General features: G+C 52.4%; 8 protein-coding genes and 1 long non-coding RNA gene across 20 annotated transcripts in view; 5 read left to right on the forward strand and 4 right to left on the reverse strand.

Annotated features, from left to right (window-relative positions):
* Positions 1-28,217: 28,217 nt before the first annotated feature.
* On the reverse strand, positions 28,218-31,198 carry FGF21 (fibroblast growth factor 21). Its single transcript, XM_007997465.3, has 4 exons — positions 30,869-31,198; positions 30,368-30,772; positions 29,469-29,572; positions 28,218-28,621 (listed from the first exon to the last, which is right to left on the reverse strand). The coding sequence occupies exons 2-4, from the start codon at positions 30,600-30,602 to the stop codon at positions 28,331-28,333; spliced, it is 630 nt and encodes a 209-aa protein (XP_007995656.1). The 5' UTR covers positions 30,603-30,772; positions 30,869-31,198; the 3' UTR covers positions 28,218-28,330.
* A 137-nt stretch (positions 31,199-31,335) lies between these two features.
* On the forward strand, positions 31,336-39,748 carry FUT1 (fucosyltransferase 1 (H blood group)). 2 transcript variants are annotated; one of them, XM_007997463.3, is made up of 5 exons: positions 31,336-31,555; positions 33,897-34,130; positions 34,333-34,563; positions 34,730-34,965; positions 36,179-39,748. In XM_007997463.3, exon 5 carries the CDS (start codon positions 36,181-36,183, stop codon positions 37,279-37,281), a length of 1,101 nt encoding a protein of 366 aa, XP_007995654.1. In that variant the 5' UTR covers positions 31,336-31,555; positions 33,897-34,130; positions 34,333-34,563; positions 34,730-34,965; positions 36,179-36,180; the 3' UTR covers positions 37,282-39,748. The 2 variants fall into 2 exon arrangements, with proteins under 2 accessions (XP_007995654.1, XP_007995655.1); XM_007997464.3 differs by lacking the exon at positions 34,730-34,965.
* A 1,030-nt stretch (positions 39,749-40,778) lies between these two features.
* On the forward strand, positions 40,779-46,862 carry IZUMO1 (izumo sperm-oocyte fusion 1). Its single transcript, XM_007997455.3, has 9 exons — positions 40,779-42,101; positions 42,442-42,516; positions 43,201-43,287; positions 43,541-43,561; positions 44,217-44,297; positions 45,452-45,552; positions 45,819-45,972; positions 46,283-46,460; positions 46,725-46,862. Exons 1-9 carry the CDS (start codon positions 41,768-41,770, stop codon positions 46,843-46,845), a joined length of 1,152 nt encoding a protein of 383 aa, XP_007995646.1. The 5' UTR covers positions 40,779-41,767; the 3' UTR covers positions 46,846-46,862.
* Positions 46,863-46,867: 5 nt separating this feature from the next.
* RASIP1 (Ras interacting protein 1) lies at positions 46,868-67,287 on the forward strand. Of its 2 annotated transcripts, XM_007997452.3 has the most exons (12): positions 46,871-47,232; positions 47,466-47,606; positions 48,146-48,831; positions 51,924-52,279; positions 58,013-58,666; positions 60,143-60,180; positions 60,418-60,569; positions 60,688-60,791; positions 62,590-62,833; positions 63,041-63,213; positions 65,874-66,021; positions 66,875-67,287. In XM_007997452.3, the coding sequence occupies exons 1-12, from the start codon at positions 46,934-46,936 to the stop codon at positions 67,072-67,074; spliced, it is 3,195 nt and encodes a 1,064-aa protein (XP_007995643.2). In that variant the 5' UTR covers positions 46,871-46,933; the 3' UTR covers positions 67,075-67,287. The 2 variants fall into 2 exon arrangements, with proteins under 2 accessions (XP_007995645.2, XP_007995643.2); XM_007997454.3 differs by lacking the exons at positions 60,143-60,180; positions 60,418-60,569; positions 60,688-60,791 and having other exon boundaries at positions 46,868-47,232.
* LOC103234993 (uncharacterized) lies at positions 52,072-68,731 on the reverse strand. Of its 3 annotated transcripts, none has more exons than XR_012093128.1 (5): positions 68,627-68,724; positions 63,420-63,556; positions 62,703-62,851; positions 59,213-59,374; positions 52,072-52,178 (listed from the first exon to the last, which is right to left on the reverse strand). It is a non-coding gene; the product is annotated as an uncharacterized lncRNA (long non-coding RNA). The 3 variants fall into 3 exon arrangements; XR_012093129.1 differs by having other exon boundaries at positions 63,420-63,553; positions 68,627-68,714; XR_497744.3 differs by lacking the exon at positions 63,420-63,556 and having other exon boundaries at positions 68,627-68,731.
* Positions 68,073-81,401, forward strand: MAMSTR (MEF2 activating motif and SAP domain containing transcriptional regulator). 8 transcript variants are annotated; one of them, XM_007997456.3, is made up of 10 exons: positions 68,073-68,195; positions 68,822-68,900; positions 71,155-71,193; positions 71,979-72,274; positions 72,451-72,635; positions 72,989-73,091; positions 73,333-73,527; positions 73,849-74,034; positions 74,124-74,178; positions 74,345-75,867. In XM_007997456.3, exons 2-10 carry the CDS (start codon positions 68,843-68,845, stop codon positions 74,626-74,628), a joined length of 1,401 nt encoding a protein of 466 aa, XP_007995647.2. In that variant the 5' UTR covers positions 68,073-68,195; positions 68,822-68,842; the 3' UTR covers positions 74,629-75,867. The 8 variants fall into 8 exon arrangements, with proteins under 8 accessions (XP_007995647.2, XP_007995652.1, XP_072872317.1 ...); XM_007997461.3 differs by having other exon boundaries at positions 68,084-68,195; positions 72,132-72,274; XM_073016216.1 differs by lacking the exons at positions 68,073-68,195; positions 74,345-75,867 and adding an exon at positions 80,698-81,401 and having other exon boundaries at positions 68,789-68,900.
* Positions 81,402-82,145: 744 nt separating this feature from the next.
* On the reverse strand, positions 82,146-94,936 carry FUT2 (fucosyltransferase 2 (H blood group)). Its single transcript, XM_007997446.3, has 2 exons — positions 90,837-94,936; positions 82,146-83,252 (listed from the first exon to the last, which is right to left on the reverse strand). Exon 2 carries the CDS (start codon positions 83,248-83,250, stop codon positions 82,219-82,221), a length of 1,032 nt encoding a protein of 343 aa, XP_007995637.2. The 5' UTR covers positions 83,251-83,252; positions 90,837-94,936; the 3' UTR covers positions 82,146-82,218.
* A 10,744-nt stretch (positions 94,937-105,680) lies between these two features.
* LOC103234988 (galactoside 2-alpha-L-fucosyltransferase SEC1-like) overlaps positions 105,681-119,451 on the reverse strand; it is a 19,603-nt gene continuing 5,832 nt past the window's right edge. The window contains exons 3-4 of the mRNA XM_007997450.3: positions 114,047-114,158; positions 105,681-107,188 (exon numbers count right to left, since the gene is read on the reverse strand). Coding sequence (XP_007995641.3) covers positions 106,164-107,188; positions 114,047-114,158 — 1,137 coding nt within the window. The 3' untranslated portion in view covers positions 105,681-106,163. The remainder of the gene's footprint in view (positions 107,189-114,046; positions 114,159-119,451) is intronic.
* NTN5 (netrin 5) overlaps positions 115,559-119,451 on the forward strand; it is a 10,354-nt gene continuing 6,461 nt past the window's right edge. The window contains exon 1 of the mRNA XM_037991351.2: positions 115,559-116,941. Within this exon, the coding sequence (XP_037847279.1) occupies positions 116,170-116,941 (772 nt within the window). The 5' untranslated portion in view covers positions 115,559-116,169. The remainder of the gene's footprint in view (positions 116,942-119,451) is intronic.

Genomic DNA, 119,451 nt, shown 5'->3' on the forward strand with positions numbered 1-119,451 from the left:
GGATAGTCTCTATCACTTGACCTCGCGATCTGCCCACCTCGGCCTCCCAAAGTGTTGGGATTACAGGCGTGAGCCACCGTGCCCGGCCATCAATTATTATTATTATTATTATTGAGATGGAGTCTCACTCTGTCACCCATGCCGGAGTGCAGTGGCACAGACTCAGCTTACTGGAACCTCTGCCTCCTGGGATCGAGTGATTCTTTTGCCTCAGCCTCTCAAGTAGCTGGGATTACAGGTGCCTGCCACCACGCCTGGCTAATTTTTTTTTTTTTTTTTTTTTTTTGTAGTTTTAGTAGAGATGGGGTTTCACCATGTTGGCCAGTCTGGTCTGAACTCCTGACCTCAGGTGATCCACCCGCCTCAGCTTCCCAAAGTGTTGGGATTACAGGCGTGAGCCATGGTGCTCAACCTCAATGGTTTTTGAGAATGTAAAGAGGTCTTGGGACCAAACGGTTCAAGAACAGCTGTCCATGAGCCCTGCCTGGCACACAGCGAGTAGGCGTGAGTGTTGGTGCTGCAGCTCACTTCAGAAAATAACTCTGTGGGCCGGGCGCGGTGGCTCAAGCCTGTAATCCCAGCACTTTGGGAGGCCAAGACGGACGGATCACGAGGTCGGGAGATCGAGACCATCCTGGCTAACACAGTGAAACCCCGTCTCTACTAAAAAATACAAAAAACTAGCCGGGCGTGGTGGCGGGTGCCTGTAGTCCCAGCTACTCAGGAGGCTGAAGCAGGAGAATGGTGTGAACCCGGGAGGCGGAGCTTGCAGTGAGCCGAGATCCGGCCACTGCACTCCAGCCTGGGTGACAGAGCAAGACTCCGTCTCAAAAAAAAAAAAAAAAAAAAGAAAATAACTTTGTGTTGGTGCCTTATGCCTATAATCCCAGCACTCTGGGAGGCCAAGGCAGGAAGATTACTTGAGCCCAGGAGTTCAAGACCAGACTGGGCAACATAGCAAGACCCCTCCTCTACAAAAAATAAAAAAATTAGCTGTGTGTGGTGGCATGTGCCTGTGGTCCCAGCTATTCGGGAGGCTGAGATAGGAGGATCGGTTTAGGCCAAGAGTTCCAGGCTGCAGTGAGCTGTGTTCATGCCACTGCACCCCAGCCTGGGTAACAGAGCAAGAAGACCCTGTCTCAAAAAAAAAAAAAAAAAAAAGTCCAATTCTGTGGGAAATTAATATCTGCAAAGATTAAATATTTAATTATAATTTAATTATACAAGACTTAGGGTACTATAGGCCTTCATGGCTTTAGAAAACTTTTTTCAAAATATTTAAAGACATTTTCATGCTTAAGGATGTCTTCATTTTTAAATAACAAACAAGGCTAGGTGCTATGGCTCATGTCAGTAATCCCAGCATTTTGGGAGGCTGAGGCCGGTGGATCACCTGAGGCCAGGAGTTTCAGACCAGCCTGGGGAACATGGCGAGACCCCCGTCTCTACTAAAAATAGAAAAATTAGCCAGGTGTGGTGGCGGGCAGCTGTAATCTCAGCTACTCTGGAGGCTGAGGTAGGAGAATTGCTTTAACCTGGGAGGCGGAGGCTGCAGTGAGCCGAGATCACAACGCTGTGCCTGGGCAACAGAACGATACTCTGTCTCGAGAAAATTAAATAAGCGTGTGCGTGTGTGTATGTGTGTGTGTGTGTGTGTGTGTGTGGGGCCAAGATTACGACACAGAGAATCAACAGAGGCATAATGGGGCCTAAAAACTTTTGTTTGTTTTTTAAACTGTTTTGTTTTTGTTTTTTGAGGCAGAGTTTCACTCTTGTTGCCCAGGCTGGAGTGCAATGGCACGATCTCAGCTAACTGCAACCTCCGCCTCCCAGGTTCAAGCAATTCTCCTGCCTCAGACTCTCGAGTAGCTGGGACCACAGGTGTGAGTCACCACACCTGGCTAATTTTTGTATTTTTAGTAGAGATGGGGTTTCACCATGTTGGCCAGGCTGGTCTTGAAGTCCTGACTTCATCCTCCTGCCTCAGTCTCCCAAAATGTTGGGATTACAGCCACCGCGCCTGGCTGTTAAACTGTTTTATAAACTGTGTGTGTGTGTTTTAAGACAGTCTTGCTCTAAAAAAACAAACAACAAAACAAAACAAAACAAAAAAACTGGTAAATAGCGGACCCTACCTTTCCTACTGGAAAAAAGTAGAATAAAATAAAATAATAAATCCAGGTGAATAAATCTCAACTGTAAAAAAAACCCAGCCACAGCGTGCTGTGCTTCAGGCAACGCTGTGATGTGCCTGCAGCACCATCTGGTGGTCAGTGTTGAGTATAAAGCCAAAGGCCAAAAGAGGAGAGGGCCGGGTTCAGTGACTCACGCCTGCAATCCCAGTAATGGCCTCGGCCTGTAATCCCAGGCCGAGGCGGGAAGATCACTTGAGGTCAGGAGTTTGAGACCAGCCTGGCAGGAGAATCCCTTGAACCCGGGAGGCGGAGGTTACAATGAGCCAAGATTGAGCCACTGCACTCCAGCCTGGGCGACAGAGTGAGACTCTGTCTCAAAATAAATAAAGAAAATAAAAATAAAGGAGAAATAAGGAAAGAGGCAATTTACAGAGTGAGTGTCCAAATACAATTTCATCGGTTAGCAATGTGTAAAGTAGAGGTTCCTCTTCAAAGAGACCTTCTTCCCCATCTAATTAGGAATAAATAGTAACTTATCTTAGAAGCAAAATATATTCACGGAACTGTGCTAACATTCTTAAATATCTGCTAGCTGTAATAAAGAAATCAATGTACTTTGTGTTCTCAGCTCCCACAATTTAGCCTAAATATTTGCCCTGGCAAGCTTATACTGGTCCAAGCAAGCATTAGGTCATAGCCTGTTCCTCCTCCTTATTTGAAGGCGTTTTAACCTTTCTCAGCATTCCACGAGTTACTTCCTCCTTCCTTTGCTCTCCTCTGCCTTTGCCTCTTTTAAAAAGTTCCAAGTTGCTAGCCAATCAGGACAAATACAGAATGTGAGGTCCCGTTCCAGCCAATGAAAACCGGACACAGCAGTAGTGTGGACGCGTCAGGTTATAAATGACCCTGTCTCCTTTGTTCGGTGTACTCTTATGGCAAAACTGCTGGCAAGTGTGCCTTTCTGCAGAAAGTACAAATGGCCTTGCTGAGGAAATTAAATTTATGTTCAAGTGTTATTTCTTTACGGCACTGAGGAACAAGCATTTCAAACACATGTGTGAGTGCTTAAAACCATTTTTATGGCGTTATACAAGTTTACAAACATCGCGAGGGGTGAGTGTTTGGAAGGAGTCCCTCGAGGTGATGTAACACTGGCTGGCCATTCACGGGGCTCAGGCCTGTAATCCCAGCACTTTCGGAGGCTGAGGCGGGTGGCTCACCTGAGGTCAGGAGTTGGAGACCAGCCTGGCCAACATGGTGAAACCCTGTCTCGACTAAAAGTACAAAAATGAGCCAGGTGTGGTGGGCAGCAATCCCAGGTACTCAGGAGGCTGAGGCGAGAGAATCATTTGAACCTAGGAGGCAGAGGTTGCAGTGAGCTGAGATCGTGCCATTGCACTCCAGCCTGGGCGACAGAGTGACTCTATCTCAAAAAAATAAAAATAAAAAATAAGAAACACTGGCTTAGGCAGGGCGTGGTGGCTCACATCTGTACTCCCAACTTTTTGGGAGACCGAGGCAGACAGATCACTTGAGGTCAGGAGTTCGAGTCCAGCCTGGCCAACATGGAGAAACCCTGCCTCCACTAAAAACACAAAAATTAGCCAGGCCTGATGGCAGGTGTCTGTAATCCCAGCTATTTGGGAGGCCGAGGTGGGAGAATCGTTTGAATCCAGGAGGCAGACTTTGCAGTGAGCCAAGATCATACCACTGCACTCCAGCCTGAGTTGGACTCCATCTCAAAAAAGAAGAAAACAAAACAACACAAAACAAACACACACAAAAAGAAACACTGGCTTAGGCATTTATGAAAAACCCACAGCAAACATACTCAATGGTGAAAGATTGACAATCAATATACAAAAGAAAGAAATTCATTACAGACATCAATGGAAAGACATTCCAGGTGTATAGACTGGAAGACAATAGTATTAAGATGACAATGCAGCCGGGCACGGTAGCTCACGCCTATAATCCCAGCGCTTTGGAGGCTGAGGCAGGAGGATTGCTGGAGCCCAGGAGTTTAAGATCAGCCTCAGCAACTGATGCGGTTTAGCTGTGTCCCCACTGAAATCTCATCATGAATTATAATCTCAGGGCGTCCAGGGAGGGACATGGTGGGAAGTGATTGGATTATGGGGGCGGTTTCCCCCATGCTGTTCTGGTGATCGTGAGTGAGTTTGCACGAGAGCTGATGGTTTGAAACTGTGTGGTGGTTCCCTCCTCTTGCGTTTTCTCCCTCCTGCCACCATACAAGACATGTCTTGCTTCCCCTTCCCCTTCCGCTATGATTGTAAGTTTCCTGAGGACTCCCCAGCCCCGTGGAACTGTGAGTCAATTAAACCTCTTTTCTTTATAAATTACCCAGTCTCGGGTAGTTAGTTTTAACAGTGTGAAAACAGACCAATATAACAGCATAGTAGGACCTGGTCTCTACAAAAAAACAGAAAACAAAACAAAAAAACCCCCAAAACTTCACTGGGTGTGGTGGCACCTGCCTGTAGTCCCAACTACTCAGAAGGCTGAGGTGGGAGGATTGCTTGAGCATGAGGTTGAGGCTGCAGTGAGCCATGGTCATGCCACCACACTCCAGCCTGGGCAACACAGTAAGACCCTGTCTCAAAAAAAAAAAAAAAAAAAAGGTGATGCTTTTGAACGTGATGTAGTAACTCAATTTAATCCATATCAAAATTTGAACATCTGGCCGGGCAGGGTGGCTCACAACTGTAATCCCAGCACTTTGGGAGGCTGAGGTGGGCGGATTACCTGAGGTCAGGAGTTCAAGACCAGCCTGGCCAACATGGGGAAACCCTGTCTCTACTAAAAATACAAAAATTAGCCTGGCATGTTGACGCTTATAATTCCAGCTACTTGGGAGGCTGAGGCACGAGAATCACTTGAACCCGGGAGGTGGAGGTAGCAGTGAGCTGAGATCGCACCATTGCACTCCAGTCTGGCAGGGAGAGACTCTGTCTCAAAAACAACAACAACAAAAAAACAAACAAACAAACAAAAAATCTGGCTAGGTGCAGTGGCTCATGCCTGTAATCCCAGCACTTTGGGAGGCCGAGGTGGGCAGATCACAAGGTCAGGAGTTCGAGACCAGCCTGGTAAAAAGGTAAAAAAAAAAAAAAAAAAAAAAAGACGGTGAAACCCCGTCTTTACTAAAAATACAAAAATTAGGCAGGCACAGTGGCAGGCACGGTGGCAGGCCCCTGTAGTCCCATCTCCTCACGAGGCTGAGGCCGGAGAATCGCTTGAACCCGGGAGGAGTAGTTGCAGTGAACTGAGATACCACCGCTGCACTCCAGCCTGGGCGACAGAGCAAGGCTCCATCTAAAAAAAAAAAAAAGTGCAAAATGCTAAAGACTAAGCAAATAAGTAATAGCTACTGTGTCCAGACGCTTCCTCCAAGCCCGCTAGAAGGCACTGCTCTACAGTTTTTCTCTCATCTCCACTTGTGCAGATAAGAACACTGAAACTGAGAAGTCTCCGGCCCCTGGTTACTCCAGTAGTAAGAGGTGGAGGAACTCAGACTCTCTCTCTTCAGTGCCCACGTCCTGAACCACTGCTCATGTTATATGCCCTTATTTTGCATGTAAGTTCAAAAGATTTAGGTGTCAGACCCTGATCCATTAACCCCTGGTTACCAGTCCCTGTTCTAGCCCATCCCTCAGGAGGAGGCAGCTGGAGTATCTGAGGTCAGTCACCTGTGCAGTCTGCCGTACCTATGTGACCAACACTTGTTTACAATTTTGTCCCCTGGACTGGGCACGGTGCCTCACGAATGTAATGCTAGCACTTTGGGAGGCTGAGGCGGGCAGATTCCTTGAGCCCAGGAGTTTGGGACCAGCCTGGGCCACATGGCAAAAACCCATCTCTACTAAAAATACAAAAATTAGGCCGGGCGTGGTGGCTCACGCCTGTAATCCCAGAACTTTGGGAGGCCGAGATGTGTGGATCACAAGGTCAGGAGTTCAAGAACAGCCTGGCCAACGTGGTGAAACCCCGTCTCTACTAAAAATACAGAAATTAGCCTGGCGTGATGGCGGGTGCCTGTAATACCAGTTACTCGGGAGGCTGAGGCAGGAGAATCGCTTAAACCTGGGAGGCAGAGGTGGCAGACCTCGCCACTGCTCTCCAGCCTAGGTGACAGAGCAAGACTACGTCTCAAAAAAAACCAAAAACCACTTTGGGAGGCCGAGGTGGGCAGATTACGAGGTCAGGAGATCGAGACCATCCTGGCTAACACGGTGAAACCCCGTCTCTACTAAAAACACAAAAAAATTATCCGGGCGAGGTGATACAGAGTTAGGAGCTGAAGGGACATCATGAGAAGTGACCGGAAGACAAGAGGGTGAGCCTTCTGTCATGCCCAGATAAGGGCCGCTTAAGGACGCCTTGGTCTAGTGGTGGCACCAGTGCCTGGGAAGTCCCCCGTTACTTAGCAGACTGGGAAAAGGAGTTTCCCCTTCCTTGGGGGAGTTAGAGAACTCTCTGCTCCACCAGCTCTTGTGGGAGGCCCGACATTAGCCAGGCCTGCCCGCAGTCATCCGGAGGCTTAAACGTGTCCCCGTGATGCTGTGCTTCAGTGCTCACGCTCCTTGTCCACTTTCATGTTCCACCTGTACACCTGGTTCTTCTTTTACGTTCCTAGAAGATAGCAGTAGCAGAATTAGTGGAAATATTAACGTCTTTGATCTCTCTGACAAGTGCAAAGAAAAAATGCTGACTTATGCTGTCCTCCCTCTCTGCTTCGTCTACCACAAAGGGAAAGGCCCCCTGTCACACGGAAACGTGATTTGCTTGACCTTATCAATCATGTGAGATGACTCACACTCTTTACCCTGCCCCCTTGCCTTGTATACAATAAATAGCAGCGCGTCCAGGCATTCGAGGCCACTACTGGACTCTGTGCACTGGTGGTAGTGGCCGCCTGGGCCCAGCTGTCTTTCATACTCTCTCTTAGTCTCGTGTCTTTCCTTCTCGTCTCCACACACAAAGATAAGACCCACAAGGCCCTGTAGAGCTAGACCCTGCACAGATCCTCTCCCACCCCCATACTTTAGGAGATTTCAGCACATAAGTAGGATAGATTAGTAATTCCAGCTCCAATTCCCTCTTTTCTGGAAAGATGCGGAGTGGGATGGGGCTACAGCTTCCACGCTTCTCATACTGACTGGGTCTTGCTGGTGATCAGCCCCCATCAGGAGCCCACCAAGAGTCACCTCATTAGAAAAAAAGGTGCTCTCGGCTGGGCGTGGCGGCTCACACCTGTAATCCCAGCACTTTGGGATGCCAAGGGGGTGGATCACCTGAGATCAGGAGTTCGAGACCAGCCTGGCCAACATAGTGAAATCCCTGTCTCTACTAAAAATACAAAAATTAGCTGGACGTGGTGGCGGACGCCTGTAATCCCAGCTACTCGGGAGGCTGAGACAGGAGAGTTGCTTGAACCCAGGAGGCAGAGGTTGCAGTGTGTGGAGATCAGCCACTGCACTCAGATGGCGACAGAGCCAGACGCCATCTGAAAAAAAAAAAAAAAAAAAAAAAAGAGAGAAAGAAGAAAAGAAAAAGAAAAAATGATGCTCTCATTACTCAGGAAATTCCAAGGGATTTAGGAGCTCTTTGTCGGGAGCTGGGGTCAAAGATCAAATATTAGAACAAAAGATGCTCCTGGCATCCCTAACATTTGCAAAATTATAAGGGGTTTCAGAGCTCAGTTCCAGAAACTGGGGGCAGAGACCAAATATATATTTGTTATCGTGTGACAGTACCCCTGGGGAGATTACATCTCCCAGCATCCCTTGCAAGTCATTGGGGTCATGTGAGTGGATCTGGCCAATGAGAATACAGGCAGAAGAGCTGTGCCTCACTTCCAGCCACACCCATTAGTGCACTTCTTTTTGTTTTGTTTGTTTGTTTGTTTGTTTGTTGTTTTTTGAGATGGAGTCTCGCTCTGTTGCCCAGGCTGGAGTTCTGTGGCACGATCTCGGCATCTCAGCTCACTGCAAGCTCTGCCTCCTGGGTTCACAGCATTCTCCTGCCTCAGGCTCCCGAGTAGCTGCGACTATAGGCGCCCACCACTGCGTCTGGCTAAGTTTTTGTATTTTTAGTAGAGACACGGTTTCACCGTGTTAGCCAGGATAGTCTCAATCTCCTGACCTTGTGATCCGCCCATCTCGGCCTCCCCATTAGGGTACTTCTGATGTGCTCTCTCTCTTCTCCACCTGCCCGTTGGATGCAGATAGCAGTGTAGTAGTCATCTATTGCTAACAAATTAACCCCAAGTTAATTCCTCACAGCTTAAATGACAAACATTTGCTGTATCACATAGTTTGTTTTTTCTTCTTCTTCTTCTTCTCTTTTTTTTATTGAGACGGAGTCTTACTCTGTCACCCAGGCTGCAGTGCAGTGGCGCAATCTCAGCTCACTGCAACCTCCACCCCTCCAGTTCAAGCAATTCTCCTGCCTCAGACTCCGGAGTAGCTGGGATTACAGGCACCCACCACCACGCCTGGCTAATTTTTTAATTTTTAGTAGAGATGAGCCTGAACTCCTGACCTCAAGTGATCTGCCTGCCGTGGCCTCCCAAAGTGCTGGGATTACAGGTGTCAGCCATGGTGCCCGGCCTTCTCACATAGTTTCTGAGGGTCAGGAATCCAAAGCATCTTGGCGGGGTGTTCCTGGTTCAGGTTTCAGTCAAGCTTGTCAGCCAGGGCTGCAGTCATGTGAAGGCTTGACAGAGGTTGGAGAACCCTCTTTTTTTTTTTTTTTTTTTTTCTTGAGATGGAGTCTCACTCTGTTGCCCAGGCTGGAGTGCAGTGGCGCAGTCTCCACTCACTGAAACCTTTGCCTCCCAGATTCAAGTGATTCTCCTGCCTCAGCCTCCCAGGTAGCTAGGATTATAGGATTACAGGCACGTGCTACCACACCCAGCTAATTTTTTGTATTTTTAAGTAGAGACAGGATTTCACCATATCGGCCAGGCTGGTTCTCGAACACCTGGCTTCAAGTTATCCACTTGCTTCGGCCTCTGCAAATGCTGGGATTACAGGTGTGAGCCACTGAGCCTGGTCTATAGAACCCTCTTCTGAGCTCACTCACAGAGCTGTTGGCTAGAGGCCTTAGTTCCTTGCTGGCTGTTGATGTCTGCATGGGCTGCTTGGGTAACCCTCGTGGCTTGGCCACTAGCTTCTCCCAGAGCAAATGATGAGAGAGTGAGTGAGACCAAGATGGAAGCCGCAGTTTTTGTAATGTAGTCTCAGAAGTCATATCCCGCCATTCCTTTTTTTTTTTTTTCTTGAGACAGGGTCTCCCTCTGTCATCAAGGCTGGAGTGCAGTGGTGTGATGATGACTCACCGTAGCCCCAACTTCCTAGGCTCAAGTGATACTCCTGCCTCAGCCTGCCAAGTAGTTGGGACCACAGGCACACCCCGCCACACCCAGGTAATTTTTAAAATTTCTTTATTTTTTGAGACAGAGTTTTGTTCTTGTTGCCCAGGCTGGAGTGCAATGGTGCGATCTCAACTCACCACAACCTCCACCTCCCGGGTTCAAGCGATTCTCCTGCCTCAGCCTCTCAAGTAGCTGGGATTACAGGCATGTGCCACTATGCCTGGCTAATTTGTTTTTTTTTTTTTTTTTTTCAGTAGAAACAGAGTTTCTCCATGTTGGTCAGGCTGGTCTCAAACTCCCGACCTCAGGTGATCCGCCCACCTCTGCCTCCCAAAGTGCTGGGATTACAGGCATGAGCCACTGTGCCCGGCCTAATTTTTAAATTTTTTGTAGAGACGGGGGTCTCAGGCTGGTCTTGACCTCTTGGGCTCAAGTGATCCTCCTGTCTCAGCCTCCTAAAGTGCTGGGATTACAGGTGTGAGCCAGTGCGCCTGGCCCATCCCACCACTTCTATCCTGTGATATCCATCACAAAGGCCAACCCTAGTGCAATGTGGGAGAGGACCACACATGGCGTAGATACCAAGAGGTGGGGATCATTGTAGTTCACCTGGGAGCCTGCCTCCCATACCCAGAGAGACTTTGGAAGCCACATGTGAAAATGGCAGAGCTGCTATCAGCCTGGGTCCTTGACCCTCTGCCTTTCTACTAATTAGGCTTTACGTGAATAGAATCAAAATCAATTGTAGGGCCAGGTGCAGTGGCTCACACTTGTAATCCTAGCGCTTTGGGAGGCCGAGGAAAGAGGGTTGCTTGAGCCTGGAGTTTGTAGTGAGACTCCATCTCTCTGTTTAAAAAAAAAAAAAAAAAATCAATTAGTCCAGGCACAGTGGCTCACAGCTTTAATGCCAGCAATTTGGGAGGCCGAGGCCGGCAAATCACGAGATCAGGAGTTCCAGACCAGCCTGGTCAACATGGTGAAACCCTGTCTCTACTAAAAATACAAAAAATTAGCTGGGCGTAGTGGCGGGTGCTTGTAATCCCAGCTACTCTGGAGACGGAGGCAGGAGAATCGTTTGAACCCAGGAGGCAGAGGTTGCAGTGAGCCAAGATCGCACCCCTACACTCCAGCCCAGGCGAAAGAGTGAGACTCCATTTCAAAAAAAAAAAAAATTGTTCAAACCACTGATATTTTAGCGTGCGTCCATCCCAGTGGTTCGCATTGCTATAACTAATTCAGAGATCAGTTACCAATGGGACAGCACAGGGAAGGTTAAACTGAACACGTAGCACTGTGTGACTTTACTGTGTACATATATAACTTTGATAAAAAAAGCAAATACGAAAAAGCAGAAATACAGAAAACCCATTCAATCCAAGTGAAGGAAGGAATAAAAAAAATTAAAAAAAACCCACTGAATAAACTCCAGATGGATCAAAGGCTTCAGTGTGAAATAAGAAACCATAACGACGGAGAAGTAAGCAATGGAAAGTTATTCTATAACATGGGCGTCATTGTGACTCAAACTTCAGAGGCCAGAAAAGAAAACATTGATATGGTCAAATACATGAAATAGAAATCAGCATTCTTCCCCTTCCCTAAACTTTTCCTGAACAGCAAAATTCTAAGGTTTGAGGTGGGGCAGGCAAGGCCAGCTTGGGGTGTTGGCGGCACAGTGGCCCAGAAGTGGGGTGTGAGGGCCTTATTGGGGTGAAGGAGGCATTTACTCATGTGAGCAGCTCAGCACAGTGGGAGCACCCAAGAAGGAAACATAAGTCCCCTAAGCTAATAGGATGGGGGTGCTGTAGCTGGGGGAGTCAGCCCAAGCTGGGTACAGAGGGCACAGGGGAGGTGGAAGGAGGGGACAGCTGTGGAGATGACAGATGGCTAACATACAGGAGAATTGACTCATAAGGAAATTAAGAAAAATGAAGTCATATTTCTCACTGTCAGAAAAGGTGGATATAAATACGGAAAGGGAGAAAACTAGAGGTATTGAATTTGTCTTTATTTATTTATTTTTTTGAGAGAGTCTCACTCTGTTGTCCAGTCTGGAGTGAAGTGGCACAATCTTGGCTCACTGAAACCTCCACCTCCTGGGTTCTAGCGATTCTCCTGCCTCAGCCACCCGAGTAGCTGGGATTACAGGCCTCCAGCAGCACACCTGGCTAATTTTTGTATTTTTAGTGGAGACGGGGTTTCACCATGTTGGCCAGGTTGGTCTCAAACTCCTGACCTCAAGTGATCTGCCTGCCTTGGCCTTCCAAAGTGCTGGGATTACAGGCGTAAGCCACGGTACCCAGTCTAGGTGTTGGATTTTTTTTTTTTTTTTTTTTTTTTTTTTTTTTTTTGAGATGGAGTCTCACTCTGTCTCCCAGGCTGAAGTGCAGTGGCACCATCTTGGCTCACTGCAGCCTCCGCCTTCCAGGTTCAAGTGATTCTCCCACCTCAGCCTCCTGAGTAGCTGGGATTACAGGCGCCTGCAACCACACTCAACTAATTTTTGTATTTTTAGTAGAGTCGGGGTTTTGCCATGTTGGCCAGGCTGGTCTCAAACTTCTGACCTCAAGTGATCCACCCACCTCAGCCTTCCAAAGTGTTGGTATTACAGGCATAAGCTACCGTGCCTGGTCAGATATTGGATTTGAATTGGATGCGTCGTTCTCAATATGCAAAAATAGATATGGAAATATACAAATAGATATGGAAATATACCTAACGTATGCGTGTATATGTATACGTACCTCCTAGGTAGATATATACACACATATATACATAACATACACACAATAGATATAACAGATATATTACATGGGGTTTATATAATATACAATGTGATATCTGCAGTATATAATGTAATATACTATGTACAATGTGATATATACAGCATACTACACACATACATGTATATATTTGTTCGTTGAGACGGACTGTCTCCATCACTCAGGCTAGAATGCAGTGGCATGATCATGCGTCACTGCAGACTCTGCCTCATGGGCTCAAGTGATCCTCTAGCCTCAGCCTTTTGAGTAGCTGGGACCACAGGTGTGCACCACCAAGCCTGGCTAATTTTTTAGTTATTAGTAGAGACTGGGCCTTGCTATGTTGCCTAGGCTGGTCTTGAACTCTTGGTCTCAAGCAGTCCTCCTGCCTCAGCCTCCCAAAGTGCTGAGATTACAGGTGTGAGCCACTGTGCCCAGCTGCACTTATGTGTGTGTGGTGTGTGTGTGTGTATAGTATATATGTGTATATATGTATATGTGTATATGTACGTATATGTGTATATACGTATATGTGTGTATATATGTGCATATGCATATATGTGTGTATATGTGTATATAGGTATAATGTGTGTACATATGTGTTTATACATATATGTGTGTATATGTGTGTGTATATGTATGTGTGTATATATGTATATGTGTATATATGCATATATGTATATATGTATATGTGTGTATATATGAATATGTGTATAGATGTGTATATGTGTGTATCTATGTATATGTGTGTATATGTACGTGTGTATGTATGTGTATATGTGTGTATATGTATATGTGTGTATATGTATGTGTATATATGTTTCTATGTGTGTATATGTGTATATGTGTATATGTGTGTATATATGTGTGTGTGTATATATGTATATGTGTATATATATGTATATATGTGTGTGTATATATATGAATTCTGTCCACTGAGAGGACCCATTAGCAGCCAAAATTCAAAAACAAAAGCAACGAGCCCTGTTAGTGTTTGGATCTTGGCTTCCCATTCTGAAAGGAACCCAGGCTCCTTGGAGAAACGGCTGATTCTAGAGCTGCTTTAGAGAAAGAAAAAAAACGCGCTTAGAACATTTTGCTGTACCAGAAATCAGGAACGACTCAAGTGTGACTAATGGAGGCATGTCAAAAACGCATAGCTTCCAATCCCTTGAGAGCTGATTAAAACAAACAAACAGGCTGGGCGCGGTAGTTCACATCTGCAATCCCGGCGCTTTGCGAGGCTGAGGCGGGCAGATGAGATAAGGCCAGGAGTCCAAGACCAGCCTGGGGAACATGGTGAAACCCTGTCTCTACTGAAAATATAAAAATTAGCCAGGTATGGTGGTGCACTTCTGGTAATCCCAGCTACTTGGGGGGCTGAAATGGGATGAAGGCTTGAGCCTGGGAGGTGGAGGTAGTAGTGAGCCGAATCGCACCACTGCAATCCAATCTGGGTGACAGAGCGAGACCTTGTCTCAAAAACAAACAAACAAAGCACACAGCCACCAGTCTGATGGGGCTCCCACTGGGAAAATAGAGGACAAAATACAGAGTAACCCAAAAAGTAAATAAAGAGCTGGGTGCGGCGGCTCACACCTATAATCCCAGCACTTTGGGAGGCTGAGGCAGGCAGATCATGAGGTCAAGAGTTTGAGACCAGCCTGACCAACATGGTGAAACCTCGTCTCTACTAAAAATAAAAAAAAAATAATTAGCCGGGTGTGGTGGTGCACGCCTGTAGTCCCAGCTACTCAGGAGGCTGAGGCAAGAGAATTGCTTGAACCCAGGAGGCAGAGGTTGCAGTGAACCAAGATTGCGCCCCTGTACTCTAGCCTGGGAGACAGATGGAGACTCTGTCTTGAAAGGAAAAAAAAAAAAAAGTAAATAAAAAGAGCATCAAAATAAGTAAGTCTGAACACCAAAAATAGAGAATGATATAACTGATTATAACTCATGGAAAAAAATAGGAAACCATGAGTCCACACAGACATAAGTAAATCCATTAATAATTGGAAGGGCCAGGCGTGGCATCCTGCAGTGATGGCATTCTGTTCCCTGCTACTCAGGAGGCTGAGGTGGGAGGATCACGGAGCCTAGTGAGGTTGAGGCTGCAGTGAGCTATGATTGTACCACTGCATTCCAGCCTGGGCAATAGAGCAAGACCCTGTCTCTAAAACAGTAAATTAATTAAAAAAATAATAACTTGGGCCAGGCATGGTGGTTCACAAGAAAACAAAAAATCCTGAAGATTTCCTGAGGAATGTGATATTAGTATAGTTTCAAAGCTCTCGTTGCTTGGCAAAGGACAAGTTCGGCTGATGCCACCTGCATCATGTGACTGAAGCAAATGTCATCAGAAATTGGAGAGGTGGACGCCGCGAGTGACCTGACTTCCAGTGAGAAACACACAGCATGATGTCAGTCGTCGTGCTGCCAAAGAATCCGATCACGAGGAAACATCAAATAAATCCACACAGAGGGAGAGACGATTCGATAACCGGCCTGCAACGTTCCAAATGCCAAGGTCGTGAACACCAGGGAAGACTGAGGAACTGCCCTTCATGACTTTCAAAGAGACCTGCCCTCAGAAGCAGTGCATGACCCTGAACTGCATTTTATTTTTGGCGGGGGCGGAGAGCAGAGTCTCACTTTGTTGCCCAGGTTGGAGTGTGGTGCAATCTTGGCTCACTACAACCTCCACCTCCCAGGTTCAAGAGACTGTCCTGCCTCAGCCTCCTGAGTAGCTGGGATTACAGGTGTCCACCACCACGCCCGGCTATTTATTTTTATTTTTATTTTTTGAGATAGAGTTTTGCTCTTGTCACCCAGGGTTGGAGTGCAATGGCACAATCTCGGCTCACTGCAACCTCCTCTTCCAGGGTTCAAGCGATTCTCCTGCCTCAGCCTTCCGAGTAACTGGGGTTACAGGCACCCACTACCACACCTGGGTAATTTTTGCTTTTTTTTTTTTTTTTTTTTTTTTTTTGAGACGGAGTCTCGCTCTGTCGCCCAGGCTGGAGTGCAGTGGCTGGATCTCGGCTCACTGCAAGCTCCGCCTCCTGGGTTCACGCCATTCTCCTGCCTCAGCCTCCCGAGTAGCTGGGACTACAGGTGCCCGCCACCTCGCCCAGCTAGTTTTTTGCATTTTTTAGTAGAGACTGGGTTTCACCGCGTTAGCCAGGATGGTCTCGGTCTCCTGACCTCATGATCCACCCGTCTCAGCCTCCCAAAGTGCTGGGATTACAGGCTTGAGCCACTGCGCCCGGCCACAATTTTTGCATTTTTAGTAGAGACAGAGTTTTGCCATGTTGGCCAGACTGGTCTCAAACTCCAGACTTCAGGTGATCTGCCCGCCTTGGCCTCCCAAAGTGTTGGGATTACAGGTGTGAGCCACCACCCCCGGCTCTGAACTGCATTCTTTTGCCATAAAAAGCATCACCGGGACATGTGGCAAACATGAAGGAGGTCTGACGATTCCAGAGTAGTCACGAGTCAAGGCTACTCTCCTGATTTTGACGGCCGTGCTGTGGTTATGTAGGAGCATGTCCTTGTTTACAGAAAGTACACCCTGGAGTATGTGTTAATGGGTTTCAAGAGGTTTCAAGGGGACATGTGACTTTCGAATGGTTCAAATGGTTCTGAAAAATAAGAATCACTTGTACTGTACTTCCACATTTTTAAATGTTTGTGACTGTTTCCAAGTTAAGAAAATTTATTTATTTATTTTTAAAGACAGGGTATTGCTCTGTCACCTAAGCTGGAGTGCAGTGGTACAATCATAGCTCACTGCAGCCTCGAACTCCTGGATTCAGGCCACCCACCCACTTCAGCCTCCTGAGTAGCTGGGACTGTAGGTGTGTACCACCATGCCCCGCAAATTTTTGTATTTTTTTAAGAGATGGTGTTTCACCATGTTACCCAGGTTGGTCTCGAACTCCTGGGCTCATGGGATTGATCATCCTGCCTCGGTCTCCCAAAGTGCTTGGATCACAGGGGTGTGCCACAGCTCCTGGCCCATTCTTGAAATTTTAATGTGCATCCTTAAGGTGACAAAATCTAAATATAATCACTCTGTCATATTCCAGAATAACAAAAGATTTCAAAGTATTCTAATTCTGATCACCTGCCACCTGTTTGACAGGTTTTAATTGGTCTTTTCTCTTTTTTTTAAGTTTTATTATGAAAAAACGGCAACCTGCTGGGCGCGGTGGCTCAAGCCTGTAATCCCAGCACTTTGGGAGGTCGAGACGGTCGGATCACGAGGTCAGGAGATCAAGACCATCCTGGCTAACACGGTGAAACCCCGTCTCTACTAAAAAATACAAAAAACTAGCCGGGCGAGGTGGCAGGCGCCTGTAGTCCCAGCTACTCGGGAGGCTGAGGCAGGAGAATGGCGTAAACCCGGGAGGCGGAGCTTGCAGTGAGCTGAGATCCGGCCACTGCACTCCAGCCCGGGCTACAGAGCAAGACTCCGTCTCAAAAAAAAAAAAAAAAAAAAGAAAGAAAGAAAAAAAGAAAAAACGGCGTCCTATGCAAACTAAATAGCCCTCTAGGGCGGGGGCTGCAGGCAGCGGGTCTCCGACCTCCAAGAGGGCATCGCCTCATGGAGGCTGGGACCTCTGTCTGCGGGGCCTGGAAGTCTACTTCCGGAAGTGCGGAAAGCCACAGGAAGCTGGAGCCATTGCTATCCGTTGCTCCTGGTAAGATGCAGTGCGGAACTAGGGACTGGTAAGAAATCCCTGCACCCCTCCTCCTGCCAGCCAGCACCTTGCCAGGGCCTCCGTGCTGCTGGTACCAGTTGCCAAGGGGGTCACAGAGCTTTGTGGCAGAGAAGCTTCACCCAAACAAGTGGAGGAAAAATGGTCTCACCCTGAGTGTGTAACAAAGTGTGTAACAAAGAGGAAATGCCCCACACGTTCCCCGGAGAAGGTCCCAGAACAAACAGCTGTGAAATCATCTCATGTCCCAACCTATTACAATACTATGACTTAGAACAAGTTTTTCAGGCTGTATTATAAAAATAAGACACTCTGAGTCGACTGGGCGCGGTGGCTCACACCTGAAATCCCAACACTTTCGGATGCCGAGGCTGACGGGTCACCTGAGGTCAGGAGTTTGAGACCAGCCAGGCCAACATGGTGAAACCCCGTCTCTACTAAAAATACAAAAAAAATTAGCTCGGTGTGGTGGCAGGTGGCTGTAATCCCAGCTACTTGGGAGCCTGAGGCAGGAGAATCGCTTGAACCTAGGAGGCAGAGATTGCAGTGAGCCAAGATCTTCCCATTGCACTCCAGCCTGGGCAATAAGAGTGAAACTGCATCTCATAAATAAATAAATAAATAAATAATCCAATTCATGTGGTTATGACAAAGTCTAAGATAACACGGGCTTTGCCCTGGAATGTCGGCTTGGTGAGAATTGACTTGGAAGAGGGCATTCAGTCTGTTGTAGTAAAAATACCACAGACTGTGTAGCTTAAGGAACAAATATATATCTCTCATAGTTCTGGAGGGTGCGGAGTCCAACATCAAGGCACCAGCAGATTCTGTGTCTGGTGTGGGCCAGCTTCCTGGTTCATTGCTGGCACCTTCTTGCTGTGTTTCCACTTGGTGAAAGGATAAGGGAGCTCTCTGGGAGGTTTTTGTTTGTTTTTGTTTTGTTTTGTTTTTTTGAGACAGAGTCTCGCTCTTGTGCCCAGGCTGGAGTGCAATGGCATGATCTCGGCTCACGGCAACCTCCGCTTCCTGGGTTCAAGTGATTCTCCTGCCTCAGCCACTCAATTAGCTGGGATTATAGGCATGCACCACCACACTCGGCTACTTCTGGCTAAATTTTGTATTTTTAGTAGGGACAGGGTTTCACCATGACTTCAGATGATCTGCCCACCTTGGCCTCCCAAAGTGCTGGGATTACAGGCATGAACCACTACACCAGCCATGTTTATTTATTTTTGAGACAGGGTCTCTCTCTATCACCTAGGTTGGAGTGCAGTGTTGTGATCACAGCTCCCTGTAGCTTTGACCTCCCCAGCTCAAGTGATCCTCCCACCTCAGCTTCCTGACTAGCTGGGACTACAGGTGCACATCACTACACTTGGCTAAATTTTTTTTTTTAATAGAGATAGGCTTTTGCTATGTTGCCCAGCTTGGTTTAGAACTCCTGGGCTCAGGTGATCCTCCCACCTTGACCTCTCAAAGGGTTGGGATTACAGGCGTAAGTCACCTTGCCCAGCCTTCTCGAAAATATTTAAAGCATTTGTAAGAATCTGGTATATCAGACTTGTGAAAAGCATGACTGAGAGTGTATTGCTGTTTTTCTCCTATTCATGGCATTTAAGGGAAACCACAATATCAGATTTGTGAAAAGTTCACTGATTAAATGTGTAATCGCTGTTCAAATATTTAGGGGAAATCTAGAATTGTGAAATTTGTGGGTTGTTATTTTTAGCTGTAGAAGTAGTCTGTGAATGTTTAGAGGAAAGATAATTGTTTAAAAATTCATTGATCATTAACAAAAAAACAAATTGTGGTGAATTTTCCTGTCCATGGTCAAAAGCTTCTCAGTCATTGAAGGAGCTCTCCACCATGTTTTCAACAAATGGGGCTGGAAAAAGTGGCCAGCAGCTGAGGGGAGGAAAATTGGGGAATTGGGATTTAATTGTGGTAGACAGTTTCAATTTTGTAAGATGAAAAAATTCTGGAGATTTGTTGTGCAAGAATGTGAATATACTTAACACAACTGTACACTTAGAAATGATTCAGGTGCCATGGGGTTATGATACAGATTGGTTTTCGGCCAGGTGCAATGGCTCACGCTTGTAATCCAACACTTTGGGTGGCCGAGGCGGGCAGATCACTTGAGGTTAGGAGTTCGAGAGCAGCCTGGCCAATATGGCGAAACCCTGTCTCTATTAAAAATACAAAAATTAGCCGGGCATGGTAGCGCAAACCTGAAGTCCCAGCTAGTTGGGAGGCTGAAGCACGAGAATCTCTTGAACCCGGGAGGCGGAGGTTCCAGTGAGCCCACTGCACTCCAGCCTGGGCAACACAGCGAGATTCTCTCGCTCTCAAAAAAAAAAAAAAAAAAAAAAAAAGGAAACAAAAACAAAAAAAAACAAAAACAAAAACTACAAAAAATTAGCCAGGTGGGGGCACCTATAATCCCACCTACTTAGGAGGCTGAGGCAGGAGAATTGCTTGAACCTGGGAGGCAGAGGTTGCAGAGAGCCGAGATTGTGCCACTGCACTCCAGCCTGGGCGACAGTGGCCCTGTCCCCCTCCCCCACCTCAAAAATAAAAGAAAAGAAAACAAGAACAGTAGTCAAATCTCTAGGGGCTCCAGTGTGTAGGTGAGGATAGGGTGCGGTGGAGAAGCTGAAAGATGGTAAATAGCCTGGCCCCCAGGGGTCTGGGAAATGCTTACTCTGTAGAACCTCCCTCTTGGAAGGGCAAAGCTCCACACTGGTGAAAAGTAACAGAGAAACAAAACCCAAACTGATCTTGGCAGGTGCTCAGAGAGTAAAGCGGAGGGAAGGTTCTGATAACGGTGGGGGCAAGAACCAAGGAGACAGAGTTTGCTCCTGAGTATTGGAGAGGTGGCTGTGCTGAGCGGGAATACGGTACTGTGGGGAAACAGCAAAGAATCAACTTAATTATTTATTTATTATTTATATTCTTTTTTTTTTTTTTTTTTTTTTTTTTGAGACGGAGTCTCGCTCTGAGGCCCAGGCTGGAGTGCAGTGGCCAGATCTCAGCTCACTGCAAGCTCCGCCAACCGGGTTCACGCCATTCTCCTGCCTCAGCCTCCCAAGTAGCTGGGACTACAGGCGCCCGCCACCTCGCCCGGCTAGTTTTTTGTATTTTTTAGTAGAGACGGGGTTTCACCGTGTCAGCCAGGATGGTCTCGATCTCCTGACCTCGTGATCCACCCGTCTCGGCCTCCCAAAGTGCTGGGATTACAGGCTTGAGCCACCGCGCCCGGCCTATTTATATTCTTAATTTTTTGAGACAGGGGCTCACTCTGTCACCCAGGCTGGAGTGCAGTGGCGTGATCTTGGCTCACTGCAACCTCCACCTCCTGGGTTCAAGCGATTCTCCTGCCTCAACTTCCCGAGTAGCTGGGATTACAGGTGCGCACCACCATGCCTGGATAGTTTTTTTGTTTTGTTTTGTTTTGACACGGAGTCTTTCTCTGTCGCCCAGGTTGGAGTGCAGTGGCATGATGTCAGCTCACTGCAGCCTCTGCCTCCTGGGTTCAAGGGATTCCTGTGCCTCAGCACTTTGGGAGGCTGAGGCGGGCGAATCACGAAGTCAGAGATCGAGACCATCCTGGCTAATATCGTGAAACCCCGTCTCTACTAAAAATCCAAAAAAAAATTAGCCGGGGGTGAGTGGCGGGCGTCTGCAGTCCCAGTTACTCCCCAGGCTGAGGCAAGAGAACAGCGTGAATGTGGGAGGCGGGGCTTGTAGTGAACTGAGATCACACCACTGCACTCCAGCCTGGGTGACAGAGCGAGCCTCCGTCTCAAAAAAAAAAAAAAAAGAGAGAGATTCCTGTGCCTCAACCTCCCAAGTAGCTGGGACCCCAGGTGTGCACCACCGCGCCTGGCTGGGTACAGCTCGCTTAAATGTGAGATAAAGAAGAGGAGTGTGGCCGGGTGTGGGGGCTCAAGCCTGTAATCCCAGCACTTTGGGAGGCCCAGGTGGGTGGATCACGAGGTCAGGAGATCGAGACCATCCTGGCTAACACGGTGAAACCCCGTCTCTACTAAAAAACACAAAAAACTAACCGGGCGAGGTGGCGGGCGCCTGTAGTCCCAGCTACTCGGGAGGCTGAGGCAGGAGAATGGTGTGAACCCGGGGGTGGAGCTTGCAGTGAGCTGAGATCCGGCCACTGCACTCCAGCCTGGGTGACAGAGCGAAACTCCGTCTCAAAAAAAAAAAAAAAAAAAAAAAAGAAGAGGACTGTGAGGCTGGGGGCGGTGGCTCATGCCCGTAATCCCAGCACTTTGAGAGGCCAAGGCAGGCAGATCACCTGAGGTCAGGAGTTCGAGAGCAGCCTGGCCAACATGGCAAAACCCTGTCTCTACTAAAAATGCAAAAATTAGCCAGGCATGGTGGTGCAAACCTGAAGTCCCAGCTACTTGGGAGGCTGAAGCATGAGAATCTCTTGAACCCGGGAGGCGGAGGTTCCTGTGAGCCCACTGCACTCCAGCCCGGGCAAGAGAGCGAGATTCTGTCTCTCAAAAAAAAAAAAAAAAAAAAAGCAAGACAAAAACTCCCCAAAATTAACCAGGTGGGGGCACCTGTAATCCCAGTAGGAGGCTGAGGCAGGAGAATTGGTTGAACCAGGGAGGCAGAGGTTGCAGTGAGCCGAAATCGTGCCACTGCGCTCCAGCCTGGGCAACAGTGACCCTGTCCACCCACCCCCCCCAAAAAAAGAAAAGAAAACAAGAACAGTGGTCACATCTCTAGGGGCTCCGGTGAGTAGGTGAGGATAAGGTGTGGTGGAGAAGCTGAAAGATGCTAAATAGCCTGGCTCCCCCGGGGTCTGGGAAACGCTTACTCTGTAGAACCTCCCTCTTGGAAGGACAAAGCTCCACACTGGTGAAAACTAACAGAGAAACAAAACCCAAACTGATCTTGGCAGGTACTCAGAGAGTAAAGCAGAGGGAAGTTTCTGATAACGGTGGGGGCAAGAACCAAGGAGACAGAGTTTGCTCCTGAATATTGGAGAGGTGGCTGTGCTGAGCGGTTATATATTGAATACAGTACTGTGGGGAAACAGCAAAGAGTCAGCCTATTTATTATATATATAGAGAGAGACAGGGGCTCACTGTGTCACCCAGGCTAGAGTGCGGTGGCAAGATCTTGGCTCACCCGCAACCTCCACCTCCCGGGTTCAAGCAATTCTTCTGCCTCAGCCTCCCGAGTAGCTGGGACCTCAGGTGCCCACCACCACGGCCGGAGAGATTTTTTTTTCTTTTCTTTTTCTTTCTTTCTTTCTTTCTTTTTTTTTTTTTTTTTGAGACGGAGTCTCGCTCTGTCGCCCAGGCTGGAGTGCAGTGGCACAATCTCAGCTCACTGCAAGCTCCGCCTCCCGGGTTCATGCCATTCTTCTGCCTCAGCCTCCCAAGTAGCTGGGACTACAGGCACCCACCACCATGCCCAGCTAATTTTTTTGGTATTTTTAGTAGAGACGGGGTTTCACCATGTTAGCCGGGATGGTCTCAATCTCCTGACCTCGTGATCCGCCTATCTTGGCCTCCGAAAGTGCTGAGATTACAGGCGTGAGCCACTGTGCCGGCCATTTTTTTTTTTTTCCTTTTTGTGGAGAACGGGGTCTCGCTGTATTACCCAGGCAGGTCTTGAACTCCTGGGCTCAAGCTATCCTCCCGCCTCTGCCTCCCTGAGAGCTGGGATTACAGGCGTGAGCCACCACGCCTGGCCTTTTTTTTTTTTTTTTAATAGATGGAGTCTCACTTTGTCGCCAGGCTGGAGTGCAGTGGCACGATCTTGGCTCACTGCAACCTTTGCCTCCTGGGTTCAAGCAATTCTCGTGCCTCAGCCTCCTGAGTAGCTGGGATTACAGGCATGCACTACCGTACCCAGCTAATTTTTGTATTTTTAGTAGAGACGGGGTTTCACCATGTTGACTAGGATGGTGTCCATCTCCTGACCCTGTGATCTGCCCGCCTTGGCCTTACAAAGTGCTGGGATTACAGGCGTGAGCCACAGTACCCGGCCTGAAATTTTAATTTTTGTAGAGATGGTGTCTCGTTATGTTACCCAGGCTGGTCTCAAACTCCTGGCCTTAAGTAATCCTCTTGCCTCGGCCTCCCAAAGTGCTGGGATTATAAGGGTGAGCCACTGCACCTGGCCAACTTTTACAAAGGATTTGGGATCCAGATTTCACTCAATCAAAGAGTGAATTAGAGTCACTCCCAGCCCCTATAGCCAATGCTTGAGTGTGGAATCTCTGTCAATAAATTCATCCCAATTCAACATTCAGTTGCTTCCATCCTGCCCCACCGTTCCCCAGAGATCCCGTCCCAGACGAGCTTCTCAGTGCGGGTTCTGTCAGTATCAGTGGGGAGGTCTTGCAGTTCTCCGGGTGTACATGGTAGCCCCTCACCGCCCACACCCTGAAGCTCATCCTGTGCAACCTGCCGGTAGCTGAGTCTGGATGCAGGTCTAGAAGCATCAAGAGCTGGTGGGCTGGACCCTGTGGAGGATCGGTGGTCCGCTGCAAGACAGCAACCTAGGACAGGCTTTGCAGACAGGGGACCCCAGACTGACCAGATGAGGAAAGAGGATTCTTCTACAGGAAGGGGGTACAACAGGATTGGGAGTTCAAGGTCCTCAGAGACAGTGAAGTGTCCGCATTTGAACACATTTCTCAGTTTCCCTGCCTGCCTTTCCTCTCTCTGGATCTCTGTCCCCCTCTGTCTGTGGGTCTCTGTTCCTCTGAGTCTCTGTCCTACTCTCTCTCTGGGTCTCTGTCTCTTTTCCCTGGGTCTTCCCCTTCCTCTGGGTCTCTGTCCTCTTCTCTCTGGGTCTCTGTCCCCCCCTCTCTCTGGGTCTCTGTCCTCCTCTCTCTGGGTCTCTGTCCCCCTCTCTCTGGGTCTCTGTCCTCTTCTCTCTGGGTCTCTGTCCCCCCCTCTCTCTGGGTCTCTGTTCCCCTCTCTCTCTAGGTCTCTGTTCCCCTCTCTCTCTGGGTCTCTGTCCCCCTCTCTCTGGGTCTCTGTCCCCCTCTCTCTCTGGGTCTCTGTCCCCTCTCTCTCTGGGTCTCTGTCCCCCTCTCTCTCTGGGTCTCTGTCCCCCTCTCTCTCTGGGTCTCTGTCCCCCTCTCTCTCTGGGTCTCTGTCCCCCTCTCTCTCTGGGTCTCTGTCCTCCTCTCTCTGGGTCTCTGTTCCTCTCTCTCTCTGGGTCTCTGTCCCTCTCTCTCTGGGTCTCTGTCCCCCTCTCTTTCTGGGTCTCTGTCCCCCTCTCTCTCTGGGTCTCTGTCCCCCTCTCTCTCTGTGTCTCTGTCCTCCTCTCTCTGGGCCTCTGTCCTCCTCTCTCTGGGTCTCTGTCCCCCTCTCTCTGGGTCTCTGTCCCCCTCTCTCTCTGGGCCTCTGTCCCCCTCTCTCTGGGTCTCTGTCTTCCTTTTACCCTGGGCCTCTGTCCCCCTCTGTCTGGGTCTCTGTTCTCTCTCTCTGGGTCCCTGTCCCCCTCTCTCTGGGTCTCTGTCCTCTCTCTCTGGAACTCTCACTCTCCTCTGGGTCTCTGTCTCCCTGTCTCTGGGTCTCTGACTCCCCATCAGGTCCCTGTCCCACCTTCTCTCTGGGTGTCTGTCTCTTCCCTTCCCTCTGGGTCTGCGTCTCCTGGTCTCCGGCCTGGCATGGTGGGCGGATGGGAACCAGGTCAGATGGTGCCCAGCGCTCCCTCCTCCTTTCCACACTGGCCGCTTCTCCTTTCCTTGACAACAGTAGGTGGTCTCTTCTGACAAGGAGCCCACGTTTCACCTGAGTCACCCCCAGGGCCTAAACCACTGCTTGGAGCTTTATGAAATCTCAAATTCTGTTTCTTTCCTTTGACTGAGCCAGGCTTGTGCGATCAGAGTCGAAAACTGCACTTTCTACAAATGGTGACTTTCATTTCTTCTGGGCATCGAATCCCTCCAGGGGCCTTCGGCCACCCCCAGTTAGGCCCTTTTGACTGTCATATTTCTCTCTCTTGAACTTTGGACTTAAAATGAATGGTCCAGGATGACAATTCCCACGGGGCTGCGACAACTGGGGCTGGCCCAGGCCAGCTTCCTTCCTGCCAGGAAGTGGCTTGAAGAACAACATGGAAATCTCGGTGGTGTGAGGGGAGCGAGACCGGGCAACTTGCTTGCCGGGACTGGAATCTATGACATTCATTACATAAGGACCCCGATGGAAGGAGTCCCAGCTGAAGTCCGGGCCGGGCGGAGTGGCACACACCTGTAATCCCTGCTACTCGAGAGGCTGAGACAGGAGAATCGCTTGAACCCGGGAGGTGGAGGTTGCAGTGAGTTGAGATCATGCCACTGCACTCCAGCCTGGGCAGCAGAGAGAGACTCCGTCTCAAAAATAAATAAATAAATAAACTAATTAATTAATGAAATAAAAACGCCGGGTGCAGTGGCTCACGCCTGTAATCGCAGCACTTTGAGAAGCCAAGGTGAGCAGATCACTTGAGGTCAAGAGTTTGAGATCAGCCTGACCAACGTGGTGAAACCTCCTCTCTACGAAAAACACAAAAATTAGCTAGGCGTAATGGTGGTGCCTGTAATCCCAGCTACTCCGGAGGCTGAGGCAGGAGAATCACTTGAGCTCAGGAGGTAGAGGTGGCAGTGAACCGAGATTGTGCCACTGCACTCCAGCCTGCGTGACAGAGCGAGACTCTCTCTCAAAAAACAGCCAGACATGGAGGCTCACGCCTATAATCCCAGCACTTTGGGAGGCCGAGGTGGGTGGATCGCCTGAGGCTGGGAGTTCAAGACCAGCCTGACCAACATGGAGAAACCCCATCTCTACTAAAATTACAAAATTAGCCGGGCGTGGTGGCGCATGCCTGTAATCCCAGGTACTCGGGAGGCTGAGGCAGGAGAATCACTTGAACCCAGGAGGCGGAGGTTGCAGTGAGCCAAGATTGTGCTACTGCACTCCAGCCTGAGCAACAAGAGTGAAACTCTGTCTCAAAACAGACAAACAATCAATCAATCAAACAAACACACTGGCCGGGCGCAGTGGCTGACACCTGTATTCCTAGCTCTTTGGGAGGCTGAGGCAGGCGGATCACGAGGTCAAGAGATCGAGATCATCCTGGCCAACATGGTGAAACCGCGTGTCTACAAAAGATACAAAAATTAGCCGGGCGTGGTGGCGCTTGTCTGTAGTCCAAGCTACTCAGGAGGCTGAGGCAGGCAAATCGCTTGAACCCCGGAGATGGAGGTTGCAGTGAGCTGAGATTGCGCCACTGCACTCGGGCCTGGTGACAGAGCGAGACTCCATCACAGAAAAAAAAAAAAAAGATAAATAAATAAATAAATAAATATTAAAAAGTTCATAAGGACCCGGATGGAAGGATTCCAGGTTTCAGCTCCTCTTCCTGAGACCCCAGACTGCTACCCTCCAGCCCCTTTTTTCTCAGACCAGGATGCCTAAGTCCGCAGTCCCCAGTTCTCCTGTGACCCAGGTATCCGGATGTCCAGCCCACCGATTCCCCAGAACTTGGGTGCCACAGTAGCACCAAACCTACCCCAGGACCCAAGAGTCCTTGTCCCAGATTTGAGGCCCAGATTTGAGGCCCAACAGATCTCATTCCTGCTGCTAAATGATGCCAGAAAACTACATCTCCCATGAGCATGTGAGTGTGCTGTGTCACCTTATAAAAGCTCCCCTGGTATTGAGGTAGCTCTGAGAAATAGTTACACAATGCTTACACAAGTCGAGGGGTTGTAGAAAGAAGTCCTGCCCTTTCATTTTATTTTTATTGTATATTTATTTATTTATTTATTTATTTATTTATTTTTGAGACGGAGTCTTGCTCTGTTGCCCAGGCTGGAGTGCAGTGGCATGATCTCAGCTCACTGCCAGCTCCACCTCTTGCGTTCACGCCATTCTCCCACCTCAGCCTCCTGAGTAGCTGGGACTACAGGTGCCCGCCACCGCGCCTGGCTAACTTTGTTTTTCTGTTTTTAGTAGAGACGGAGTTTCACCATGTTAGCCAGGATGGTCTCAATCTCCTGACCTCGTGATCCACCCACCTCCCAAAGTGCTGGGATTACAGGCGTGAGTCACCGCACCCGGCTATTTTAATTTTATTTTTAAAATTAATTATTTTTTTGAGGGGGAGTCTCATTCTACTGCTCTGATCTCGGCTCACTGCAACCTCCACCTCCTGGGTTCAAGTGATTCTTCTGCCTCAGCCCCCTTAGTAGCTGGGACTATGGATGTCCACCACCACGTCCGGCTAGTTTTTGTACCTTTAGTAGAGACGAGATTTCACCATGTTGGCCAGGCTGGTCTCAAACTCCTGACCTCAGGCGATCCACCTGCCTCAGCCTCCCAAAGTGCTGGGATTACAGGTGTGAGCCATGGTGCCTGGCCTTATTTTATTTATTTGTTATTTTATTATTTTTTTTTGAGACTTTTTGAGTCTTGCTCTGACGCCCAGGCTGGAGTGCAATGGCTCGATCTCAGCTCACTGCAACCTCTGCCTCCCAGGTTCAAGCGATTCTCTTGCCTCAGCCTCCCGAGTAGCTGGGATTACAGGCACCCACCACCACACCTGGTTAATTTTTGTATTTTGGGTGGAGATGGGTTTTCACCATGTTGGCCAGGCTAGTCTTGAATTCCTGACCTCAAGTGTTGGAATTACAGGCGTGAGCCACCACTCCTGGCCAGTCTTGCCCTTTCAAAGAGTGGGGATAGTCCAGAGTCCCTGGGCACACTTTAACAGAGTAGAAAAGTGAGGCTCGGCTGGGCACAGTGGCTCAAGCCTGTAATCCCAGGACTTTGGGAGACCAAGGCAGGCAGGTCATGAGGTCAAGAGATGGAGACCATCCTGGCCGACATGGTGAAACCCCATCTCTACTAAAATTACAAAATTAGCTGGGTGTGGTGGCAAACGACTGTAACTCCAGCTACTCAGGAGGCTGAGGCAGGAGAATCGCTTGAACCCGGGAGGCGGAGTTTGCAGTGAGCCAAGATCACGCCACTGCACTCCAGCCTGGGTGACAGAGCGAGACTCCATCTCAAAAAGAAAGAGAAGAGAAGAGAGGAGAAGAAGAGGCCCAGTGGGAAGCCAGGACCCTAGGACCACGTCGGGGGAGGTGTAAAGGGAATTGTATGGGGCAAGGGAGACGAAACAGATTCCATGTTTTCCCTCAGACACTCACACAGGCTCATTCTCATCCTCCTCTCAAACTCTTTATTATCTCAAGTAAGAAAAATAAAAAAATAAATAAGATAAATAACCTAATAAATAAAGAGGAGATGTCATAGTAAACAGCCTCTGGCTTCAGGAAGCGTAGCTAGGGCTTCGGGCCTGGGAAGGTCCCACCATGCTCAGAGGGTCTGAGGAGCCCACATCCGGGGGCTCGGGGGCGAGGATTCCTGGCGGCTCTGGGGGTGCGGGGGGCAGGCCTGGTAGTGGCAGGAAGCGAGCTGGTCCTCGGGATGCAGGGTCCCGGTGTGGGGACTTGTTTCCCGGCAGGTGCAGTGGGAGGCCGTGGGCCTCGGACTGGTAAACATTGTATCCGTTCTCAAGAAGCAGCTCCCGGAAGCTGCAGGCCTCAGGGTCAAAGTGGAGCTAAGGGGACAAAAACAGGATCAGAGACAGGGTCCCTCTATGTTTTCCTGCTGTAGGACCCAGGATCCAGGCCCCAGCCCTGCCTCCCTCAGACCCAGGAGTCCAGATCCCAGTCCCTCCTCCCTCAGACCCAAGAGTCCAGATCCCAGTCCCTCCTCCCTCAGACCCAGGAGTCCAGGTCCCCAGCACTTCCTCCCTCAGACCCAGGGGTTCAGGCCCCAGTCTCTCCTCCCTTAGACCCAGGAGTCCAGGCCCCCAGTGCCTCCTCCGTCAGACCCAGGGGTCCAGGAGCCAGTCTCTCCTCCCTCAGACCTAGAGGCCCAGGCCTCAGTCTCTCCTCTAGGAAACAAAACAGCAAAGGCAGTTTTCATTTTTACCCCAGGCCTTCCAGTTCAGACTTCACAGAGAACATTTCAGCCTCGGAGGAGCCGTCAGTGCTCTCTAAGGCCAGGCGGGGGGTCTCCCTAGCACTCAAGGTCCTGGTCACTTTACTGGCCATGGCTTCCCTGAGTGTCCCCGTGCCCAGCATGAGCCATGCACTCAGGGGCCGTGTGGGCAGGTGCAGGGGTTACTGAGTCACGAGACTCCCAATAACCCGAGTCTCAGGCCACTCCAGCATCCACACATCACATGATTGAGGTCAGTGGTGCCTCGGCCTGGGCCTCAGTTTCCTCATCTTGCAAACATTGATGTCAACAACTTCAGCCTCCAAAGGTTGCAGTTGGGGGTGTGCAGAGCAAATAGAATCAAGTCTGGCTCCAGGGAGGGGGATGAGCAAGACCCCAGGCTATGAGGACGACAGATAGGAGGAGCACGGTGGGTGGTGAGGAGGGTCCGGGAAACTCACCGATCCATACAGGGCCCCATCTGGCTTCTGGCACAGGAACCTGGATGTCTTGACTCCCAAGATTTGAATAACTCCTGGCTTCAAGGCTTTCAGCTGCAGGAGACCTAAGGGGAAAAAGCGATAAGGTGCTTAGAGGATCCCTCCCACCCGTCTCTGTCCCACCACCCGGCTCTGTCCCAGCCCTGGGAGTCCAAGCCCGCAGCCCCCCTCCTCCCACAGACCCAGGAGGAGTCTAGGCCGAAGCCCCTTCCTCCCTCAGATCCAGGAGTCCATACCCCCACCCCCCTCCTCCCACAGACCCAAGAGGAGTCCAGGCTGAAGCCCCCTCCTCCCTCAGATCCAGGAGTCCAGGCCTCCAGCCCCTCATTTCTCAGACCCAAGATTCCAGACCCCCAGCCCCTCCTCCTTCAGACCCAGACCCCAGCCCTTCCTCCCTCACACCCAGACCCCAGCCCCTCCTCCTTCAGATCCAGACCCCAGCCCCTCCTCCATCAGACCCAGACCCCAGCCCCTCCTCCATCAGACCCAGACCCCAGCCCCTCCTCCCTCACACCCAGACCCCAGCCCCTCCTCCTTCAGATCCAGGGGTCCAGATCCCCAGCCCCCGCTCCCTCAGACTGAGGAGTCCAGGATCCCAGGCCCCCCTCCCTCAGACCCAGGAGTCCAGGACCCCAGTCCCTCCTCCCTCAGACCCAGGAGTCCAGGACCCCAACCCCTCCTCCCTCAGACCCAGGAATCCAGGACCCCGGCCCCTCCTCCCTCAGACCCAGGAGTCCAGACCCCCGGCCCCTCCTCCCTCAGACCCAGGAGTCCAGGACCTCAGGCCCTCCTCCCTCAGACCCAGGAGTCCAGACCCACAGCCCCTCCTCCCTCAGACCCAGGCTCTGGCCCACACTCACTTTCGGGACTCTGGTGAGCAGTGCCCCCCACTGTCCCATCCTCCCTGATCTCCAGGTGGGCTTCTGTCTCCTGGGCATCATCTGTGTAGAGGTACCGTTGCCGGACTTGGCCCCCGAATTGCAGGAGAGGACTGGAGTCAGGGATGGGGTGTGCCTGGCAGGCTCCCAGCAGAAGCCCAGCCAGCACAGGAACCCATAGTCCAGAGTGCTCGAACCTAATCTCGTCTGAGTCCATCAATGGCTCAGGTCCTCAGGTGATCTCCGGGGTGTGAGCTTGGAGAAGCTAGTGGTTTAGAATCGGTGCCAGATTCCGGCTGTCCAGGTAAGCAGATTCACAGCTCGATGCTCAGATGGCCTGAGTGCCTGGGTCCTCTTTTGGCTGGATCTTCAGCAGACAGAACACTCCTGTGTTTTGGGATAGATGCAGAAGCTCCAGAATTTATACCCAGACAGTCCCGCCCAATCACCCTCCCTGCGCCTGACCCATGGCATTTGACCCACTTGGCAGGAGCCACAGAATTCCATCGTGGCAAGGGCAGCCTGAATGGATGATGTAACCTGGGGGTCCTTTCAATGGGGGGCCGGACTCCTGGGTCTAGGAGACCACGGAGAGGAGGATCAGGTTAGCTGGGACCCAGGTGAAGGGGGCTGGGGGCCCAGATTCCTGAGTCTCAGAGAGAAGGATCTGGGGTCTCAAGTCCCTGAGTTGGAGGGAGGAGGGGTGCTGGGCTCCTGGAAAAACCACCTCTTGGAACATTTATGCAGATCACGCAGAACAAGAGAAATTTCTGCGCCCCATCTGAATTTCTAAGTTTGGGGGGAGGGCGTGATCTGACACTGAGCTTCCTTGATCCTCAGCAAGGCGGCAATTGCTGTGTGAAAGAAGCGACCACAGCGAAGACACAGGTGTCCTGCCGTGGAAGCCTCTAACCTGGCCGTGGGCCAACCTCAACCTCATCTGTCCCTGCTCAGATGCTCAGACTCTGGCCATCCCAGCCTCCTCCTCCCTGATGCAATCCTGGTGTTTCTTTCACCAGAGAAGCCATCCCAGGCCCAGGCAGGTGCTCATAAAATAACCTGGGGGGAGGGGTGGCTGAGAGTCCCTGACTGGAGTTGGCAGCCAAGCCATGCTCTGGAGTGGGCACCCACAGGGAAGACAGGTTGGCTAATTTCCCCGAGCCCCTAAAGGTACAAGATTAAGACTTCTACATCTGAGGGAGGAAGGGCTGGGGGTCTGGACTCCTGGGTCTGAGGAAGGAGGGGCCGGGGGCCTGGACTCCTGGGTCTGAGGGAGGAGGGGCTGGGGGCCTGGACTCCTGGGTCTGAGGGAGGAGGGGCTGGGGGTCTGGACTCCTGGGTCTGAGGGAGGAAGGGCTGGGGTTCTGGACTCCTGGGTCTGAGGAAAGGGACTAGAGCCAGGACTCCTGGATCTGAGGGAGGAGGGGCTGGGGATCTGGACTCCTGGATCTGAGGGAGGAGGGGCTGGGGATCTGGACTCCTGGATCTGAGGGAGGAGGGGCTGGGGATCTGGACTCCTGGGTCTGAGGGAAGAGGGGCTGGGCGTCTGGACTCATGGATCTGAGGGAGGAGGGGCTGGGGGTCTGGACTCCTGGATCTGAGGGAGGAGGGGATGGAAAACCTGGGCTCCTGGGTCTAAGGGAGGAGGGCCTGTGGGTCTGGACTCCTGGGTCTGAGGGAGGAAGGGCTGGGGGTCTGGACTCCTGGGTCTGAGGGAGGAGGGGCTGGGGCCTGGACTCCTGGGTCTGAGGGAGGAGGGGCTGGGAGCCTGGACTCCTGGGTCTGAGGGAGGAAGGGCTGGGGTCTGGACTCCTGGGTCTGATGAAAGGGACTAGAGCCAGGACTCCTGGATCTGAGGGAGGAGGGGCTGGGGCCTGGACTTCTGGGTCTGAGGGAGGAGGGGCTGGGGGCCTGGACTCCTGGGTCTGAGGGAGGAGGGGCTGGGGGTCTGGACTCCTGGGTCTGAGGGAGGAGGGGCTGGGCGTCTGGACTCATGGATCTGAGGGAGGAGGGGCTGGGGGTCTGGACTTCTAGGTCTGAGGGAGGAGGGGCTGGGGGTCTGGACTCCTGGGTCTGAGGGAGGAGGGGCTGGGGTCTGGACTTCTGGGTCTGAGGGAGGAGGGGCTGGGGGCCTGGACTCCTGGGTCTGAGGGAGGAGGGGCTGGGGGTCTGGACTCATGGATCTGAGGGAGGAGGGGCTGGGGGTCTGGACTCCTGGGTCTGAGGGAGGAGGGGCTGGGGGTCTGGACTTCTGGGTCTGAGGGAGGAGGGGCTGGGGTCTGGACTTCTGGGTCTGAGGGAGGAGGGGCTGGGGGCCTGGACTCCTGGGTCTGAGGGAGGAGGGGCTGGGGGTCTGGACTCCTGGGGCTGAGGAAAGAGGGACTGGAGCCTGGACTCCTGGATCTGAAGGAGGATGGGCTGGGGAACCTGGGCTCCTGGGTCTGAGGGAGGAGGGGCTGGGGGTCTGGACTGCTGGGTGTGACTGGAAGGGTCTGGGTGCTGGGAGTGCTGAGCCTGGATCCTAGATGATGGTTAAACTTCTGAGAATCAAGTCAAACTGCTGAGTCCTTGACATCGATGTATCTTGAATGTGAGGGTCAGTCTGTGGGTGCAGGATTACCCAGGTGCCAAGGCAAGAGACTGAAGGCACAAACTGTTTCCATATAATAAAGAAAATAGTTAGAATAAGAATAGTCATTATGCAAATTAGATATAGAGGTGATCATGACATTGTTAATCATTAGTGTAAACATTAATCATTAGCTTTTACCATTACTCTTTGTTGTATTATTAATATAACCAAGAAATAACCGGCGGGCATAGGGTCAGGTGCTGAAGGGATATTGTGAGAAGTGACCTAGAAGGCAAGAAGTGAGCCTTCTGTCACGGCCGCATAAGGGCTGCTTGAGGGCTCCTTGATCAAGCGGTAAGGCCAGTGTCTGGGAAGGACCCCCGTTACTTAGCAGACCGTGAAAGGGAATCTCCTTTCCTTGGAGGAGTCAGGGAACACTTTGCTCCACCAGCTCCTTGTGGAAGGCTGGATATTATCCGGGCCTGCCCGCAGTCATCCAGAGGTTTAAACATCTCCCTGTGGTGCTGTGCTTCAGTGGTCATGCTCCTTGTCCGCTCTCATGTTCCTCCTGTACTCCTGCTTCCTCTTTGAAGTTCGTAGTAGATAGCAGTAGAAGAAATAATGAAAATCTTAAAGTCTTTGATCTTTCTTATAAGTGCATAGAAGAAAACGCTGATGCTGCTTTCCCTCTCTGCCTCAGCTACCTAAAAGGGAAGAGCCCCTGTCCCGTGATCACGTGACTCATTGACCTTATCAATCACCTGGACGACTCACCCTCCTTACTCTGTCCCCTTGTCTTGTATGCAACAAATAGCGCGCCCAGCCATTCAGGGCCACTACCGCTCTCCCTGTCTTGGTGGTAGCGGTCCCTCGGGCCCAGCTGTTTTCTATCTCTTTGTCTTGTGTCTTTATTTCTTACAATCTCTCGTCTCCGCACAGGGGAAGAACACCCTCAAAGCCCTGTAGGGCTGGACGCTACATCAGCCGCCCTGTTTGGGGTTGGCGATGCTGGAGGTGGGCCTTGGACCAGAGAAAATGCTTTCATTAGGTGACAAGCGGGCAGAGGCCTTTGTTTCTGGCGCCCGCAGCCACGGCCCCCGCTGACGGCATGGGAAACAGATCCTGTTCCACTCCGGTCTCCAGCATTGGAATGGTTGCCTCGGTGCAATGCAGGTCTGGAAAGTAGCGGTTTAGCACGGGACCCTAGAATTCCCCAAAAGGAGTGACTAGGAGCTGGGATTCTGGAATTTGAGTGTGGACGGCGGGTTGGGTGGGTGGGATATCGGAGACCCTGGTGGGCGCGGGGGGCACCTGCAGGCTGGAGGCCCTCGCGCGCTCCCGCAGCAGCCTGGCAGACAGGTTCTCCATTCCCCAGGAGGATGCGGCCGGGGGCGGACGATCGCTCCACGCGCCGGGACCAGGTGCGGGGGCCCTGCCCAGCCGCTGGGGCGTGGCCAGGCTCGACACACCCAGGTGCCGGGAGCCGACTCTAAGCCCTGGCACCAGAAGGGAGAGGGCGGCGGATTGGACCTCCCGGCTCGAACATTGCAACTGGGAGCTCCGTCTCCGGGTCCACGCAAGGATGCCGCGGCTGCTCACAAGCCAGGTAGGCGGCCCCGGGTGAAGCCTTCACGGAGGTCAATGCCGGGGCGGAGGGGCAGGGCGCGGTCCCCCACATCCCCAATCTGGGGAGCGGTGGGTCCAGGGTCCATCGCCCTAGCCCCGGGCGCTGGGACTCGGCGCCAAGTGAGGGGCGGGCCTCCACCTTCCAGCCATCAGCCCAGCCCGGGAAGGCGGACGCTGAGAAACTCCCTGCCGCGCCCCCTCCTTCCTCCCCTCCCCAAGCCCTCGCTGCCAGTCCGGACAGGCTGCGCGGAGGGGAGGGCTGCGAGGCCGAAGAGCCGGACGCCTGGCGTTCCAGGGGCGGCCGGATGTGGCCTGCCTTTGTAGAGGGCGCGCTCCGGCCACGCAAAGCGTACTGTGGATCTGCCACCTGCAAGCAGCTCGGGTAAGTGGGGACTGCCGGTGCCTGGGACCCAGCAACAACTCCTTCAGAGCCAGGAGGTGCACCTCCAACCTCTTCTCCAGGTCTTCCTAAGGCCCTAGGACTCTCCGCCGCCTCCCCAGCCATTACTTCTCCAGGAACCAAGATGCTGCTTCCGCTCCTCACCCTCCAGCCTCTCTTGTTTTACTTCGACTATCGCTTCCCATCACCACCTCTGTGGTGGATTTTGCTCCTCACAGACAGCCACTCCTGAGAAACAGGCTGATGGAAGAGTCTAGTATCAGCGGACCTTACAGGAGGGGAGACTCGAGATTCCTGCAGGAAAGGTGCAGGAACCTGGACCATGGCTGTCTGTTTTGCTTTTTTTTTTTTTTTTTTTTAAGAGAGGGTCCCTCTCTGTCGCCCAAGCTGGAGTGCAGTCAGTGGTGCTATCGCGGCTCATTGTGAGCTCCGGGGGTCCTCCCGCCTTAGCATCCGGTGTAGCTGAAACCACAGACACGTGCCGCCATGCCAAGCTAATTTTTTTTTTTTCGGGGCGGGGGACGGAATTTCGCTCTTGTTGCCCAGGCTCGAGTGTAATGGCACGATCTCGGCTCACCACAACCCCCGCCTCCCGGGTTCAAGCGATTCTCCTGCCTCAGCCTCCCTAGTAGCTGGGATTACAGGCATGCGCCACCACACCTGGCTACTTTTGTATTTTAAGTAGAGACAGGGTTTCTCCATGTTGGTCAGTCTGGTCTCCCACTCCGGACCTCAGGTGATCTGTGGCCTTGGTGTCCCAAGGTGCCGGAATTACAGGTGTGAGCCACCCCTCCCGGCCCATGCCAAGCTAATTAAAAAATTTTTTTTTGTAAAAGCGGAGTCTTGCTCTGTTGCCCAGGCTGATCTTGAACTCCTAGGCTCAAGGGATCCTCCCATCTCAGCCTCTCAATATGCTGGAATTACAGGTGTGAGCCACAGCGCCCAGCCAAATCATGGCTATCTTGAAAACCACTTGTCTTCCAATCCCCATGCCCTGAAATTCCAAGGCTCTCATCCCTCAAACCTAGGACTCCGGGGCTCCCTACCTCAGCCCCAGGAGTCTAAACCTGTGACTTCCTCTTTCCCTGGGACTAAGGAGTGCTGCACCCCAGGCACCTCCCTTCCCCCACATCCCTCCTCAGCCTCCCCTCCCTAGTCTCTGTGTATTTGCTAATTCACCTTTCCTCCCCTGCAGCCATGTGGCCCCCGAGCCGTCGTCAGCTCTGCCTGGCCTTCTTGCTAGTCTGTGTCCTCTCTGCGCTCTCCTTCTTCCTCCATATCCACCAAGACAGCTTTCCACATGGCCTAGGCCTGTCGATCCTGTGTCCAGACCGCCGCCTGGTGACACCCCCGGTGGCCATCTTCTGCCTGCCAGATACCCCGATGGGCCCCAACACCTCCTCTTCCTGTCCCCAGAACTCTGCCTCCCTCTCCGGCACCTGGACTATCTATCCCGATGGTCGGTTTGGTAATCAGATGGGACAGTATGCCACGCTGCTGGCTCTGGCCCAGCTCAATGGCCGCCGGGCCTTCATCCTGCCTGCCATGCATGCCGTCCTGGCGCCGGTATTCCGCATCACCCTGCCCGTGCTGGCCCCAGAAGTGGACAGCCGCACGCCATGGCGGGAGCTGCAGCTTCACGACTGGATGTCGGAGGAGTATGCGGACTTGAGGGATCCTTTCCTGAAGCTCTCTGGCTTCCCCTGCTCTTGGACTTTCTTCCACCATCTACGGGAACAGATCCGCAGGGAGTTCACCCTGCACGACCACCTTCGGGAAGAGGCGCAGAGTGCGCTGGGTCAGCTCCGCCTGGGCCGCACGGGGGACCGCCCGCGCACCTTTGTGGGCGTCCACGTGCGCCGTGGGGACTATCTGCAGGTTATGCCTCAGCGCTGGAAGGGTGTGGTGGGCGACAGAGCCTACCTCCGGCAGGCCATGGACTGGTTCCGGGCACGGTACGAAGCCCCAGTTTTTGTGGTTACCAGCAACGGCATGGAGTGGTGTAAAGAAAACATCGACACCTTCCAGGGCGATGTGACGTTTGCTGGCGATGGACAGGAGGCTACACCGTGGAAAGACTTTGCCCTGCTCACACAGTGCAACCACACCATTATGACCATTGGCACCTTCGGCTTCTGGGCTGCCTACCTGGCTGGCGGAGACACTGTCTACCTGGCCAACTTCACCCTGCCAGACTCTGAGTTCCTGAAGATCTTTAAGCCAGAGGCTGCCTTCTTGCCGGAGTGGGTGGGCATTAATGCAGACTTGTCTCCACTCTGGACATTGACTGAGCCTTGAGAGCTGGGGAGATTTTCTGAAATAGCCTGATCTTTCTAGAGCCAGCAGTACATGGCTCTAGAGGCCTGGCATCTTCTGGAGAAGCCTGTGGTGCTCCTGAAGCAAATGGGTGCCCGTTTCCAGAGCCATTCTAGTTGGGAGAGTTGGAGAGAAGGGGGTTCTTTCTGGAACTGTCCGAACATTCTAGAACTAGCAAAACATCTTTTCCTGATGGATGGCAGGCAGTTCTAGAAGCCACAGTGCCCACCTGCTCTTCCCAGCCCGTATCTACAGTACTTCCAGATGGCTGCCCACAGGAATAGGGAACTCTCCCTCTGGTCTATTCTAGAAGAGGGGTTACTTCTCCCTTGGGTCCTCCAAAGACTGAAGGAAAATATGATTGGTCCAGAGCAAGCATTCACCAAGTCCCCTTCTGTGTTTCTGGAGTGATTCTAGAGGGAGGCTTGTTCTAGAGAGGGCCAGATTTGATGCCTGTGAAGAACCCTGCAGGGCCTTTACAGACAGGATGGGATTCTGGAAATCCAGATAACTAAGGTGAAGAATCTTTTTAGTTTTTGTTTTTGGAGACAGGGTCTCGCCCTGTTGCCCAGGCTGGAGTGCAGTGGCGTGATCTTGGCTCACTGCAACCTCCGCCTCCTGGGTTCAAGCGAATCTCCTGCCTCTGCCTCCTGAGTAGCTGGGACTACAGGCACACGCCATCATGCCCAGCTAATTTTTGTATTTTTATGTTGGCCAGGATGGTCTCGATCTCTTGACCTTGTGATCCACCTGCCTCGGCCTCCCAAAGTGCTGGGATTACTGGCGTGAGCCACAGTGCCCAGCCCGGATAATTTTGTTTTTTCTTTTTTATTTATTTATTTATATATATTTTTTGAGATGGAGTCTCACTCTGTAGCCCAGGCCAGAGTGCAGTGGCGTGATCTCAGCTCACTGCAAGCTCCGCCTCTCGGGTTCGTGCCATTCTGCCTTCGCCTCCGGAGTAGCTGGGACTACAGGCGACTGCCACCACACCTAGCTAATTTTTGTTTGTATTTTTAGTAGAGAGGGGGTTTCACCGTGTTAGCCAGGATGGTCTCAATCTCCTGACCTCGTGATCCGCCCGCCTCGGCCTCCCATAGTGCTGGCATTACAGGTGTGAGCCACCATGCCCAACCCGGATAATGTTTAAAAATTTTTGTAGAGACAAGGTCTTGTGATATTGCCCAGGCTGTTCTTGAACTCCTGGGCTCAAGCAATCTTCCCACCTTGGCCTCCCAGAATGCTGGGATTACAGACGTGAACCAGCACACCTGGCCAAGTGAAGAATCTAATGAATGTACAACCTAATTGTAGCATCTAACGTGTGCCCCGCCATTGCTGGAAAAATCGAGATGGAAAACAAACCATCTCTAGTTAGCCAGCGTCTTGCTGTGTTCACAGTCTCTGGAGAAGCTGGGGCAGTTGGTGAGCAGAGCAGGACTCTGTCCAGCCAGCCCTCCAGCCCCTCAAAGACTTTTTTGTTTGTTTTGAGCAGACAGGCTAAAACGCAAAAGTGCGGTGAGGGATCACTGCTAAAATGGTGCAGCTTCTGGAGCAGAACTTTCCAGGGATCCAGGGACACTTTTTTTTTAAGCTCATAAACTGCCAGAGCTCCATATATTGGGTCTGAGTTCAGGTTTCCTCTCACGATGAGGGAAGATGGTCTTTCTCTGCAGGTGGGCCGCTGGGGGTCTGGGATCTGTTTTCTGGAAGTGTGGAGGCATAAACACACCCTCTGTTCTTGTGACAAGCTGGCAGGCACTGTGCTCGTTGCTAACCATTGTCTGCCCCTGAACTCCCAGAACCACATCTGGCATTGAGCAGGTCTGAGATAAAAGGATCTAAAGGTATGCAGACACTGGACCCAGCCTCAAATCCAGGCAGGAGCACGAGGTCTGGCCAAGGTGGACAGGATTGTCGAGATCACAGGAGTCCCTTGCTTTTTTTTGGAGGGTGAAAGAAGAAATCTTTTTTTTTTTTTTTTGAGACAGAGTCTCGCCTTGTCACCCAGGCTGGAGTGCAGTGACGCGATCTCGGCTCACTGCAAGCTCCGCCTCCCGCGTTCACGCCATTCTCCTGCCTCAGCCTCCGAGTAGCTGGGACTACAGGCACCGCCACCACACCCAGCTAATTTTTTTTTGTATTTTTAGTAGAGACGGGGTTTCACCATGTTAGCTAGGATGGTCTCGATCTCCTGACCTCGTGATCCACCCGCCTTGGCCTCCCAAAGTGCTGGGATTACAGGCGTGAGCCACCGCGCCCGGCAGAAGAAATCTTAAACTTAGTCAACTCTGATCACATCCCCTATCTACTCATCCAGGATCCCATGCCTCCAAGCTTATCAGGGAGTTACACTTACAGTACAATTGTTACAGTTACAGCACTGTTCCCAACTCAGCTGCCACAGGTAAGAGAGCAGGAGGTATGAATTAAAAGTCTACAGCACCAACCTCTGTCTCTGCAGCTTTTTTGGAGTCAGAGCTTCCGTGTGTGTGTGTGTGTGTGTGTGTGTGTGTGTGTGTGAGAGTGAGTGGAGGAAAAGGCGGGTACTTCTGAAGACTTTTTTTTTTTTGGAGACCGAGTCACCTAAGCTGGAGTGCCGTGGTGTGATCTCGGCTCACTGCAACCTCCACCTCTCGGGTTCAAGTGATTCTTCTGCCTCAGCCTCCGGAGTAGCTGGGACTACAGACGTGTGCCACCATGTCCAGCTAATTTTTGTATTTTTAGTAGAGACGGGGTTTCACCATGTTAGCCAGGCTGGTCTCGAACTCCTGACCGCAGGCAATCCGCCCACCTCGGCCTCTCAAAGTGCTGGGATTAAAGGCGTGAGCCACCGCGCCTGGCCCTGAGGATTTTTATTACTCGTGATTGGGAGTACTGTCCCTACTTAGATCTGACAGCTCCTTGTTGCTGGACTTCTGAGAGTTGTGGTCCCTGTTTTTCTGGTTTCCTGTTTCAGTCACACAGGAGAGACAGACCTTCCAGGACCCAAACGTCTGAGCCCCCAGTTGCTCTCTTCTGGACCCTCAGTATTGGCCCCCAGTCCTCTCCTCCCGCTGGGACCTCCGCATGGGGAGAAGAGGCGGAGGAGGGAGCGAACAGATTATCATTGAACTACATTTCCCGGAAAGCTATGGGGTTGGCAGCGCTAATCAGCTACAGAGAAAGAGACCCCAGGACATTCTGGGAATCGTAGTCTTATGGCTAAAACGTCCGCTTCGTAGTTCGACAGCCGTTTCCAAGGACCGCGGTAGGGGCGGCAGCGGCTTGGGGGGCCGGATCTAGCCCAAAGCCTGGGTCCTGGGGCAAGGAGAGGAGAGAAAGCTGAACGCTAGAGTCCGGTCCTTGACTCTGGAAGCCAGAGCAGTCAGGAGCCTTCCTCTTCGGTAGATGCAGGGAAAGTTCTAGTCCAAAAAGGCTGCAGCCTCTGTGACGTCATGGAGCGATAGGCGGGGCCTCCCTTTGTTGCAGTCCAATCAGACAGAGTTGGGTTTCTGGGTGGGGCCAAGGAACGCCCAAGGAATATCTATAAGAGAATTCGGGCCTCTACGTGAGAAGCTCGCAGCGGGTGTTTGCAGGAGTTCCCTGAGGAGAGGGGATCCTCCGTGACTCAGACCCCCATCGAAAAGCTCTCGATTTCACGCAACCAACCTTACCCTCGTCCCCAACAAAATCCTTGATTTTAGCCCTGGGAAAATTAGCGTAGGTGGTCATGACCCCGGGTTCTTCTTTAAAAGCCCTCAGAACCTGGACCGGGCTCCTCAACGAACCCCAGTGTTAGAAGCCACAAGTCAGGAATCAAGGTCGGGGAGCGGCTCTTTAGGGTGCATCACTGTTCAGGATGCACCGGGGCTCCTTTCTAAGCAGAAGGGTGCGCCCTGCAAATTGGGAGCCCGTTAGTTTTGGGGAAGGGTGAACAAGGGCCCCCTGGGTCTGGAGGACCGCATGGAGTCTTGCTTAAGTCTTAGTGCGGACCCCAGGTTTAGGAATTCGGAATGTGTTTTGGTTTTGAAGGACTTCCGAGTTTGACAATATCGTGGTTGGGTCTGTGTTAGATGATTTATTGGTTTGGGCTTTGAATCTTCAGCTTGAGGTTCAACAGGTTTTTGGGGGCTGGCGGGGGAGTGCCTCAGGGTTGCACTTAAGGGTTGGAGTTCAGGATCACGTCAATCTGGGGACTTGGAAAATTCCATAGTTTGGGATTTTGGGAAGGGGCGCATGGGGTTGGGAGATTCCAGGTCCTGAGTTTGGGGACTTATGAATGCTTCCTGTTTAACAGTTTTTCTGATCTCTCAATTGGGATGCAGTGAGAACCCTAAATTTGGGGTCCCCTGGGTTGGGGCTGAGTTTCACACTTCGGAGGCATTTGATGAACGACATAGGTCCTCTTTATTTGGAGATTTCCTGAAGATCCTCTTTTCGCGGTTTGGGGACCCCATGGGTAGGGAGCCCAGTGGGACTTCTTAAGATGGATTTTGGCTTTTCTCCGTTTAGCGTTCTCCTGCTCTCGGTTTGGGGTGAGAGCACCCTTCCTAACGGTCTTCAGGAACTGTGCGCGCCGGCTGCAATGGGGCCGCATTTTACCCTCCTGTGTGCGGCGCTGGCCGGTTGCTTGCTTCCTGCCGAGGAGTGTGTTATATGTGACCCGTCTGTCGTGCTGGCGCTAAAGTCCCTGGAGAAAGATTATCTGCCTGGCCATCTGGACGCGAAGCATCACAAAGCCATGATGCAAAGGGTAGAGAAAGCCGTGAAGGATTTCCAGGAACTGTCGCTTAATGAGGATACCTATATGGGGGTCGTTGGTGAGGGCAGGGGGAACCACGGACCCCTGGGTCCTGGGAAAGGGAAGGAGGGAGATAAGACCAGGGGGAGGAAGAGGCTGACAGCAAGGTCTCCGGGATTTGGGAATGGAGAAGGCTGAGATGCAGATTCTGAGGTTCCCCGGGGCTGGTACATACCATTTTCCATATCCTTATCCGGCGATTTTATGTAATAAAACTACAACTCCCAGAAGGCAACGGGCTTCCGAGTCCTTAACCAGGCCTATCCTTGCCCAGTGGCCTCATGGGTATTGTAGTTTCTAAGATTAGGCGCGCCAATGAGACAGTAAGGCTGGAATCTGGGGTTGTATCTCCCCGACAGACGAGGCCACACTGCAAAAGGGGTCCTGGAGTTTGCTGAAGGATCTGAAACGCATCACAGACAGTGATGTAAAAGGTAAATGCACCAAGGGAGTAGGGGTCCAGAATCTCTCAGGGAAGCCAGCATTAGTGCTGCCTGGTCTCTTGGCCAGATACTAGGCTGTGGGGCCAGACTGCCTAGGTTCAAATGCCTGCTCTGCCACTTCCTAGCTGTATGGCCTTGAGCAAAGGACTTGGAAGCTCCCTTGGCTCTAAAATGCTCCCTCAGTTGTTCAGTTTAAATGTGTATTGCTGGCCGGGCATGGGTAGCTCATGCCTATAATCCCGGCACTTTGGGAGGCTGAGGCAGACAGATTGCTTGAGCTCAGTAGTTCAAGACCAGCCTGGCCAACATGGTGAAACCTTGTCTCTACAAAAAATACAATATATATATACATATATATATAACCTGGGCATGGTGGTGTGTGCCTGTAGTCCTAGCTACCTGGGGGGTTGAGGCGGGAGGATTGCTTGAGTCCAGGAGGTTGAGGCTGCAGTGAGCCATGATTGCACCACTGCACTCCAGCCTGGGTGGCAGAGTAAGACCCTCCCCCATCCCCCAAAATATGCATTGCTTAGCCCAGCGGCTGGCATTATGTTAGACGGTCAATTTTAGTGCCCTTTCCTGACAAGGCCAGGAAGTAAACTGCCAGCTCTGCAGGCAGAAGTAAACTTCCAGCACCTCACACGTGGGATTGGGGGGGTTCCTGTGTCTTCCCAGGTGATCTCTTCGTGAAGGAGCTATTTTGGATGTTGCACTTGCAAAAGGAAACCTTTGCCACCTATGTTGCTCGATTCCAAAAAGAGGGTGAGAGAAAATGGGAGTCTGTGTCCCCCAGCTCCTCTTTCCACTATCCAAGAGTCCCTGTCTCCAGCCCCTTACTTCTCCAAGCCCAGTTCCTCAGCTTCTCCAACTGCCTCCTCCTTCAGACCCAAGTCTTTTCTCCCTCAAACCCAAGAGCCCAAAGCCCAGCTCTTCCCCAAACCCCCTCTTCCATCATCTTTCATTTAGAAATCTGACTCTGTCATCTCTTTCTCTCTTTTTTTCTCTTTTGACACAGCTTATTGTCCCAACAAATGTGGTGAGTCTGGATTACAGAAGTTAACCCTCTATTCCTCATCCTGCCCTCTAAATAGTCAGCTTCCCCACTCGCCTTTTTGGATCCTGGTGGTTTTGTCATTCTCCGCCTTGGAGAGGTTCCTGGGTCTCCAGTATTCTTTTTCCACCTTGGATTTCCTGGGGAGCAGGTCATATTCTACTTACACTCTTTTTTTTTTTAAAAAACCCTGTCGCCCAGGCTGGAGTGCAGTGGTGCGATCACGGCTCACTGCAACCTCCGCCTCCCAGGTTCAAACTATTCTCCTGCCTCAGCCTCCCTGAGTAGCTGGGATTACAGGCGCTGGCCACCACACCCAGCTAATTTTTGTATTTTTAGTAGAGACAGGGTTTCACCATGGTGGTCAGGCTGGTCTTGAACTCCTGACCTTGTGATCTGCCCACCTCAGCCTCCCAAAGTGCTGGGATTACAGGAGTAAGCCACCACGCCCGGCCTTTACTTACACTCTTTACTGAGCCTTGTTGGAGTCCACTTCCTACCCACCTGCGTCCTGGTCCTGTCCCTTCCTCTGACCATCTAGGAATGTCGTAGATGACCTGGCCCCACCCCTTGGCCCTGACCTCTCCTTTTAGCCATGCCCCTTAGTGGGCAAATACAAGCCTTGACTCTGCCCCTCCAGGTGTGATGTTGCAAACTCTGATCTGGTGCAAGAACTGCAAAAAGGAGGTTCACGCTTGTCGAAAGTCCTACGATTGCGGGGGTGAGAGAACTGTACCCAGCAGGAGGAACTGGTGCAGGTGGGGTGGGGTGATAGGAGAGACAGACTAGAGAGAGTTTAGACAGGGGTGTGGGGGCAGTAGACAAGAAAAGGCAGGGTTTAGGCTGGGTACAGTGGCTCATACCTATAATCCTGGCACTTTGAGAGGCTGAGACGGGAGGATCGGGAAGCCAGGAGTTTGAGACCAGCCTGGGCAACATAGCGAGACCCCATCTCTACAAAAAAATTTAAAAATCAGCCAGGTGTGGTGGTGTGTGCCTGTAGTCCCAGATACTTGGAAGGCTGAGGCAGGAGGATTGCCTGGACCCAGGAGTTGGAGACTGCAGTGAGCTACGATCATACCACTGCACTCCAGCCCGGGCAAAAGAGTGAGAACTTGTCAAAAAAAAAAAAAAAAAGAGGCGTGCGAGCTGGCTCATACCTGTAATCCTAGCACTTTGGGAGGCCGAGGCAGGTGAATCACGAGGTCAGGAGTTCAAGACCAGCCTGGCCAAGATGGTGAAACCATCGTTTTGGTACTAAAAATACAAAAAAAGTAGTCAGACATGGTGGCAGGCACCTGTAATCCCAGCTACTCGGGAGGCTGAGGCAGAGAATTGCTTGAACTTGGGAGGTGAAGGCTGCAGTGAGCCAAGATGGCGCCACTGCACTCCAGCCTGGGTGACAGAATGAGACTTCGTCTAAAAATAAATAAATAAATAGAGAGCGAGCGAGAAAGAAAAGAAAAGACAGGGTTACAACAAATGTAAAAGGATTAGGGGAGGGTAAAGAAGCGTGAAGGAGGCTGGGCGCAGTGGCTCATGCCTGTAATCCCAGCACTTTGGGAGGCTGAGGCAGACAGATCGCCTGAGGTTAGGAGTTCGAGACCAGCCTAGCCAAAATGGTGAAACCCCGTCTCTACTAAAAATACAAAACTTAGCCGGGCGTGGTGGCATGCGCCCGTAGTCCCAGATACTCAGGAGGCTTAGGCAAGAGAATCGCTTGAACCCGGGAAGCGGAGGTTGCAGTGAGCGGAGATCAGGCCACTGTACTCCAGCCTGGGAGACAGAGCAAGATTCCATCTCAAAAACAAACAAACAAACAAACCAACAAACAGAACCGTGAAAGAGTGTCCCATGGTCTTCCTCCACCCCCAGAGCGCAATGTGGAGGTTCCTCAAATGGAAGATATGATCCTGGACTGTGAGTTAAACTGGCATCAGGCTTCTGAAGGCCTCACTGATTACAGCTTTTACAGGGTGAGGGCCTCAACTTCTGTAACCCTTGAACTCCCTAGACTACAATACTTGTGTACCGGATCTGTGGGCCTGCACCCACGATTCTCATGACCCAGGCGGGTGGTCTATTAGGTGTGGTCTCTACTGACCTCTGGGGACCCCGTGCCCCGACCAGTGACACCCTGGACACCCACCTCCCACACTGAGGCCCTGTGATCTTCTCAACCCGGTACTCCCCCAACCCCTGAATTCCTCAGGCCTCAGTGACCCCTTGAGCTTGGGTCTAGGTTTGGGGGAACAATACGGAGACCTTGGTGTCCAAGGGGAAAGAGCCCACCCTGACCAAGTCCATGGTGGGTCCAGAGGATGCAGGCAGCTACCGCTGCGAGCTGGGCTCTGTGAATTCCAGCCCAGCCACGGTCATCAATTTTCGCGTCACAGGTCAGTGCTGTGGGGTTGAGAGAAGTGTAGGATTCAGGGCCCAGGAAAGCTAGGGTCCGCGGCGGGGGCGTGGCCTCGGCGATGGGGGCGTGACTTCCTGTTGGGTGTGGTTTCAGGGCAAGGGGTGTGGCTTCCCGCCGGGGGCGTGGCCTCTGACCCCGAGGACAGGCGTTCCCTTGGGTGTGTTCAGGCTTTACACTGTTGAAGGCGTGATTATCTCTAGGATGGCAGGCTACCGGGACGGGCTTGCCTTTGCCAGGGCAGGAACTCCACGCCCTGCCAGGACTGCTCTTTGCACTTTCTCTAACAGTGTTGCCCAAAAGGGTCGAGGAGGAAAAACCGTCCCCAAATATCGTAACCCCGGGGGAGGCGACCACGGAGTCGTCCAATACCCTCCAGCCTCTGAAGCCCGAGAAAATGCTGAAAGGCCGCCTTCTGGGGCTGCTGATCTGGGGCTCCCTAGCACTGATAACCGGCATTACCTTTGCGTGAGCAACCCGTTGAAGAAGGCTGGCTAGGCTTGGAGTAAGGGGCGGGGCTTCCAGGAACCCAACGAAGAAGCTGGGCTGGGGGCTACTGAGGAGGACTTTCCTGGGGGGTGGAGTGCGGGGGGCTTGCATAGGAGGACTTCGAAGGGCGAGGCTTAGATAATTGCTAGAATAAAGTCACACAGGGGGTGGTTGGGAGGGGTGTCCCCCACACAATTACTACCCAACCCGGTTCCATGATCTGCACCCCACTCCCACCCGTAGGATATTTTGTCGAAGGAAGGTGATCGATTTCATCAAGTCCTCACTGTTTGGCCTTGGCAGTGGAGTGGCCGAGCAACCCCAGGTCCCAAAAGAAAAAGCCACAGATTCGAGGCACCAATAAAGATTTATCTTGTTGTCTAAGCATCTGACTCACTCCCCTGGACGGGGCTGATCCTAGCCTTTGGTTCCACGAGAGCAGAGGTCTGGGGATGGGCTCCGGCCTGAGGGAAGAAGGGCGGGAAACCTGGACCCTTGGGTCGTGGAGGGGGCCATCTGGCTGCGACGTAATTCCAGAATCAAGGAATGGGGCAGGGCCAACCCTCCCCAGATCTCCTCCCCCAGGCCTGGTCTCCTCACAGGACGCCCCCTCCCCGCTCTTCCTGCCGGGTTTCCTCTTGCCTTTTCCTGTCCCCCACCCAGTGCTGGGAGCCGTGGCAGAGGCAAGAGCAGTGGAACTGACCCAGGCCAGTGGAGCCAGGGCCTCCGGGTGTGCCGGACCCGAAGCAGGGTAAGAGCCAGGGACCCAGCGGCCCAAACCCTCCTCCCTGGGACCCAAGACTCAGTCCCCCAGCCATCTTCCATCCCAGGACCCAGGAATCCAGGGTACCATCCCTCTCCTCCCTCTGGGCTCGCAAGTCTGAGCCCCAGCCCCCTCCTCCCGCTGACTCAGAGTCCAGGTTCCCTCCACCCCATTCCCACAAGAGTGCCTTAGGAGTTGAGGCCTTCCTCGCCTTCCCTTAGGGCCATGCTATCTGGTGAACGGAAAGAGGGCGGAAGCCCCCGCTTCGGGAAGCTTCATCTCCCCGTGGGCCTGTGGATCAATTCCCCCAGGAAGCAGCTGGCGAAGCTGGGGCGGCGCTGGCCCAGCGCAGCCTCTGTCAAGTGAGTGCCATCTCTGCAGGACTCCTGGCCCTGCACACCTGCCTCCCATCTGTCCCTGTTCACGGCCCAGTCCCTGCAAAGGGTTGGCTCCGGTCCTCATCCTGAATTGGGCAAGCGAGCTTGTGGGCAGGGCGAGACGGTGGGGCGCAGCGATACCAGGGCGCTGTGGGAGTAAGAGCTAGGCCAGGCAGGAGGTGGAGTGAGGCCAGATCGGCACCGGGATGAGGACAGAAAGAGCAGGGGGATTGATTCACCTTCCTTCCTCCCCTCTCTGCTCACCTCTTGGAATTTCCTTCTGTGGGACTTGCCTTTATTTATTTATTTATTTATTTATTTATTTATTTATTTATTTATTTATTTTCTCTCTCTTTGCCTCGCGTCTCTGTGCCAACCCTCACCCCCGCCCCGTCCATCCACCCTGGATCCCTGTCCTCTCTCTGGGTCTCTGTTCACTTCCCTCCTAATCTGTCCTCCACCCCCGTCTTGGCGTGTTGTTCTGGGTCTCTCTCCCGCGACTCTGTTCCCCGGCGGACTCCCAGGTCTTCTTCGTCGGACACGGGGAGCCGTAGCAGCGAGCCGCTACCTCCGCCCCCGCCGCACGTGGAGCTGCGGCGAGTGGGCGCTGTCAAGGCGGCCGGGGGAGCCTCCGGTAGTCGCGCCAAGCGCATCTCCCAGCTCTTCCGGGGCTCGGGGACCGGGACCTCGGGGTCCGGCGGCGCAGGAGGCCCTGGGACCCCGGGGGGTGCGCAGCGCTGGGCCAGCGAGAAGAAGCTGCCGGAGCTGGCGGCGGGCGTGGCCCCCGAGCCCCCGCTGGCCACCCGCGCCTCGGCGCCCCCGGGGGTCCTCAAGATCTTCGGCGCCGGACTGGCATCGGGCGCCAACTACAAGAGCGTGCTGGCCACGGCGCGCTCCACGGCGCGCGAGCTCGTGGCCGAGGCTCTAGAGCGCTACGGCCTGGCCGGCAGCCCCGGTGGCGGCCCGGGCGAGAGCAGCTGCGTGGACGCCTTCGCTCTGTGCGACGCACTGGGCCGGCCCGCGGCGGCGGGCGTGGGAAGCGGCGAGTGGCGGGCGGAGCACCTGCGCGTGCTGGGCGACTCAGAGCGCCCGCTGCTGGTGCAGGAGCTGTGGCGGGCGCGGCCCGGCTGGGCGCGGCGCTTCGAGCTGCGCGGCCGCGAGGAGGCGCGGCGCCTGGAGCAGGAGGCCTTCGGGGCTGCAGACGGCGAAGGTGAGCTGCGGGCGGGGCTCTGGGGCGGGCACTCGGGGCCAGAGAGGCGGGGTCCGTGGGGCGGGGCCTGGGCGGGGCTTGTGGGACCCGCGGGCTGGCTGGGGGCGGGGCCCGCGGGAGGGGACTGGACGGTACGTGTAGGACTCTAGCAGGTGGAAGGGAGAGCTAGAGCAGGGCCGGGGGCGGCCAGATGGGCGGGCCTGAGAGTTGGGTGGGGCTTGTTGATTGAGCAGGAGTTTTACGGGGGCCGAGGCTGGGTCTGAGGCGGGGCGGGGGCTGAGGCGGGGCGGGGGCTGGTTGCTGGTGGTGGCTTGGAGTGGCCTGAAGTGGTTCCGAATTGGGGTTAGGGCCTTCTGCAGGTATTTCAGACTGCCTTGGAGGAGGTGGGGTGTGTAGCGGGGTCTGCGGAGTAGTAGATCCTGAGGAGCGTTTGTGGAATGGGCAGGAGTCCGCAGGGACCTGAGGGATTCGCCCTGTGTGGTAGGTTAGAGGACACTAACAATTTGCTGACCTTTGAAAGTTTCTTTCTCTACCCAATCCCCACTTTCTGGTAGGGTTTCTGCGAGGTCTGTTAGGTGTACATCCTGCAGCTTAGTGGCTTAAAATGTATTCTTCTTTGATGTGGTTTCTTGGGGCCAATTGGGAGAAAGTGAAATCAATAGCGCAACTGTTTTGATACTGAATATTGACAAGGGTCTTTTTGAATTAAAGAACTAGTCCTGGCCGGGCGTGGTGGCTCACGCCTGTAATCCTAGCACTTTGAGAGGCTGAGGCGGGCGGGATCACCTGAGGTCGGGAGTTCGAGACCAGCCGGGCCAACATGGTGAAACCCTGTCTCTTCTAAAAATACAAAAATTAGCCAAGCGTGGTGGCGCATGCCTGTAATCCCAGCTACTCGGGAGGCTGAGACATGAGAATCATTTGAACCCGGGAGGCAGAGGCTGTAGTGAGCCGAGATCGCGCCACTGTACAACAGCCTGGGGGACAGAGAGAGACTTCCTCAAAAAGACAAAAAACGAAAGACAAAAAAAACTGTCCTCCAGAAAAAGAAAAAGGAGCTGGAGAGACCTAGGAGCCGGAGGAGTAAGCCTGAACAATGTTCTCGGGAGCGATGCAGAGCAGATGGGCGGGGCCTGTGGTGGGGCGGGGCTTGTGGAAAAGCGTGGCCTGGCGCACAAAGTGTTAAGTCGCGCGAGGACTGGTGGCATGTAGTGCGCATGGGTCTCTGTGGTAGGAGGCAGCTCTGCCAAGTAGGTTGAGGTGGTTATTGAGCAGGGCCTATGTGGGTGGAGCATAGAAGGGGCGACACCTGCGTGAGTGAATACAGGTTCCTAGATCAGGCCTGCGGGGGCTAAGATGGGCGGAGCCTCTGAGGGGCAGGCCTTGGATAAGACGGCCTTAGGCTGGGTTGACTGCCAAGTGGGATCAGATGGGAAAGGAAAGGGCTGGAGGAAGATGTCATTGTAGAGGCGAAGGAAGGCCTTGACCTCAGAGAAGGCCAGGGCTGGAACAGAAGGTAGAGTCAATGGTGAAATAGCTGGTGCTGACCACGCCTGGCAGGGGTGGGGCCTGGCACATTGAGAGCATGAGTCTGCTCAGGGAGCCTTCTAAACGCTTTTCTGTATCTGAGCCTCCCTTTGGGAGATAGAATGTTATCGCAGTTAAACTGATGGGCTTGGAACTGGGGTTTGGATTCCAACCCATTCTGTGACAGTTAATCTCAGTAAAATCCTAGGTGAAGATTCAATGGGATAATATATTCAATGTATATAAAGGGCCTAGCACAGGGCTTGGTACAGAGTAGGTGCTTAATAAAGAATGATGATAATAATCATTGTCTCCACCCCTCCACGGACAAAATATCCATTGAGCACCTGGTGTAGGCCACACATTTTCCTTTTTTTTTTTTTTTTTTTTGAGATGGAGTCTTGCTGTGTTGCCCAGGCTGGAGTGCAGTGGCACGATCATGGCTCGCTGCGACCTCCACCTCCCGGTTCAAGCAATTCTCCTGCCTCAGCCTCCCGAATAGCTGGGATGACAGGCGCCCACTACCACACCTGGCTAATTTTTTGTATTTTGAGTAGAGATGGGGTTTTGCCATGTTGGCCAGGCTGGTCTTGAACTCCTGACCTCAAGTGATCCACCCACCTCAGCCTCCCAAAGTGCTGGGATTACAAGTATGAGTCACCGCACCCGGCCTGGCCACACAGTTTTCAGGGCACTGGGGAATACACTGGCGACATTAACAGATGAGGTTTCCAACTCCCATATCTCACAAGCCTAGTGGGAAACACATTAGTCCATTCATTCAGCTCATTTCCACTCGGTGCCTACTGTGTGCCAGGGTTCTTGCTGGGTCCAGAAAAAGCCCAGAGTACCCGGTGGTGCAGTCACCTGCTTCAACTTGGACTGTCAGGGATGGGTGTTTAGGAAGAGGTGGTTTCAATCTCCTGGAGGGCAGGGTCTTTTCTGTTACCCAGAGACTTGACAGTCCTAAGCATGTAGTAGGTACTCAGTAAATACTTGTTAAAAGAACAAATGGGCTGGGTGCTGTGGCTCATGCCTGTAATCCCAGCACTTTGGGAGGCCGAGACGGGCAGATCACAAGGTCAGGAGTTCAAGACCAGCCAGTTTGAGACCAGCCTGGCCAACATGGTGAAACCCCATCTATACTAAAAATACAAAAATTAACCGGGTATTGTGATGCGTACCTGTAATCCCAGCTACTCCGGAGGCTGAGGCAGGAGAATTGCTTGAACCTGGGAGGCAGAGGTTGCAGTCAGCCGAGATCATGCCACTGCACTCCAGCCTGGGTGACAGAGCGAGACTCTGTATAGAAAAAAAAAAAAAAAAGAACAAATGATTCAATGGAAAAGAATGAATGAAATTCCTGAGCTGAAAACTGCAAGATGGGTATTAATCAGGAGAGAAGGGTGTTCCAGGCACAGGGAACAGAATACCCAAAAGCCTAAATCCTAAATGTGGGAAGCAGCATCACCTCTCTGCAACCAGTTATTTGTCTCATCATCTGCAACTCTGTGTCTGTCCCTGTCTTTCCAGGCTCAGCCTCACTGTTCTCCATCTCTCGGCAGGCACGGGCGCCCCTTCGTGGCGGCCACAGAAGAACCGCTCCCGGGCGGCGTCGGGCGGGGCGGCGCTGGCCAGTCCTGGCCAGGTGACGGGATCGGGGGCCCCAGCTGGGTCTGGAGGCAAGGAGCGCTCGGAAAACTTGTCCTTGCGGCGCAGCGTGTCGGAGCTTAGCCTTCAGGGGCGGCGGCGGCGGCAGCAGGAGCGGAGACAGCAGGCACTTAGCATGGCCCCAGGGGCAGCCGACGCCCAAATCGGACCTGCAGACCCCGGGGACTTCGATCAGTTGACTCAATGCCTCATCCAGGCCCCTAGCAACCACCCCTACTTCCTGCTGCTCCAGGGCTACCAGGATGCCCAGGTAAGCGCCACCCCAGCCCCGCAGGCCCAGAGCCCTATACCCCACCTGTTGGTGGGTGAGCAACAGAACTACAACTCCTAGAATGCCCTGGGGCGCACTAGCCTCTGGTACTCTAGTGGGGCGTGGTCCCTCAAGGTTCCAGAGTAGAGATTCACAGGTGAGATTTACAGGAGATGGAGAGTAGATGACGGAGAAAGAGTCCATTGGAGTAAGCAATAGGAAAGAGTTCACTTTATTCAAAGTTGGAGGAAAGCACTGTCTTCATTAAGGAGATTCCATTGTAGAAAGAAGATCCCCGCTGGGTGTGCGGTTCACTCCCATAATCCCAGCACTTTGGGAGGCCAAGGTGGAAGAATTGCTTGAGGCCAGAAGTTTGAGACCAACCTGGACAACATAGTGAGATCCTGTCTCTACCAAAAATTAGGCCTGGCGCAGTGGCTCAGGCCTGTAATCCCAGCACTTTGGGAGGCCTTGGCGGGTGGATCACCTGAGGTCAGGAGTTCGAGACCAGCCTGACCAACATGGAGAAATCCCATCTTTACTAAAAATACAAAATTAGCCGGGTGTGGTGGCGGGTGCCTGTAATCCCAGCTACTCAGGAGGCTGAGGCAGGAGAATCGTTTGAACCCGGGAGGCAGAGGTTGTGGTGAGCCAAGATTGTGCCACTGCACCCCAGCCAGGGTGACAGAGCAAGACTCCCTCTCAAAAAAAAAAAAAAAAAAGCCAGGCATGATGGTATGTGCTTGTGGTCCCAGCTACTCAGGAGGCTGAGGCAGGAGGATCTCTTGAGCTCAGGAAGTTGAGGCTTCATTGAGCTATGATGGCACCACTGTACCATCACCAGCCTGGGCTACACACAAAGGCCCCTGTCTCCAAAATAAATTTTTTTTAAATAAAAATTTTTTTTAAATAAAAAATTTTTTTAAAAGAAAGGAGATCCCCTTGGAAATATCTATTTCTTGAATCCGTTTCTTGAGAGGGAGTAACAGGGGAGTCCACCTTCTAGGGCAGGGAAGTCATTTGGTGCCTGGGATCATGTTCTGGACAAGCCTGTGTTTTCTTGGTAGGAGTGCACTGACCCCCCCGCCATTTTTTTTTATTTTATTTATTTATTTTTTTTTTTGAGATGGATTCTCTATCACCCAGGCCGGACTGCAGTGGCGTGATCTTGGCTCACTACAACCTCCGCCTCCCAGGTTCAAGCAATTCCCCTGCCTCGGCCTCCTAGGTAGGTGGGATTATAGGCACCTGCCATGATGCCCAGCTAAATTTTGCATTTTTAGTAGAGACAGGGTGTCGCCATGTTGGTCGGGCTGGTTTCTGAACCCCTGACCTCAAGTGATCCACCTGCCTCGGCTTCCCAAAGTGCTGGGATTATAGGCGTGAGCCACTGTGCCCAGCCAGCACTGACCCATTTTTAGAAGGTGATGCTTTACATTGGAACAATTTGACCACTATGGATAGAGGCAGGTGGTATTGATCCTTCTATCTATTTTACATAGCTGGGTACCAACAGAACTTGATTGGTACAAAAGAGGAAGAAAGGATTGGTGGTTGAGGATCAATAGGAAGTTACTGCATTAATAGAAATTTAATGTGTTGTCTGGGCACAGTGGCTCACTCCTGTAATCCCAGCACTTTAGGAAGCCGAAGCAGGAGGATCACTTGAGCCCAGAAGTTTGGGACCAGCCTGGGCAACAGTGAAATCTCATCTCTATAAAAAAGGACAAAAAATTACCCAGGTGTAGTGGCACCTATCTGTAGTCTCAGCTACTCAGGAGGCTGAGGCAGAAGGATGCCCTGAGCCCAGGGAGGTCTAGGCTGCAGTAAGCTGTTATCACACCACTGCACTCCAGCAGGGAGAGTGAGTAATGTGTTATTTATATATATTCATTTCACATAAATATTCATTTATGTGCAGTGATGGGGGAATTATCCTTATGGTGTGGCCAACTGATGGTTAATAATGGTACAGCCAAGCTAAACAAGTATAGCTGCGACCAATGGCAAAATCTTGTCTCTATAGAAAATGAAAAACAAAAAGAAGGTGGTATAGCTTATTCGACAGTTCCATTTTTACGGTCACAGAAAGATCCAATTGGGTTAGGCAGCTTGACTGTGTATGTGGGTGAGAGGTAAGACTCTCTTCAGGAAAGGGATTGCATGGAGAAATTCATTCCTCCTTGTGGGGGCAAGGAGATGGGGAGAGCTCACTGTAGTAAAAGGATTGTATATACTGTAACAGCTGTTCCTCTGGACAAGGCTGGAGAACACAAGGGTCTCTTTTGGGAAGGTGGTCAAATTGGAAGGACATGTTCTTCCAGGTGGCAGTTCAAAGTAAGCCTGGGCAACATAGTGAGACCTCATCTGTATAAAAAACGAAAAACAGGCCGGGCAGTGGCTCACGCCTGTAATCCCAGCATTTTGGGAGGCTGAGGCGGGCGGATCATGAGGTCAGGAGATCGAGACCATTCTGGCTAACATGGTGAAACTCCATCTCTACTAAAAACACAAAAATTAGCTGGGCGTGGTGGCGGGCACCTGTAGTCCCAGCTACTCAGGAGGCTGAGGCAGAAGAATGGTGTGAACCCGGGAGGCGGAGCTTGCAGTGAGCCGAGATTGCTCCACTGTACTCCAGCCTGGGTGACAGAGTGAGACTCCATCTCAAAAAAAAAAAACAAAACAAAAATTAGCCAGGCGTGGTGGTGTATGCCTGTAATTCTAGCTACTCGAGAGGCAGGAGGATCACTTGAGTCCAGGAGGTGAAGGCTGCAGTGAACCAAGATAATGCCACTGCACTCTAGCCTGGATGACAGAGTGAGAGACCCTGTCTCAAAAAAAAAAAAAAAAAAAAAAAAAAAAAAGGCTCATTGGAATTGTTCACTCCTTGGAGGCAGGAATACCAGGTGAATCTATTGTAGGAATTCATCTGGGTTTGTCGATTCATGGAGTGGCTGTGATGTGAGAGTTCATTGTAGGTGCTGCGAAAGCATCCCTTCCTGGGCGAGGGAGCAGGAGAGCCCACTGTAGAAAGGGGGCTTATTATTTTGGATCTCCCATTCCTTCAGACAGGAATGAGGAACAGGAGATTCCACCCTCAGAAGTGGTAAGACTGGAAAGGCCCATTTTTCTACAAGGATAGATGAGCAAATCTTTAGGAGGTAGGAGTCTTTTGGAAACATCCATTCATGGGGTAGGGGTAATGGTAGAATTTAGTGTACAAGGGGGATCTATGCATATCATGATGCCTGTTGTCTCAGACATGGTGGGTGAACGGAAGGCAGTCAAATTGAGTGGTTCTATATTTATGGAAGGGAGATGAGAGTCCATTTTTTAGGACGAGGTCTTCTGGAATGCCTGTCTTCATTTGGTAAATGAGATGGAACACTCTGGTAAGAAGAGGTTGTCCGTGAAGACATTTATTTATACGTGGAGTTACCAGAAGAGCCCACTATATGGAGATCTTTTTGGAGATGCCCTTTTTGGGGATTGGAATATTGAGAACATCCATTGATGGAAGAGGGACTATTTCTTTGAACTCCTCCATCAGGGGACTGGGAGTAATAGGTGAGTCCATTGTAGGAGTATGTCTCTTTGGAAGTGAGATCATCATGGTGTGGGAAATGAGTAAGTCCACTGTAGAAAGGGGATCTCCTTAGACGTGCGTACTCAGGGGGAGAAGAAATTGGAGGAAACTTTTGTTCCAAGGGAACCTCTCTCTCTCTCTCTTTTTTTGAGACAGAATTTCACTCTTTTTGCCCAGGCTAGAGTACAATGGCATGATCTCGGCTCCCTGCAACCTCCACCTCCCAGGTTCAAGTGATTGTCCTGCCTCAGCCTCCCGAGTAGCTGGGATTACAGGCACGCACCACCACACCCGGCTAATTTTATATTTTTAGTAGAGACAGGGTTTCTCCATGTTGGCCAGGCTGATCTCGAACTCCCTACCTCAGGTGATCTGCCTGCCTTGGCCTCCACTGCGCCCAGCCTCTTTTTTTTGAGTCTCACTCTGTTGCCCAGGCTAGGGTGCAGTAGCGTGATCTCGGCTCATTGCAACCTCCACCTCCTGGGTTCAAGCGATTCTTGTGCCTCAGCCTCCCAAGTAGCTGGGATTACAGTCATGCACCACCATGCCTAATTTTTGTATTTTTAGTAGAGACAGGTTTCATCATGTCTGGTCTCGAACTCTTGACCTCAGGTGATTCACCTGCCTCCACCTCTCAAAGTACTGGGATTACAGGCATCAGCCACTATGCCTGGTCCAAGGGAATCTCTTTACAAGTATCCATTCATTGCTTTAGGAATATTGAGAGAAACTATTATTGGAAGGGGAAATATATCTGGAAGCCTTTATCATGGTGGGGTGGGGGTGAAATAATGGACAGGTGGGACCAGGGATGGGGAAAAGGAGATTTCCTTGGAAAGGTCCATTCTTTGAGGGTGAGTGTAGTTGGACAGTTCATTTTAGAAATGGGGATCTCCTTGGACGCATCTAATGCTTGAGGGAAAGAAATGGTAGAGCCCACGTTAAGAAATGGGTCTCTGACCAGGCGCGGTGGCTCACGCCTGTAGTCGCAGCACTTTAGGAGGCCGAGGCGGGCGGATCACAAGGTCAAGAGAGCGAGACCATCCTGGCCAACATGGTGAAACCCTGTCCCTACTAAAAATACAAAAATCAGCTGGGCGTGGTGGTGTGTACCTGTAGTCTCAACTATTCGGGAGGCTGAGGCAAGAGAATCGCTTGAACCCGGGAGGCGGAGGTGGGAGTGAGCTGAGATGGTGCCACGGCACTCCAGCCTGGCAACAGAGGGAGACTCTGTCTCAAAAAAAAAAAAAAAAAAAAAAAAAAAAAAGTCCGGACGCGGTGGCTCAAGCCTGTAATCCCAGCACTTTGGGAGGCCGAGGCGGGCGGATCATGAGATGGAGACCATGTTCACCGAACACGGTGAAACCCCATCTCTACCAAAAATACAAAAAAATTAGCCGGGCGAGGTGGCGGGCGCCTGTAGTCCCAGCTACTCGGGAGGCTGAGGCAGGAGAATGGCGTGAACCCCAGAGGTGGCGGAGCTTGCAGTGAGTGGAGATCATGCCACTGCACTCCAGCCTGGGCCACAGAGTGAGACTCCGTCTCAAAAAAAAAAAAAAAAGGAGGGGTCTCCTTGTACATAGCCGGTCTTTGGGAGGGGTGTTATGGGACCATCCACCACACAAAGTGCCTAGAAGAGTCCACTCAGTGGCGGTGGGGGTGCTTAGACAGTCCTTTGAGATCCCAGATCTCCTTGGAGTGTTCATTCAAAGTCGGGGGGGGGGGGGGTCGGGCGCGGTGGCTCACGCCTGTAATCCCAGCACTTTGGAAGGCTGAGGTAGCTGGATCACCTGAGATCAGGAGTTCCAGACCAGCCTGGCCAACATGGTGAAACCCTTTCTCTACTAAAAATACAAAAATTAGCCGGGTGTGGTGTCGGGTGCCTGTAATCCCAGCTACTCAAGAGACTGAGGCAGGAGAATTGCTTGAACTCAGGAGGCAGAGGTTGCAGTAAGCCGAGATCGTGCCACTGCACTCCAGCCTGGAGGACAGAGCCAGACTCCATCTCAAAAAAAAAAAAAAAAAGAAAGAAAAAAGAAAAAGAGAAGAAAAACAAAGTTGGTGAGAACAGGAGAGTTGTTGTAGAAAACAGATCTGAAGATCTGTATGGAAGTGATGTCCTTAGTGCATCCTCGTTTCCCCTCCAGGACTTTGTGGTGTATGTGATGATGCGAGAGCAGCACGTGTTTGGTCGAGGTGGGAACTCGTCGGGCCGCGGCGGGTCCCCGCCTCCCTATGTGGACACCTTCCTCAACGCCCCGGACATCCTGCCCCGTCACTGCACAGTGCGCGCGGGCCCTGAGCACCCGGCCATGGTGCGCCCGTCCCGGGGCGCCCCAGTCACGCACAACGGGTGCCTCCTGCTGCGGGAGGCCGAGCTGCACCCGGGCGACCTCCTGGGGCTGGGCGAGCACTTCTTGTTCATGTACAAGGATCCCCGCACTGGGGGCTCGGGGCCAGCGAGGCCGCCTTGGCTGCCTGCGCGCCCCGGGGCCCCGCCGCCGGGCCCTGGCTGGGCCTTCTCCTGTCGCCTGTGCGGCCGCGGCCTGCAGGAGCGCGGCGAGGCACTGGCCGCTTACCTGGATGGCCGTGAGCCAGTCCTGCGCTTCCGGCCGCGCGAGGAGGAGGCGCTGCTGGGCGAGATCGTGCGCGCCGCAGCCACTGGTGCGGGGGACCTGCCGCCCCTCGGGCCCGCCACGCTGCTGGCGCTGTGCGTGCAGCATTCCGCCCGTGAGCTGGAGTTGGGCCACCTGCCGCGACTGCTGGGTCGCCTGGCCCGGCTCATCAAGGAGGCCGTCTGGGTGAGCGCCCCCCAATCCCCATCCAGTCGCACCAGCGCCCCAAGTCCCTCCTCCAGCCTCCCCTCCCCACCTTCAACCCTTTTCATAGCTGGGCTGGATGAAACCACTGTTCCCATGATGCCTCAGGAAGGATTTGGGGTTTTTTTTTGTTTTTGAGACGGAGTCTCGCTCTGTTGCCCAGGTTGGAGTGCAGTGGCGATCTTGGCTCACTGCAACCTCCGCCTCCTGGGTTCAAATGATTCTCCTGCCTCAGCCTCCCGAGTAGCTGGGATTACAGGTGCCTGCCAGCACGCCCGGCTAATTTTTTGTATTTTTAGAAGAGCCGGGGTTTCACCATGTTGGCCAGGCTTGTCTGGAACTCCTGACCTCGTGGTTCGCCCGCCTCGGCCTCCCAAAGCGCTGGGATTACAGGTATGAGGCACCACACCCAGCGTTTTGGGGTTATTAAATAGGGGCCCCCCATAGAACGCTGGGAGTTGTAGATCCACTGCACTTAAAGGGAAGCCCAAACTCGCCTTAGGAGAACTCACCTAAGCACGAACTCACCTTAGGAAGAAGCCATTATGGGAGATGATGGGGGAGAGATCCCACTGGATGAGAAGTTGGGAGAGGTCAATGTGAGAATTCACTACAGCCCATTGGGCTTGGAGTTTGGATAGTAGTGAGCAAATTCATTCTTGGAGGCGAGGAAGCACAAAGCCACTGGACCTACAGATGGAAGTTCCAGAAAGAAACCATTCAGAGTGGGGGAACGTTCCATCCTATTGAGCTAGGGCCTAACCAGAGAGGTTTAAGGAGTTTCTTGAGGGTAAAAATTGGAGAAGAGGACCTGAAGGAGCTACACCACTCATAATCATAGTGTGTGTGTGTTTTAAAAAGTAAGGAGAGACCATTCTAAAGCTTGTGGGATTAGAATTTGTCTGAAGAGCTGGGCGTCGTGGCTCATGCCTGTAATCCCACCACTATGGGAGGCCGAAGTGGGCAGATCACCTGAAGTTGGGAGATCGAGACCATCCTGGTTAACATGGTGAAACCCTGTCTCTATTAAAAATACAAAAAATTAGCCGGGCGTGGTGGCACATGTCTGTAATCCCAGCTACTTGGGAGGCTGAGGCAGGAGAATCGCTTGAACCTGGGACGCAGAGGTTACAGTGAGCCGAAATTAAGCCATTGCACCCCAGCCTGGGCAACAACAGGGAAACTCCATCGCAAAAAAAGAAAAACAGAATCCGTATGAAGAGTAACGGCCGGTTGCAGTGGCTCACACTGTAATCCTACTGCTTTGGAAGGCCAAGGTAGGAGGATCATTTGAGCTCAGGAGTTGGAGACCACCTGGGGCAACATGGTGAGACTCCATCTCTAAGAAAAGTAGGATCAGTCTCTATGAGAATTGTGCTTCTAGAAAAAACAGGGTATTAACTCATAAGCCCCTCAGTGGATCCCCCTCACCTTGATTCTGATCTTACTGTTCCACAGGAAAAGATTAAGGAAATTGGAGACCGTCAGCCAGAAAAGTAAGAGAAATTCTGAGCAGAGCAGCCTGGGGGGATGCAGGGGTTGGGTTTTGCGTCCAGTTCTGTGTTCACCCCATGCATGTCTCAGTCCAAGTTTCTGCTTCTCCCTGGCACTCAACTTTTCCACCTGTGCCATGGGGGTTGGTCTTGGTCTCCCACTTAGACTCAGATATCGTGGGGCTTGTAAACTATGATGAGGGTTGGGCAGGGATCACAAACTCCTTCCTCTTTTTCAAGCCACCCTGAGGGGGTCCCCGAGGTGCCCCTGACTCCTGAAGCTGTGTCTGTGGAGCTGCGGCCACTCATGCTGTGGATGGCCAACACCACGGAGCTGCTTAGCTTTGTGCAGGAGAAGGTGCTGGAAATGGAGAAGGAGGCTGACCAAGAGGGTGAGCTCTGACCCAGGCTCAGGCTTGTCCAAGTCTCCCATCATGCCCTGCACCTGGGAACCTGGGCTCCTGGCTGCCAACTTCTGGTTCTCCCCCTTAACCCCAAGCCTGTCCTCAGACCCACAGCTCTGCAATGACTTGGAATTATGTGATGAGGCCATGGCCCTCCTGGATGAGGTCATCATGTGTACCTTCCAGCAGTCTGTCTACTACCTCACCAAGGTTGGCCCTTGCCTCTTACTTCCTGTTTGACATAGCGTCACTTCCTGTTTCACTTAACATCACTTCCTGTTTGTGGTAACATCACTTCTTGTTTGAACTACACTGTGTGGCTCTGATGTCACTATTTGACCAAGATTTTCTGCTTCTCTGACATGACATCCCATCTCACCCAAGGACTTTGCTGTTCTGACACCACTTGTTTGATCTTACATCACTTCCTGCCTTTCTGGCTTCTTTTCCTTTGTAATCATCACCTGGGCAAATGTGGTGGTTCACATCTGTAATCCCAGCACTTTGGGAGGTCGAGGTGTGTGGATCACTTGAGGTCAGGAGTTTGAGACCAGCCTGGACAGCATGGTGAAACTCCATCTCTACTAAAAATACAAAATTAGCCACGCATGGTGGCCTGTGCCTGTAATTCCAGCTATTGGAGAGGCTGAGGCACAACAATCAATTGAACCTGGGAGGCGGATGTTGCAGTGAGCCAAGATTACTTCGTGCCACTGCACTCCAGCCTGGCAGATGGAGCAAGACTCCGTCTCAAAAAAATAAAATAAAGCCAGGCGCAGTGGCTCACGCGTGTAATCCCAGCACTTTGGGAGGCCAAGGTGGGCAGATCACGAGGTCAGGAGTTTGAGACCAGACTGACCAACATGGTGAAACCCCGTTTCTACTAAAAATACAAAAAATAGCTCGGTGGTGCCTGTAATCCCAGCTACTCAGGAGACTGAGGCAGGAGAATTGCTTGAACCCAGGAGGCAGAGTTTGCCGCGAGCTGAGATTGCACCACTGCACTCCAGCCTGGGCGACAGAGCGAGACTCCATCTCAAAAAAAAAAAAAAAAAAAAAAAGTAGTAATCACCACTTTTGACAGGCTGACCTCACTACTTGGTAACAGTCACCATTACCACCTTCTGAATCTCCCACTTTCTAAGTCTACTCTTCAGTCACTGTTAAGTTTTATATATAATAGATAGATAAATGATTGATAGATAGCTAGAGATCAAATAGTGCCAGGAACTGATTTAAACTGAAGATCCTCTTTCATCAGGCCCCACTTCCTTCGCTTGCTGACCTCACTTCCTACAGTTCTGAATTCACTTCCCTTTCAGAACCACAGATCTTTGTCTCTGAGTGCCCTTCCTGGAAGGGCCTGCTTTCTGCCCCAGTTTCCCCACCACTACCCTTGACCTAATACCACTTCTTGGCATTCTTAGGGTTTCTGGCTTATGGTGTGCCTGATGCCCTATCTGCAAGAATGAGAGGATCTTTTGGGACAGATGACTATCAGTCTCTAAGTTCCTCTAGCAGTCTAGATTGTGAAGCCCTTTCCTCCTTCACTTCCTGTACATTCCTGCCAAGTGTGCTTTCATTTCTTCTGTTTCTGACCTCATTTCCTGTCCTTGGCCTGATCTCACTTTCCACTGGCAAACTGCCATCCCACTCCCACTTCCTGATTCTCCATTCTTTTTCTTTCCTTGGGGAATTTGGGATGAATAATTCTTTGACTGAAAGGGAACTCTTTGTCCAGTATCCTTTGTCCTCCTTGAGCTGTCTCTGCTGAGAACTACAAGTCCCACAATGCACAAGAGGTGATCTTAAAATACTCAAGAAACTTATATACCCTTCCACCAAGTAGGGATTTGCTCATGGAGACCCTTTGGGTGTTGACTGTAGAATGGACTACAACTCCCAGGAGACCTTGGTGGAGCTCCCCATTATCTTCATGCTCTATTACCCTGAAGCTTCCTGGGAGTTGTAGTCCAATCACTTGTTTCCCCCTTCTCTATTTCCTCAGACTCTGTATTCAACTCTGCCTGCTCTCCTGGATAGTAACCCTTTCACAGCTGGGGCAGAGCTGCCGGGGCCTGGCGCGGAGCTGGAGGCCATGCCTCCAGGGTTGAGACCTACCCTAGGCGTGTTCCAGGCCGCCTTGGAGCTGACCAGCCAGTGCGAGCTGCACCCTGACCTCGTGTCTCAGACTTTTGGCTACTTGTTCTTCTTCTCCAATGCATCCCTTCTCAACTCGCTGATGGAAAGAGGTGAAGGTTGGCTGGGAGCTGTCAGGGAGGCAAAGATGGGAACCACTGAGACTCAGGTCAAATTAGACACACCACGGGCTCAAGCCTCACCTTTGGGTACCCTGGAGAACAAGCTCCAGATCCCAGGCTGAAGGATAGGAACAGTCTGGGAGGCAGGAGGACAGAGTCCAGCTAACCAACTTCCTCTCATACCTTTAATGCCCACAGGTCAAGGCCGGCCTTTCTATCAGTGGTCCCGAGCTGTTCAAATCCGAACCAACCTGGACCTTGTCTTGGACTGGCTACAGGGAGCTGGGCTGGGCGACATTGCCACTGAGTTCTTCCGGAAACTCTCCATGGCTGTGAACCTGCTCTGTGTGCCCCGCACTTCCCTGCTCAAGGTGACTGCTGGTCAGCTGTACCTGAACCAACCTCTGACTCCTCAACCCCCCTCAGCCACCTTCTGTATTCAGCTTACCGTTGGAGCTCCCCTTGAACCCCATGCCATCCCCAGCTCAGACACTGTGGGTAACACATTGGCAGGTAGAAGGAAGCCAGCACCAACAATGACCAAACTCGGCTGTGTCTGAATCCTGGTGGAACTTACTAAAAATGGCTTCCAGGCCTGGGCCAGGCACGGTGGCTCACGCCTGTAATCCCAGCACTTTGGGAGGCTGAGGCGGGTGGATCACGAGGTCAGGAGATCGAGACCATCCCGGCTAACACGGTGAAACCCGGTCTCTACTAAAAAAAAATACAAACAATTAGCTGGGCATGGTAGCGGGCTCCTGTAGTCCCAGCTCCTTGCGAGGCTGAGGCAGCAGAATAGGGTGAACCCAGGAGGCGGAGCTTGTAATGAGCCGAGATTGTGCCACTGTGCTCCAGCCTGGGCAACAGAGCAAGACTCCGTCTCAAAAAAAAAAAAAAAGTTTCCAGGCCTGGCGCGGTGGCTCACGCCTATAATCCCAACACTTTGGGAGGCCTAGGCAGGTGGAGCACTTGAGGCCAGGAGTTTGAGACCAGCCTGGCCAACATGGTGAAACCCTATCTCTACTAAAAATACAAAAATTAGCCAGTCATGGTGGTGCATGCCTGTAATCCCAGTTACTCTGGAGGCTGAAGCAGGAGAATCGCTGGAACCTATGAGGCAGAAGCTGCAGTGAGCCAAGACTGCACCATTGCACTCCAGCCTGGGCGACAGAGCGAGATCCTGTCTGCAGAAAAAAAAAAAAAAGTTTCAAGGGTCCCTCACTCAGACATGCTGAGTCAGAAAGTTTGGTATGAGACCAGGGAACATGTTGGTCAGAACATTCATTGAACATGAACTACCTGCCAGGCACACTGTTTAGCACTTCTAGTTTAATGCTGACAAAGCCCCATCCAAGTAGGTGACTGACTATTTTTCAGATGAGGAAACAGAATCAGGTAGGACAGGTCACTTGATTTCATTTATTTTTCCTTATTTATTTATTTATTTATTTATTTATTTATTTTTGAGGCGGAGTCTCACTCTGTCACCCAGGCTGGAGTGCAATGGTGTGATCTCGGCTCACTCCAACCTCCGCCTCCCGGGTTCAAGTGATTCTCCAACCACAGCCTCCTGAGTAGCTGGGATAACAGGCACACGCCACCCCACACGCCACCACACCCGGCTAATTTTTGTAATTTTAGTAGAGACAGGGTTTCACCTTGTTGGGCAGACTGGTCTTGAACTCCTGACCTCAGGGGATTTGCCTGCCTTGGCCTCCCAAAGTGCTGGGATTACATCCATAAGCCACCATGCCTGGCCAATTTCAATTATTTTTATTTTCCTTTCTTTTTAAATATCTTACAAAACTGTTCCCCACAGACATTTATTTATTTATATCAAATGTTTATAGTGGGCTGGGTATAGTGGCTCATGCCTGTAATGCCAGCACTTTGGGAGGCCAAGGTGGGAGGACCACTTGAGCCCAGGAGTTTGAGACCAGCAGGCAACACAGGGGAGACACCATCTCTACCAAAAATTTTAAACATTAGCCAGGTGTGGTGGCACACGTCTGTGGTCCCAGCCACGGCAGAAGCAGCGGTGGAAGGACTGCTTGAGTCCAGGTGGCTGAGGCTGCAGTGAGCCACAGTCATGCCACTACACTCCAGCATGGGTGACAAAGGAAGACCCTGTCTCAAAACAATAAGGAAGTTTTTTACCATGCATTTAATAAACCCCAGGCAGCATTCCAAGTACTTTACAATTTTGCCATATTGCATCCTCATACCAACTCTATTAGATAGTTCCTGTTCTCCAAATTTATGGATGAGGAGACTAGGGGATGGTGACCTGCCAGAAGGTAATAAGTGACCCACGGGGATTTTTGAACTCGGGCAGTCTAGGTGGAGTCTCTGATGTTAAGTGCATTGATGGTTCTGATGTCAGCTACATCAGGTGCAGACATCGTCAAACAGATACAAAGAGTGGCCACCACAGAATAATGAATCCCAGCTAGGCACAGTGGCTCATGCCTGTAATCCTAGCACTTTGGGAAGCTTGAGATCCAGCCTGGGCAGCATAGTGAGATCCTGTCTCTACAAAAAATTAACCAGGTGTGGTGGCATGTGCTTGTAGTCCCAGCTGCTCTGGAGGCTGGGGCCAAGGATCACTTGAGCCCAGGAGTTTAAGGCTGCAGCAAGCCATGATCGCACCATTGCACTACAGCCTGGGTGACAGAGTGAGACCCTGTCTCTTTAAGGACAAAAAAATAAAATAAAATAAAATAAAATAATAATCCCCAAGTACCATCGTCAGATTTAATAACATAAACGAATGGCCAATCTTATTTATTTCCAGCCCACTCATTTCCTGTATCCTCATTTATCCTGAGGCAAATCACATTTTAAAAAATTGCTGGGAGCACACCCTTCCCCACCATCACTTTGGTGATAAACAGACTTCACAGTGCCCGGAAGACACTGCAGAGATGCCATTATCTTCCCGCCACACCCACTCCCGTTATGGAAGCCCTTCCATTTCACTTCTCAGCTGCCCCCTAATGACCATCAACCTCTCACCTGGTCTTCCCACCAGGCTTCATGGAGCAACCTAAGAATGGACCACCCCACCTTGACCCCCGCCCAGCTGCACCATCTGCTCAGCCACTACCAGCTGGGCCCTGGCCTCCAGCCGCCAGCCGCGTGGGACCCTCCCCCTGCAGAGCGGGAGGCTGTGGACACAGGTGAGGAGCAACGGGATACAGCATTGGGGCTGTCAGCTTTCTTCTTCTTCTTCTTCTGAGACGGAGTCTCACCCTGTCACTCAGGCTGGAGTGCAGTGCGAAATCTTGGCTCACTGCAACCTCTGCCTCTCAGGTTCAAGCGATTCTCCTGCCTCAGCCTCCTGAGTAGCTGGGATTACAGGCGTGTGCCACCACACCTGGCTAATTTTTTGTATCTTTAGTAGAGACGGGGTTTCACCATGTTGGCCAGGCTGGTCTCGAACTCCTGACCTCGTGATCTGCCCGCCTCGGCCTCCCAAAGTGCTGGGATTACAGGCGTGAACCACCGCACCTTTCTTCTTTTCTCAGGATCTTGGAGTCCAGATCCCCAGTCTCCTTCTAAACCGATTCTGGACCCCTGTCCCTCTCCACCAGGACATAAGTGCAGGACCCAGCCCCTTCCCCCCTCAAGATATAAGAGTTCAAGCCCCCAGCTCCCTTTATTCTCAGTGGTTCGCATCCCTAGTCCATTCCCTCCACCAGCCACCCATCCACCACCCCTAGGAGTCCAGGTCTAGGGACTTTCACTCCCCTGAACTTGACTCCTCCACCTTTAGGAATCTGTAAGGCAAGTTCCGAGCCCCTTCTCAGGGATTTGGGAAGCCGCTTCCCAGGCAACGGTGGCTTTCCATCGTCTGAATTACAACTTCCATCATGCCCAGGGGATCCTAGAGTAGCGTGTGAACGGACCCCGCCCGAGGAGTTGCTGGGGTTTGAAGTTTTTTTCTTCCTTTGGGTGTGACGCAGCCTCTCCCCGATGCAACTACCTCACTCCCACTTTCAGACTCTAACCCCGCCTACTTCGGTCTCACAGGTGACATCTTCGAAAGCTTCTCCTCGCACCCGCCCCTCATCCTGCCCCTGGGGAGCTCGCGCCTGCGCCTCACTGGTCCAGTGACGAATGACGCCTTGCACCGTGAACTCCGCAGGCTACGCCGCCTCCTCTGGGATCTTGAGCAGCAGGAGCTGCCAGCCAATTATCGCCATGGGCCTCCCGTGGCCGCGTCTCCATGAGAACCAATACCAAACGAGAGCGCGCACCTTGAAATGTCTTGGGCTTCCACTGACAGGAGCCCGCCCGAGCGCAGAGCTTTATGGGAGTTGTAGTTCTTATCCCGCGTGGAATGTTGGGAGATTGAGTTTTCGGGAAGTAGCGGATGGGACGGTGGGAGCATGGGCTTAGGATGTGAATGCCAAGGACAAATAAAGGTATCTGTGGTATCGGCAGCGCCTCGATTGTTAAGACTTGGGGGCGCTAATGATGGTTTTCTGCAGAACAAGGTTGCAGGGCCCTTGTCTGTGCCCCTGCCGAGTCTGAGTAGGTATTTATAGCCGCGGCCTTGGCTCGCCCTTTTGCATGTAATCCAATCCAAGAGCACAGGAGCCTCCCACACCCCTCAGAACACGGCCCTAAGCTTGCCCTGCCGATTATAAGGCCCTCAGTCCTGCCAGTGGGAACCAGCGATGTCTCCCTTCGACCCCCAACCCGCAAATCCATACTCCAGCCCCCTCCTTCCTCAGACCCAGGAATCTGAGTCCCCAGCCCCCTCTGGACCTTTGCCTGCCGGGCACACTGCCGAATCCCAACACCTCTGTCCCCGTTCCCAGCACCCCAGAGGCCCCTGCCTCTTTTTCTTCAAACCCAGGAGTCGAGGTCCCCATCCCTCTCCTTTCTTGGATCCAGGAATCTGGGCCCCCAGTTTGAACTTTTCACTCCCCTGAACTTGACTCCAGTTGCTGCGTCAGGGAAAAAGTAGGCGACAGGTGGCACCTGCCGGCAGGGCCGGGACACGACCACCTGCCGCTGCTGCTCACTCGGCACCCCTCTCCGGGCACCTGCTTCTGTCAGTCCGCCTGCCACCGCTCCACCCCACCCCACAGCCCCAGGACGAGCAGGGGGGGGCGAGCCGGGGAACCCTGGCGTCCCCCCTCCTGCCCCCCAGCATCCCCCCAGGCCCGCTCAGGCCCTCCCAGCGGGTGCTCCCACCCTTCTCAGGGTCCCCAGCGGGGCTCCCGGCACACCCCAGGAAGGTGGGTTAGAGGCGGTCCCAGGCTGGTGGGGCGGAGCCTGCGGTGTCCAGCCTCGGCCTCTAGACTCAACCCGCCCCAGAGCACAGCTTCGCCGAGCCCACCTGGTGAGAAGCCCCTGGGGTGGATGGGGGGCGCACTTCTCAACGGTTCTGTCCCCTCTCTGGTCCCAGTCCCTTCCCCAGAGACCCTGGTGGCTGACACCCCACTCACTCCTTCTCAGATACAGGTCACAGGGACCCTTCTATTCCTCAGAAACCTGTCAGGGCCGGGTTCCCCTCTCCACCCAGGATCTTGGATTCTCATCTCCTTAGAGTATTGAGTTCCAGCCCTTAACCTCCTTCTCCTTCAAGATTCCAGAGTCCAGACCCCACTGCTTCCTCCCTTTCCTTGATGCAGGGGTCCCAACCTACAATCCCTTCCTCCTCAGGACCTAGGATTCCCAGATCCCAGGTCCCTCCCCTCCCAGGATACTGGAGTTGAGGCCCTCAGTCCCTGTCTTTCAGATCAGGGGTCTGGGTTCCCAGCTCCCTCCTACCTCGGAGCAAGGTGTCCAGGTCTGCAGCCCCCTGCTCTACAGCCCCTGGGATCCAGAAGTTATGGCCCAAGGCTGCTCCTATTCCCACCTCCCTCGGGCCCTTTCCCTGCTGAATTCACTCACAGGGCCAGCCTTCTGACCTCCACTGTGAGCCAGCCCACGATGGGGCCCCTGCCCTGCCCCCTCTCCGTCCAGGTCCCCATCCCGGCCTTGGCAATGACCCTGGCGGCCTCCTCCCAGCGTTCCCAAATCATTCGCTCCAAGTTCCGATCTGGTGAGAGAGGGCTGTCTTCATGTGTGGGGGATGGGATCCTGAGAATGCTGTACTCGGGGGTGGGAAGGGAGGGGTGCTAGGACCCATGAGGCCTGCGTTTTTTGTGCAAAACGTCACGTTGCATAAAGAAGTCCCCAGCACAGGGGTCCAGCTGTGGTGGATCGAGTGTGCAAATGGCTAGCACCACCCTCACGGGGGGAGCAATGGGGATTGGAGGCCGGGGGAGGCCTGCAGAGTGTGCGAGCACTGCAGAGAAACAAGGGCTTACAATGGCGCACATGCAGAGGCAGAAGAGCAGAGGAGGGACTTCAGGGGACCAGTGTGGGAGTTTGGGTGAGGGGACAATGAGCTGTCAAGCTGTGAGTGTCAAAGGTCTTGTTTTAGGTCCCAGGGCAGGCAAAAAGTCTGCAAGTGTAGCCGGGCATGGTGGCGCATGCCTGTAATCCCAGCTACTTAGAAGGCTGAGGCAGGAGAATAGTTTGAACCTGGGAGACGGAGGTTGTGGTGAGCCGAGATCGTGCCATTTCACTCCAGCCTGGAAAGCAAGAGCAAAACTCCATCTCAAAAAAAAAAAAAAAAAAAAAAAAAAAAAAAAAAAAAAAGTGTGCAAGTGTTTTGACCTATAGATCAGTTCCTGAGAAGGTAAAGGGTACTTCAGTGTGCACACGAGCATGTCTGTGTGATTGGATGGGTACAAAGACACTAGAAACCAAAGAGCAAGGAGTGTACAAAAAGGCGCATATATCCAGAGAAGAGCAGAAATGTGCAGAGAGATCCTTGCTCCCAAACTGGGGGACAAACCCTGAGTGTGCACATAAGATAGTTAACATTCATCCTGGCCAGGTGTGGTGGCTCATGCCTGTAATCCCAGCACTTTGGGAGGCCAAGGCAGGTGGATCACCTGAGGTCAGGAGTTCAAGACCAGCCTGGCCAGCATGGCGAAACCCTGTCTCTACTAAAAATACAAAAAATTGACACCAAGTGAGGTGGCTCACGCTTGTAGTCCTAGCACTTTGGGAGGCTGAGGTGGGCAGATTGCCTGAGCTCAGGAGTACGAGACCAGCCTGGGCAACACGGTGAAACCCCGTCTCTACTAAAATACAAAAAATTAGCCAGGTGTGGTGGCGTGCGCCTGTAGTCCCAGCTACTAGGGAGGCTGAGGCAGGAGAATTGCTTGAACTTAGGAGGTGGAGGTTGCAGTGAGTCTAGATCGTGCCACTGCACTCCAGCCTGGGTGACAGAGCAATACTCTTGTCTCGGAAAAAAAAAAAAAAAAAAAAAATTAGCTGGGTGTGGTGGTGGGCACCTGTAATCCCAGCTACTTGGGAGGCTAAGGCAGGAGAATCGCTTGAATCTGGAGGCAGAAGTTGCAGTGAGCCGAGATCATGACATTGCCCTGAAGCCTGGGTGACAGAGCGAGACTTTGTCTCAAAAAAAAAAAAAAAAAAAAAGTTAACATTCATCCTGGGCTTCACAGCGAGACCTGTCTCTACAAAAAATAAAAACAAAACAAAAAAATTTAGCTAGGTGTGGTGGTGCATGCCTGTAGCCCCAGGTACTCAGGAGACTGAGGTGGAAGGATGGGTTGAGCCTGGGAGTTCAAGGCTGCAGTGAGCTGTGATCGCACCCCTGCACTCCAGCCTGGGCTACTGAGTGACACTTTGTCTCTAAAAAAATAAAACAAATTAAAAAAAGGAAAAAAGAGTGTTAACATGGATGCTGAGGCACAGTGGGTCAAGGATGAAGAGTGTGCAAAAACACGCAAGTGCACAAAAATGGCATGTGTGCAAAACTAGAGCCCAAAGAGATGCATACTTAAAATGTGGATATGCGGAGAGTGTTAACTGTAGGAAGGCCCCCAGATAGCACAGAAAGTAGCAGGAGTGCATGGATAAAGGGAGGCGAGGTGCAAAGGGGCCAGGCTGCCAAGATGGCGATTGCGCAGGGGGTGGGGTGGGCACACGCTTGCTCATGGAGGGGGCAGGTGGAGCCAGGGGCAGGGCTGCCTCCTGCCTGCACGCTGGCTGGCTCGTAGCCCCAGAATGGCGCTGGCCTGCAGCGCTGCGCTGGCAGAGAGCAGGCGGGAGGCCCGAGGAAGGGAGCCTGCTGCCCGCCCACCCGCCTGCACAGGCTGTGTAAGGGGGCTGGGCACGCGTGTCCCGCCAACAACTGCAGCTCCCACCCGCCTGCCAGGCCAGGCTCCTGGACACTCCCTTCCCGCCTTCCTCCTCCCACCTCCCTCCTCCCTCCACAGTCCTCCAGCTTCGGATCCACAGACGGAATCAGGAGCAGAGTAAGTGTGGGCCCCAAAAGGGAGGGGATGGTGACTTGCCGCCGATTGGGATATCCTGGAATACAGCTGCCAGATAGCCCTCATTGGTTCCTGCAGCTCAGTCCCCATCCCTGGGACAGACCAAAATCCCAGCCTGTCCTTTCCCAAGGATCCAGGGGTCCAGGTCTCTGGCCACCCCACCCCTAGGAGCTCTGCTTCCTGCTTCTCCACCCCAATGAGATGCATGAGTTTGGATCCTGCTTCTTTGGAGAAGATGGGCATCCCAGTCTCCACATTTGGTATACACGAGAAGCTCTGGATGTAGTTTTTGTTTTTGTTTTTGTGTTTTTGAGATGGAGTCTTGCTCTGTTGCCAGACTGGAGTGTCATGGCTCAATCTAAGCTCACTGCAATCTCTACCTCCCAGGTTCAAGCGATTCTCCTGCCTCAGCCTCCTGAGTAGCTGGGATTCCAGGCAGGCGCCACCACTCCCAGCTAATTTTTGTATTTTTTGTAGAGACGGGGTTTCACCATGTTGGCCAGGTGGGTCTCGAACTCCTGACCTCAAGTGATCCACCTGCCTCAGTCTCCCAAAGTGCTGGGATTACAGGCATGAGCCACCACGGTTGGCCTGGATGTAGCTTTCAGCCTCTCCCTCTCCCGAACAACCAGGAGTGCAGGCCCCACCCCTGTCCTAGCAAAACCTCAGACATCTGTGATCCTCAGCTACCACACCCCTTTGTGATAGAAAATTCCTGCTTTACTTGAGAATGTAACAATCGGGCCCCCCCACACCTCCGCCCTCAGATCCAGGAGTTCAGGCGCCCAGCTCCCAGCACTCAAGTCTTGCTCCCTGGCCTGCCCTCCTGCACCCCGGGGCCCCGCTTTCCACACAGCCTTGCTCCTCCCGGCCTGGCTTGCTGCCTGCAGGCCTCTCAGGGTCCTTCATCGTCTCTCCAGTCTCGGATCCAGACCCGTGGATCTCAGCCTCAGGCCCTCCTTTGGCCCCGGCCTTGCCCTCGGGCACGGCCCCTTTCCTCTTCAGCCCTGGGGTCCTGCTCCCCGAGCCAGAATATTGTCCTCCTTGGAGGTCCCCAAAGAAGGTGAGTCTCGACCGGAGGGAGAGGTCCCTATGAGAGCCCAGCCTTTGTCTCCCTTGCTGCTGCTGCCATTTTTGCTCCTCTTTGGTGGCACCGAGCTGACTCTACTTTGCATGTAGCCCCGGGGCAGGAAGGTGGGAGCCGCGCTGAAGCCTAGCACATCATACCTGCTCTTTCAGGAGTCTCCCAAGATCACCCAACGCTGGAGGGAGTCCAAGCCCAAGGGGAACTTGACATACCACCAGTACATGCCCCCAGAGCCGAGACAGGGATCCAGGGCAGACCCCCAAGCCGAGGGGTCCGCCCTGGGTCCTCCCGGGCCACCTCTGTGGGAAGGGACAGACTCGCAGCAGCCACATCCTAGGTATGACGCCCCTTTCTGTTCTCCCGGGACCCAGAAATTCAGGTCCCAGCATCTTCCTCTCTCAAACCTCGAGTCCACGATTAGGGGATTCGGGCCCCCAACCCCTTCCTCCCCCAGGGTTTAAGAGTCCAGGATCCCAGCCCCTCCCTTTGCCCTTCAAACCCGAGTCTGAACCCCTAGTTCCTCCTCCCCCATGCACAGAAATCTAGCCCCATGTTTGCGCCCTCGGAGACCCAGAATTCTGGGCCCTCACTTTTCTGCATCTTCCCCAGCCCCCCGTTTTTGAGGACCCCAGAACGCCTTTTCCCCCTCTACCCCTCTAACCTTTGTTCACCTCTCACGATTATCACCAGGATGAAGCCCTCTGTTCTCACTCCCTGCCCACCAGGAGTCCCTAGCCCCTCGCCCCCTCCACACAAGTTGGAACTTCAGACCCTTAAACTGGAGGAGCTGACGGTAAGTTTGGGGTGTCACTTTCCAGGCTGGCTCTCTCCTTCGGTGGGGTCCCAGAATTCCAACCCCGCAGCCTCTACCCGCTGGAAATCCAGGACATCGGGTACCCAGTCCCATCGTGTTTTAGGGTCCCAGGAGTCCGGACCCCCAGTGTCTCCTTTCTCGGCTTCCAAATATCCTGTCCGGCTCCCGCCTGCGCCCCGGAGCCCGCCCAGCACTGCCTCTTCCCACCCCCCCTCCCCAGGTCTCAGAGCTCCGGCAGCAGCTGCGCCTGCGGGGCCTCCCAGTGTCGGGGACCAAATCCATGCTCCTGGAGCGCATGCGCGGCGGCGCCCCGCCCCGCGAGCGGCCGAAGCCGCGGCGCGAGGACAGTCCCGTGGGTGCTCCCTGGCCGCGCCTCAGGCCCAAGGCCCTGGCAGCCGCCAGGCGTCAGGGCTCGGTGAGGGCGGGGCTATGCGCGTGTGGACCAATGAAGAGAAAGCAAAGTGGGAGGGGCGGGGAGTCGAAAAAACTAGCCAATGAAGTATGGGGGCGTGGATCAGCGGTGGGAAGCCTCGAAGCGAGGGGGCGTAGTTCAGAGCAACTGGGGGAGGATCTTTAGGGAAGAGAAGCTAATGAAAGAATAGGGGGCGAGACCAAAGGAGGGGTTGATGAGCAAGGGGTCGCGGCAGGATCAAGGGGTGGAGCCACACGTTGCGAGTGGGTGGGGTTGCGCCCGGTGGGCGTGGCTTATGGGAGCTACCCCTCTTGGCTGTTCTAGGTCAAGCCCAGCGCAGCATCTCACAGGCCACCTCTTCCACGTGCCGTGGATACCCGGGGGACGGCGCCGGCTCCAACTACCACTTCGGCTCCTGCTGCAGCTCCAGCCCTGAACCCTTCCTCAGCGCCGGGCTCAGCGGCTCTGACTCTGGAGGAGGAGCTGCAGGAAGCGATCCGGAGGGCGCAGGTAAGAGGGTGTGGGTTGAATCCGGCTAGGGTTCTCTAGTCAGGTCCAGGTCGGAGTCCCGAGTTCTCGCCGAATTTCTCCATCCGCAGTTGCTTCCGAACCGGGGCATCGATGACATCCTGGAGGATCAGGTGGAGCCTGATGGTAGGATCTGAATTCTTAGATTTAGGGGAGGTAGGGGCTGAGGTTCCGGACTCCTACGTCCAAGGGAAGCATGAGCTGGGGAGCTGGACTCCTGGAAATGGGGTTTGGGGGGCTGGCGCCCGGACCCCTGACTTTCCCAGCTCACGTACCATTCTTTATCCCGCAGACCCCCTGCCCCCCATTCCCCTGGACTTCCCTGGCTCCTTCGACGTGCTGTCCCCTTCCCCGGACTCTGAAGGCCTCTCGTCTGTTTTCTCCTCTTCACTCCCATCTCCCACGAACTCCTCCTCCCCTTCTCCCAGGGACCCCACAGACTCCCTGGACTGGCTGGAGGCCCTGAGCGGGGGTCCTCCTCTGGGTTCTGGTCCCCCACCCCCCAGCATCTTCTCTGCTGACTTATCTGACTCCAGCAGCAGCCGGCTGTGGGACCTGCTGGAGGATCCGTGGTGATGGATTCTGGGATTTACAGAGACAGAGAACTGGTGGGGGTGGAGAGAAGCTCTTTGGGGGAGGAGAGGGAACTACCAGCAGAGCCCCTCCTACCACAGACACAGGATGGGAGATAACCCTCCGACCCCACCTGCCTCCTGAAGTGCTGCTGACATGCAATGCAACTGCCTGAACTTTGCCTACCTGGCCTCCTTATGATCCCCCTCCGGGGTGGTACGGTTGCGGGGCTTCTTTTGCTGCTGGCCACAGCAAACAAGCTGCTTGCTGCTTCCTTCAGAGACCTCATGGATGTTTTTACATGCTCCTGACCCCAGTAGATGGCTGCCTGTTGTTTGGGGAGCCTGGAAGGTGGTTATGTCTTTTGAATGCAGGAGAGGAGCAAGAAAGAGTGGAGAGGGAGAATGGGGGAGCCAGACCCTGACCTCCCGGGGTTGTGGTTGGAGATGAAAAAATTAGAAGCATCAGGTCTAAGATCAGCTTCTCTTGGAAGCAGAGTCTGAGACAAGATATAAATGCCAGTGATTTATTAAAGAAGTGTTCTGCCGGGCACGGTGGCTCATGCCTGCAATCCCATCACTTTGGAAGGCTGAGGCAGGTGGATCACCTGAAGTCAGGAGTTCCAGACCAGCCTGGCCAACATGGTGAAACCCTGTCTCTACCAAAAATAAATAAATAAATAAATAAATAAATAAATAAATAAAATAAAATAAAAAAATTAGCTGGGCATGGTGGCACATGCCTGGAATCCTGGCTACTTGGGAGGTTGAGGCAGGAGAATCTCTTGAACCCAGGAGGCGGAGGTTGCGGTAAGCCAAGATCGCTCCATTGCACTCCAGCCTGGGCAACAGGAGCAAAACTCCATCTTAAAAAAAAAGAAAAAAAAAAGAGAGAGAGAGAAAAAAAGAAAAAAATGTTCCCAGAAGAAGCCAGTAGAAGAGTGGGGAAAACAGGACAGCAAAGGGGAAGAGGAGCAAGAGGTGACTTCAGGTGAAGTGCCAACCTCAGCCTAATCCTGCAGGGAGCTCCAGAGCACAAATTAAGTTGTGGAGTCTTTACCATCTTGGGACACATGGAACTGGGCCTTTGTATCTCCCTGTTTGAGCTTATAGCCGAACAACAAACCGACCCCAAATCGGCCTCAGTGGCAAATGCCTGTAACCCCAGCACTTTGGGAAGCTGAGGCAGGCAGATCACTTGAGGCCAGGAATTCAAGACCAGCCTGGCCAACATGGTGAAACCCATCTCTACTAAAAATACAAAAAAACTAGCCAGATATGGTGGTGGGAGCCTGTAATCCCAGCTACTTGAGAGGCTGAGGCAGGAGAATTGCTTGAAACAAGGAGGTGGAGGTTGCAGTGAGCTGAGATCATGCCACTTCACTCCAGCCTGGGCAACAGAGTGATACTCCATCTCAAAACAAACAAAAAACAACAAAAACCCACACCACCCCAAAACGTAGAGCTGTAAAACAATAACTATACATGATTGCTCACAAATGCATGGGTTGACTGGGCTCAGCAGGGCAGTTCTTCAGTTCCATGTTATGTTGGCTAGAGTTGCAGTCATCTCAGGGCCCACCTGGGCTAGCACATACAAGGTTGTACATTAGATGTGTGTGGCACCATGGTGAGGATAGCATGAGGGCTGGGCCCAGCTGGGTTGTGGGGACATCTGGACTTCTCTCATTCTCCATGCAGTGTCAGCATTGTCCCTCTGTAGCCTCTCCACCAGAGTAACTAGATTTCTTGCATGATAGCTCAGGGCTCCCAAGAATGAGTATTCCAAGAGCGGGGAGCCGAAGCTACCACTCTCTTAAAGACTAGGCTTGAAACTGGCACAATTTCTCTTCCATTGTATTTTATAATTAATGCAAGTCGGGCAACCCGAGGTTAAATATGGGAGGGCACTATACAAATCTGAATATCAGGGACGTGCTCACTAGGGGCTATAGTTTGGAGACTTGCCACTACACCACCCCTAGTCAGTCATGAGCCATGGGTCATGGAGGGAGGGAGGAATAAACTCCCAGGAACTTCCAGCCCAAGGGCAGTCCTGGGAAGAATGTCATAGGGTAAGTTATTCGCGGCAAAATGTTTTAAAATGTAGGTTTTGGTTGGGTGTGGTGGCTGATTCCTGTAATGCCAGCACTTTGGGAGGCCGAGGTGGGTGGATCACGAGGTTAGGAGTTCAAGACTAGCCTGACCAATATGGTGAAATCCAGTCTCTAGTAAAAATATAAAAATTAGCAAGGCATGGTAATGTGCGCCTTTAATCCCAGCTACTCGGGAGACTGAGGCAGGAGAATGGTGTGAACCCGGGACGCAGAGCTTGTAGTGAGCCAAGATTGCGCCACTGCACTCCAGCCTGGGTGACAGAGTGAGACTTCATCTCAAAAAAAAAAAAATAATAATAATAATAATAAATAGGTTTCAGGGCCAGGCACTGTGGTTCATACCTGTAGTCCCAGCTACTCTGGAGGCTGAGGCAGGAGGATCACTTGAGCCTGGGAGTTTGAGGTTGCAGTGAGCTATGACTGCACCACTGCACTCCAGCTTGGGCAACAGATCAAGACCCTGTCTTTCAGGAAAAAAAAAAAAAGCCTGGGTGTGGTGATTCACACCTGTAATCCTAGCACTTTGGGAGGCCGAGGCGGGTGGATCACCCTGAGGTCAGAAGTTTGAGACCAGCCTGGTCAACATGGTGAAACCCCATATCTACTAAAAACACACACACACACACACACAAATTAGCTGGGCGTGGTGGTGCACACCTGTAGTTCCAGCTACTCGGGAGGCTGAGACAGGAGAATCACTTGAACCTGGGAGGCAGAGGTTGCAGTGAGATGAGATCATGCCTGCACTCCAGCCTAGGCAACACAGTGAGACTCCATCTAAACAAAACAACAAACAAACCAGAAGAGGCAAGGTAAGCAGGTTTGAGATTACCTAGTTTGAATTTCAGCAGGCTCTGGAGCATAAAGGTTGTCCTGAGTTTTTGGTACCTGGCCCGGGGGTAATTAGCACAGGTGGATGATGGCTCAGGGAACCTGTGCTCATAAAGGTGTGGATGGGGTGTGGGCTCTGGATTGGCTGGTTTACATAGGAAAGGTGAGTAGTTGACTATCTCTAGCATTTGGGGTTGCTGGAGTGGGGATTTAAATCAGATTTAGTATGTCATAACTTAGTCCACAAGGAAAAAAAAATCAGATTTAGGCTGGGAACTGTGGCTCACACCTGTAATCCCAGCACTTTAGGAGGCCAAAGCAGGAGGATTGCTTGACGCCAGAAGTTCCCAGAACAACCTGGGCAACATAGCAAGACCCCATCTATGAAACAAAGTGTTGCTCTTTCATCAAGGCTCGAGTGCAGTGGCACAATCATGGCCTCTACCTCCTGGGCTCAAGTGATCCTCCCACTTCAGTCTCTGGAGTTTCTGGAACTACAGGCACACACCACCATGCCCAGCTAATTTATTTATTTAGAGACAGGACTTCACTCTTGTTTCCCAGGCTGGAGTGCAATGGCACGATCTTGGCTCACTGCAACCTCCGCCTCCCAGGTTCAAGCTATTCTCCTGCCTCAGCCTCCCAAGTAGCTGGGATTACAGGCACACACCACCACACCAGGCTAATTTTTTGTATTTAGTGGAGATGGGGTTTCACTATGTTAGTCAGGCTAGTCTCAAATTCCTGATCTCAGGTGATCCCCCGGCCTCGGCCTCCCAAAGTGCTGGGATTACAGGTGTGCACCACCATGCCCAGCCATTTTTGCATCTTTTATAGAGGACAGGGTTTCACTATGTTGCTCAGGCTGGTCTTGAGCTCCTGACCCCAAGTGATCCTCCCACCTCAGCTTCCCAAAGTGCAGGGATTACAGGTGTGAGCCACCACACCTGGCCCGGAGACTTTCCTGACTGTATCGCTCTCCATATTAATCTGTCCCCATATCTGCCTGACTCAGGTCACTCTGTCCCGGTTCTGTCTTCATATCTCTTATGTTCTCTGTCTGATTTGCCCTCTGACTGTTCTCTCTTCCCTGTCTCTGTCTCCAACTCCCTCCTGCCCTTTATCTCTGATGCATCTGTCATCCCTTTCAGTCTCCGCGCTCATCTCTCTGTGTCTCAGGCACTCTTTCAGTTTCTGCCAGGCACACCGCCTGCCCCCATTGCACCTTCTCCATCTCGCCTGCGTCCAGAGGGGGCAGTGTTGAGCTGAGGGTGCACTTGGTCCGTGCACTGCCCCAAGGAGTCAGGGCCAGGAAGCGGGCTTGGTGGGGTGCGTGTCTGAACCTCAAGCCTGATGGAAAGTCTTCCCTCCTGCACTGCCGACCGCCGGCATCCAACCCTTCACCAAAGACTTCAGCCCTCCCTCCTGCCTCAGGAAAACCAGGGCTGGACCGAGGGGGATCAGATGGGGAACCCCAAGGAGCACCTTCCTGCTCTCTCCCGATCTCAACAGAAGGTGGATATTTACATCGTGAGGCCTGAAAAAGACCACCAACATCAAAATACCAAAATTACTAATGTATCTTACAAACATATTCCCTCCCCAGAAGGGTATAGTCATATTCATTGTGTAGACTGAAAAAAAATATTTCTCCTCCTCCTTCCGCTCTTTTTCCTTCCTTCCTTCCTTTCCTTCCTTCCCCTTAATTTTTTTTTTTTTTTTTTTTTTTTTAATTTGAGATGGAGTATCGCTCTTGTTGCCCAGGCTGGAGTGCAATGCTGCGATCTTGGCTCACTGCAACCTCCACCTCCCGGGTTCAAGTGATTCTCCTGCCTCAGCCTCCAGAGTAGCAGGGATTACAGGCGCCCGCCACCACGCCTGGCTAATTTTGTATTTTTAGTAGAGATGGGGTTTCTCCGTGTTGGTCAGGCTGGTCTTGAACTCCCAACCTCAGGTGATCCACTGGTCTCGGCCTGCCAAAGTGCTGGGATTACAGGCGTGAGCCACCGTGCCCAGACTCCTTCCTTCCTCCCTCTTTCTTTCTTTCTCTTTCTTTCTTTCTTTCTTTCTTTCTTTCTTTCTTTCTTTCTTTCTTTCTTTCTTTTCTTTCTTTCTTTCTTTCTTTCTTTCTTTTTTCTTTCTTTCTTTCTCTTTCTTTTTCTTTCTTTCTCTTTCTTTCCTTCTTTCTTTCTCTTTCTTTCCTTTCTCTCCTTCCTTCTCTTTTTCTTTCTTTCTTTTTCTTTCTCTTTTCTTTCTCTCTCCTTCCTTCCTTCCTTCCCTCCCTCCCTCCCTCCCTCCCTCCTTCCTTCCTTCTCTCTTTTCTCTCTTCTCTCCTCTCTGTCTCTCTTTTGAGTTTCACTCTGTTGCCCTGGCTGGAGTGCAGTGGTGAGATCTCAGCTCACTGCAACCTTCACCTCCTGGGTTCAAGCAATTCTCCTGCCTCAGCCTCCTGAGTAGCTGGGATTACAGGTACACATCACCGCTCCTGGCTAATTTTTGTATTTTTAGTAGAGACAGAATTTCACCATGTCAGCCAGGCTGATCTCGAACTCCTGACCTGAAGTGATCCACCCCCCTCGGCCTCCCAAACTGCTGGGATTACATGTGTGAGCCATAGCACCTGCTTGCCTCAGGATCTAATTGTATCTTTTCAATTTTCTTTTTTTTTTTTTTAGACGGAGTCTCACTGTTGGCAGGCTGGAGTGCAGTGGCGCAATCTCGGCTTACTGCAACCTCCGCCTCCTAGATTCAAGCAATTCTCCTGCCTCAGCCTCCCAAGTAGCTGGGACTACAGCTGCGTGCCACCATGCCTGGCTAATTTCTGTATTTTTAGTAGAGACGGGGTTTCACCACATTGGCCAGGATAGTCTTGATCTCTTGACCTCGTGATCCACCTGCCTCAGCCTCTCAAAGTGCTGGGATTACAGGCGTGAGCCACTACACCTGGCCTGTACCAATTATATTTTGAAGTGACTTGTTAATGCCGTCTTGGGAGCAGGACGCTTTCTGATACATGATAGGTGCACAGTACATATTTGTGGGCAGTCTGGGGAAAATACTATAATATTGGGATCTATAAAATCATTGTAAAATTTGCCTTTTTCTTTTTCTTTTTTTTTTTTTAGACCAAGTTTGGCTCTTGTTGCCCAGGCTGCAGTACAATGGCGTGATCTCAGCTCACTGCAACCTCCATCTCCCAGGTTCAAGCGATTCTCCTGCCTCAGCCTCCCTAGTAGCTGGGATTACAGGCATGTGCCACCACGCCTGGCTAATTTTGTATTTTTAGTAGAGACAGGGTTTCACTATGTTGGCCAGGCTGGTTTTGAACTCCTAACCTCAAGTGATCCATCCGCCTCAGCCTCCCAAACTGCTGGGATTACAGGTGTGAGCCACTGCGCTCAGCCAAAGTTGTCTTTTTGATTCAGACTTGTAACAGGATTCCATCTACTCCTAAGATTTTTTTTTTTTTTTTTTTTTTTTTGAGATGGAGTCTCACTCTGTTGCCCAGGCTGGGGTGCAATGGTGTAATCTTGGCTCACTGTAACCTCCGCCTCCCAGGTTCAAATGATTCTCCTGCTTAAGCTTTCCAAGTAGCTGGGACTACAGGTGTGCACCACCACCTGTGGCTAATGTTTTGTATGTTAAGTAGAGACAGGGTTTCACTATGTTGCCCAGGCTAGTCTCGAACTCCTGACCTCAGGTGATCCACCCGCCTTACCCTCCCAAAGTGCTGAGATTACAGCCACCATCACTGGCCTAAGATATACTTTGGAGTTCATGTGATACTCACGTAATAAACTCTCAGAGAACCTTTTCTCCCATCCCCAAAGTCATAATTGTGTTTATTTATTGAAGAGTCGGGGTCTCACTAGGTTGTCTAGGCCGCAGTGCAGTGGCTATTCACAAGTCCAATCATGGTGCACTATTGTTCCGAACCCCTGGCATCAAGCAGTCCTCCCACCTCAGCCTCCCTGGTAGCTGGAAATACTCCACTCTATGACTGTGTTCACACTGGTGATTAAATACAAATTATTCCTTTGGTGACTGTGTAATGATGAGCTGCCAAATTAACTGACCCTGGAGCTGGGCCACTTCCGGTCTTGTGTGATACGTATGATCATGGTCTTTGAACCCGTTCATTTCTTTTTCTTTTCTCTTTTCCTTCCTTTCCTTTCTTTTTTCTTTCTCTCTCTCTTTTTTTTTTTTTTTTTTTTTTGATGGAATCTCGCTCTGTCACCCAGGCTGGAGTGCAGTGGCGCCATCTCGGCTCACTGCAACCTCCACCTCCTGAGTTCAGGTGATTCTCTTGCCTCAGCCTCCCGAGTAGCTGGGATTACAGATGTGCACCACCACGCCTGGCTAATTTTTGTATTTTTAGTTGAGACAGGGTTTCACCAGTTTGCCAGGTTGGTCTTGAACTCCTGACCTCAAGTGACCCACCTGCCTCAGCCTCCCAAAGTGCTGGGATTACAGGTGTGAGCTACCACGCCAGGCCACTGTTCATTGAGATTTCTGTTACTTGCAGCCCAAAACATCTTCACAGAAGAGAGAAGGGTCCTCCTCATGGAACCATGTGCTTCTCATGCCCTGGCACTCACCTTGAGGGAGCCAGAGAAGGAGAAAGGATATCAAAGGACTGGCCAGCATTAGTGCTTGAGTAAGGGGGACAGGTCTGCGGCGATCCCCGTCCACTCTGGCAGGAAGGCTGCCTCTGGTTTAAAGATTTTGAGGAAAGGGGAGTTGGGGAGGGTGTAATTGGCCAGGTAGATGGTATCTCCGCCCGCGAGGTAGGCAGCCCAGATCCCGAACGTCCCGATGGTCATGATGGTGTGGTTACACTGTGTGAGTAGTGCAAAATCTTTGGCAGGTGAGCCCTCAATGCCATCGCCAGCAAACACCACATCACCGTGGGAGGTGTCAATGTTCTCCCGACACCAGGCCATGCCATTACTGGTGACCACAAAGATGGGGGAGCTGTAGCGAGCTCGGAACATGTCCAGGGCCTGCTGTAGGTATCGCCGGTCGGCCACCACCCCCTTCCACACTTTTGGCATGACATGGACATAGTCCCCTCGGCGAACATGGACCCCTACAAAGGTGCCCGGCCGGCTCCCGTTCACCTGCAGGCCCCGCAGGAACTTCTGGGCCTCCTCGCGCACGTGGTCGTGCAGGGTGAACTCCTGGAGGATCTCGTGGCGGAGGTGGTGGTAGAAGGTCCAGGAGCAGGGGTAGCCCGTGAGGCGGACATACTCCCCTGGGATGTGGCGGTACTTCTCCTCCATCCAGTCGTTCAGGTGGTAGTTCTGCCAGGGGATCCTGCTGGCCGTGGTGCTGTGCAACACCGGCAGGGTGATTTTGAAGATGGGGGCCAGGGTGCTGTGCATCTGGGCCGGGATGAAGGCAGGCCGCCCGTTCATCTTGGCCAGGGCGTACAGCGTGGCGTACTCACCCATCTGGTTCCCCAGGCGGCCTATAGCATTGATCGTCCATATCCCCCTGAGCTGGCTGGGTTGCAGTGCCTCTGATGTTGAGGCCAGCCCTGGTATCTGCACCGATAACTCCCACATGGCTTGAAACTTCGCTAGCCGCTGCTGAATGTGAAATATAGTGGAAACCGTAAAAACAAAGAGGATGAAGTGGGCCATGGAAAAGGAGAAAGGCATCTGAATGACCAGCATGGCTGTCAGGGGAGGAAAACAGGACATGTTAGCTGAGAGATGGAGGCCCGGGGCGCGGGTGAATGTGGCCATGCGGTCATGCGCAGGCATTGCATGGGTGCATGTGAGTGTGCCTTTATTTCGGGTGGGTAAATACTTGGCACATACTTACCTATGTGCATAGGCCTGTATCTCGAGTGTGTTTATACAGATGTGTCTACATTGTGTTCACTGGTGGGTGTGTATACACAGATGGATGTGTACACATTGTGTGTAATGTGGATCTGGGGATCTATACATTGTATACATATACAGGTGTGTGCAAAATTGTGTGTGTACATATACAGCTGTGTACAAATGGACATGTGTACATGGTAGTGTATGGGTGTAGATACATTGTATACAGATAAGGGTATATGTGTAAGTATGTGTATATATGTCATCTAGGTAGCTGTGAACACAGCATGTGTGTATATGTGAATGTGTATATATAGGAGGATGTATATATACTTTGTGTATCTATACCTTGTATGCATTTTTGTTTGGTTTTATTTATTCATTTATCATTTATTTTTTGAGACAGGATCTTGCTCTGTCACCTGGGCTGGAGTGCAGTGGTGAGAATGTGGCTTACTGTAGTCTTGACCTCATAGGCTCAAGCAATCCTCCTGCCTTAGCCTCCTGAGTACTTGGGACTACAGGTGCACATCACCACGCCCAGATAACTAAAAACAAATTTTCTAGGCCAGGCGCGGTGGCTCAAGCCTGTAATCCCAGCACTTTGGGAGGCCGAGACGGGCGGATCACGAGGTCAGGAGATCGAGACCATCCTGGCTAACATGGTGAAACCCCGTCTCTACTAAAAAATACAAAAAACTAGCCGGGCGAGGTGGCGGGCGCCTGTAGTCCCAGCTACTCGGGAGGCTGAGGCAGGAGAAGGGCGTGAACCCGGGAGGCGGAGTTTGCAGTGAGCTGAGATCTGGCCACTGCACTCCAGCCTGGGCGACAGAGCGAGACTCCATCTGAAAAAAAAAAAAAAAAAAAAAAAATTTGTTTTGTAGAGATAAGGTCTCAGTATGTTGGTCAGGCTGGTCTCAAACTCCTAGGCCCAAGTGATCTTCCCACCTTGGCCTCCCAAAGTGCTGGGATTATAGGTGTGAGCCACTGCACCTGGTCTACACTGTATGTTTAAGTGTTTAAATGTGGGTGTTTATCGACTGAGTGTACATATGTGGATGTCTACATATGGTGAGTACAAGTATATGTAGCTATTATTTACTGCTGATCCAGTTTGTAGAGATGTTCATTTTTTTCTTTTTTTTTTCTGAAATGGAGTCTCACTCTGTCACCCAGGCTGGAGTACAATGGCACGATCTCTGCTCACTGCAACCTCTGCCTCCTGGGTTCAAGCTATTCTCCTGCCTCAGCTTCCTGAGTAGCTGGGATTACAGGCGTGTGACACCATGCCTGGCTAACTTTTGTATTTTTAGTAGAGACGGGGTTTCACCATGTTCGTCAGGCTAGTCTCAAACTCCTGACCCCATGATCCACCTGCCTCAGCTTCCCAAAGTGCTGGGATTACAGGCATGAGCCACCGCGCCCGGTCCGAGATGTTCATCTTTTGTTTTTATTTTCCTACTTGCCAGACTCCAGTGCCAGATATATTCATCTTTGCATGTCCTGCCTGTATCCACTTTGGTGGGAAATTGTCCACCTGGCCTGCCTGCCCTCTTGGCCACAGTCAGTTGAACTTGAGAGGAACACCCAGCTCCACCGTGGATTTTCCATTCATTGGCCATGACATAGTATATGACAAGTGTAGGCTGGCTCTAAAAGATGAGTTATGGCCGGGCGCGGGGGCTCACACCTGTAACCCCAGCACTTTGGGAGGCCAATGTGGGCAGATCACCTGAGGTCAGGAGCTGGAGACCAACGTGGCCAACATGATAGGGCCCCGTCTCTACTAAAAATACAAAAATTAGCTGGGCATGGTGGCAGACACCGGTAATCCCAGCTACTGAGGAGCCTGAGGCAGGAGAATCGCTTGAACCCGGAAGGCGGAGGTTGCAGTGAGCCAAGATCATGCCACTGCACTCCAGCCTGGAGGACAGAGCAAGACTCCATCTGAAAAAAAAAGAAAGAGAGAGGGGAGGGGAGGGGAGGGGAGGGGAGGGAGGGCAGGGGAAGGGGGGAGGGGAGGGGAGAGGGGAGGGGAGAGGAGGGGAGGGGGGAGGGGAGGGGAGGGGAGGGCTCTCTGGATGTCTGGGTGGACACAATGCCAAGGATACCTGGTTGGATGAGTAGACTGTGGGTCTGTTTAAACCCCACTTGCCTTCTTGACCAGGGGCCTTTGTGCAGTGAACAACCTACACAACCCCTCAGGGCATCCCTGTTATCTACCCTAAAGCCATTTCCCTTTTTCTCCTTGGTAACACGTAATTTTCTGCAAGCTGCATGTCCTTCAGAAGCGGCTGATCAACTTCCCAGCTGCAGAATCTGAGGTTAAACTAATCCCAGAAGTCTCATTTCTTTTGCCTCCTATCGGGTCACATGGGTATGTGATGATTCCTACCAATCGGAGTTGGGAGAAGTTGCTGGAAGGCTTAGGAAGGTTTCATTCATTCTTCAAAAGGGACCAAGATAAGAACGAGCCTCTTTCTGCTGTTTCTGAAAGGAATTATCTGTATGTGATGGCTGGATGTGTAGCAGCCCTTTTGGGACCATGAGACGATCCAGCTAAGAAATGGTAGCACAGCATATGAAGATGGATGGAGCTCAGGTGACTGATGACTTTGTGGATCTGCCAAATTAACTGACCCTGGAGCTGGGCCACTTCCGGTCTTGTGTGATACGTATGATTATGGTCTTTGAACCCGTTCACTTCTCTTCTCTCTTTCTTTCTTTTTTCTTTTCTTTTCTTTTTTTTTTTTTTTTGGTGGAGTCTCACTCTGTCACCCAGGCTAGAGTGCAGTGGTACCATCTCGGCTCACTGCAACCTCCGCCTCCTGGGTTCAAGCGATTCTTTTGCCTCAGCCTCCTGAATAGCTGGGATTACAGGCGTGCCCCGCCACGCCTCGCTAATTTTTGTATTTTTAGTCGAGATGGGGTTTCACCATGTTGGTCAGGCTGGTCTTGAACTCCTGACCTCAAGTGATCCACTCGCCTCAGTCTCCCAAAGTGCTGGAATTACAGGCGTGAGCCACCGCGGCTGACCACACAAATTCTAGATAAAGCTCCTTCCTCATCACTACAAAAGTATATCCTTTCACTAAGTCCAACACAGAATGCTGGACTTGATGACTCAAAGACACATCACAAGCTCTGGCTACAAGGTGCACAAGTTCTGGCCAATTTCAGACTCTCACACTCATGAGCTGTGTGATTTTGGGCAAGTGACATCACCTCTCTGAGTATTAAAACAGTGTCTGGCACATATACACAGGCAGTAAGTGTTTGCTATTGTCACCCACAAAGCAAAGAACGCTGTTCATTATAGGCTCTGGGTGAAGAACCCGGGTTTCCCACTTTTCATATTGGGTGTATTGATAGTGGTCAAATTTAGCATTTAAACCACAGATCATAGAACAGGAGGGTAGCTGGGCACAGTGACTCACGCCTGTAATCCCAGAACTTTGGGAAGCCGACGTGGGTGGATCACCTGAGGTTAGCAGTTCGAGACCAGTCTGGTCAACATAGCAAAACCCCGTCTCTACTAAAAATAGAAAAATTAGCTGGGTGTGGTGGCGCGCACCTATAATCCCAGCTACTGGGGAGGTTGAGGCGGGAGAATCGCTTGATCATGGAAGGCAGAGATTGCAGTCAGTGAGCCAAGATCACGCCACTGCACTCCAGTCTGGGCGACAGAGTGAAACTCCATCTAAAAACAAAACAAAACAAGACCAAAAACCCACCCAGGTTTCCCTGTTTCTTTAGGCCTTCATTTCTGAAGGCTCCCATGTCATGTAACACTTGCCTTAAATACACTTGTTATGCTTGTGTCTTGTTAACCTTTTACGGTAGGTGCCCAGCTGCAAACTTTGTGATAGGTGAGGAAAAGATGCTACTTTTTCTCGCCGAAAGAAAGAAGGAAGGAAGGAAGGAAGGAAGGAAGGAAGGAAGGAAGGAAGGAAGGAAAGAGCCTGCAGGGAGAGAAGGAAGAGGTAGGGAGGCCTCACAGAGCTAGCTGCACTGTGAGATTGTGAATTTTTGAGGTTTGGCGAGATGCCCTGCACGGCGTGATCAGGCACCTCTTACGTGCTGTGTGACTTTAACCCAGGGCTTTTACCTCTCTGGTAAAAGCCTGTCATCCCAACGCTTTGGGAGGCCAAGGTAGGTGTTTCATTGTCCTTGTCTGTCCATCAACAGTGGGTTGCGGGGAGGGATAAAAACAACACGTCCCCAGAGGTTGCAGTGAGCTGAGATCGCACCATTGCACTCCAGCCTGAGTGACACAGTGAGACTCTGTCTCAAAAAAAAAAAAAAAAAAAAAAAAAAAAAGCCAGGTACAGTGGCTCTTGCCTGTAATCCCAGCACTTTGGGAGGCTGAGGCAGGTGGATCACCTGAGGTCAGGAGTTCGAGACCAGTCTGACTAATATGGTGAAACCCTGTTTCTACTAAATACAAAAAATTAGCCAGGCGTGGTGGCTCATGGCTGTAATTCCAGCTACTCGGGAGGCTGAGGAAGGAGGATTGCTTGAACCTGGGAGGGAGAGGTTGTGGTGAGCCAAGATTGTGCCACTGCACTCCAGCCTGGGGAACAAGAGCAAAACTCCGTCTCAAAAAAAAAAAAAAAAGAAGGCCGGGCTCGGTGGCTCAAGCCTGTAATCCCAGCACTTTGGGAGGCGGAGACGGGCGGATCACAAGGTCAGGAGATCGAGACCATGCTGGCTAACATGGTGAAACCCCGTCTCTACTAAAAAAATACAAAAAACTAGCCGGGTGAGGTGGCGGGCGCCTGTAGTCCCAGCTACTCGGGAGGCTGAGGCAGGAGAATGGCGTAAACCTGGGAGGCGGAGCTTGCAGTGAGCTGGGATCCGGCCACTGCACTCCTGCCCGGGGGACAGAGTGAGACTCCGTCTCAAAAAAAAAAAAAAACTGTTTTAACAACAGCCCTGTCCAGGCGTGGTAGCTCACACCTGTAATCCCAGTCCTTTGGGAGGCCAAGGTGGGCAAATCACTGAAGCTCAGGAGTTCAAGACCAGCCTGCACAACATGGTGAAACCCTGTCCTTACAAAAAATAAAAAACAAAAATTCGATGACAGTGCTGGCATGCATCTGTAGTACCGGCTACTCAGGAGGCTGAGAAGGGGGGAGGATCACCTGAGATCGGGGAGGTTGAGGCTGCAGTAAGCCAAGCTCCTGCCACTACATTCCAGTCTGGGCAACAGAGCGAGTTCCTGTTCCCAAAAAACCCCAAAGCAACAACAACAAAAAACCCAACAACCTTGCAAGTAGGTGATACTGTGTCCATTTCACAGCAAAGGAAACTGAGGCTCAGAGACTGGCCCAGGGCCCCGAGGCTGAGAGGAGCTCAGGTGAGCGAGGGGATGGCCCAGGGATGTGGCGGGGCTGAGGAGGGTGCTGAGATGGCAGGGGGAGATTGGAAAAGCAGCTACCAGGGGCCCGCGAGGAAATCTTGAGACATGCCAACAGCTGGAGGGTGATCCAGGGCTGTGCGGTTTCTGATAGAGGAGCTTGGGTATTCCCCAGTCCTCTGAGGTCAGGAAGTCCATCTTGTTATCTGCCCTGAGGCATCACACACCTCAGGCTGGGCCATAGGGGCAGAGGAGAGAGGGAGGTCAAGGTCCCTTCCTCCATCCGGGCGCCCTGGGGGGTCTTCCCTTGGAAGATGGCAGTTAGGATGCCAGAACAGAAAGGGGCCCCAATTTCAAAGCAGAAGCCCGGCCTCCAATTCCCTCAGAGGAATGGGGTCACTAATATCTGCAGGTCACTTCCTTTTTTTTTTTTTTTTTTTGTGAGATGGAGTCTCACTCTGTCGCCCAGGCTAGAGTGCAGTGGTGCGATCTTGGATCACTACAACCTCCAACCTCTGCTTCCCTGGTTCAAGCAATTCTCATGCCTTAGCCTCCCTAGTAGCTGGGATTACAGGCACGCGCCATCAGGCCCGGCTAATTTTTGTATTTTTAGTAGAGACGGGGTTTCACCATGTTGGTCAGTCTGGTCTCCAACTCCTGACCTCAAGTGATCCGCCTGTCTCAGCCTCCCAAAGTGCCGGGATTACAGGCGTGAACCACCATGCCCAGCCTGAATCACTTCTTTTGATTCTCTCTGTCCCGTCCACATCTTTTTTTTTTTTTTGAAACAGAGTTTCGCTGTTGTTGCCCAGGTTGGAGTGCAATGGCAGGTGATCTCGGCTCACTGCAATCTCCGCCTCCCGAGTTCAAGCGATTCTCCTGTCTCAGCCTCCCGAGTAGCTGGGATTACATGCGCATGCCACCACACCGGGCTGATTTTTGTATTTTTTTAGTAGAAACAGGGTTTTATCATACTGGTCAGGCTGGTCTTGAAATCCCGACCTCAGGTGATCCGTCCGCCTCGCCTTGGCCTCCCAGAGTGCGTCAGCCACCACGCCCAGCCCCATCCACGTCTTTCTATTCCAGCCCGACCTCCTCCTCTCCCCTCTGTACCCTTTACCCAGCACTGGCCCGGCCCCTCCCCAGCTCATAGCACCTGCAGGGCTCCCCATGCCCCTTAAGACAGAATCCCAGCCTCTGGCCTGGCCCCGCACACCCCTCCGGCTTTGCCACCAGTTGTTCCTGTGAAATAACCCAGCTCTCCGCTCACCCGGGGCCCCATCCTGTCCCCCAGCTCTGAAAGCCTTTCTCTACCCCTAACCGCCCCCGGCCCCGGCCAGCTCAGTGCGTCCTGCTCAGTCGCACCCCGCCGCTAGAGCCCGCTGTCTTTCCGCACCTCCCCAGGATTCGCAGATTCCCGACATTATCACTTCCACTCTGGGAAGGAGAAGGGAGCTTCAGACAATAATGTAGGGCCATCCCTTGGAAACCGCACCTTTATTCTCTGCCCAGAACAGAAGCGGTAATTCAGAGCAGGATTAGGGAGTGCAGGAGGGACGGAGCCGCCTCCCTGGGCCAGGGCAGCGCTCGGAGGTAAGACCGGCTGCTTGGGTTCTGCGAAGCCTCTGAGGAGCCCCAGGGTCTGAGGGAGCAGGCCCCACGGTGGAGACAGGAAAGCCGGGTGGCCACCGGCTGTGTGCGAGCCATCTGCACCTTTACTGCCAGGGTGGTTCCTAGAAACTGCTGAGGGGAGGGAGGCAAGGAAGGACCTGGTGGCCCAGGGTGGAGAAGGGGAGGGAGGTGGTGGCGGTTGGAGCTCTAGAAACAGATCCACCTGGAAGGAAGTGGGGAGGGAGCTAAGGAGGGTGGCTGGCTGGGGAGGGGGTCCTGGCTGCCGAGGGAGGGACCCTCCTCTCCTGGAGGTCCTGAGTTGGGGGTGCATCCCAGAGGGCACCAGAGACCCACGAGGGCACGGCGGGTCCACTTCCCCAATCCCCTGCTCTCCACCTGGGCGTGTGTGCACAGGTGTGCATGTTGTAGGGTGGGAGAGGAGCCCCTCACCTTCTCTCACCTGGTCCTTTTGAAGGAATCCGAGACAGGGTGGCTTGGCAGGCAGCTCAGTGCTCCCTCTGGGTCTCTCTTTACTCAGGGCCAAAGAAACCCTGCCAGCATCCGTGACTGGCAAACCCCACCCAGGATTTACAAGGCTTTCCAGAGCAGGTGTGGCTGGGCTGTGGGAGGGAGGTGAGCCCGTAGTCCCTCCTCCTTCCTCAGTGCCTGCCAGGCAGTCCATCTTGTTATCTGCCTTTAGCTCCTCCACCTGCATAAGGCACCCCAAGTCTGGCCATAAGAGTCGGGGAGAGAGGTAGGTCAAGGCTGCATCCCCCATCTGGGTCCCCTGGGGGTCTTCCTTGGGGAACTGTGGTAGGATGCCCTGAACAGAAACGGGCCCCCACTCTGCTTCCCTCCTCCAGGCGGCCAGGAAGGCCTCCAGGAAGGCAGCATGGAGGTGGAGGACAGAGTCCAGCTAGGCCAGGCTCTCGCTGACTCTGAGTCCCCCCAGAGTCCTATATTTATTTATTAATTATTAGTAGTATTACTTTTTGAGAGAGTTTTGCTCTTGTTGCCCAGGCTGGAGTGCAGTGGCGTGATCTCAGCTCACTGCAACTGCCACCTCACAAGTTCAAGCAATTCTCCTGCCTCAGCTTCCCAAAGTTCTGGGATTACAGGCATGAGCCACCGCACCCTGCCTATTTAAATATTTTTTAGAAATAGAAATGGGCCCAGTGTGGTGACTCACGCCTGTAATCCCAGCCCTTTGGGAGGCCGAAGCGGGCGGATCAACTGAGGTCAGGAGTTTGAGACCAGTCTGGCCAACATGGTGAAACCCTGTCTCTACTAAAAATGCAAAAATTAGCGGGGTGTGGTGGCGTGCACCTGTAATCTCAGCTACTTGGGAGGCTGAGGCAGGAGAATTGCTTGAACTTGGGAGACAGAGGTTGCAGTAAGCTGAGATCACGCCATTGCACTCCAGCCTGGGAAACAAGAGCAAAACTCTGTCTCAAAAAAAAAAAAAAAAGATGGATGAGGAATTTTACTGAGAGAAGAGGCAGGCACCACCAGAGCTCCCAGCAGTCCTAACAGGAGGAAATAAAAACCAGCAGCCACTCTCCAGCTTCAGCTGCTAAGCAGCAGGAGGTTAACTACCAGTTAAAAGTTTAAAGGTGGCCAGGGCGGTGGCTCATGCCTGTAATCCCAGCATGTTGGGAGGCCGAGGAGGGTGGATCACAAGGTCAGGAGATCGAGACCATCGTGGCTAACACGGTGAAACCCCGTCGCTACTAAAAATACAAAAAAATTAGCCGGGCGTGGCGGCGGGCGCCTGTGGTCCCAGCTACTTGGGAGGATGAGGCAGGAGAATGGCGTGAACCCGGGAGGCAGAGTTTGCAGTGAGCCAAGAGATTGCGCCACTGCACTCCAGCCTGGGCAACAGAGCAAGACTCCATCTCAAAAAAAAAAAAAAAGTTTTAAAGGTTTAAAATTTAAAGGAGCTCCCTTTAAAAAAAAAAAAATTCAGATCAAGCTTCTCACTCTAACCACCAGTTTGCAGAAAACAGGAGGATAAAGTTGCCAGTGAAACGACACCATGAGGCAGCAATCAGCCCAGTCCAGAATGTGAGCCCGTCTACAGGACAAATGACATATTTCCCTGTGATTCAGCAACAAGGAAAAAAGAAACAGGGTGGGGCAGGGGAGTGGGGAGGTGAGCTGTCATAAAATACACAAAACAGATTTGGGGCTCAGAGGCTTAGAAACAGACTTTCCACCTCCGTGAATGTCCCACAGATGTTCCAAAGTCATGGGAATGAGCTGGGCGCGGTGGCTCACGCCTGTAATCCCAACACTTTGGGAGGCCGAGGCAGGAGGATCACCTGAGGTCAGGAGTTTGAGACCAGCCTAGCCAACATTTTTTTGTTTTTGTTTTTGTTTTTAGTGAAACTCCATCTCTACTAAAAATACAAAATTAGCTGGGCATGGTCGTGCACGCCTGTAATCCCAGCTACTCAGGAGGCTAAGGGAGGAGAATCCTTGAACCTGGGAGGCAGAGGTTGCAGTGAGCCTAGATGGCGCCACTGCACTCCAGCCTGGGTGACAGAGCCAGACTCTGTCTCAAAAATAAAACAAAGTCCTGAGAATGCAGGAAAAACCTTCATTGCCTAACTTTTATTGTCGCTGACCCCAGCCGCCTAAACGCTTTGGTAGCATCCTAGGACCTCCACTGTGACAACTAAAAACAACCCCCACAGATTCCCAAAACTCCCCCAGGGGGACAGCACTCCAGAATTCAGGACTGCTGCCCTAAACCCTCTGTTTTCCATTTCAGCTTTCCATTACAGGTGCGTGCCCCCATGCTTGGCCACCACGGCCAATTTCAAGCTACCAATATGAGATCATTGAACATGGAAGTGGAAAGAAATGCACAGTACTACATTGTTCTATAGTAAGCCTTCTTACTATGGTAAACACTTACCAGCCAGTTCTCTGGAGAAAAAAACACACTGCATAGTAGTATCTGCTAATTTGTGTGCCAATGTATATGCTCACTGCAACCTCCGCCTCCTGGGATCAAGCGATTCTCCTGCCTTGGCTTCCTGAGTAGCTGGGACTACAGGTGCCTGCCACCGCACTCAGCTAATTTTGTATTTTTTGGTAGAGATGGGGTCTCACTATGTTACCCAGGCTGGCCTTGAACTCCTGAGCTCAGTGATCCTCCTACCTCAGCCTCCCAAAGGGCTGGGATTACAGGTGTGAACCATCTTGCCTGGTCTATTTACATTTATTATGTCTGTGTAATAGACTTACTATAGAACAATGTAATACTGTGCATTTCTTTCCAATTGCATCTTCAATGATCTCATATTGGTAGCTTGAAATTGACCGTGGTGGCCAGGCATGGGGGCGTGCACCTGTAATCCCAGCTACTCAGGAGCCTGAGCCAGGAGCATAGCTTGAAGCCAGAAGTTAAGTACCAGCCTTGGCAACATAGCAAGACCTTGTCTCTCTACAAAAAATAAAGAAAATTAGCCAGACGTGGTGGCACATGCCTGTAGTCCCAGCTACCTGGGAGGCTGAGGCAAGAGGAGCCCAGGAGGTCCAGAGTCAGCTAAGATCCTCACATTGCACTCTAGCCTAAGTGACAGAGAAAGACCCTGCCTCTGAAAAATTAAAAGATAAATCTGGGCCGAGCGCGGTGGCTCACGCCTGTAATCCCAGCACTTTGGGAGGCCGAGGCGGACGGATCACAAGGTCAGGAGATCGAGACCACGGTGAAACCCCGTCTCTACTAAAAATACAAAAAATCAGCCAGGTGTGGTGGCGGGCACCTGTAGTCCCAGCTACTCAGGAGGCTGAGGCAGGAGAATGGCATAAACCTGGGAGGCGGAGCTTGCAGTGAGCCGAGATCGCGCCATTGCACTCCAGCCTGGGCGACAGAGCGAGACTCTGTCTCAAAAAAAAAAAAAAAAAAAAAAAAAAAAAAAAAAAAAAAAAAAAATATGGGTATAGTGGTTCACGCCTGTAATCCCAGCACTTTGGGAAGCCGAGGCAGGCGGACTGCTTGAGACCAGGAGTTTGAGACCAGCCTGGGCTAACATGCTGTAACCCAGTCTCTACTAAAAATACAAAAATTACCTGGGTGTGGTGTACACACCTGTAGTCCCAGCTACTCGGGAAGCTGAGGCACGAGAATCGCTTGAACCTGGGAGATGGAGGTTGCAGTGAGCCGAGATCACGCCACTGCACTCCAGCCTGGATGACACAATGAGACTCTGTCTCAAGAAAAAAAAAAAAAAGTTTATTCAAACACAAATATGTGAGGGTGGCTGTCCAGGGACACAGGAACAGGAATTACATACGCCTGTAATCCCAGTACTTTGGGAGGCTGAGGCGGGCGGATCACGAGGTCAGGAGATGGAGACCATTCTGGCTAACACGGTGAAAGCCCGTCTCTACTAAAAATCTTTTTTAAAATGTTTAAATTAGCTGGGCGTAGTGATGGGCGCCTGCAGTCCCAGCTACTCAGGAGGCTGAGGCAGGAGAATGGTGTAAACTCGAGAGTCGGAGCTTGCAGTGAGCTGAGATCGCGCCACTGTACTCTAGCCTGGGCGACAGAGTGAGCCTCCGTCTAAAAAAAAAAAAAAAAAAAAAAAAAAGATTGCTCACTACTGACTACTACTAAGGGATTTCTTAATATTCTACTGTAAAGAGGTAACAATCACAAGGGTTGGCCTCCAATGTCATTTAATCTAGGTTTGAATGAAGAATAGAGTATCTGATTAATGTATAACATCTCAATACAAAGGTCAGGAAGCAAGAGTCATACACCAGAGAAAAAACAGCTGTGGCTGGGCATGGTGCCTCACCTCATGCCTATAATCCCACCACTTTGGGAAGCCGAGATGGAAGGAACACTTGAGCTCAGGAGTGCAAGTCCAGCCTGGGCAACCTAGTGAGACCTCGTCTCTACTACAAACAAAGAAAAATCAACCAAGCATAATGGTGCACACCTGTGGTCCCAGCTACTTGGGAGGCTGAGGCTGGAGGATCACTTGAGTTTAGGAGGTCAAGGCTACAATGAGCTGTGATTGTGCCACTGCACTTCGGCCTGGGTGACAGTCAGACCCTGTGCCAAAAAAAAAAAAAAAAAAGCCAGGTGTGATGGTGTGCGCCTGTAGTCCCAGCTACTCGGCTGAGGCAGGAGAATCACGTGAACCCAGGAGGCAGAGGTTGCAGTGAGCCAAGATCGTGCAATTGCACTCCAGCCCGGGCGACAGTGTGAGACTCTGTCTCAAAAACTAAAAAAAAAAAAAAGGAATATGAAAAAGATAAAGTTTCCAGAGCTTAACTTTTTCCCTTGGTAAAATGCATTTGGAAAGTCCTGAAATTTTATTTTCTTTTCATGCCGTCCTGCACTTCCCTAAGCCATAATTTCCGTGTCTTGCTTTGACTTGACTTTGCTCTCCTAAGACACCATGGCTCAGAAGGCAAACGAGAGGCTCAAGGTCACAAGGAGAAGGTGGGAAGGTGACACAGAGGCAGGTTTTTGTTTGTTTTTGTGAGACACAGTCTCGCTCTGCAGTCCAGGCTGGAGTGCAGTGGCGCAGTCTCAGCTCACTGCAACCTCCACCTCCCAGATTCTCCTGCCTCAGCCTCCCGAGTATCTGGGATTACAGGCACCCTCCACCACACCCAGCTAATTTTTTGTATCTTTAGTAAAGATGGGGTTTCACCATGTTAGTCAGGCTGGTCTCAATCTCCTGACCTCAGGTAATTCACCCGCCTCCGCCTCCCAAAGTGCTGGGATTACAGGCGTGCGCCACCATGCCGGCTAATTTTTGTATTTTTTAGTAGAGACAGATTTCGCCATGTTGGCCAGCCTGGTCTTGAACTCCTAACCTGAGGTAATCCACCCGCCTCAGCCTCCCAAAGTGCTGGGATTACAGGTGTGAACTACTGTGCCTGGCCCAAGGGCAGTAATCCTGATGTTGTTATTTATGGCCATAAAATATCAACAACCTTGACCCTAGAGGAAGCCAAAACATTTCACCCCAAAATAACACTTTGACATATATATATATATATATTTTTTTTTTGAGACAGAGTCTCACTCTGTCGCCCAGGCTGGAGTGCAGTGGCGCAATCTCCGCTCACTGCAAGCTCCATCTCCCGGGTTCACGCCATTGTCCTGCCTCAGCCTTCCGAGTGAGTAGCTGGGACTACAGGTGCCCGCCACACCTGGCTAATTTTTCATATTTTTAGTAGAGACGGGGTTTCACTGTGTTAGCCAGGATGGTCTCGACCTCCTGACCTTGTGATCCGCCTACCTCGGCTTCCCAAAGTGCTGGGATTACAGATGTGAGTCACCACACCCGGCCTTCTTTTTTTTTTTTTTTTTTGGTGTGTGAGATGGAGTCTCGCTCTTTCAGCAGGGTGAAGTGCAGTGGTGCGATCTTGGCTCACTGCAGCCTTCACCTCCCGGGTTCAAGTGATTCTCCTGCCTCAGCTTCCCAAGTAGCTGGGATTACAGGCATGTGCCACCACGCCCAACTAATTTTTGTATTTTTAGTAGAGACGGGGTTTCACCATGTTGGCCAGGATGATCTCGATCCCTTGACCTCATGATCCACCCACGTTGGCCTCTCAAAGTGCTAGGATTACAGGCAAGAGTCACTGCATCCTGCCTCTTTGATATATTTCAAGAGAGCTATTCAGAGGAGCTGCAAGCAACAGAATAGCCGAATAAGATCTTGTGGCGAGATCTGCATCATGGAGCAATTCTGCATTGGTGAAATAAACAGCCAGGCTTTCTGTGGTGCATCCACACTTGTCTGGGTGTAGGAAGGACTGGCTTGAAAGACAGAGACAGACTGAGAGTCTGACACCTTTGGGGCTCTGATAGAAACTTACTTTTTCTGCTGCTGGGCACAGTGGCTCACGCCTGTAATCCCAGCACTTTGAGAGGCAGAGGTGGGCGGATCACGAGGTCAGGAGATCGAGACCATCCTGGCTAACATGGTGAAATCCTCTCTCTACTAAAAATACAAAAAATCAGCCAGGTGTGGTGGCGGGCACCTGTAGTCCCAGCTTCTCGGGAGGCTGAGGCGGGAGAAAGGCGTGAACCCAGGAGGTGGAGTTTGCAGTGAGCCGAGATCGCGCCACTGCACTCCAGCCTGGGCAACACAGCAAGACTCATCTCAAAAAAAAAAAAAAAAGGAAAGAAAAGAAAAAGAAAAAGAAACTTACTCTTTCTGGATGGGTGGGGTGAGGTGGCTCACACCTATAATCCCAGCACTTTGGGAGGCCAAGGCAGTGAATTATTTGAGGACTGGAGTTTGAGAGCGGCCTGAGCAACATGGTGAAACCCTATCTCTACAAAAAATGCAAAAATTAGCCAGGCGTAGTGGTGCACATCTGTAATCCCATCTATTCAGGAGGCTGAGGAATGAGAATCACTTGAGCCCAAGAGGCAGAAGTTGCAGTGAGCTGAGATCACACCACTGTACTCCAGCCTGGGTGACAGAGCAAGACTCTGTCTCAAAACAATTTTTAAAAAGGCCTGATGCAATGGTTCATGCCTGTAATCCCAGCACTTTGGGAGGCCGAGGTGGGAGGATCATCTGAGGTCAGGAGTTCGAGACCAGCCTGGCTAACATGGTGAAACTCTGTCTCTACTAAAAATACAAAAAATTAACCAGGCTTGGTGGCGTGCACCTGTAATCCCAGCTACTTGGAAGGGTGAGGCAGGAGAATTGCTTGAACTCAGGAGGGGTGGCTGTAGTGAGCTGAAATCATGCCACTGTACTTCAGCTTGGGCAACAAGAGGGAAACTCCATCTCCAAAAAAAAAAGAAAAGAAACTTAAATTTATTCTTTTTGAGAGCCCCTACCCGTGAGGGTTTCATCTGCATTAAAAGACTGCCCTCCTTAGCCAGGCCTTTTTTCTCTCTTGCATAACCTGTCTCGCCAGTCTCCAAGCCCTGATTCTTCCTTAACCTCAAAGTGATATAAAAACTTCGCCAGGCATGGTGGCTCAGCCAGGCGCAGTGGTTCATACCTGTAATTCCAGCACTTTGGGAAGTTGAGGCGGGCAGATCACTTGAGGTCAGGAGTTCGAAACCAGCCTGACCAACATGGAGAAATCCCGTCTCTACTAAAAAATACAAAATTAGCCAGGCATGGTGGCGCATGCCTGTAATCTCAGCTATTCAGGAGGCTGAGGCGGGAGAATCGCTTGAACCCGGGAGGCAGAGGTTGCAGTGAGCCGAGATCGTGCCATTGCACGCCAGCCTGGGCAACAAGAGCGAAACTCCATCTCAAAAACCAGCTTCAGCCATCTGGCCCTTTCTCTGCGTTTGCGTATTTTCTGTGAGTCCCATGTGCACATAATAAAATGTGTACTCCTTTCTCCTGCCACCTGGCTATTATTAGTTTGATTTATATAGACGCAAATGTTTTAACCTCCAGGGGAAACATTTTAACTTCCCTACAGTTCTGGCACAGTGAGCAGGATGCAAATCAAATCGCTCTGTTTCGGAGTCTACAGATGGTTTTCTGGGACAAATGATAGCCAGCAGAAAAAGGTAAGATTTCTTACCAAAAGTCAGCACCTTGGATCTCTGCCTGTGTGACCCAGTCCAGTAAAGGTGGTAAAAGTCTTTGTCTTTTTCCCTTTCCAAAATTGGATTAATGGGAAAAAACGTATGTGAACCAGTTTGCTTATAAAATAAATTGGTGGGCTGGGCACGGTGGCTCATGCCTGTAATCCCAGCGCTTTGGGAGGCTGGGGCTGAAGGATTGCTTGAGACCAGGAGTTCAAGAGCACCCTGAACAACATAGCAAGAGCTATCTCTGCCAAAATTTTATTATTTATTTATTTATTTATTTATTTATTTATTTATTTATTTATTTTTATTCCAAGACAGAGTTTCACTCTTATTGCCCAGGCTGGAATACAATGGCACGATCTTGGCTCACCGCAACCTCTGCTACCCAGGTTCTAGCAATTCTCCTGCTTCGGCCTCCCAAGTAGCTGGGATTACAGGCATGTGCCACCACGCCTGGCTAATTTTTGCATTTTTAGTAGAGATGGAGTTTCACCAAGTTGGTCAGGCTGGTCTCGAACTCCTGACCTCACGTGATCCTCCTGTCCCGGCCTCCCAAAGTGCTGGGATTACAGGCGTGAGCCACCACACCAAGCCTTCTAAAAATTTGGAAAATAGCCAGGCGTGGTGGTGTATGCCTGTGGTCCCAGCTACTTTGGAGGCCAAGGTGGGACGATCACTTGAGCCCAGGAGATAGAGGCTGCAGTGAGTCACGATGGTGCCACTGCACTCCAGCCTGAGCGACAGAGCAAGACCTTATCTCAAAAAAAGAAAAAAAAGACTTGTTTCCCCATCTACCTCTACTCTTTCTTCCTTTTGTCTCCTTCAATAGCACATGAAGAGACTTAAAAGAGACTTTTAGTGATTCTGAGATCCCCTGAGCCCAGCCAAAGCACCACAGACCTCCTTTTTGGGGTCTTCTGTCTTCCTCATGGAGCCCCAAGAGTCAAGGGTAGGGTCTAATCCTCTGCTCTCTTTTGCACTAAACTCCCTGATCTCTTTGGCTTTTGAAGGTCCAAGCGTTACTTTCTTCTCTTTTTTTTTGAGAGGGAGTCTTGCTCTTGTTGCCCAGGCTGGAGTGCAATGGCGCGATCTCGGCTCACCGCAACCTCCGCCTCCTGGGTTCAAGCGATTCTCCTACCTCAGCCCACCGAGTAGTTAGGATTACAGGCATGCGCCACCATGCCTGGCTAATTTTGTATTTTTAGTAGAGACAGGGTTTCTCCATGTTGGTCAGGCTGGTCTCGAACTCCTGACCTCAGGTGATCCACCTGCCTCGGCCTCCCAAAGTGCTGAGATTACAGACCGCACCCTGCCGGGCCCACAAGGGTTACTTTCTAAAGAAAGAAAACACTTGACTTTTTGTCATGGGATAACTAAGTAGTTACTGGCAATAGCTATAATTCTGAAAATAATTGACAAGGTTGGAATTAATGGTTATTATTACCACTGGGGGCAAATTCTATCCTCCTCATTTCTTCATGCATTTAGATAAGATAAGACTCAGATTTCTGGCCGGGCGCGGTGGCTCAAGCCTGTAATCCCAGCACTTTGGGAGGCCGAGACAGGCGGATCACGAAGTCAGGAGATGGAGACCATCCTGGCTAACCCGGTGAAACCCTGTCTCTACTAAAAAATACAAAAAACTAGCCGGGCGAGGTGGCGGGCGCCTGTAGTCCCAGCTACTCGGGAGGCTGAGGCAGGAGAATGGCGTGAACCCGGGAGGCGGAGCTTGCAGTGAGCTGAGATCCGGCCACTGCACTCCAGCCTGGGCGACAGGGCGAGACTCCGTCTCAAAAAAAAAAAAAAAAAAAAAAAAAAAGAGACTGAGATTTCTGACTGAGCCAAGCAGAACTGACAGTAAAGTGTGCCTTGCAGCCCAGGCTGAGTGTGGGAGCTTTTGACAGCCTGTCCCTGGGGCATTTCCCTCTTGGGCTTTGCCACTGGTCTAAGGGATCAGGGATTCAGCCTAGGAATGGGATCCTTGATTTCCGGGATCCAGGAGCTCCGCCTTCCAGCTGTGCCTGCTTTTTATATAGGTGAGGCTTAGGCCAGTCCTGGAAACTCCACATGCTTTCTTGGCTTTTTCTATAAATGGACTCAGTAATCCAGTTAAAAATCAGAAAGTAGGGCCGGGCACGGTGGCTCACGCCTGTAATCTTCAGCACTTTGGGAGAGGGTGGGGTTTCCCCCGACAGAGGCGGGCGGATCACCTGAGGTCTGGAGTTCCAGACCAGCCTGATCAACACAGAGAAACACCCCCCCGCTCCCCCTCCACCGCCCCATCTCTACTAAAAATGCAAAATCAGCCAGGCGTGGTGGCGTGCGACTGTAATCCTAGCTACTCAGGAGGCTGAGGCAGGAGAATCACTTGAACCCGGGAGATGGAGGTTGTGGTGAGCTGAGATCACGCCATTGCACTGCAGCCTGGGTGACAAGAGCTAACCTCCGTCTCAAAAAAAGAAAAGGAAACCAGAAAGTAGGCCAGCACGCCTATAATCGCAACACTTTGAGGGCTGGAGGTGGGAGGCTCTCTTGAGGTCAGGTGTTTGAGATCAGACTGGGCAACAGAGGGAGAACCAATCTCAAAAACAAAAAAAGAACTTACATTCTTTCTTTCTGCCGTGAGATATAAATTGATATCCTGTTTCCTTTAAAATTTGGCTGGGCCCGATGGCTCACGCCTGTCATCCCAGCGCTTTGGGAGGCCGAGGAAGGCAGATCCCTTGAGGCCAGGAATTTGAGGTTAGCCTGGGAAACATGGCAAACCCCATCTCTACTAAAAACACAAAAATTAGTCAGGCATGGTGGAGCACGCCTGTAAATCTCAGCTACTCAGATGGCTGAGGCACAAGAGTCTCTTGAGGCCAGGAGGCAGAGGTTGCAGTGAGCTGAGATCGAGCCATTGCACTCCAGCTTGGGTGACAGAGCAAGACTCTGTCTCAAAAATAAATAGGCTGGGTGTGGTGACTCATGCCTGTAACCCAGCACTTTGGGAGGCTGAGGCAAGAGGATCCCTTAAACCCAGGAGTTCAAGACCAGCCTGGGCAACATAGTGAGACCCCGTCTCCACAAAAAAATACAAAAATTAGCCAAGTGTGGTGGTGAGTGCCTGTGGTCCCAGCTACTTGGGAGGCTGAGGCAGGAGGATCACTTGAGTCTGGAAGGCAGAGGTTGCAGTGAGTTGTGTTTGCACCATTGCAATCCAACCTGGGTGACACAGCGAGACTGTCTCAAAAATAAACACATAAATATTATAATAGTGTATATATAGAAACCTCATCTCTGGCACTCGGTATCGGCATTGCAGATGAAGTATGGGAGATGACTGATATTCAGTAATGGTGCTGGGAGATTTGGTTTTCCATATAAAAATATATACATTTAATATATATATACACACACACACCCCATCTAGGTTTCTGTAAATATACTCTATGATGTTCATACAACATGAAATTGCCTAATAACACATTTCTCAGAACACATCCCTACTGTTAAGTGACCCATGACCATATTGTTGAATGAATCAAAGTATTTCCAGAATTTTACTTACTGGGACAATGTCCATGAAATAATCTCCAGGACCACTGGCCCTGTGCCAAGGACACTGAAACCTTTAGTCTCTAAGTTGCTTTCCTGCTGAGCCATGGGGTTCTCTTTTTGCTCTGTGTTTGTGCAATCCATTCAATTAATATGCATCAGAGGCTGTGTGTTTCCTGGGTTGCTCTAAGAAGGTAACACACAACTGGGTCCCTCAAATCAAAAGAAAATCATGCTCCTTTAGTGTTTTTTTTTTTTTTTTATTTGAGACAGGGTCTCACTCTGTCTCCCAGGTTGGAGTATCTTGGCTCACTGCAGCCTCCGCCTCCTGTTCAAGCAATTCTCCCACCTCAGCCTCCCAAGCAGCTGCAATTACAGGCATACACCATCATGCCCAGCTAATTTTTGTGATTTTTTCTTTTTTTTTTTTTTTTTTTTTTTTTTGAGACAGAGTCTCGCTCTGTGGCCCAGGCTGGAGTGCAGTGGCGCAATCTGGGCTCACTGCAAGCTCCGCCTCCCGGGTTCACGCCATTCTCCTGCCTCAGCCTCCCGAGTAGCTGGGACTACAGGCGCCTGCGACTGCGCCCGGCTAATTTTTTTCTATTTTTTAGTAGAGACGGGGTTTCACCATGGTCTTGATCTCCTAACCTTGTGATCCGCCCGCCTCGGCCCCCCAAAGTGCTGGGATTACAGGCGTGAGCCACCGCGCCCGGCCTCTTTTTTTTTTTTTGAGACGGAGTCTCGCTCTGTCACCCAGGCTGGAGTGCAGTGGCGCGATCTCGGCTCACTGCAAGTTCCACCTCCCAGGTTCACGCCATTCTTCTGCCTCAGCCTCCCGAGTAGCTGGGACTACAGGTGCCCGCCACCATGCCCGGCTAATTTTTTGTATTTTCAGTAGAGATGGGGTTTCACCCTGTTAGCCAGGATGGTCTTGATCTCCTGACCTCGTGATCTGCCCGTCTTGGCCTCCCAGAACACTGGGATTACAGGCGTGAGCCACCCTACCTGGCCAATTTTTGTGTTTTTAGTAGAGATGGGGTTTTGCCGTGTTGGGCAGGCTGGCCTCAAACTTCTTACCTCAGGTGACCCACCCGCCTCGGCCTCCCAGTGCTGGGATTACAGGCGTGAGTCATCGCACCCAGCCCATTCTCCCTTAGTTCTGGAGGCCCAGAGTTAATCTCTGCCTTCGTCATCATGTGGCTTTCCTTTCTTGCATATCTGTGTGGTCACCCATCATAAAGGATTAGGGACACAACACACCCTACTCCAGTATAACCTGGACTTAACCAATTACACCTGCAATTATATTACTGTCAACCACAAATAAAACTCTCTGTCCCCCAAGTAACTGAATGGACCCTCCCTCTAGACCAAGGGCATTCTAAAGTAAACCTGAAACACTAGTTCAGCCCAGGATGGGACTGGGTGGCTAGACATGCCTCATTATATCCTCCTGCCATTTTAATTCAGGCACAGCTGACCAGTGTTTAACATCAACACAGACCTTAAGACTGACCAGGGCCGGGCGTGGTGGCTCACGCCTGTAATCCCCACACTTTGGGAGGCCGAGGTGGGCGGATCTCTTGAGGTCAGGAGTTCCAGACCAGCCTGGAGAATATGGTGAAACCCTGTCTCTACTAAACATACAAAATATTAGCCAGGCATGGTGGTGTGCTCCTGTTAGCTACTCAGGAGGCTGAGGCAGGAGAATCACTTGAACCCGGGAGGCGGAGGTTGCAATGAACCGAGATCGCGCCACTGCACTCCAGCCTGGGTGACGGAATGAAGTCCTGCTTGGGGCTAGGACTTTAATATATGAACTTGGCCAAGGGAGGCTGGGTGCAGTGACTCCCAACACTTTGGGAGGCTGAGGCAGGCGGATAACCTAAGGTCAGGAGTTCGAGACCAGCCTGGCCAAAATGGTGAGACCCCTGTCTCTACTAAAACTACAAAAATTAGTAGGGAGTGGTGGTGGGTGCCTGTAATCCCAGTTACTCAGGAGCCTGAGGCAGGAGAATCACTTGAACCCGAGAGGCGGAGGTTGCAGTGGGCTGAGATCGTGTCACTGCTCTCTAGCCTGGGTGACAGAGTCTCCGTCTCAAAAAAATAATACAAGGAAACTTGGCCAGGGACTTGTCACAAATTAACCCAAAAGAAACACATGCTGTGCACTGGATGCTATCTGAGGTGCCGGGGTATGCAATCCGCTTCTTTAGGGGACTTAAGTGGCTCCTGTCCTGCTTGGCTTCCTTTTGTCCCCTTCAGGTGAGGGACAGAACGGGCTTTTAGGTGTCTGTCCAACTTCTGCTTTGGAATTTGCAAATGCAGGAAGAAACTCAGTAAATATTTATTGATGAATTAGTGCAACTTCTTGTTGGCAGCTTGCCAGCTTCTGCTTGGGCTTTTGTAATGTGAAAGCTGTTGGCTGGGCACAGTGGCTCACACCTGTAATCCCAGAAGTTTGGGAGGCAGAGGTGGAAGGATCACTTGAGGTCAGACCAGCCTGGCCAAAACGGCAAAACGCCATCTCTACTAAAAATACAAAAATTAGCTGGATGTGGTGGCAGGTGCCGATAATCCCACGTGGGAGGCTGAGGTGGGAGGATTGCTTGAACCCAGGAGGCGGAGGTTGCAGTGAACTGAGATGGCGCCCTGCACTCCAGCCTGGGCGAAATAGCCATCGCACTCAGTACTCCTCCTGCGTTTTTTTTTTTTTTTTTTCCTTTGAGACAGAGTCTCACTGTGTCACTTGAGGTGCTCTTCCCTTACCCACTGAATGTCCCCAGGAGATCATGTATCAGTTAAACTGCTATTTTGCCTCTTAGTGCCCATGCTTGTACCCATTCACCCAGCTCCCAACATCTTATTGGGAAGCTGCTCATCACCAGCTTCGGGGGTTTTCTTTTTCTTTTTCTTTTGTGAGACAGAGTTTCTCTTTTGTTGCCCAGGCTGGAGTGCCATGGCACGATCTCAGCTCACTGCAACCTCCGCCTCCCAGGTTCAAGCAATTCTCCTGCCTCAGCCTCCCGAGTAGCTGGGGTTACAGGCATGTGCCACCATGCCTGGCTAATTTTTGTATTTTTAGTAGAGACGGGGTTTCACCATGTTGGCCAGGCTGGTCTCGAACTCCTGACCTCAAGTGATCCACCAGTCTCAGCCTCCCAAAGTGCTGGGATTACAGGCGTGAGCCACCACGCCCAGCCTTTCCCCCACATTCTTTCATGATAAGGCCCACTAACTCCAAAGCCAAAATTCCTAGTTGCCCAGAAAATCGAGTTCCCCTGTCCTTTAGGGCAGGGATGGCTTCGTCCCAGGACGTGAGTGATCTGAGCTCTGTGCTACCAGTGCTGCCAGGAAGGAGAGGGCAAAACTGCATTTCCATTGTAAAGCGATGCCAATGTTCGGCGTGCTGCATACATGTCAGCAGCTGACGACTCCCACGCGGTCACAAGGCACTGGCTCTAAGCGAATTTGCTTAGCTCCCACCAGCTGCTCCTGGTGTTTAGTTCTGAGGTTTGTGCATTTTGTGGTTGACATACTAAGGCACAGAGGTTGAGTCAATTGTCCAAACTCACTCAGCTATGAAGTAGATAAGCCTGGATCCAAACTGTGTGAGGGACCATGAGTCCATGCCCCGCATGCCCCACTCACTGCCCCTTGGGTCAGAGGATGCGGGCCAGGCACATGCAGGGCTAGCTAGAGGCCATTCTGTCCAGCCTGTCCGAGGTCAGCCACAAGGCCCACCCACTCTGGCAGGAAGACCGCTTGCGGCCTAAAGACCATGTTGAAGGGGGAGTTGGGCAGGGTGAAGTTGGCCAGGTAGACAGTGTCCCCACCTGCGAGGTAGGCGGCCCAGACCCCGAAGGTGCCCACAGTGATGATGGTGTGGTTGCACTGTGTGAGCAGCGCGAAGTCCTTGGCAGGTGAGCCCTGGAGGCCATTGCCAGCGAACACCACGTCCCCAAGGGAGCTGTTGATGTTGTCCCGGCACCAGGCCATGTCATCGCTGGTGACCACAAAGACTGGGAGGCGCCAGCGGGCCCGGAACCAGTCCAGGGCCCACTGCAGGTAGCCCCGGTCGGCCAGCACCCCCTTCCATACACGCGGCATGACACGGACATAGTCCCCCCGGCGCACATGGACCCCCACGAAGGTCGCCTGCCCTGCCCACTTGGCCTGCAGGCCCCGCAGGAACTTCTGGGCCTCCTCACGCACGTGGTCATGCAGGGTGAACTCCTGGAGGATCTCGTGGCGGAGGTGGTGGTAGAAGGTCCAGGAGCAGGGGTAGCCTGTGAGGCGGACATAGCGCCCAGGGATGTGGCGGTACTTCTCCTCCATCCAGTCGTTCAGGTGGTAGTTCTGCCAGGGGATCCTGCTGGCCGTGGCACTGTGCAGCACTGGCAGGGTGATTCTGAAGATGGGGGCCAGGGTGCTGTGCATCTGGACTGGGATGAAGGCAGGCCGCCCGTTCATCTTGGCCAGGGCATACAGCGTGGCGTACTCACCCATCTGGTTCCCCAGGCGGCCCTTGGAGTTGATAGTGAACAGCCCCTCTCGGGGGAGGTGTCTCGGGGCCAGGACCACATGGGCTGAGTATGCCCAGGGCGTGGGCACCAGAGCCAGGCGCTGGTGGCAGTGAAAGATGGTGGACACCACAAAAATGGCAAAGAGGAAGTAGAAGGTGGAGAAGGAAGGGCAGGTGGCCCAGAATCCCTTGATGGCTGCGGGGAGGAGAGAGGACATGGTCAGGAAGGAGGGCTGGGGGGACAGCAGTCTCTTCACCCACCCCCTGCCAAAGTCATTCATTCACTCAATCCATCCAGGCCTCTGTCCTGAGTGCCACAGGGCATGGGAGGCCTCAGAGCACAGACCCTGGGGTCTTCCCACCCGAGACTGAGTTCCAGCTGGAATTCCCAGGCTTACCAGCACCTTACAACTTCAGCCAAGTTACTGCACCTCGCTGAACACAGTGGTTTGTTCCTGTAATCCTGGCACTTCGGGAGGCTGAGATGGGAGGATCACTTGAGCCCGAGTTCAAGACCAGCTTGGGCAAAAAATGTAAGAACCTATCTTTACCAAAAAAAGAAAAAAAATGTGTTTTAAATTAATCAAGCGTGATGGCACGCACCTGTGGTCCCAGCTACTTGGGAGGCTGAGGTGGGAGGATTGCTTAAGCCCAGGAGGTTGAGGCTGCAGTCAACTGTGATTGTGCCCCTGCACTCCAGCCTAGGCAACAGAGCAAGACCCTGTCTCAAAACCAAGAAGTTACTGAGTCTCTCTGAGTCTGTTTCCTCACCTGTTAAATGCATATAAGTATACGGAACCATTGGAAAGTGTCAATATTCAACCTGATTTTACCTACACTTACGGCCATTTCTTTTACTTTTACTTTTTTTTTTTTTTTTTTTCTGGCGATGGAGTCTTGCTCTGTCACCCAGGCTGAAGTGCAGTGGTGTGATCTCGGCTCACTGCAACCTCCACCTCCCGGGTTCAAGCGATTCTCCTGCCTCAGCCTCCTGAGTAGCTGGGATTATATGTATGCACTGCCACGCCTGGCTAATTTTTGTATTTTTAGTAGTGACAGGGTTTCACCATGGTGGCCAGGCTGGTCTTGAACTCTTGACCTTGTAATCCATCCGCCTCGGCCTCCCAAAGTGGTGGGATTACAGGCGTGAGCCATCGTGCCCGGACTACTCACGGCCATTTCTATGGTTCTACCTCACAGAACTACCTCATGGGGTTACATGAAGATTAAATGTAATGATTTTGTAAAGCAGTGCCTCACACGCAGGAAATGCCCTGTACATGTTGGAAAATCAATGCCTGCAGGTGCAGTGGCTCACACCTGTAATCCCAGCACTTTGGGAGGCTGTGTAGGGCAGATAATGAGGTCAGGGGTTTGAGACCAGCCTGACCAAGTTGGTGAAACCCCATCTCTACTAAAAATACAAAAATTAGCCGGGCGTGGTGGTAGGTGCCTGTAATCCCAGCTACTCAGGAGGCTGAGGCAGGAGAATCACTTGAACCCAGGAGGTGGAGATTGCAGTGAGCCGAGATTGTGCCACTGCACTCCAGCCTGGGTGATAGAGCGAGACTGTTTAAAAAAAACAACATAAATAAAATCTATACTTGCAGAGTATCTATTACATGCCAGGCACGGTGCTCGGGGCCAGGAAGCCAGCAGAGGACAAAACAGGTAAGAATCTTTGGTGCCCATGCAGAGGGAAAGAGCACAGGCGGGCCCAAGTTAATGGACAAGCTCTGCCTTCTGCAGGCTGGTGACCTGGAGGTGTTACTTAACTCCTCCTCTCCTCCTCCATGAAATGGGGCTGCCACACTCCTGCACTGGTAAGTGCTAAGCGTCTCCTGATACTATTAGTGGGTGTGGCAGGTTCAAGCCGACCACAGACTCTGGACTCCCTTTCCCTTGAATCCGGGCAAGCTCATGACTGCCTTGACCAGTTTAATATGGTGCAAGTGAAATTGTGTCCGTTTCTGGCCCAGGACTTAAGGTCCTAACAGCTTTCACTGCTTGCCTTGAGAATGTTCTCTCTGTGCTATCATGTCAAGCTGGAGAGTTCAGCTTTTGTTTTTTGAGACAGGTTCTCACTCTGTCACCTAGGATGGAGTGCCAGTGGTTGGATCACAGCTGGGTTCAAGGGATCCTTCCACCTCAGCCTCCCCAGTAGCTGGGACCACAGGCATGTGCCACCATGCCCAGCTCTCATTTTTTGTAGAGATGGGGTCTCACTATGTTTCCCAGGCTGGTCTTGAACTCCTGGGCTCAAGCAATCCTCCTGCCTTGGCCTCCCAAAGTGCTGGGATTATAGACATGGGCCAGTTTTAGCTTTTGTACGTAGGGCTATGATTATTTATTTATTTATTTATTTTACTTTATTTTATTTTTTGTGATGGAGTTTTTGCTCTGTTGCCCCGGCTGGAGTGCAATGGCACAATCTCGGCTCATTGCAACCTCTGCCTCCTGGGTTCAAGTGATTCTCCTGCATCAGCCTCCCAAGTAGCTGGGACTACAGGCACCCACCACCATGCCCAGCTAATTTTTGTACTTTTAGTAGAGACAAAGTTTCACCGTGTTGGCCAGGCTGGTCTTGAACACTTGACCTCAGGTGATCCACCCACCTCAGCCTCCCAAAGTGCTGAGATTACAGGCGTGAGCCACCACACCCGGCCAGCTCTTTTTTGGGCAACCACTTTGAAATATAATTCATATACTATACCATTCACCCACTTAAAGTGTGCAATTTAATGGCTTTTAGTATATTTACAGAGCTATGCAACCAGCACAATTTTTGAATATTTGCATAATCCCCCACAAAAAAAACCCCACACCTTTTAGCCATCTCCCCACAATCTTCCCTGCCCCTTGTCCCCCCACCAACTAATCTCCTGTCTCTATGAATTTGCCCATTCTCTATTTTTCATGTGACTGTAATCACACACTCCATGGCCTTCTGAGTCTGGCTTCCTCACTTGGCACCGTGTTTTCAAGGTCCATCCACGCTGTAGCACGTGTCACAGCCTCACATCTTTTCTTTTTCTTTTCTTTTCTCTTTTTTTTTTTTTTTTTTTTTTGAGACAGTGTCTCACTCTGTTGCTCAGGCTGGAGTGCAGTAGCGTGATCTCGGCTCACTGCAACTTCCACCTCCTGCATTCAAGCGATTCTCCTGTGTCAGCCTCCCGAGTAGCTGGGACTACAGGTACAGCCACCACGCCCAGACAACTGCCTCACTCCTTTCAAAGCTGCAAGTCCCATTGTTGGGGTAGACCACAATTTATTCACTCGTCAGGTGACAGGCACTGGATTGTTTCCAGTTTTCGGCTGTTGTGAATAGTGCCGCCATGAACCTGCGTGCTGGGTCACAGGGTGAACTCTACATTGAATCGTTTCGGGAGCTGCCAGGTGGCTGCCCCAGTTTCTGTTTCCACCAGCAGCACGGGAAGGCCCCATTTCCCAGCCTCGCTCGCCATCGTGTTTGGTTGTGGTGGGTGTGCAGGGCCATCTCACCATGGGGCCCACGGTCCCGGTCCTCGCAATGGGATGGATAGTCCCTTCTCCGGGGGCTCTCCAGCTCTCCCCAGGGCTCCCAGAAGGTCCTCTGCTCCCAGCCTCTATAATGTCCTTATCGGCTTTCTCTTTTCCCCTTGTCCACACCTCTGACCAATGTCCTATGGTTTCCCTGTGGCCACTCCAATGGCTACAACTCAGCAGTCATCCCCTCACCCCCTCCCACCCCATTTCTGCTGAAGCCCTGGTTGTCATGGGCTCACCCCCAAAACTTCTGGCTTCTGCCTCACCCCTCCCAGCTCCCCATCTTTCCCTCCACCTGTCCCCTTAAACATCGGGGTCCTGCAGGCCTCCTCAGCTCTCACCCTCCTCAGCTCTCATCCTCCTCTATTAGTTCCTCTGACCCTTTTGAGAAGCCTGCTCTGGGCCCTCCTTGAAAGTCTTGTGTGGGTCCCCAACAAGGCCAGCTGGCCTAAGGCCTAAGATAAATGCCTCTGGCGCTGCTTTAGTTTCCAAAAAGTGAATTAAATCTGCCCGAGCCCTTTTTCACTGAGCTGGTAAAAACTGTGTCCCAAACATGATCTTGCCACCCATTCAGCTCAGGGTCCTGCCCCACGGAGAAGGAGCTGTGCTCTGAACCCAGCTGGAGCCCCTGGGCAGGTCCCAAGGCTAGGGCTGGGGTCAGGGGGGTGCAGGGCAGGGACGGAGCCTGGGCTACTGGCCAAGGGAAACCAGCTCAAGACAAGGGTGCTCCCCCGCGGGGTCCATCTTCATGTTGTGTGATTCGTGCAGTTGCGTTGAGACAGGCCCCACACTTGCTTTAATGATCTGGCGTCGCCATCTTAAAGTCCTTCATAAATTCTAAAAAAGGGATCCTGTGTCTGCATTTTGCCTCGGGCCCTGCAGATCAAGCAGTGGGTACCGCGGCTGCCCTGGCTTTTCCTGGAGTCTCAGGTGCTCCCTCTTGTGGCTCTTCTCAGCCTAGACAACCAGAAAGCCACAGAAAAGCACCAGCCAAGGCCGAGGCTGCGAGGGTGCTGGCAGGCCAGGCCCATCTCAGGGCTCGCTGTCCTGGCCCACGATTCCTTGTCAGCCATTTTCCTCAGGGGGAGGGGCAAACGCCAACCTGTCCTGAACTCATCTGGGACAACCCTGGCGTGGAGGAGGGTCATGTGGCTATTTACAGACTTTACTTCTCTTACTGTGAACACCCATGTGCTTTGCTGCCTAAAACAATATGTTTGACAATGTGATGCAGCCCAGACCTGCCATGGGTGCCACGTCACATACAGACTACGCGTCCGACAATGGGGCCAGAATGCAGAAGGTTCTGGAACACGACTGTCCCAGAGAGCTCAGATAAGAACCCGTGGGCATCTCAGCTCATTTAGTCCACACGACTCCCTCTGCCCACCATGAGGAAGGTCCATTCTTTCATCATCATTTAACAGATGAGGAAACTAAGGCACAGAGAGGTTAAGGAGCTTGTTCTCGGTCACACAGCTAGGACAGAGGTGGATTTGAACCCAGGCAGTGTGGCTGGGGTTACCATCCTGGCCTTTTTGAACACGTCCAGGGAGGGCAGGCCCTACCCAGCCACACTCTGCCCAGTAACTCCTGCGGTGTGACCTGCCCCGCCTCGTGGGGCCTCTGTTATGTCTGGGTCACCGAGGCAGGAGTTGGAGGTCTGTGCGAGCCCAGCACTGGGGGTCTCTCTGGGTTGAACCCACCTCACAGCTGTGCCTTGGGCAGGCCCAGCCTTCTGTGGAAGCTGAGGGTGAAGGTCTCCAGCCCTTAAAGAACTCTCCCCGACAAAATAAACCAGTCTCCTTCCCAGCTTGGGGCACTATTTGCTTGGCTCTGGCAGCTCTGTCTCTTCTTCCCCACCTGTCCCCAGGCACCCGCAGGGGCACAGATCAACTCAGGCAGTTCAGGCTGCAAGGAACAAAAGCGTCCCTCCAGGAGCCGGAGCTTAAGAGACTTCGCCCAGGTGGGGAGGACGATGTAGCAAGACCTGAACCTTCTTCCTCAGTTTTCTGTGGCAGCAAAGCTGGGTTCTGTGCTGGCCGTGGCCTCAGGAGAAACGCCCTCCACGTCACCCCACTTACATCTGCAACCCCCGGGCCCCCGTGGCCCCTTTCCCACTTGCTTTGCTCCAAGGCACTTGGCACTTTCCAACAATCTAGAGCAGGGAAGGACCTGCGCTGCTGGGGTCTCCCCCTTCCTCTCCAGACACTGAGCCTGACGATGCCGGGGTCTGTGTTCCCAGTGCACACCCCCAGCGAAGTCCCATACAGGGAGAGCTCAGGCAGGGTCAGTGGAGGGACCCACACCTGAATCCCGAAGTTCCACTCTGACTCGCACAGCCTGGACCCCTAGCTCTGACATGCCCCCTCTGATACGGGGGGCGTCTCAGCCCCACTCAGTCCTCCTGCAGCTAATGCCCCTCCCAGCTTTTGGAGTGACTCCCTTCTTTCAAATTCGATGTCCCCGTCCTGCTCCTGCCGAATCTGGCCCCCTCCAACGTGGTACCTAAGGGTCCAGAATCAAGGGTTGCCTTGGCTGTGCCCTCACACCCCCTGGGGCAGGCCTGGGGCAGTGGGTCCCAAGCCTGTCAGGATTGGGCCCACACTACAGCACGATAAACACTGGGGTCACCCAGGGCAGCAGGTGCCGTGCCCCAACCCCATGAGGCCCTTGCTTTTCTCAGCGGGAAGTGACAGAAAACATTATCTTTCTTTTTTTTTTTTTTTTGAGATGGAGTCTCGCTCTGTCGCCCGGGCTGGAGTGCAGTGGCCGGATCCCAGCTCACTGAAAGCTCCGCCTCCCGGGTTTACGCCATTCTCCTGCCTCAGCCTCCCGAGTAGCTGGGACTACAGGCGCCCGCCACCTCGCCCAGCTAGTTTTTTGTATTTTTTAGTAGAGACAGGGTTTCACCGTGTTAGCCAGGATGGTCTCGATCTCCTGACCTCGTGATCCGCCCGTCTCGGCCTCCCAAAGTGCTGGGATTACAGGCTTGAGCCACCGTGCCCGGCCTGAAAACATTCTTTTTCTAGTCAACCCATTGGGAGATGGAATACAGTAGACACCCACATTTGCATGAAAATGTCACGATGAAAGCACTGAGGCCTCATAGGACACCGGCACTGGGGAGGTGCTTTTGAGCACCCCGGGGGTCCCCGCCTTCTCCCTCTGCCATGGGCCCAGGTGTTCTGGCGCCTTTGTTGCCTTCCCGCCATCTTAGAAAGTGACTGAGGTCTTTTGAATTCCGGGGGCTGGTCTGAACCTTCCAAGAGCACAGATTTTTACGGCTTGAAAATGACTGACCTTAAGGCTCAGTGAACCCACAGCTGACTGAAGGTTCCAGAGGGGAGGAGGAGGGGCTGGCTTGGGGTCACACAGCCAGAGGCAGGGGCTGAGCAAAGTTCCCAACAGCGACTGTCTGCCAAAGGTCAGCCCCTGCCCGATTGGCCACCACGAGGCGGGGCTGAGCCAGTGGGCAGGGGTAGAGTGGGATGGAGCGGGAACCCCGACTGGCGGCCTCCCGTCCTACCTGCGGTGAGCCTCCTAGGCCAGGCTGCTCGGGGCTGTCCTGCTGCTGGACCGCCAGGGGCAACGGCGCTCACGTCCCACACCGTTGCGGGTGGCCTGGCTGGCAGGGGTCCCTGTGGGGATAGCGTGGCTGCGGTTGGTGAGGGGATTGGGGCGGGAGGGGGGTGGTGGTGTTAGATTCTGCGGGCTCCGCTCTGAGCCCCCGCCCAGCCCAGAAACCCCACTAGCCTGGGGCCTGAGAACAGCCACGCCACTCCCTCCTGAGAGCCCACCGCGCCACAGCTTGGAGGAAGAGCCTGCGGGGAACTGGCTGCGGGACGCTGTCTTCTTGAGTGCAGGTTTGGCCAATGTCGGGGCCTCAGGGCTCGGGTAGGGGGTGCATGCCAAGAGCCAGGGAAAGGAAGCCTGGGTCCCAGATGGACCCCACGCCGCCCAGGCAGGCCTCCTATGGATCTGCTGGAAGCAAAGCTGGACTCTGTTTCTTAAAGGGGGGTATGGGCTCTCTGTGGGCCATGACTAGTTTCTGGATCTCCCAGGAACACTAGGGAACTCACATCCTGGTTCCTCAAGGTGCTAAGGGCCAGAGGGTGCCACCCCCTGAACTATCCAGCAAGAGAGAAAGGGGACATGGGGGGCTGGTCCTTAACAGGATGCCGCTGAGGGCCAGGCGGGCGGCCGTCACCCAAGTGGGTGCAAAATGGCGCCAGGCTCCTTGGGAGGGCAGAGGGTGAGGCCTGTCATCTGGGGCCAGGGGAGGCAGCGTCTGCATGTGGCCAACAGCAGTGGGGACATGGGCTGTGAGGCCAGGCTGGGGCAGGTGTGGCCTACCCCTACCCCCAGGGTGCCCTAGAGATGCCCAGACCAAGGGCATGCCTGGGTGCAGATTCAGAGCCAAGGGCCTGGAAAGGCTCTGAGGCCCCCAGTCCACAGTGAGCTCCTCACAAGAGGCTGCTGGCCCTGGAAGGGGAAAGTGGGGGCATTTCAGAGTCCAGTCTTTCCCAGTTCCTACCATTCCTGGGGTCTGGGCTTCTGCCCCCACGGGCTCCCTGGCATCTGGCACCCTACCCTGTCCCAGCTCCTGCTTTCCTGTCTCTCTCTTCCTCATTACCCCCCACCCCCAACATCTGTTCCCCCATCTGCTCTGGGGAACTCTGGATGGGTGGAGAAGGCAGAGACTCTGGTCTCTAGGCCCTGAGGCCCAGGACAGAGGGTGGGGGCTGAGGTGACCAGAAAGTCCCAGAACTCTAACTTCCGGTCCCCACACCCTGAGTTCTGAAGGGAACCCAGGTGTCTGCTTCTCCTGACCCCATGGGGATCCCATTGTCCCGCTCCCAAGCCCCAGAGCCACCCAGGTTCTAGCTCCCAGCATCCCTTTCCTCAGCTCAGCTCTCTGGGCTTTGCACTGGGGTGGGAAAGGGTTAAGGGTGGGGCAATGGGGGTGGGTGGGTGGGTGGCAGAGAGGCCGGGTTGTTTGGTGATAATCCCCTTCCGTGCCCAGGGTGTGGAAAACAAGGTTAGGGCCCCATGTGGGAAAGGCCATGGCTCTGATCCCCACAAGCCTGGGCCTCGGTCTCTCACTTCTGATCCCCCGCCAGGCAACCCTAGCCTGTCCCCTTCCCTCCCCTCCCCAGGGCCTGCTGGGCTGGGTGTCTCTGAGCCCACCTGCCTGCCTATCCCAGCCCCCAGGCTATCCGAGCCTCAGTCTCCCGGCTCCCTGTGGCCTCTGGGTGCCTGGCCTCTGTCTCGGCCTCTCGGCCTCCTGTCTGTTCCTCTGTCTTTGCAGCAACTTCTCTGTGCTGAGCCCCTCCCCCGGGCTGGCTATCCTCTCTCTGCCTCTGTTTCTTTGTGACTGAGTCTTCAACTATCCCTAAGCCCCCTCTCCTGCCCAGCCCTGCTTTCTCCATGTCCCTCTTTAGGTTTCCACGTCTGTTGGCCTTGGCCAGCCCCTCTGCTCCAGCCGCTCACTGCTCCCCAGGGCCCCCTGCCCCTCGACACTGATGGATAACTCTGGGGTGTTAAGCTACGGATTAGTTCAGGCAAAATTCTCGATTTTGTCTGCGTTCTTTCCCCTTTGGGTTATGTAAACAGTAATTCTCCCCAGATGGAACTATTTTCCTCGCTTCCATGCAGCCGGGGACGGGCCTGGACGGGCTGGGGGTGGAATGCTCCAATTCCACAGGACGCCTCCAGGAGGGGTGGAGGCTGCGGCTGAGGTCCCCAGCCCAGCCACCTCTCTTCCCTCCAGGTGCTGGCTCTGCTGTGACCATGCCCGTGACCTTTGCCCTCCTGCTCCTCCTGGGCCAGGCCACTGCGGACCCATGCTACGATCCACAGGGCCGCCCCCAATTCTGCCTCCCGCCAGTGACACAGCTGGCTGCCGTGGCGGCCTCCTGCCCTCAGGCCTGTGCCCTGTCCCCAGGAAACCACCTTGGCCCCGGGGAAACCTGCAATGGCAGCCTAACCTTGGCCCTGGGTGGCTCCTTCCTCCTGACATCTGTCAGCCTTCGCTTCTGCACCCCAGGACCCCCAGCCCTCATCCTGTCTGCTGCCTGGGCCTCAGGGGGTCCCTGGAGGCTGCTGTGGCACAGACCCGCCTGGCCTGGGGCCTTGGGGGGCCCTGAAAGGGTGACCTTCCACTCCACACCAGATCCTAAGGCCACTGTGGTGGCCCGCCACCTCCGCGTGGAGTTCGGGGGCCAGGCCGGGCTGGCGGCGGCTGGGCTGAGAGGCCGCTGCCAGTGCCATGGCCATGCTGCCCGCTGTGCCGCCCGTGCCCGGCCTCCCCGCTGCCACTGCCGCCACCATACCACTGGCCCGGGGTGCGAGAGCTGCCGCCCGTCCCATCGAGACTGGCCCTGGCGGCCTGCTACGCCCCGGCACCCCCACCCTTGCCTACGTGAGTCCTGCGCCCTGTACTCTCCCTACCTTTGCCTGCCTGCCACTGGGTCCTTTGTCCCTGTGGAAGCAGGATGTTCCCTTCCCTCCCTGGAACTGGGTGCTCCTTGCCTTTCACCCCAGTCTCAGACTCAGTCCTCTCTGTACCTCCTCCCTGCAGCCAGTCCTGTATCTCAGCCACACATGGGCCTGTCTGCTCATGAGGGGCTCAGCCTCTCCCCAACACTCATCAGCCTGTGATAATGGTGATGATGATGATGATGGTAGTGATGGTGGTAATGGCGATGATGATGGTGATGACAATGGTGGTGATAATGGTGATGGTGGCGGTGATGGTGGTGATGGTGGTGGTGGTGGTGGTGGTGATGGTGGTGATGATGGTGGTGGTGGTGGTGATGGTGGTGGTGGTGGTGATGGTGGCGGTGATGGTGGTGATGATGGTGGTGGTGGTGGTGGTGGTGATGATGGTGGTGATGGTGGTGGTGATGGTGGTGGTGGTGATGGTGGTGATGTGATGGTGGTGGTGGTGGTGATGATGGTGGTGGTGGTGGTGGTGGTGATGGTGATGGTGATGATGATGGTGGTGATGGTGGTGGTGGTGATGATGGTGATGATGGTGGTGGTGGTGATGGTGGTGGTGATGGTGGTGGTGATGGTGATGATGGTGGTGATGATGGTGGTGATGATGATGGTGGTGATGGTGGTGATGGTGGTGGTGATAGTGGTGATGGTGGTGATGGTGATGGGGATGATGATGGTGGTGATGGTGGTGATGGTGGTGATGGTGGTGGTGGTGGTGATGGTGATGGTGGTGGTGATGATGGTGGTGGTGGTGATGGTGATGATGGTGGTGATGATGGTGGTGATGATGGTGGTGATGGTGGTGATGGTGGTGGTGGTGATGATGATGGTGGTGGTGATGGTGATGATGGTGGTGGTGGTGATGATGGTGGTGGTGATGATGATGGTGGTGATGATGGTGATGGTGGTGATGGTGATGATGGTGGTGGTGGTGGTGGTGATGACGGTGGTGATAATGGTGATGATGGTGGTGATGATGGTGGTGGTGGTGGTGATGGTAGTGATGGTGGTGGTGATGGTGATGGTGGTGATGGTGATGATGGTGGTGATGATGGTGATGGTGATGATGATGATGGTGATGGTGATGGTGGTGGTGATGTGATGGTGATGATGGTGATGGTGATGATGGTAGTGGTGATGATGATGGTGGTGATGGTGATCATGGCGATAGTGGTGATTATGGTGGTGGTGATGATGATGATATAATAACTATTTCCGAGCACCCATCCCAGGGCCTGGCTGGATGCAGGTACTTGGGTAATATTTATTGAACAGTTGTAGGGGAACAGGGCAGCTGGATGGTACCTGACTCCTCAAACCAACCACAAGGGGAAAGTATTCGGTCATTAAACACATATTTATCAATCACCTACTGTGTGCCAGGCAGGGACTGTCATCAGGCCCATTTTACAGATGAGGAGACTCAGGGCTAGAGTTCAGAAGTCCCCTGCACAAGGACACACAGTGGCTGCGTGTGGCAGGGCCAGGATCTGGGCTCAGGAAGCCAAGTTCTAGGGTCTCAGCCCATCCCTGCCAAGCTCCTGCCAGGTACTGTCACACCAGGTGCTCTAGGGTGGCAGACAGGAGGTAACAGACAGGAGCACGGCCCTGGTGGCCTGGCAGCCAGACTATTTGAGCGTGAATCCCGGCTGCTCTGCTTACCCGCTGTGAGAGCTTGAGCAAGTGACCTAACCTTTCAGTGCCTCAGTTTCCTCCACCATAGAGTGGGGATAGTAACAGCACATCCTTTACAGGCTGTAGTGAAAATTAAATGCATTAACATACATAAAGCCTTTAAATAAAGCCCAATGTGGTACCTGGCAGAAAGAAACGGCTTCCTGAGCGCTGGCCAAAGTCACCACTCCCCAGCTGAGAAGGTAAGGCTCAAAGAGAGGTCACTTGCCCTAAGTCTCATTGCCAGCAAGGGATTGAACCCAGGGAGCCCTGAGTTCCTAGATGCTGCAACAATCCACTGGTCTATCCAGCTGGACAGGTGCCCCCCAGGAATGTCCCGTGAGATGTCCTCTTTCCCGAAGGTGCTTCCAGACCGGGCCTTCCCTACCTCTCTCCAGCAGCCCCTCCTCAGAGACAGCCAGTGTCAGTTCCTTCTGGCCCTGACCCCCTCCCTCCTCCAGCCTGAGACACTTGGTAGAGGGTCTGAGGTCCTGGGAGGTAACTCTACCAACAGACACAGACACACACATGTGTGCAAGTGTACCCTGGCCTTCCCTCTCCATCTCCCATGCTCTTTGCCTCCCAGCCCTCTATTTCTTTGTTTTTCTTTTGAGACGGAGTCTTGCTGTCACCCAGGCTGGAGTGCAGTGGTGCCATCTTGGCTCACTGTAACCTCCGCCTCTGGGGTTCAAGCCATTCTCCTGTCTCAGCCTCCTGAGTAGCTGGGATTACAGGTGCACACCACCATGCCCAGCT

The sequence above is a fragment of the Chlorocebus sabaeus genome, chromosome 6 (genome assembly GCF_047675955.1).
Source record: "Chlorocebus sabaeus isolate Y175 chromosome 6, mChlSab1.0.hap1, whole genome shotgun sequence".
NCBI classification, from domain to species: Eukaryota; Metazoa; Chordata; class Mammalia; order Primates; family Cercopithecidae; genus Chlorocebus; species Chlorocebus sabaeus.

What these genes read in the sequence shown, in the direction of transcription:
- FGF21 (XM_007997465.3), bottom strand. Translation starts at nt 30,602, where the DNA reads ATGGACTCAGACGAGATTAGGTTCGAGCACTCTGGACTATGGGTTCCT. An exon ending in TGCTCACCAGAGTCCCGAAA is followed by an intron (nt 29,573 to 30,367) that starts GTGAGTGTGGGC and finishes TTTTCCCCTTAG; the next exon opens with GTCTCCTGCAGCTGAAAGCC. An exon ending in ATGGGGCCCTGTATGGATCG is followed by an intron (nt 28,622 to 29,468) that starts GTGAGTTTCCCG and finishes TTGTCCCCTTAG; the next exon opens with CTCCACTTTGACCCTGAGGC.
- FUT1 (XM_007997463.3), top strand. Translation starts at nt 36,181, where the DNA reads ATGTGGCCCCCGAGCCGTCGTCAGCTCTGCCTGGCCTTCTTGCTAGTC.
- IZUMO1 (XM_007997455.3), top strand. Translation starts at nt 41,768, where the DNA reads ATGGATTTTGGCTTTTCTCCGTTTAGCGTTCTCCTGCTCTCGGTTTGG. An exon ending in TTATTGTCCCAACAAATGTG is followed by an intron (nt 43,562 to 44,216) that starts GTGAGTCTGGAT and finishes CTGCCCCTCCAG; the next exon opens with GTGTGATGTTGCAAACTCTG. An exon ending in ATAACCGGCATTACCTTTGC is followed by an intron (nt 46,461 to 46,724) that starts GTGAGCAACCCG and finishes TCCCACCCGTAG; the next exon opens with GATATTTTGTCGAAGGAAGG.
- RASIP1 (XM_007997452.3), top strand. Translation starts at nt 46,934, where the DNA reads ATGGGCTCCGGCCTGAGGGAAGAAGGGCGGGAAACCTGGACCCTTGGG. An exon ending in TCATCAAGGAGGCCGTCTGG is followed by an intron (nt 58,667 to 60,142) that starts GTGAGCGCCCCC and finishes ACTGTTCCACAG; the next exon opens with GAAAAGATTAAGGAAATTGG. An exon ending in GGAGACCGTCAGCCAGAAAA is followed by an intron (nt 60,181 to 60,417) that starts GTAAGAGAAATT and finishes CTCTTTTTCAAG; the next exon opens with CCACCCTGAGGGGGTCCCCG.
- MAMSTR (XM_073016215.1), top strand. Translation starts at nt 68,789, where the DNA reads ATGGGGCCCCTGCCCTGCCCCCTCTCCGTCCAGGTCCCCATCCCGGCC. An exon ending in CTTGGAGGTCCCCAAAGAAG is followed by an intron (nt 72,275 to 72,450) that starts GTGAGTCTCGAC and finishes CTGCTCTTTCAG; the next exon opens with GAGTCTCCCAAGATCACCCA. An exon ending in GGATCAGGTGGAGCCTGATG is followed by an intron (nt 74,179 to 74,344) that starts GTAGGATCTGAA and finishes TTTATCCCGCAG; the next exon opens with ACCCCCTGCCCCCCATTCCC.
- FUT2 (XM_007997446.3), bottom strand. Translation starts at nt 83,250, where the DNA reads ATGCTGGTCATTCAGATGCCTTTCTCCTTTTCCATGGCCCACTTCATC.